The sequence below is a fragment of the Phacochoerus africanus genome, chromosome 8, assembly GCF_016906955.1.
Source record: "Phacochoerus africanus isolate WHEZ1 chromosome 8, ROS_Pafr_v1, whole genome shotgun sequence".
Taxonomy (NCBI): domain Eukaryota; kingdom Metazoa; phylum Chordata; class Mammalia; order Artiodactyla; family Suidae; genus Phacochoerus; species Phacochoerus africanus.
The window spans coordinates 54,490,785-54,602,114 of NC_062551.1; the positions used below are offsets into that span (position 1 = coordinate 54,490,785).

A 111,330-nucleotide genomic window follows, 5' to 3' on the forward strand; every position below is an offset into this window, starting at 1 on the left:
GAGCCTCCTCTAATGTAAACAACTCTTGAATCAAGCTGTCCCCAGGGCCCTTGGGGAGGAATGGATCCCGTGTCCCCTCAGAGGTCTACACCATTCGAAGCCAAAGTCGAAGGGGTCTAGGGGCTTGGAAAGTTGTCATTCTTTCCCAATTTTCCTGAGGATCCCCCCCACACCCGCCCCCGGGAAACGGGAAATCTCAAGAAGCCCCGCGCCTCGGTCTCCCTTAGCTACGGTGGCTACCGCCCCACAGGCTTCAGGGAGTTGCAGTCGGCCCCTCCTCCTTAACCTGGCGCCTGGCAGAGCGGGGACTGGGTCCACCTGGGGACCAGTGGGCGTGGTCTCCAGGAGTGGGCGTGGCCTCAGGAGAGGGCGGAGGTTCCCGGGAGTCTTTTGGCCTTAACTCTTTCCTTCTCGCTCCTCCTGTGCTATAGGTACCTCCTGGAGCTATGAAATCCCTCAGCCCGATCCTCTTCCTTGTCTTCCTCTTCGCTGGGCTGGGTTCCAAGGCCGCCCCTGCAGCCTCACTGCCTTTGGGCTCTGACTATCCCGGGATGGGCCACTCCTCCCAGCCCTCCCCTCGGGCTTCCGAAAATTCCACTCTCCGTGGGACTAGCCCAGAATCCCCCAGGACTGCTTATCCTGAGCCCTCGCAGACACCTCAGGCGGTTTCCCCTGAGCCCTCCTCCCTTGACCTCACTGAGACTACCACACCTGACCTCCGAGAAAGCCCACACCCAGAGTCTCCTGAGACCCCCAAACCTAACTCACTCAGCACCTCAATATCAGAATCCCTGGAGGCCCCCCAAATTAACCTCTCCAAAACAACACACCCAGAACCTCCTGAGACCCCCAAAACTGACCCAACTGAAATTCCACACACAGAATCCCCTGAGACCCTCAAACCCAATCCCTCCAAAACTTCACACCCAGCATCTTCTGAGACCCCACACCCTGATCCCACTCAAACTCCATACCAAGAATCCCCGGAGATTCCCACACTTAACTCCACTGGAATCTCTCACACACCATCCCCTGAGAACCCAGATGCTGACCCCACTGAGACCTTTGAACCCAAGTCTCCAGAAACCCATGACCCTGACAACACTGAGACCCCAGACTCTGAATTCCTCCAGACCCTTCCTCCTCACCCAACTGAAACCCCCCAACCAGAATTTCATGTAGGCCACGGCCCCAACCCCACTGAAATTCCCCAAACAGAACTCCCCACAACCCCTTACCAAAATGCAGCAGAGATCCCCAGGGCCTCTGACATTGGGGTCGCCACTAGTCTCCACGCAGAAACGCCTGCACCCTTCAAGGAAGACGTGCTGCCCCTGAATCCCAAACCAGAAACACCTGCAGCCACCCAGCCCGATGCCCTGAGATTGCCCGCCTCAGACTCCCCTGGAACCGCTGAGCTGAAGGCCCCCCAGAACTCTAGCCCTATAGGGCCCGACGCCCCTCCTCCCTCAGCCCGGACTGCGGGGCCCCTGGCTCCTTCAGGGCCCCCCCATCAACCGGCGCCTGCCACTCCGCGGGCCCCCCAGCGGCGCAGCCGAGGTGAGAGAGTCAACACCATCATCGTGGTGGAGCGAGTGGAGGAGACCGGTGAGGGGCCAGGACCCGGACTCCCGGGCCGAGGGAGGCTGAGGTGGGAGGAGGCCCAGGACTGGCACTGCTGGGTCGGAGCGGGGAGGAGACACGGGGGGCCCGGACTCCTGGAGCCTAGGGAGGAGGGGGGTGGGATCCGGATTCCTGGGTCTCGGGGAGGAGGAGCTAGGAGTTGAGGTCGCTCCGTCCCCGGGCCTCCTTCCTTCAGGCGTGACCCTGGTGGGACGTCCCCGGGGCGTGGCTGGAGGGGCGCTGTGCCTATTCCTCGCCGGCACCGGGCTACTTATCGGCATTTGCTTGTTGCTGTGGTGTCTCTACCGCCGGGCGGCTCGACATCGGCCCTTCGCACACCACCGGCTGCCGAACGACGGGGATGAACCGGGTGAGCAACTCTTGAAGCGAACGGCTCCTTGACCTCATGCCCATTTCCTTCACCGGGTCAGTAGAAGCCCTGACCCCCTCCATGGTCAAGTTCTGCTCCCCACCCCCAATTCTCTAAAATTTCAGGCAGACACATCCAGTTCCGCCCCCGGCCCAGGTGTGGCCTGGGGCTCGGAGCCACCGGGCCCCACAAATCCCGCCCCTTCCCCCTCTGGGGACGCGGCAGGCCCCGCCCTTGCTGTACGAACGCCACGCCCCCTCACCTGTCCTGGGCTATTTATTTATTTACTTACTTATTTATTTATTTTGTCTTTTGAGGACCGCACCCGCGGCATATGGAGGTTCCCAGGCTGGAGGTCGAATCGGAGCTGCAGCTGCTGGCCTCCACCACAGCCACAGCAACACAGGATCCGAGCCGCGTCTGCGACCTGCACCACAGCTCACAGCAACGCCGGATCCTTAACCCACTGGGCAAGGCCAGGGATGGAACCTGCGTCCTCATGGATGCTAGTCAGATTCATTTCCGCTGAGCCACGACGGGAACTCCCAGGGGCTCTTTAATTCGAAAACCTGATCCAGTGGCTGCTCCAAATCCTCTCCCCCATCTCCTCATTGGCCAGAGTCGCTGTCAGCCTAGGGATGACCTTGTTCCTCTGCCCCCACAGTTATGCATCTGGACGCCCCAAAGGACCCCTATGACCTCTACTTTTATGCGCCGGACGCCTGGGTCCCTTCACACATCGCCACCAAGCAGCCACCGCCCACTCCTCCGCTGCCGCCCAAGCTGCCCCCACCGCCCCGCGGGGGCCGCCCCCAGCGCCTGGAACCGCTCTCCCCCACCACGCTCCCCAACAACTTCGTGTGAGCCCTGCCAGACCTGCGCCATCCACAAACGGAGCAAGGACCCAGAGGTCCCGTCGTCCTGGCCCGCTCTGCTACCTAGTGGTTCTCTTAGATAGAGGGTCCAACACCCAGAGATGCTTTAGAAGTGACCGGAGAACACTGAGGCCGAATAAATCACGTGTTCCCACGGCTAGACACCTGCTCTGGTCTGAGTCCTGGGGGAAGAGGGTGGCTGGGGTCCTAGGACACCGGGTGTGAGGGCGGGAGGCTGGGGCCTGGACTCCTGGGTCGGAGGGACTCCCGCGGCCAGTGACGCCTGGGTGTGTACACCAAAGCATTTTATTGGGAGGGGGCAGGGCAGGAGTTACAGTCACAGAGAGAGACACAAAGACACAACCCTGCCTGGGGAAAAACACCCCTTTCCCCCAGCCCCATTCCCTTTCCTGGGATTCTGTGACTTCTATATACGTTCCCCAAATTCTAAGCCGAAATAGGGGAGTCTGAGAGGGAAGGATCCCAGATTTGGAGTCATTTAGCCCCTGAGGGACCTAACGAATGGCCACTGAGAAAACGAGGGCAGTCTGAAACCACCCAAGAGAATAAAGTGCAAGGAATGAGGGGAGAAGGAGCATCTTGAAACCGCCATGGGGAAGTTCAATGGTGGTGGCTTCAAACCACGGAGGTGATGGACTGGAGCAGCCCCTGTTTAGACCTGAAAACCGTGTCAGAAAAAGTGCATGGGGGTGAGGAGCGGCCTCGTGTCAAACCCGCCACTTTTTGGTTTCCCTAGGCCTTGGGCAAAGCTAGGGAGAAGGTCTTGGGGACTGGGTGCTTCAGCAGAGTCTGCTGGTGGAGGGAGGGGTGGAGAGGTGGGGAGGTGCTTGAAACTGCCTTGTCCCCCCAGAAACGCTGGTGAGAATCAACCCCGAGAATGGTGCATATGGGTGACAGTTAAACCAACCGGGCAAATGCAGAGTAGTGTTGGGAGAGATTTGAAATTTCTAGGGGAAGACCTTGAATTTTTCTGAAATTAGAGGGGGGCTGAGTAGTCTCAGGGGGTCAGCCTGAGAGTCCCTGGGGTTCAAGGAAAGAGGGAATTGCCCCAAACCACAAGAGCTGGAACTGTCCCTTCCAACAAAGCCCTGAAAGGAGAGCTTTGACACCACTGAGGCCGACCAGGTGGAGAAGGGAGCCTTCAGGGGAACGTGGGTATCCTTGGTGGGTGTCCTTGGTGGGTATCCTCGAAACTGCCTGCGGGGTGGGGGGGGAGGCGGAGCTTCGCTACCCGGAGAGGCGGCGGGGAGGGAGGAGGATTTGACGGCACTGGGAACGGGGAGAGTGCTTCTTGGCCTGAGGCAGGGCGCAGAGGACCAGGCTTCCTCGACACGGCCACTCAGGCCTGAGGTGTGTGGAGTGGAGGCCCTGGAAACTGCCATCCGGTCGGAGGCACGTGGTCAGTAGGCCCCCCGGACAGGGGGCGGGGGTCTCGGGGGTTGAACTGTGCTGTGCGTGGCCCCATAGGAGGGCGGGGGAGCAGGGGGTGCCCCCGGGGGCTCGGCCTCATCCTCCATTTCGCTCTCGTCACTGCCAGCCAGCTGGTCGTGGCCAACGAAGCCACATTTCTCTTCGCTCATCTCCTCAGGCTCTGCCCACGGCTGCTTCTCTCCGGAAGCGAAGACCCCGTAGAAGATGACTCCGCCGTAGTGCACCAGGGAGGCGATGAGGAACACGTACTGCCACTCCTCCCGCGTCTGCGGGGAACGACGGGGCGGGGCGGTCAGAGGACGGGGAGGCAGGAGGGGGAGAGAGCATGGGGGGCAGGGTAGGGGGCCCAGAGAAAGGGAGCCGGAGAGGGCAGGGATGGAACCCGGGGAGGCGGACCCAGGCCGGGAAGGTCCCGGACACAGATCCGGAAGGCGAGTGGGTCAGGGCCCGGCCGCCCGCACACCTTGTGTTTAGTCATGGCACCCACGATGATGGGGCACACCATGCCGGACAAGGTACCCACGCCGTTGGAGATGCCCATGAGGATGCTGGCGTAGCGCGGGGCGATGTCCAGGTGGTTCACGTTGAACCCTGGCGAGGGAGCCAGGAGGCGTCACACGCGACTCGCCTCCCCTGTCCCCGCCGCTCTTTCGAGTGCACTTTCGGCCAGGCTGGGAAGTCCCCTTCCTGAGCCGGAAAGACCCCCGGAGCTGCCCAGAGCTCCCCCCAGGCTGCGGAAGGCCGTTCTCACCAGAGATGGCGAAGCCGCTGAAGCCCACGGCGAGGACGAGGAAGGAGATGGCCACGCCCTTGGAGTGCGAGTAGCCGACCACCAGCAGCAGCGTAGCTTCCATCCCAAAGCCTGCAGACAGCCCGCCTCATCTGAGCGCCATCGCCCCAGGCCACCTCTCCAGATCCGTTCCCGCCCCGGCCCGCCCCCATTCTCCCGCGTTTAGCCACTTCCACGCCTGTCCCCGGCTTCGTCCCCCATTCCGCCCGAGCCCACCCTTCCCGAGCCTCTCCTCCCCGAGACCCGGCCCCTGACCAGGGGCACAGCGTCCACGGCCCCTACTGGGCCCTCCCTGGCCCCGCCCCCTGACTAGGCCCCGCCCCCGAAGACGCCGGATCCCGGCCTCGCCCGAGCACTTCACTCTTTCCCCATCTGTCCCCATTCACTACACTCAGACCTTTGTCACTCCAGTTCCCCCTCTTCATCCCCCACTTCCCATCCTACTGCGGTCTGCCCGGAACAGCGCCGGCCTTCCAAACCCAATGTGATCTCGCTTTGGCTCCACCTGGACAACCACACCTGCCTCACCCTATTCTGCCTCGGCCCCTGAGGCTGCCACTTGAGATTCTGTTCCAGCCGGGCGGGGTCTCACCCCGGCTCCGCATTTTGGACACGCCCCTGACCCCGGCCCCACCCCAAGGCCCAGCCCCCTGGATCCAGCCCATCACGCTCTGCCCCTCCCCGGCTGCCCCAGACGAGGTCCAGGCCCTGCCCCACTCACCCCCGCAGTTCATCAACTTGCGCACGTTGGTGGTGGACATGATGCGGCGGCTCCTCAGGAAGTCGGCGATCTGGCCGCCAATGGGCACGATGATGGTCATGACCAGGTGAGGCAAAGCTGATACCAGGCCCACCTGCGGCAGCGGGCGTAGAGGGGGCGGGCTCAGCGGCCGCCAGCCCGGCGTCTCCACCCGTTCAGGCGCCATTGGCTCCTCCCTGTCCCTTGTGCCAACCCCTTGAGATCCAGGCTGCTCTCCTCGGCCCCTCATCCCTGCCGCGCCCCCAGCCCTCTCCTTCTGGGCCCAACCTTGCTGATCTCAAATCCGAACACTTCTTCGAAGTAGGCGGGCTGGGAGATCAGAAGCAGGTAGAACGTCCAACTGCGGCAGAAGTTGGCCACGATGATGGCATAGACTGGCATGGACGTGAAGAAGCGCCGCCAGGGTGTGTTAAACTTCTGCGGTGGGTGAGAGGAGGGGCGGCTAAGACAGAGACCAGGGCTGGGTGCTCTCCGTGTCCCTTCAGGGATCCCGGGGTAGGTCCGCGGAGACCCAGGTTTCCCGACCTCACTAAAACCTCCAGGGACGCAGGGTCGCCGGCTTGACCGTGTCCCTGTGGGGAAGTTGGCATCCTAGCCTCACAGTAACGTTTTGGGGATGCTGGGGTCCTCACTCTACAGTGGCCCACAGGTTTGCAGGTGTCCAGACCCCACGATGACCTTCGGAAACTCATAAATGTGGCCCCAAGAGTCTCTTTCCATCTAATCGCGCCCTCTAATTCTAGCCTCACCCACCCCGAGGTCTAAGCAAAGCCACACCTTCGAATCTGCTTCCGCAGGTTTAACCACGCCCATCAGTGGTTCCGCCCATTTCGCGACCCAGCAGGGCCTCAGCCCCAGCTTATTCTGTCCTCCCTCCCCCTCCGCCTCGCCCCGGCTTTAACCCCGCCTCCTAGGTTCTAGCTCCACCCACCTTGCGTTCCCCTCCAGTCTCCAAGAGTCTACAGCAACCCCCTAAGATCTACATGCAGTGCGGGATCAAAGCCCCCTTTTCTCCTGCCTCCCTTCCTAGATTTCTCTCCTCGCCCCGCCGCTCCCTCGCCCCGCAGGCCTGGGCTCGGACCGTGACGGGGTTCATGAGTTTGGCGCTCTCGCCGATGGCGTCCTCGATGTACTTGCGCTCCTCCTCCGAGATGCTAGGGTGCAGCGCCGGGGACTCGTATGAGACGAGCAGCCAGAACAGGTACCAGAAGATCCCGAAGCTGCCTGGGGGGGGGGGTTGTCAGGAGGGGAACGGAAGCGAGGTGACGACCGGCCTCGCTCTGCCCCAGTGCCACCCGGACCCAGGCGTCCGGGCCCCTCACCGTAGACGTAGAACACAGAGCTCCATCCCGAGTATTGCACCAGGACCCCGGCGAGAGGCATCGCGACCACCGCCCCAGCATAGGAACCTAAAGGGGAGGACGCGGGATGGAGAAGGATCCCATCTTCCCTCAGACACGGTAGTGCGGATCCCCAGCCCCCGCCTTTCTGGGACACAGAAGTACCGGCCGTAGCCCCTCCTCCCTCAGCCCGGAGTCCACCCCCCAGCCCCCTCCATCCTTAGACCCACAAGCCTGGCTTCCAGCCCCTTCCTCTCACCGCAAAAGGCTGTCGTCGCCAGGCGACTCCGCTCTAAGGGCGGGGCCCACTTGCTCCAGATCCCGTGGCAGGCGGGATACGTGACCCCCTAGACAGGAGAAAACCAAAGTTAACGGGAAGAGGCGGGGCCGGAGCTGCGGCGGGGTCGTAGGGGGCGGGGCTTTACCTCTACCAACCCCTGAAGGATCCTCACGAAGATGACACAGCCGTAGTGGACGCGGGCAGCCGAGGGGATCAGCATGTTTAGAGTGGAGGTAGCCACAATAGCAAAGCCGAAAACCCTGATGGGAAGAGTTTGTGGTCCGGGGAAAGAGTCCAGCTGTCACACCATACCTCGTATTCTGCCCTCTCCTCCCGCGCAGGCCAGGCCCTGCACCCGCAGCACCCCAGGCCCCACCTTCTCCAGGAGTCTCACCTTCCACAATCACAAGCCCAGCCTTTCTCTGGGACCCCGCCCCCGAAACCAGGCTCCTCCCATTTCCCCGGAACCAGCCCCCCAGGCAAGGCCACACCAGCACACAAGTGTAGCTTCCACCCACTTTGAGACCACATCCCATACCTGTTAGCTGCGAATTTTTGGCAGATAAATCCTCCGGGAATCTGGGTGACAATGTAGCCCCAGAAAAAGGAGCCATGTATGAGGCCAACTGTCTCTGGATCCCAGTTGAACTGAGCTTTCTGTGGGCCAAAAGGCACGTCAAACCAGCCATCCTGCCCCATGCTCTGCTCCTCCACCAGTCAGCACCCATAGAGGGTCCCTCGGCCAATGAGCAGCAAGGATCCCCTCTTGCTGTCAATACACTACCTATCAAAACTCAATCCATCCACCCCAACTGTGTTGTTAGGGTCACACTACCTTAGCAACGGGGCCTATTGCTGCCCAGAAGCCTAGCTCTGCCTGCTTCCCTGCCTCGGTGTCCCTTCTCTGAATGTCTAGGGATTGGGGATTCTTTCGCCACTTCTAACCAATGTACAAACCATTTGTCAATTGACCTAGATTGGATCTAGGCAGAGACAAGAAGTAGCCAAAGGGTCGGGCCTGTTTGGAAGGGAACAAGGGCCGGGTAGGCCATAGCCCAAATTAGGAATTTTTTTCTGAGGCAGAGGCATGGCCTATACTGAAATTAAAATAGGGACAAAATCTGAGATGAGGCAGGGCTCTAGGGAAGGTCCAGAGCAGATGGGGGAGGGATGTAAGCTGCGGCAGAACTTCAGGAAAGCCAGAATCAAAATTCACAGTGGAGGAAGTTCCCCTGCAGTGCAGTAGGTTAAGGATCCGGCTTTGCCCCAGCTGTGGGGCAGATTGCAGCCGCGGCGTGGGTTTGATCCCTGGCCCAGGAACTTCCAGATGCCGCAGGCGCGGCCAAAAAAAAAAAATTCATGGTGGAGCCTGAGTTGCGCCTGGGATTAAGATGCAGCGCTGGAACAGATGTGGGCAGAGGTGGAGCGCATTTGTTAGGAGGCCCAAAATGAGGCAGGGAACCGAACGCTGGGCAGCCTGCGTTTTGAAATCCGAGACTGGAAACAAATGGGAGCAGGGCTTCATTTTGATCAAGGCGGGGCTTAGGCAGGGGAGACCCCTGAGGTGAGCTGGAGCTGAGGGGGCAGCCCAAATGGGCGGGGCTGCGGAGGCTGTGGCGTGGAGGGGGCGTGGCCTGAGCCTCGCGAGGGCGAGCGTGACGTCACCAGAGGGCGTGGGCAGGGTTAGCAGCAGCCGGAGGTAGCTCCCGCCCTGAGCTACCTGCATCACCACGTGGCCCCCGCGGTGGGTCGTGCTGTTGTTGACCATGGAGACGATGGCCACGCCCAGGTTGCAGCGGATGCCGAAGCTGATGCAGAAGCCCAGACCGCTCATGATGGCGATAATGTAGCGGCGAGGGAGACCAAAGCAGGTGCAATCCACTACCGGCGGGTCCCGGGTCTGTGTCGTCACCGGGCGCCCATCAGCACTTAGCTCCAGCGTCTCTGCACCTTCCTGCCGCTTCTCCAGAAGACTGAGAGGCAGCAAGGGTCAGACTTGGCCGTCCAGACCCCCAGCCCTCTCCTCCCCATGACACAAGAGCCCAGGACAAAACCTCCTGCTTTTCAGGACACAGGATTCTAAGCCCAATCTCCCTCTTTCCCCAGGAATCCAGTCCCTAAATCCCTTCTGGGCCCTGGTCTCCATCTCCCTCCCAGCAAGTACTCACACCCTCAGCCCCTTCCTCTGCCAGACTCAGGTATGGACTGCCTCAGTTCCCTTCTCCCTGAGCCCAGTCACCTTTCCACTCAGTTGTTTTAGACCCAAGCTACCCTTTGTGATCCAAACCCCGTGCCCCCAGCCCCCACCTCAAGGCCCGGAGACTCTCCAGCCCCCTCTTCCAGATATGAGTCTATTTGAGGAAGCAAAAGGCGCTGAGGAGATGCTTCAGCAAAGGTGTCAAAAGAACAGATGCTTCTCAGCCACGTCTGCTATATATACCAGCCCCCCTCCTCCCTGGCCCTGTGGCGTGCCCTTCCCTGCTTCCAGGTCCCCGGTGCAGGGCTGATATCCAGCTGACTCCGTTCAGCCACTAGAAGCCCATTCCCAGGAATCAGGGATGGGGAGACCTCCAGGGCAGTGGAATCCAGCAGCCCAGCCGGATATCCCTGGGGAAACTTGAGTTCAGGCCGTCAACCTAGGGGGAGGGAGGGGGAGTGGCGGCGGGTGGTGTCCTGGCAAGGGACAGATGGCCCTGGTGGGGGGATTGGCTCAGTCCCCAGCATGGCTCTCGCCCCCGCCTGTTCTGGATCCAGGATTGAGTCTGCGATGATGGATAGGGCGCTCTCGGAGGGCCACCTCAAACCCAGAGAGAGGCTGCAGGGAGAAGGAGGTGCCCTGAGATGGGGTGAAAAGATTCAAAAGCAGGGGGACAGAGACTGGGGGGTGGGGGTGGGCAGAGGCTGAAAGCAAGAGGGTCAGAGACACAGAGGAAGGAGAGAGATCCAGAGAGAAGGGACAGGTATTCAGAGAAGGACAGACGGACATCCAGACAGGAAGAGAATAAGGCAGCAGCAGAGACCTCGGGGCGGGGCGGAGGAGGTCAGAGACCCTGGGAAGGAAAGGGACAGAAACCCAGAGGGGGACCCAGAGCCAGGTGGGGACAGAAACCGGGGAGAAAGACCACCCCAGTCAGAGCTGAGAGAAAGATGGAGACCAGGAGCCTGCGGAGAGAGAGGCTGAGGATGTGATTTGTGAGGTGTGGTCCCTCTCGGAGGTGGGGAGGCAGCCAGGGGATCGGGCTGGATCCCAGGAAGGGGCTAGAACAGATGGAGGCGAGGGAGACTGGGACGGGGGAGGAAAGAACAGCCAGACGGTCTGGGAGGAGGAGGCGGATGAAAGAGAGGAGAACACAGCCGCCCTCCCCATCCTAGAACTTAAGGAAGTGGGGGAGGGGTTAAGAAATGGGGGGGGAGGCTGGGGGAGGAGACAGAACCCGGGAGAATGAGGAATGAGACCCTGAGAGGGGGAGCCAGGGAGCCAGGGAAAGGGGAATGGAAGCCCCCAGAAGGAAGAGTGCGGGGTGGTAGGGACACCCTCCCATCACACTGGGTCAGCCAATGAGATTAGACTCTGACCCAGTTGCTCTCAGAGGCCCTTTGACCCTGACAGCATCGCGGGCTCTGAAATTTGATATTCATTGTTCATATTAGGACCTGTCAGATCTCGGATCAAAGCTTTCTAACCCGAGGTAGGTGGTCTCAGCATTCCCATAGCCAGAAAATGGGGGCAAGGGGAGGACGTGAGGTTACCAAGAGGGACCTTCAAGGTGATATTATCATTTCAGCAGAGAAGAACCAGTGGTGCAGAGATGAGGGTGGCCCCAGTGCTTGAGAGAGGACAAGGACAGAGAGGCGGGAGCCTGGATGGGGATCCCTTTCCCGTCACCGATGCCTGGAACTCAAGTAGCGCTCGGGAGGCAGGCAACCACAATGAAGACGGGGTGTCAGCTCCCTATCTCTGCGCCTCTGTCTCGGCTTCTCCCAGATTCTCAGTCTGCTCCCCCTCCTCACGTCTCTGTCCCCTTATCTGCAGTTCTCCCTTATATCCCCATTGTACAGCTAAGGAAACTGAGGCTCAGGAAGTGGAAGCAGCATGTCCAAGGTCACACACACGTGCACCACTGGGGCCTGATCACTTCCTGGCCCTCAGCATGGCCCTGCCCAAGGACTGGCTCAGAGAAAGGAGGCGTTTTGGCTCCTGTCTCTCTTGTAGTCCCCTTCCCCCCTCTTCCTTGTCCCAAGTCGCCCGGGGTTACTGTGTGTTTCCTGGTCTGAGGGAGTTCTCCACCCACTCCAGCCTCACTCATCTTGAGGAAATCTGCAGCCACCCTCCCAGACTTGGGAGGGAGGTTGACCTGGGTTCAAGCGACACCCTATGTTCCTAGGCACTGATTTCTCCCCCTTTTCCTCTGCACCTCAGTTTCCCCAGCTTTGTCTAGTGGATTAAAAGGAATCGGTGTGTTGTGTCCAACACAGGGCATCCCCTGTCCCACCCACCATCAAAGTGAACCCGGAGATTCAGACACACATGCTCTTTGGGACTCAAACTCCTCAGTGACCGTCCTGGAGGGATCCCTGAACTCCGGGGTCTCTAGGGGCACAAGAGGCAGCTCAGAGGGGTGAGGGCAAGGTGGAGACTGAGAGAGACCAGATACAGATGAGAGGCTGAGAAGCAGAGACTGAGGGAGAGGCCCTGAGAAACACATCCCTCCTGCCGCCGCCCCCCCTCCCAGCCCCCTCCATCAGCACGTCTCTCTCCCTCTCCTGACTTCGCACTGAGGCACTGATGTATTTTGAGAAACTCGTGAAGGGAGGTGAGAAAAAGGATGGGGAGGGGCTGGAAGATTGGGACACGAAGGGGTGAGGTTATCTCAGCTCCCCCACCCCCTCCCCAACACTGCGCCATCCTCCTGCCCCCTCCTTCTATCCAGCCTTATTCCCATCTCATGTAACTGGAAGGGGGGGTGTAACTCTGGAACTAGGAGGTGACCTGAAGCAAGCAGGATCGGTGTTAGACTTAGGGAAGGACTTGCACGGTCTGGTGAGATGGACTGAGGGTCAACTAAAGATAGGGTCAAGGCTGTAGGCCAAGAGGACAGGGTCTGAGGGAATGGCGGCAGGGGCATGATGCCCATGAGGCCATCTCCTCCTCCCGCTGTGGTCAGATATTTTTAGGCTTCGCCACAGCTGAGTAATTTCTCTGACTTGGAGCCAGGGCTGGGGTTGGGGGTGAGAGATTTGGGGGGGTGTCCAGATGGCTCTGGGGACACCCAGGTCACCGGGGCCATCTCCTCTTAGCTCTAGCCTGTACCTTTGGGGGAGTCTGTCCTATCCGGGAGCCTAATTTTTGGCCTGCAACTCCGTTCTCCACCAGAGACCCAGGATACCCTGGCTTCTTCCTCCCAGCTTAACTCTGCTCAAGGACAAGGACCAATGGGCCCCAATCCGATTTAGCTTCAGCTTAAACTCCCTGAGGGATGGAAACTGACAAACACACAGAGATGGAGAGACCCAGCTTGGGGGAATAGAAACCCAGAAAGATGGTCAGAGATCCTGGGGGGGGGGGGACCAGAAACTCAGAAAGAGAGCGTGACAAAGACCCCAAGAGATCTTGTGAGAGCAATGGCCAGAGACTCAGAGATCAAGGGAAACAGAGGCCAAGAGAGAGGAGACAGAGATCCAGAGAAAAGCGGCAGAGAGAAGACAGGTGAACAGAAACCCAGAAGTGGGGAGGGAGTCAAAGACCCCAATGGAGGGCAATATATAGTCCCAGAGAAAAGGGCAGAGCCTGAGCTGGGGCGGGGCTCCGAAAATGATGGATGAGACAGGACCAGAGAGAGCGGCGCCGTCCGAGACGGAGAAAGAAAACTGGACAGAGGTGCCCCCCCACCCGTGGGTATCGCCCTTTCAGCTGTCCGTCTGCGCCCAGGTGGGAATGACCGTCCTCCTGGACCTCGCGCTCTCCCTCGCCCAGGATCCCCACCACGCTCACCGGTGCAGCCTCCCGAGGGCGCGACCCGCTAGCTTCCGAAACTCCTCCTGGCGGAACTCCATGGTGGCTGCTCCCGCCGCCAGTCCCCTCCGCCGATCCCCCCGCCCGCGGGCCCGGGCGGCCGCGTCCGGGTTCCCGGGGTCCGCCCCGGCCCGGCCGGCCCCGCAGCTCCGCTCGGGGGGAAGGAGGCTGCGAGTGCCGGCTGCCTAGGGGCTGTCACTGGACTCCGCGCCGGGGGCGGGGTGGGAGAGGCCCCGCCCACCCATGTAAGACCCCGCCCCTTGCGTTCTAGCCCCGCCCATCTCTTGCAGCCCTCCTTCCCGATTCTCGCCCCACCCTTCCACTCCAAGACCACGCCTCTAGGTTCTGAACGCGCTTGTCTAGGTTACATCGCCTTCCTGGAGTTACTCCCCTCTCATCCATCCTCCACCAGTTCCTTCTAGCCCAGGTTTTCTCGTCTCCGGAATTCTCTCTACCATTTGGGATTTACTCCTCCAATTCAGTTCCCCCTAATTTTGTCCCCTCATTTGTCCCCTACAGTTCCATCTTACGGAGGAGCCCTCTGCTTTTCACCGTCCCTGTCCTATCCCTCGGAATTTCTTTGCCCTCTGGTTCCTCATCCCGCCTCATCCTCAGTTCCAACTCTCTCATTCAGAGGATTCTTCTCTCATTCAGAGAATCCACCCCCCCACCCCCGATTCCTGTCCCCATTTCGATCCACCCATCGTCCCCTCTAGTTCTTCTTCATTCATTTTCTGTACCCTTGACTCCCATCCACCTGTTTGCATCTTTCCCCTTTTGAATTCCATATCCCTCCGGTTCTATTTCCCTTCTAGGCTCATCCCTCCTTCCAGTTCCTTTATTTCCGATTTCCTTTCCAAGTTCCAGCCACTACATTTGTGTCCCCCCCACCTCAGTTACCGGCCATTATTCCCTCCCTCGCTTGGGATCCATCCCAGCCCTTTGAGTTCTGTACCCTCCTCCTTGGATATTCCTCCACCCCTTGAGTTCTGTCCCCTCCCCTGGGATCTGTCCCTGTTGTGATTTTTGCCCCCACCCCCTGGAATCGGCCTCGGGAATCTGTTCACGGGCTCTGTACCTATGGGATCGGTCCCCGCCCCGTGGGATCGGTCCCCGCCCCCTGAGTTCTTACTCCACCCCTGATATCCAGCCCCGCCCCTCTGCGGTTGAACCTGGACTCTTCCTCTGTCTCCAGCAAGCAGGCATGTTCGGCTTCGCTCCCTTCGCCGCCAGCCCCTCTCCCTGACGCTGAGTCTACCTTCCAAGCCCCAGGAGGGTGCTCCTTTTCTCGCCGCCTCCCTGCGACGAGCCAAAAATGCATTTGGGATTAAATTTTCATGATGTGTATGGCATAGGTCCTCCAGGGAGTGGGAGGGAGAAGCCGGCGCGGCTGGCGGGCGCCAAGGACAGGGTGGCCCGGCAGCCACTGTTGGCCGCGGCCTCTCGCCTCTAGCTTTGTCTCATTGGGTCTATGTCACAATTTTGCCAACGTTTGAAAAAATCCTGGATTCCCAGGGAGGAGAGGCTGGTGTCTGGGACTCCAGGGTCCGAGGGAGGAGTGGCCCGCGGAGCCGTCCACACGCGCCACCCTGTGGCGGCAGAATCCCGGGTCTGCGCGCGGAGGCGACGGTCGCGGCTCTGGGCCAGGTGTGAAGGTAGAGCAGATGGTGAAGAGGAGGGAGTGGGAAGGGGGCCCAGCCGCTGCCAAATCCCGGGCGGTCGCCGGAACCATCACCATGGAGACCGAGGAAGGCAAAAAGGACTCAGCCCCACACTCGCGGCCTCCCACGGAGGACTCCTGTGCAAACTGCAGGTCCCAGCGGCCGCGGGACTTCGCTGTTTGCTTGCGAGGGCCTCTGGGAGTTGTAGTTTCGGAGCCAGTGAAGCTGCGTTGCGCCCTCTGGTGGACATGGCTCCCAAGTTCGCTCCTTCGGAGGCCCAACTGACCCTACCCAATGGCATCCCCCACTTTTCACCTTCTACTCCCCCTTTCCGGATCCAGTTCACTCACGTGCAGCCACCCCGGCCTCTCAATTCCAGCATCTGCCACCGAGGCTCCTGCATTTACCGATCCTCCTAGGGCTCACTATGGAAGAGAGTGTTGGCAAGCATTCTTTGACTCAACAAATAATTTGAGTTCCTACAGGGCATCAGGCCCTGTCATACCCTAGGGGACATAGCTCTAATTAGAGTAACATCGGGTATTGAGGACCACCAGTGGAGGGCACTAACTCAGCCAGGGAAGATCAGAGAAAGTCTGAAGTTGGAAAAGCTTTCCAGGGAAAGCTCACTCAAGGGGATGACTGAGAGGGTGGGGTTGGGGCATGAGGGTAGAGGAGACTTGTCCTGTGGGAGCCAACCACCAGATGCACTGGAGCAGCGCAGAGACGTCCTGAAGACGAGGCTACTTAGCAGAGGGCAACAGCAGAAAGCAAGAAAGGGCCACAAAGCCGGTGTGGTCAGGACTCGGTTTGGTGCGACTAGCCTAGGAAGCAGAGGCCGAAAGGGGGCGTGAGGGGGACTAGACAGCACAGAGCCCGAAGTGCTCGGCTGAGGGGCGAGGACCTTCTCCTCGGAGCACCGGGGAGCCCAAGAGGGGCCGTGAACCCGAGAGGGGCAAGGTCAGTTCTGGGGCTGGGAGAGCAGGGAGTGGATCCAGAGAGGAGCACAAGGCCTGAGCTGGGGCGGTGACTCAACGGGACTCCAAGACTCCAGCCCAATGTCCCTCGTCCCTCCCGCTCCCATGTACTCTTTAGCCAGACACAGAACAAAGGCAAAAAATCTTTTATTTCAGGTTTAGGGAAGCCACCAGCCTCTCCTCTTCACACAGAAGCACAGGGAGACACCCAGTCAAGAAGGGGCTACAGAAGAGGCATCGCCACCATCAATTGCTGAGGAGACAGAGGAAGAGGAGAGAAGAGTCAGGACTCGGGAGTCCGGCCCCCAGCCCCCTCCTTCAGACCCAGGAGTCCAGGCCCCTCAGCGTCCCTGGTTCCTTGCAACCCCAGCCCCCCAGGTACCTTTCTCTTCCGATGGAAGGCTGCCTTGCTCTCGTCACCGTTGATCCGCAGGGGGATGTAGGCATCCAGATGGTACAGCTGCTGGGGGCCCATCATCACCAGGCGATTCTCCCCAATCTCCAGCGACAGCCCAAGAGCTCCATCCTGGGGATGCACTCCCATCAGCCCACCCGCCCCTTCCCAGCAACAGGGCGATAAGATCGTGGACCAGGGAGAACTCTTGCATCTGGGGATATCATATCTAAAGACTCTAATCTAGGAGGTCCCTGGTGGCCTGGCACTTAAGGATCCAGCATTGCTACCCCTGTGACTCGGGTTTGATTTCTGGCCCAGGACCGCTGCATGCTGTGAGCACAGCCAAAAAAAAAAAAAAAGGTGGCAGGTGGGACAGAGTAATCCCCCTCTGAGACCCCAACCCTTCCAGACCTCACCCTCCTGCTCTGGGGGAGGGTGCACTCACCAGTCTGGGGAGGTCGATTTCCGCTAAGAGGAGGTCAGGGGCCTCTAGCCAAAGGTTCAGATGAGGCTTCTCGGGGCTGGGGAGGAACAAGACCCGGCATGGCCATGGCGGAGAGCCGCTAGGGCTGTTCCCTCTCTTCCCTCCCCGGCCTTCGGCCTCAGGACACCTTCCCAGGGGAAGGTCTGTTTCTCCTCCCTCTAGGTTCGCAGAGTCTTAAGACACTGATCCCCGCGGAGAGGGGGGGCGGGGGGGATTCCAAAGAATGTTGGGGAGACAGATAACAGGGACCCAACAAATGCCCACCGGTCCTCAGGTGTAGGGGAGTCGGGTGTGTACAGGTTCCCCAGCTCCTGGATCCGAGGACGCTGCTGGGAGCGGATGTTTTGCTGGGAGATGGCGCCCAGGAAAGGTCTGTTCTTCAAAACGCGCCACTCTGGAGGAAGGGTCAAAGGTCCCATGGGCTCAGGCTTTCCTTTGCTCCTCCTTCTTAGGGAGAGTAGGGGTCTAGGACGGCCAGAGCTTCAGGAGAGAGGCTCCAACCCCGCGGAGGATGCCAGGGATCTGACCACAGCCCCAAGGCTGGCGACAGGAAGGCCTCCCAGCCTTCGCCCCGCCCTCTCAAGCGGTCCAGATCCGGCCCTCGTCTGGAATCCCGAGGGCACCTGGCCTCTCCGGCTCCCTCTCCCAGAACGGCACAGCCCAGGGGCTCATCCGACCCCCGCCCTCACTAACCACCCCCACCCCCAACTTCTCCCAGGGGCTGTGCCCGGGCTGCCCCAGGCTCTGTTCCTCCCTGAGGCCCAGGCCCCAGCCCCCACCTGGATTCAGTTGCAGGCTGTATTTGTCCTCAAGGCCCTCCCTGGCGATGGTGATCACCAGCTCTCTCAAGAAATCGCTGTTCTAGGAGGGTGGGTGGGAGGGAGAAGAGGCCATGGGGGAGGCCTGGGGGGGGAGAGGCCCCCGCCCAGGCCTCCCCCGCAGCCCCGCCCCCAACCTGCATCCTGCGGTAGAAGTCGCTGTTGACAGCTACGTCGTAGGCGGTACAACCCTGGCCTTCTGCGGGGAGAGAAAGGGGGTGAGACCCCCAGGCCTCCGTGGGAACCCCACCGGCCGGCAGAGCCAGGGAAAACACAGTTCTGGACAGCAGCCACAGACCCGGAGAGGGTTAGGAAGCCGAGATTTGCACGCGCAGGCCTCCTGCCTTCCCCTCCCATCCTTCCCAGTCGGGTCCGGAGCTGACCTTGCCCCGCCTCTGCTCACAGCCCTCCCAGGGCTCCCCAGCGCCGGTCGGGGGTGTGGTCTGCCCCTCCCCTCTGGAGAGAAAGCTCACTTTCCCAATGAGGGCATCCCTTTATTTTTGATTCTTTATTCATTCATTTTTATTATTTTAGAGCTGCACCCTTGGCATATGGAAGTTCCCGGGCTAGGGGTCGAATTGGAGCTGCAGCTGGGAGCCTACACCACAGCCACAGCACCGCGGGATCCGAGCTGGGTCTGCGACCTATACCACAGCTCAAGGCAGCGCTGGATCTCCAACCCAGTGAGCGAGGTTGGGGATGGAACCCACATCCACATGGATACTAGTCAGGTTTGTTACCGCCAAACACAACGAGAACACCCCTCATTCCTTTAAATTTCTTCCAGTAGGAGTTCCTGCTGGGGCTCAGAGGAAACGAACTCAACTAGTATCCACGAGGATGCAGGTTCCATCCCTGGCCCCCACTCAGTGGCTTAAGGATCCGGCATTGCTGTGAGCTGTGGTATAGGTTGCAGCTGTGGATTGGATATGGTGGCTGTGGTGTAGACCAGCAAGTGCAGCTCCAATTCAACCCCTAGCCTGGGAACTCCCATATGCCAAGGGTGCAGCCCTCAAAAGAAAAAAAATTTCTTCTGGTCTGGAAAGAAATTACTGAATTACTGACCAATCCAATTCTATCATTCCCTCCAGCCTCTGGACCCCTCTGTCCTCTGCTGAGAACCCTCTTCTGTCTTGGCCTGATGAACTCCTGAGGTTCCTTCAGATCTTATACCCAACACTTCCTCCTCCTCCAGGAAGCCTTCCCTGATCCCTCAGTGCGAGTGAAGACCCCCCCTCCAGCGGGGCACAGAATCACACCGTATGGAAATCGCATCTGCCTCCTTTGCCCTCATCCAAGACTGAGAGTTTCTCAAGGGCAGGTTCTGGATTTTGATGAGTCCCTACTCCCCAGGGCACTGGCCAAAGCTTCATCCCAGGAAGCTTCAGGGGACACATGTGTGCTGCCCGGGGACTCCAGCCAGGAGATCAGCTAAGGAGCACCTGCCCAGCCCTCTCTCGCCCTGGGATAGAGCAGGGAGAAGAGTCAGCCTGGCCAGGTGACCAGAACGGGGACTGTCCAGTGCAGGTGCTGGATGCCAGGAGGCTTGGGATATGCCACGGGGAAGAGGATCAGATCAGGAGGCCGGGTTTCTAGGTCCTGAAGGGGAAGCCGGGGTCTCAGGCCCTGGCTTCTTGGATCCTTGGGAAGAAAGGACCAAGGGGACTAGATTCCTGGGGCCTCTCAAGGCACTGACTTGCATCCAGTTCGGCATGCGGCTCTCCCAGACTCATGGGGATGCGGAACCCGGCTTGGTCCTCCTCCAGCATTTGAAGCAGCTCGTCCTCAGTCAAGTCAGCCGGAGGAGGGATGGAGGGAGAGTGACAGATGTTGATGAAAACCTTGCCTTCAGATGAGTTGGTCTTTATGCAGAAACCTGGAGCAAATGGGTTTGGCCGTGACCCTCTGTTGCTGCCTGGGTCTCGGGGTCCAGCCTTCTTCTGATCTGTCCCCCTCCTTGAATATTAGTCCTCCACTCTCTGGGGCTGTTCCCCTCCCCGCCCTGGGATTTCTGACTACCTTTGAGTCTTCATCCCGCTGGTCACACCTGTCCTCCCTGCCTCTCTTTGGCTCTTGGCCCCTTCCCTGCTCTCTGGGTCTCCATCACTCCTCCCGCTCAAAGCCTCTCTACCTCCCTACCTCCTCTTCCTGTGTCCCCTGCCCCCCAGTCAGGGTCCACCTCTCTCTGGGACACTATCTCTTTCTCTTTACGTTTCTGTCTTTCTCACCAGGTTGAGGTTGTATCTGTGTAGATTCTGGTCGGCTTGTTTGGGCTTGCTGGAGCTCCTTGGAGGCCTGTGCGAAGGAAAGCAATTTTCAAGTTTGGCCTTTGTGCTATCAGAACCCCCTCATTTGTTTTGCAAATGTTTACTGAGCAATTTTTATGAATACTAGCCAGGCAGGGCCTAAGACATACTATGGCCCCTTCCTACCTTGAGGAATCCGAAGAACAAGCCCAATTCTGCTCCCATGTCTTCCAGAGACTAGCAAACTTGAAGGTAAACAACTACAATTCCCGCACGGACGGACACACACACACACACACACACACACACACACACGTATTCCCCGAATCCCCAGGGACCCAGGAGTGCGTTCAATCGCACCTGCAGCAGCAGCTCCTCGAAAGGCGTCGTCTCCGTGCCCATCGTCTCTGCTTCGTTTAGCTCCGGCACCAGCAACGTCGAGTCGGCCATGGCCCTGGGGGAGAGACCTCGGCGTCCTCAGCAACCCCGGCGTGGGGGAACCATCGGCGGGATCTGAACTCTGAGACTAGTTCCTGGGCCCTTAACCAACTCCCGACACCCACTATTCTGTATGAAAATCTGAGAATCTGGCCCGAGACAATTTCACTCAGACCAGATACTGTCGTCAAATCTCTTAAGAGCCAGTGTCTCTAGATGCTAAGTCCTGCGTGCCAAAGGTGCAAACGACAGCCACTCTTTTGATCCCTGCGTAATCAGGAACTTGAGTAGGTCACACTACCCCAACGCTTCATCAATCCTGCAACTGTATTCCGTTACCAATCACAGACCAATCTAGTCTAAGGCTGAAGCCACGCCTCTCATCTCAACCAATCAATACGAACTCCTGATAGTCACTAAATGCCACACTTCCTGCGGGATTCAAGCCACGCTTCCGGCTCCTTCCGGATAGCCGCCTCTGGCCAGTAGCTGGGCAATTCTGTCACACTTTAAGAACATTAATTTCAGTGTCCATCCTAAGACTCTCTTTTGACCTCTGAACAACCACCTCGTTCCAGAACTAGATTCTATTCTCGATAAAATGTATTTAGGACTAAAAACTGCAAGTCCGGTATCCAACACGAACAGGATAGCGAGACGCTGGAGCTCTCACAACTATTTGAAGTCACACTTTTCGTTCCCCATTCGCCCCGCTCTGAGGACTGCGCATGATCCAAACTACACTTCCGTGCGCAGACCCATGGGCGGGGTCACCAGGTCCTGGGCGGGGTTACGCTCTATCTCCCATAGCCCCGCCCTTTGGGTAGGAGGGGGCGGTGCTACCCTTCGGACCTCGAGGTTTCCTCCGGCAGAGCGCCCCGCAGTCGGTGGAAAGCGGCGGGGGAGCGCGATGGCCGAGACGTGTACAGGACCCCGCGCCAGCGAGATCTTCACCACGCTGGAGTACGGACCCGTGCCGGAGAGCCACGCATGCGTACTGGTGAGGGCTCGCCCGGCCCGCGCTGCCCATCCCCCTCCCCAGTCTTCGGAGCCGAGTTTTGCGCGCGGACTCCCACGATCCACCGCGGCAGCTCAGTAACTCCGCCCCTCTCAGCTCCCGGGATTCCCGCCGCTCCTTAGGACCCACCCCTGGAGGATGGTCTGTTGAGCTTCTTACAGTTGCTGCCTCAGCCCGATAGTCTCTTCTCATGAGGCCCAGTGGCTGTCCCGTTACATGGTCCAGAATTCACGGTGGTGCTTCGCCGAGGGTGCTTCCGAGAATCCCCCGAGGGGGTCCTGTGATTCATCAAGGCCCTCTCATAACCTCCCGCGATTCCCTGGGGGGCTCCCGTGATCTTCCGAGGACTCAGAACCCACGTGTAGACTTCCCGTTGATTCCTCAGAACATCCTATGGCTCCCGAGGTTCCCCGGAATTCCTGGAGGGGCTCCCTTGATCAACCGGAGACCTCCAAAACCTCCGCGGAGCCGCCGTGATTCCTCAGGGTCACCTCAATACTCGTGGGGTTCCTATAGTCTCGGGAGTTCTCAGAACCCCAGAATACATCAGAACTTTCGGTAATAACCTTCAGCCCCTCAGAATAACCCCATGGGGCTCCTGCGACCCCTCCGTATTCTTCAGGACTTCCATAAGACTCCCGTGATCCCTCAGGGTCCCCCAAGAACGCTCTTGGGGTTCCCTATAAAAGTAGGGTGCCTCGAATTTTCTGTAACTACCCTCAGCATTCCCCCACGGGGCCATCATGAAGGCACAGGGCCCTCTAGCGCCCAGGCGTGAGAAGCTTGGCCTTTCCTGGAGGGAAAGGAGGAGGTTGGAATAACGGTGAGACCAGAGCCTGGCGTAGGCTCTGGAGATGGAGAGGAGGGAGTGAGGCAGAGACGCAGGAGGGACAGGGTTTGCGTGTTGAGAGGGCAGGGACAAGGCCGCGGGTCTGTGGCTGAAAATGCGGCCTCGGATTTAAGTCCCAATTAAGTCCTCGGAGACAGTTTTAAGGAAGGGAACGAAGAGCTTTATTGCTTTGCCACGCAAAGGAGGACACAGCAGGCTGATGCCACAAAACCATGCCCTGCCTGGAAAGGGGATATCAAGGGGTTTTACAGGTTTAGCTCGGGAGGCAGGGTTATTGATTGAGGGGTCCTTGTTACTCGTCACCCATAGATCATTTCAGTGTCGTCAAGGCCGGCACCAGCGGGTCCCGTGATGGTTTCTGGTTGTCTTCGTGCTTATCATTCCTTGACCTCTGTGGACTGAAGATTGCTTACAGGGAAGGGGTGTTAGTGCTTGAATTAGAAGAGAAAACACTAGGCGCAATATAACTCTAGAAAGTAACCGTGAGTAAAAGAAAGCAGTTAGCAAGGAAGAGATCATTTGTGAAAAACCAGACACTAGGTGCAAGATAATTAGAAAGTATTAGGAGTTCCTGTCATGGCTCAGTGGTAACCCGGCCAGTATCCATGAGGACTCAGGTTCGATCCCTGGCCTCGCTCACTGGGTTAAGGATCCAGCATTGCCGTGAGCTGTGGTGTAAGTTGCAGACGCAGCTCAGGTCATGGCATGGCTGTGGCTGTGGCCAACAGCTACAGCCCTGATTCGACCCTTAGCCTGGGAACTTCCATATGCTGTGGGTTCGACCCTTAAAAAAAAAAAAAAAAAAAGAGGAGTTCCCGTCGTGGCGCATTGGTTAACGAATCCGACTAGGAACCATGAGGTTTCGGGTTCAGTCCCTGCCCTTGCTCAGTGGGTTAACGATCCAGCGTTGCCGTGAGCTGTGGTGCAGGTTGCAGACGCGGCTCGGATCCCGAGTTGCTGTGGCTCTGGCATAGGCTGGCAGCTACAGCTCCGATTAGACCCCTAGCCTGGGAAACTCCATATGCTGCGGGAGCGGCCCAAGAAATAGCAACAACAACAACAACAACAAAAAAAAAGACAGAAGACCAAAAAAAAAAGAAATACATAAATAATAGAAAGTAAATATTAGTAAGAAGTTAGTGGGCCAAGGTAGGACATAACATAATGGAGACTGTTTTAACTGGTTTTATTTCCCATTCGTTAACTCTTGAGTCAGCCTTTTTTTTTTTTGCCTTTTCTAGGGCCGCACCCGTGGCATATGGAGGTTCCCAGGCTAGGCGTCTAATCAGAGCTGTAGCTGCCAGTCTATGCCAGAGCCACAGTAATGCCAGATCCGAGCTGCGTCTGTGACCTACACCACAGCTCACGGCAACACCAGCTCCTTAACCCACTGAGCGAGGACAGGGATCGAACCCGCAACCTCATGGTTCCTAATCAGATTCGTTAACCACTGAGCCACAAAGGGAACTCCTTGAGTCAGCCTTTTGAGACTGAGGGGAGGCTAAAGGAAAGGTCTTTTGCTTCAAAACACAAAGATTTAGGGTCTGGTACATGGTTTCCGATCTGGCTCAATCCCTGTCCTCCCACCTCACTTTCCATGATGAACCCAGAAGGAAGAGGGTATCAGAAAGGTTGGGAAAGGGCCCTGGGCTTGATTATCACATGCTGAGAATGAGAGAGACCTGAGGACCTCAGGTCATGTGCAGGAGACAAATGCTACTGTGCTTGGCCCTCCAGTCTGGAGACAGGGACCTCACGGTGGAGAGATAATTGAGGAGTTCCCACTGTGGTGCGGCCAAAACAAATCTGACCAGTATCCATGAGGATGTGGCTTCAATCCCTGGTCTCATTCAGTTGGTTAAGGATCTGGCAGTGCCATGAGCTGTGGTGTAGATTGGCAGCTGCAGCTCCAATTTGACCCCTAACCTGGAACTGCCATATGCCAGAAAAAGAAGAAAAAAAGAGAGAGAGAGAGATAATTGAATGGTGGGGAAGAGCTCCCGCTGTGTCTTGGGAGCTCTGGGACATGGGTTAGATCCCCAGCCCTGCATGGTGGGTTAAGGATCTGGCATTGCCACAGCTGCTGCTTAGGTTGCAGCGGTGGCTTGGAACTGATCCCCAGCCTGAGAGCTCCATATGCTGCAGGGTGGCCAAAAATGGGAAAAAAAAAAAAATGGTGGGGACAATGAGATGATCTGGAAATATAGTGTAGACTCAGCTAAGAGGATACGGGATGGAGTACAGAGAGTTCCCATACTCGGAGGCTGGTTAGAGATGAAATCCTGAAACAGCAGTAGTGTGATAATAGTTTATATTTATTGGGTGCTTTCTATGTGCCAACCTCTGTGCTTAGCATGATCTCATTTAATCCCCAAAACAGCTGTGAAAGGGGATTATTGCCATGACTTGAGCTCACAGAGGTTTGAAGAGTTAAGTAATTGGACAACTGTCATGGACATAGCTTTAAAAAAGGTGAAACTGGGATTCGAACCTAAGTCCTGGGATTGCAGAGCGCACACCACCCCCTGCTTTCCCCAAGCTCAATCTTACAATCTTTGGGCCAGACTCAACCAACAGATGTGTTTTCTTGGCCTGAAACCGATTTTTTTTTTTAATGTGAACTGGTAGATAATGGATTCCATGTAAACATCCGGGATTCCAGCTTCTCTTGAAAATAAAATTCCCAAGTTTGGCAACCTTTTCCTCACATTCCCTGACAAAAATCATCTGGACCCAATAGCTAACTGGCTCTTTGGGCGGTGCGTGAGTTCCTTTTCCCCACCAGGCCCTCTTCTCACACCAGCGTGGCCTGCCAGGACCCTGTGGAACATTCTTTTGGTGGTTTTGTTTTTCTTTTGGGGGGAAATTTTGCAAACATCCACAGAGTACATAAATTAGGAACTCCCGTTTACCCATCACTCAGTGCCAACGAGTGTCACTTCATCCAATGTCGTGTCTCTTTGGCCTCTTTTTTTCTGGAATGATTTAAAACCCAGATGTCATGTTATTTTCCCATAAATATTTGAGTCTTCATTTCTGACTGATAAAGACTCACTTTGTAACATAACCACAAGGCCATTTTCACATTAACAAGCACTCTTTTTTTTTCCTGAGTTTTATTTATATATTTTCCTTTCTCAGCCACCCTACGCCACAGCTGCAGCAATGTGGGATTGACCCCACACCACAGCAGTGACCTGAGCCACCTCAGTGACACTACCAGGTCCTTAACCCACTGAGCCACATGGGAACTCCTATGTTTTTGAAAGAGTTGGGGATATACGAACATGAGCACAGGGGCGTGTGCATGCTGCAGGCGTGGCCAAAAAAGGTGGGGGGGGGGAGTTCCCGTCATGGCGCAGCAGAAACGAATCTGACTAGGAATGATGAGGTTGCGGGTTCGATCCCTGGCCTCGCTCAGTGGGTTAAGGATCTGGCATTGCCGTGAGCTGTGGTGTAGGTTGCAGGCGCTGCTCGGATCCCAGTGGCTGTGGCTGTGGCGTAGGCTAACAGCTGCAGCTCCGATTTGACCCCTCATCTGGGAACCCCCATATGCTGCCAGTGCAGCCCAAAAAAGAAAAAAACAAAAAGAAGAAAGTCATTTCTGTTCAAGAAGATCATTTGTCTATGGGGAAGAAAAGGTTTTATTAATCCTTTGTTTACATTCTCCCTGTATAAAAGTCAACAGGACCACCCTCGTGCATTTCTGGTGGGAATGTGAAATGGTGCAGCTGTTGCTAAGACCAGTTTGGTGGGCCTTCCATAAGCTACTCAGGGCATTGCTCTGTGACCCAGGAGCGCCACTCTGAGGTATACAGGCCCCAAATAAAGAAACACAGGTATTCACACAAAGACTTGTGCTCAAATGTTCATAGCAGCCTCATTCACAAAAGCCCAAGGCGGAAATGACCCCAATGTCCATCCGCTGGTGAGTGGATGGATAGAATGTGGTCTCTGCCGACAAGGGAATAGCATCCATCCATAAAGAGAAATGAAGTTCATGGGAGTGCCCTGGTGGCCTAGCAGTTAAGGATCTGGCTTTGTCACTGCTGTGGTGCAGGTTTGATCCCTGGCTAGGGAACTTCCGCATGCCATGGGCCCAACCAAAAGAAAAAAGGGAGAGAGAGGAAGTTCTGATCCATGCTGCCATGTGAATGAACCTCAAAGCAGAGTGAACAAAGCTGGACACACAAAGTCACATATTTGTCGGATTCCATTTATGTGAAGTTCCAGAATAGGCAAATCCGTAGATACACAAAGCAGATAACTTGTTGCCAGGGCTTGAGGTCACAGTAAGAGGGAGAATGCTTAATGGGGTGATGGAAAAGTTCTAGAATGAGATAGTGGAGATGGTTGATTAACACTGCGAATATACTAGGAGTTCCTACTGTGGCTCTGTGGGTTATGAATCTGACGAGTGTCCATGAGGACTTGGGTTTGATCCCTGGCCTCGCTCAGTGGGTTAAGGATCGGGCATTGCTGTGAGCTGTGGTGTAGGTTGTAGACGCAGCTTCTGGTGTTGCTGTGGCTGTGGTGGAGGCTGGCAGCACCTGTTCAACCCCTAGCCTGGGAACCTTCTATATGCTGGGGGTGCAGCCCTAAAATGCGAAAGATAAAAGAAGCGAATGTAAATGTAAATGCCCTGGATTGTACACTTTGAATTGGTGAATTTTATGCATTTTTTTATGTCTATGTGTATTTTCCTCCTACACAGGTAAATACCTGATGTAGCAAAGGGAGCAGGTATCCCCCTCCCAGAGGACTCTGGGTAGGAATCGAGCTCCCCCAGCTGCCTCTCAGACCCCTTTCCAAACTGTCTCTGCCTCCCCCAGGCCTGGCTGGACACCCAGGACCAGCTCTTGGGTCACTATGTTAACGGAAAGTGGTTAAAGCCAGAACACCGGAGTTCAGTGCCTTGCCAGGATCCCATCACAGGTATGCCGTGTGCTCCAGGCTCGGGAGGGAGAGGGATCAGGGGCCCCAGACGTAGCCGCCAACAGCACCCCATTCTCTTTGCCCCCTGAGGGCAGGGGGTAACTGGTGGGAGAAGGCTGAGATTTCTGGCTCCTCTTTTGTTTTTCATTTTTTAATGTTTTATTGAAGTATAATTGATTACAGCATCGTGATCATTCCTGTTGTACCGCAAAGGGTCTGGTTCCTCCTGATAACAGTCACCTCAGTAAGGCTCCAAATCCCTGTGGGCGCTTTTTCAAGTCACCGTCTATTAACTCTCCCCCTTGGGGGAGTTCCCGTCGTGGCTCAGTGGTTAACGAATCCGACTAGGAACCATGAGGTGGCGGGTTGGATCCCTGGCCTCGCTCAGTGGGTTAAGGATCCGGCGTTGCCACGAGCTGTGCTGTAGGTCGCAGACTCGGCTTGGATCCCGCGTTGCCGTGGCTGTGGTATAGGCCGGTGGCTACATCTCCGATTAGACCCCTAGCCTGGGAACCTCCATATACCGCGGGTGTGGCCCTAGAAATGGCAAAAAGACAATAAATAAATAAATAAATAAATCTCTTCCTTGGGAGTTCCCTGGTGTCCTAGCAGGTTATGGATCCAGTGTTGTCACTGCTATGGCTCAGGTCACTGTTGTAGTGCATGTTTGATCCCTGGCCTGACAACTGCTGCATGCCACGGGTGCAGCCAAAAGAAATAAATAATAAACTAAAAATTTTAAAATTTGGACTTCCCACTGCGGCTCAGCAAGATAAGAACTTGAGGATGCATGTTGGATCCCTGGCTTCACTCAGTGGGTTAAGGATCCGGCATTGCCGCAAGCTGTGGCATAGATTGCAGATGCCGCTGGGATCCAGCGCTGCTGTGGCTGTGCCATAGGCTGGCAGCTGCAGCTCCCATTTGACCCCTAGCCTGGGAAGCTCCATATGCCACGGGTGCGGCCCTAAAAAAAAAAAAACATCTTTTCCTTACCAGTGAGACACAGTCAGAGTAAAGACTTAGAGATTTGTCCCCATTTGGCAGATGATAAAACTGAGACCCAGAATGCAACAGGAGACCAGCTTTACTGCCTTGAGGCTGCTCCCAGGCACCAGAAATGTCATTCCTGCCAGTTCTGACATGAGCTGCCCACCTTCCATTTGGATTCCCCCCCATTCACCTCCCCAGGAGAGAAGCTGGCCAGTTGCCTGCAGGCACAGACTGAGGATGTGGCAGCAGCCGTGGAAGCGGCCAGGGCCTCTCTGGAGAACTGGAGCACACTCCCTGGAGCCTTTCGGGCCCAATACCTGACCAGGTAATGCACTTGACGTTTGGACCCCAGGTGGGGAAGGACTTGAGAACAAAGCCTCTGTTTCCTGGAGTTCCTGTCGTGGCTCAGCGGTTGATGAACCTGACTAGTATCCATGAGGACGAGGGTTCCATCCTGCCCTCGCTCAGTGGGTTAAGGATCTGGCATTGCCGTGAGCTGTGGTGTAGGTCACAGACGTGGCTCAGATCCCTCGTTGCTGTGGCTGTGGTGTAGACTGGCAGCTGTAGCTCCGATTCGACCCCTAGCCTGGGAACCCATATGGCATGGGTACAGCTCTAAAAAAGACAAAGAAAGTAAATAAATTTTTTTTTTTTAAAGGCTCTGTTTCCCAGTATCCCACTGAATTCACTGGCAGCGAAGCCTCATGTTCCCGGCATGCCTTTGAGCCTTCAGCAGCCAAAACATCCATTTCCCACTCTCTGCCTGCACTAGTAATGGCAAAGCCCATTTCCCAGAATATCCTTGGGACTCATCATGTGCCATTTCTCAACAGCTCACTGGAGCTTGCGGAGCCCCCAAAACTTTTCCAGCACATTCTTGGGGAAGTTAGAGACAAAGAGTCCAACTCACAAGGAACAATTGAGATGAGAGGCTAAGATTTCATTTCCTAGCCCCTTTGGGTGATTATGGGAGGTTGAGATCCTTAGATCCTGAGATACTCTCTGGTTTAGAGTTTCCCTGACTACATTTCCCAAAAATCCTTGGTGCCCTCCTCCTCTGGTAAATAGTGGGAATGCCCCACAGATTCATGGGGATTGTAGTTCGGGTATGCAGGGTGTGTTCCAGGCCTGGGGCGGTGGGAAACGACCATCTCCCCTGCTTGCTCCACAGGCTGGCCAAGATGATCCAGAAACACCAGCGGCTGCTCTGGACCCTGGAGTCCCTGGTTACTGGACGGGCCGTTCGAGAAATTCGAGACAGGGATGTCCCCCTGGCCCAGCAGTTGCTCCAGTACCATGCAATCCAGGCGCACACCCAGGAGGAGGCACTGGCAGGCTGGGAGCCCACAGGTGAGAAGCAGGAGTCCCAGCCCCCAGCCGCCTCCTCCCTCACTGTCCAGCAGTGCCCACCCCAGTCTCATTTGTTCTTGCAGGAGTGATTGGTCTCGTGTTGCCTCCCACATTCTCCTTCCTTGAGATGATGTGGAGGATTTGCCCTGCCCTGGCCGTGGGTAAGTGATTGGCTGGGGCTGCTAGGTCTGAGGGAGGAGGGGCTGGGCTCCGGACCCTTGGGTCTGAGGGAGGAAGGGCTGGGCTCCGGACCCCTGGGTCTGAGGGAGGAGGGGCTGGGGTCCCGACTCCTGGGTCTGAGGGAAGAGGGGCTGGGGGCCTGGACTCCAAGGTCCTTGAGCTGCCCGCCTTCCCCAGGCTGCACTGTGGTGGTCCTCGTGCCCCCAGCCTCCCCGACGCCCCTCCTCCTGGCCCAGCTGGCAGGGGAGCTTGGCCAGTTCCCAGGAATCCTCAATGTGATCAGTGGGCCTGCCGTCCTGGGGCTTGTCCTGTCCTCCCAGCCTGGAGTCCAGAAGGTGGCCTTCTGCGGAGCAGTCGAGGTATCTTCAGGGCTGGGGCGGGGTGGAGGTGCATCTCAGGCACCTTCCCGGCTCCTCTGTGGCTGACGCTTGCACGGATCCCACAGGAAGGCCGTGCCCTTCGGCGGCTCCTGGCCGGCCAGGGTCCCGAGCTGGGCCTGGCGCTGGGGGCGGAATCACTGCTGCTGATGACGGAAGCGGCAGATGTGGACTCGGCGGTGGAGGGCGTGGTGGACGCGGCCTGGTCTGACCGCAGCCTGGTGAGACCCATGGGCGCCTGGCCTCTGCTGTCCGGAGAGCCGTGCCCGGCTGTCGCCAGAACTTGGGGCCCCGGGTCTTCCTTCATTTGAATTTGCAGTTCTTGGCGTCTCCAAACTGTGCTGCAGTCCTCACCCCCACAGCTTCTTGAACCTCCACGAGCCAGCTCTCCGTGTCTTGATTGTCGGGGGGTGGGGGGAGGGGGGACCTCTGAGTTGACTCCCTTCATTTTTCTGAGCATCCCTGTCCTAGTTTTCCTACCTCTCTCGTCACTCTGGCCCCGGCTTTCTGTAACCCCGCATCCGGCCTGGGCTTTGGGCCTCAGGGAGTCTAAGGTCCGCGCCTCTTCTTCCTGACCCTCCTCTGAGCTGCACATGGATGTTCCCCAGCCTTGCCCTCTGTGGGGCTGTGGCCCGCCTATGTGGCCCCCAAGTTTGCCAACCCTGACCCCCCCCTTCTCTTAACAGGGGGGCCTCAGGCTCCTCATCCAGGAGTCTGTGTGGGATGAGACTATGAGGCGACTCCAGGCGCGGATGGGGCGGCTTCGTGGAGGGCGAGGGCTGGACGGGGCTGTGGACATGGGCGCCAGGGGGACTGCTGCACGTGACCAGGCCCAGCGCTATGTGAGCGAGGCCCAGAGCCAGGGTGCGCAGGTGAGCCAGGGTGCAGGCTCTGAGGTGCCAGGGAAGGAGGGACCTCAAGATTCAACTTCTGGGTCTGAGGGGGCCAGAGCTGGGGACCTGGATCCTCAGTCTGATGGAGTGCTGGGGGCCTGGGGAGCCTGTGTTAGAGAAGAGGGGCTGGGTGCTGGATCCTGGGTCCAAGGGAGGAGGGACTGGGGGGCCCTGGATCCTGGGTCCAAGGGAGGAGGGGCTGGGGGTCTGGACTCCTGGGTCCAAGGGAGGAGGGGCTGGGGGGCCCTGGATCCTGGGTCCAAGGGAGGAGGGGCTGGGGGGCCCTGGATCCTGGGTCTAAGGGAGGAGGGGCTGGGGGTCTGGACTCCCGGGTCCGAGGGAGGCAGGGCTGGGGGTCTGGACTCCTGGATCTGAGGGAGGAGGGGCTGGGGGCTGGATCCTGGGTCTGAGCGGGGGCAGAAATGGGCTTGTAGACCTATTTCTCTTCCCCCTCAGGTGTTCCAGGCTGGCAGTGTGCCCTCAGACAGCCCATTCTTTCCCCCAACCTTGATCTCTGACCTGCCTCCAGCCTCCCCGTGTACCCAGGCGGAGGTGAGCGCCTTAGGGTCCCAGACACGTCTGTCCACCCATCTTCAGCCAACATGGGCAGCAGCAACACACAGAGGCCCCTGGGGTGACCATTTTGGACTGGGTCTGGAGGCTGCTGACTGCTGTAGGCTAGACTCCTAGTGGGTGGGGTGTTGGAGGGAAGGGCTGGCCAGGCCGCCTGAGCCCCCTTGTCACCCCCTCCAGGTGCCATGGCCTCTGGTCGTGGCCTCCCCATTCCGCACGGCCAAGGAGGCACTGTCCTTGGCCAATGGGACGCCCCGAGGAGGCAGTGCCAGCGTGTGGAGCGAGAGACTGGGGCAGGCCCTGGAGCTGGCCTACGGGTCAGTTGACACCCTCTGGGACACACAGGGTGGCCTGTCGGGATGGCCCGAGGCTCCGCCTCCATGCCGCTCCTTCTCTGTGGGTCTCTCCCCTGCCCAACCCCCAGCTCTGATTCCCCCCTCCCCCCTCAACGTTCTGTTTTTCTCTGTTTTTCTCTCTCCTCACAGGCTCAGGATGGGCACAGTCTGGATCAATGCCCACGGTCTCAGAGACCCGGCAGTGCCCACAGGTGGCTGCAAGGAGAGTGGGTCTTCCTGGCACGGGGGCCTGGATGTGAGTGGCCCCCTCCCCACTCCCCCTGCGGCAGCCACCTTGCACCCGCCTCCCGCTCTCTCAACCCCATCCCTCTCCCAGGGTCTCTATGAGTATCTGCGGCCCTCAGGGACCCCTGCCCGGCTGCCCTACCTGTCCGAGAATCTGAACTATGACACCTTTGGCCTCGCTGTTCCCTCAACCCTGCCAGCTGGGCCTGAAACAGGGCCTAGGTGAGCTGTTCTGAGAACTACAACTCCCAGAACCCCTGGCGCGTGGCAGGGGAGGGGGAGGCGGTGACAGGCTCCCCTGTGGGCTGGAAGGAGCTGTGTTAGACCCACGGACAGGTCCCTGAGTCCCGCTGAGAATTGCATCTGGGCCTTATGGCCTCACCGCCCCACCCGCCAGGCCTGATGAGAATCAGTTTTGCGAAGTGAAGTTCCGTGTCTCTGAGACTCGCAGGGCCGGGAATGTGGGGTCCCGCAAAGGCTCCTGGGAGCTGGAGCGGCTCATCCCCTGGCCTGGGGCCCGGGGTCTGAGCCGCCCCTGCCCCAGAAGCCACCCTCACACCTCGCCCTACTCCAGCCCAGCACCCCCCTATGGGCTCTTTGTGGGGGGCCGTTTCCAGGCTCCTGGCGCCCGGAGCTCCAGGCCCATCTGGGATTCCCACGGGAAGCTCCACGGCTACGTGGCTGAGGGCGGAGCCAAGGATATCCGCGGGGCCGTGGAGGCCGCTCACCAGGCCGCCCCTGGGTAAGGAGCGGGGGAGTGTCACCTGCAACAACAGCCCAGGGGTCCTGGGGTGTCAGAGAGGGGAGTCTGAAACCCCAGGGCTGGGCTGATGCTGAAGGGACGTGGGGTCTGGACCCCGAGGGAGGACGGGCTGAGGAGTCTGAGTTCCCAGGGCTCGTGGGATGTGGTTCTGGCCCCTCCCTCTCCTCCCCGAGCGGATGGGCTGTGGGGCCTGGGGGGGCGAGGGTTGTGGGCAGAGGTGGGGCACCCGGGAAGAGTCAGGATGGGAAGCCCACCCGCAGTGTCCCCGTCTGCCTGCAGCTGGGTAGGCCAGTCACCAGGGGCCCGGGCGGCACTGCTGTGGGCCCTGGCGGCCGCCCTGCAGCGCCGAGAGTCCACCCTGGCCTCGAGGCTGGAGAGACACGGAGTGGAGCTCCAGGTGGCCAAGGCAGAGGTGGAGCTGAGCGTGAGGCGGCTTCGGGCATGGGGGGCCCGCGTCCAGGCCCAAGGCTGCACCCTACAGGTGAGAGGGAGTCTGTGAGCTAGCAGATGGGGCAGGCGGTCTGGAGTGGAGTCAGAGCAAGGGCTCCAGAATGAGCCAGACTGGGGATCCAGGCCCAAGTGGCCTCACCTCTCTGCACCTCATTTTCCTAGTCTGTGTAATGGGTATCCAGCCCGCCTCATAGAATAGTGTTTCAAATTGTTGTTAGTGATCCATTACTGGGTCATAAAATTAATTTAGTGGGTCATAGGCCTGTTTTGGTATCTTGTATTTTGTTTTTAGCAAAAAGGAATAGGATAGCAAATATACAGTATGCTGCATAGATTATTGCTTGGTATGAAATTTGTTTTCATTTATATGTATAATAATATGCAACCAAATATGGATCCTGGGTTGGTCTGAAACATCTGACAGCCAGTGAAGAAAAGCATGAGGATTCAGTGAATCAGCCAGTGGCTCAGGTGCAACCAGGACTAGAGATAATAGGAAGATAGTGGAAAGAGAGCTGGTTGCGGAGTTCCCACTGTGGTGCAACAGGTTAAGGCTCCACATTGTCACCTCAGGTGCAGCTGTCAAAAGAAAAAAAAGGAGGGGGAATCCACGTTGTCTCTTTGATGGTGTGGGTTCGATCCCTAGCAAAAAATCCACTGTGGCTGGGACTCGATCCCTGGCCTGGGAACTTCCATATGCCAGGTCCATATGGGTTCGGCCCTAAAAAGACCAGAAAGAAGCGAAGGAAGGGAGGAAGGAAGGCAAGCGAGTTACTTGACGGTATTGACCTTGAGACGTTGTTACGAAAACTGAACTAAGAGCTTAATGTCTGAGGTATAGCCAAGGGCTCAGAACACATCTGCTGTGGATGGCCAACAAGCAGATGAAAAGATGCTCAAAATTCTTAGTCGCTGGGGAAGTACAAGTGCACACTCTCGTGAGAGGTATCAGGAGGCGCCTTCTAGAATGGCTGAAATCACCAACCTTTCCAGTGCTGGTGAGGACACAGAGAAATTGGAACTCCCACCCTGCTGGCGGGACTGTCTTGGGGGCAACCACTTTGGAAAATAGTTTGGCAGTTTCTTAAAAAGAGTTTTTTTTCTTCTTTTTTTTTTCTTTTTTGAGCCAAACGTGTAGCATATGAGATTCCCAGGCTAGGGGCCCAATAGGAGCTACAGCTGCCGGCCACAACCACAGCAACATCAGCTCTGAGCCATGTCTTCAACCTACACCACAGCTCACGGCAGCTCATGACAATGCCGGATCCTCAACCCACTGAGTGGGGCCAGGGATCGAACCCGCAACCTCCCAGTTCCTAGTTGGATTAGTTTCCACTGTTCCACAACAGGAACTCCTAGAGTTCTTTTAAAAAACAACAAAAACCTAGGGAGTTCCTGTTGTGGCTCAATGGAAACAATCCTCCTGGGAACCGTGAGGTTTCGGGTTCGATCCCTGGCCTCGCTCAGTGGGTTGAGGATCTGGCATTGCCATGAGCTGTGGTGTAGATTGTAGACACAGCTTGGATCCTGAGTTCCTGTGGCTGCAGTGTGGGCCGGTGGCTATAGCTCCAATTGGACCCCTAGCCTGGGAACCTCCATATTTCTATGGGTGCAGTCCTAAAAAAAAAGAAAAAAACAATTAGAGTTCCCGTTGTGGCTCAGTGGGTTAGGAACCCAACATAGTGTCGTGAGGATGTGGGTTGGATCCCTAGCCTTGCTTAGTGGGTTAAGGATCTGGCATTGCTGTGAGCTGTGGTGTAGGTTGCAGAAACAGCTTGGATCCCTAGCCTTGCTCAGTGGGTTAAGGATCTGGCATTGCTGTGAGCTGTGGTGTAGGTTGCAGACACGGCTTGGATCCAGTTGCCATGGCTATGACATAGATCTTGGCAGCAGCTCTGATTAGACCCTTAGCCTGGGAACTTCCATATGCCGCAGGTGTAGCCTTGAAAAATTACATAAACTCTTTATTTTATTTTTTTATTTTTTTATTTTTTTGGCCATGACCAAGCCCAAGGATCAAACCTGCAACACAGTGGTGACCCAAGGCACTGCAGTGACAATGCTGGATCCTTAACCTGCTGTGCCACAAGGGAACTCCTAAATATATTCTTAATATATGATCCACCATGATTCCTAGTTACTTACCTAAATAAATTTAATTTCTAGGTTTTAACCCAAGAGAAATGAATACATATACCCATACAACGATTTAGGCACAAATTTATACTAACATTTATTCATAGTAGCCAAATGTGCAATCCAGGAGTTCCCTGGTGGCCTCGCAGTTAAAGATCCAGCATTGTCACACACACACAAAAAAAATTAACAAATTGTGGAGTTCCCGTCGTGGCGCAGTGGTTGACGAATCCGACTAGGAACCATGAGGTTGTGGGTTCGGTCCCTGCCCTTGCTCAGTGGGTTAACGATCCGGTGTTGCCGTGAGCTGTGGTGTAGGTTGCAGACGTGGCTCGGATCCCACGTTGCTGTGGCTCTGGCGTAGGCCGGTGGCTACAGCTCCAATTCAACCCCTAGCCTGGGAACCTCCATATGCCGCGGGAGCGGCCCAAGAAATAGCAACAACAACAACAACAACAAAGACAACAGACAAAAAAAAAAAAAAAGAATTAACAAATTGTAACCTTTGGAGTTCTCCTGCTACAGAGCAGATTAAGGATCTGACATTGTCATTGTAGCAGCTTGGGTCACTGTTGCTGTGACACAGATTCAATCCCTGTCCCAGGAACTTCTACATGCTGAAGGTGCAGCCAAAAAAAATTTTTTTACCCTTTAAAGTACATTCAGTTTAGTGATAATCAATTATATTCAATAAAGCTTTAAAATACACACACACACACACACACACACACACGAGTGCAAGCGCACGCACGCAAACAAACCCACCCGCCAGAGTTCTGAGATCTCTATACATATTAACTCATTCTATCCTAACAGCAAACCTCTGAGATGGGCATTATTATTATCTTCATTTTCTTTCTTTTTCTTTTTCTTTTTTTTAGAGCTGCACCCATGTCTTGTGGAAATTCCCAGGCTAAGGGTTGAATTGGAGCTGCAACTGCCGGCCTATGCCACAGCCACAGCAACGCAGGATTTGAACCACATCTGCAACCTCCACCACAGCGCGCGGCAACACGGCTGGATCCTTAACCCACTGAGCAAGGCCAGGGATTGAATCTGCATCCTCATGGGTACTAGTCAGGTTCATGACTGCTGAGTTGCAGCAGGAACTCCTACTGTCCTCAATTTTAAAATGGGAAACTGGAATTCCCGTTGTGGCACAGCAGAAACAAATCCAACTAGCATCCATGAGGATCCGGGTTCAGTCCCTGGCCTCGCTCAGTGGATCAGGGATATGGCATTGCCATGAGCTGAGGTGTAGGTTGCAGGCTCAGATCCTCTGTTGCTGTGGCTGTGGTGTAGGCCAGCAGCTGCAGCTCCAATTCAACTCCTAGCCTGGGAACTTCCATATGCCGAGGGTTTGGCCCTAATAAGCAATAAATAAAGAAATAAAAATGGGGAGTTCCCATCGTGGCGCAGTGGTTGACGAATCCGACTAGGAACCATGAGGTTGTGGGTTCGGTCCCTGCCCTTGCTCAGTGGGTTAACGATCCGGTGTTGCCGTGAGCTGTGGTGTAGGTTGCAGATGCGGCTCGGATCCCGCGTTGCTGTGGCTCTGGCGTAGGCCGGTGGCTACAGCTCCGATTCAACCCCTAGCCTGGGAACCTCCATATGCCGCGGGAGCGGCCCAAGAAATAGCAGCAACAACAACAACAACAACAAAAAAAAAGACAAAAGACAAAAAAAAGAAATAAAAATGGGAAACTGAGGCCCCAAGAGATTAAGTAACTCAGCCAAGGTCACACAGCTGCTGTGAACCCAGCATTTGGTTCCAGAGTCTGTGCTGTGAACTGTCACCTGGTTATGTTATTATTATACGAGTTTTTTGTTTGGCTAGGGGGTGGGCATGCCCACATGGCATGCAGAAGATCCCAGGTCAGGGATCACACCCCAGCCACAGCAGCAATCCAGGCTGCTGCAGTGACAACAGCAGATACTTAACCCGCTGCACCACAAGGGAACTCCATATTGGAGTTATTATTGGAGAATCAGAGTTGGGGATGCGAGAAGAAAAAGGGCGGGTAATAGAGAAGCCTGTGGGGGGCAGCCAGGCTCCCCTGCCCTGCCCTTGACCTCCTGCCTGTCTCCGCAGGTAGCAGAGCTGAGAGGCCCTGTGCTTCTGCTGCGGGAGCCGCTAGGTGTGCTGGCTATTGTGTGCCCAGACAAGTGGCCCCTGCTTGCCTTCGTGTCTCTGCTGGCTCCCGCCCTGGCCCACGGCAACACTGTGGTCTTGGTGCCCAGCGGGGCCTGTCCCATCCCAGCCTTGGAGGTCTGCCAGGTACAGTCACCTGCCTGCCTGCTGTTGCTCCCAGTAGCCTTTGGGGCAGTAGATGGACAAAAGGTGCCCCAGAGCCTGCAGGAGCTCAGCTCTCACGCCACCCCCTTGGTAACCATGGTAACCCCCAGCCTGGTATCCAAGCCTTCATTCCTTGCAGACCCGCTGATGATTCTCTCTAGACTGTGAGCCGTCACCCGTCAGGACCCCAGTCCCATTCCTTCCAGGACCCCCACGGCCACTCCCCAGATGCTCCCTCTTCACCCTGACCCCAGTGCCCAGGGACCTCCGACTCCCCTCCTCCTAACCCTGGATGACTCGCTCTCCCATCCCCTAGGATATGGCTGCCCTGTTGCCTGCGGGCCTGGTGAATGTGGTGACAGGAGACCAGGACCACCTGACCCGCTGCCTGGCCTTGCACCAGGACATCCAGGCCCTGTGGTATTTCGGATCTGCCCAGGTACCTTTCGTTTTGCCATCTTCAGTGTCTTAAGCTTCACCAACACGGACTTCCTTTTCTGGGAACCTGGCTGCACCCCCTTAGAATTCCCGGTGCTAAGGGGGGGAGACCCCGTGGCCACCAGGTTCTGAGGTCCGACCCCTTTAGAGCCCCAGTTACTAAGAAAGAGGATCTCCTTAGCAACAAGGACTTGAGAGCCTACCCCACCCAAAGACCTAACCTCAGTGGATAACCCGTTGCTAAGGACCACACCCTAGTAACAGAGCCAGCAGCCCACGCCCACCCTCTTAAACACCCCCCTCCATGATAAGAGATGGGAATTCCTTGTCAACAAGAACCTCGGGCTCCCATTCCTTCGAATGTGGGCTGTTAAAGGGAAGGAAATTCCACAGTCAGAAAGGTCAGCCTTGTTTCCCTCAGCATCTGGAAGGTTTGCGTGCTAGGAGCTGAACATTCTAGCCACAGAGCCTAGGTCAGGCCTTTAGGCTCCTCCTCAGTCATAGTCCTTGTTGCCAAGGAAGCAGCTGCTTAGCCACCAAGCAAGTGGAAATGCTGAGCCCTCTTTCTCCCCTCGCCAGGGCTCCCAGTTTGTGGAGTGGGCCTCAGCGGGAAACCTCAAGCCGGTGTGGGTGAACAGAGGCTGCCCACGGGCCTGGGATCAGGAGGCCGAGGGGGCAGGCCCAGAGCTGGGGCTGCGGGCAGCACGGACCAAGGCCCTGTGGGTGCCCATGGGGGACTGATCGCCCAAGTGCCATCCGGTCCATCTGGGATGAATGAGATGGACCCCAACCGATGCCAGACGCCTGGAACTTTCCTTTTATCATGGTTCCTGTGCCTTCCAATAAACTCTGACCAATCTTGGCTTTGCTTCTGAGGGGAGGAAGGGAGGAAATAGCAGCTTCTGGTCTATTGAGGCCTTTTCAGTCCTGAGCCTCAGCCACCCAGTGGGCTGGCGCCCAGACAACGCAGTGTTTGTGGAACAGATAAAGGGGACTCTGAGAAACCTCGGACAGGGCTTCAGGGACGCTTGTCTCTTCTGATCTTTTCCATCCGGTGGCTTCTGCTCACAGGCGCTCTCTGCCTATGCATTGCCTCAGAATCCATGGTGTGCTGGTATAAAATAAAATACAGTAGTTCTCTGGAATAAAATTAAAGCCCCGGTAAGTAACTTTGGCCCATTTCCATGGTGTAAACGCTCTGACCATGTCAATTTCAAGCTCCAGAATGGGCTGACAATTCCTGAATTTTTAACAGTCAGCGCCCACAAGCCACTCCAGCATACCACTGTTTTAGAATTCTTTCTTTATTTTTTTGGCTGTACCTGTGGCATGCAGAAGTTCCTGGGCCAGGGATCGAACCCATGCCACAGCAGCCACCCTGGCCCACAGCAGTGACAACACTGGATCCTTGGCCCACTGTACCACCAGGGAGCTCCCTAGAATTCTTTCTGATGCAACGAACCCACTCCCACTAGCTTAGGGTAAAAGGGAATTTTCTGGAAGACTACAGAGATATGGAAGGTGGGCAAGAAACACGGGCAGGTACCCCAGGTCCTGAGAACCTGAATGCAGGCAGGAGCTGAGACAGGTCCTGTTGCTGTGGGCCATGTGGTCTCTTGAGTCTCTTGTATATGTCTGCCTGCTTCATGCCAGATCTTTCTAGTCATGTGACTCTAGGAGAGCTTCCTAACTGCTCTGGGCCTCAGTTTCCTCATCCATATATTGGGGCTAATCATTCCAGCCTCATTGGGTAGATTCTGTGATGGGTACACAGATCATGCTGTTAATTCGAGGTTGCTTTTGTCCTGGGGCAAATGAGAACGGGCAGCCTCCCGTCAGTATTTGCCAGAAGCTGGGCAGAAAAGATCACCTCTCCCAGGATCTGGATGTTTGGACAGGAAAGTCCCTGGAAGGCGCTAGTTCCTTTCTGGGGTTCGATAACTTCTTCCCAGATGCCCTGGGCTGCCTCAGTGCCCTTCCTGTTAGTCCTGTGGCTTTAACCAGCCAAAGCCCACTGCAGTGGGTCTGGACCTGCAGCCACCCCACAGAGGAGCCTCGCGCCACACCCGAGGGAGAGAAAATCTGATTGGCCTGTCTTGGGACGGGTATCCACTTCTGGCCCAATCAGCTCTGGCCAAGGGGCAGGAGCTCCTAGTCAAGGCAGCCATCCAGTGGGTTCGCACAAATCAGTCGAGTGCCTGCGCTGAGACACTCTTGGAGGTGCTGGGAAGACAGGCACGAACAAGCCGGCGCTTAGCCTCCTGGACCTCATGTCATGCGTGAGAGGTGTATTCATTTCCTGTTGGTGCTGTGACAATTAGCACAAAGATCGTGGCTTAGGGAGTTCCCACTGTGGCTCAGTGGTAATGAATCCAACTAGCATCCATGAGGATGCGGGTTCAATCCCTGGTTAAGGACATGGCGTTGCCGTGAGCTGTGGTGTAGGCTGCAGATGCAGCTTGAATCCTGCGTTGCTGTGGCTGAGGCATAGTCCAGCAGCTACAGCTCTGATTCGACCCCTAGCCTGGCAACCTCCATATGCTGCAGGTGTGGCCCTAAAAAGCAAAAAAAAAAAAAAAAAGTTAGTGGCTTAAATAAAACAACGTAAATGTATTATAATTCTGGAGGTCAAAAGTCTGAAATGGGTCTCACTGAGCTGCAATCAAGGTGTCAGCAGGGGCTGAGAATGTCCCAAGGGTACTAGGGAGCCATAGAGGGTCTGTGAGCAGAGGAGAGGTGGGCTCAGCTCTGGTTGAAAGATACACAGACCTGAACTGGGGTGGCAGGTACAGTACTAGACTGTAGAAGACACCTTTCCCAGCTCAAGTGTGTGTGTCTGTGTGAGGTGAGGGCGAGAGAGGTGGCAAGAATCTTCCTAAGGAAAATGCCGCCTTCACTGAGTCACCCCCTGCCCAGGTTTCTTGAGGTTCAGTAGACAAATAAAAGTGGCATATATTTCAGTTGTACAATGTGATTTATTTATTTTTGGCCATGACGTGCAGTGGCTTGATGCAGGATCTGTTCCCAGACCAGAAATTGAAGCTGGGACACAGCAATGGAGGCACCAAATCCTAACCACTAGACCACCAGGGAGCTCCCTACAATGTAAATTTTTTTTTTTTTTTTACCTGCCCACCACATGCAGAAGTTCTTGGGCCAGGGATGGAACCCAGGCCACAGCAGTGACAACACCAGATCCTTAATCTCTAGGCCACCGGGGAACTCCCCAATGTGATTTTTTTTTTAAGTGTGCAACATGATGATTTAATATACATATGCATTGTGACATGATTACCACAATCAAGGTCATTAACATACCTGTCACCTCACATCATTACTTTTTTTTATCTGTGGTGAGAAAAGTTAAGACTTTTTTTTTTTCCTCTTTTTGCCATTTCTTGGGCTGCTCCCACATACACCACATCTTCTTTCTCCATTAATCAGTACACTTAGGTTGTTTCCATATCTTGGCTATTGTGTTTTTTGGTTTTGCTTTTGTTTTTCGGCTTTTTTTGTTTTTGTTTTTTCCCTCGTGTTCATTACCGCTGAGCCACAGTGGGAACTCCTTGGCTATTGTGAATAACACTGCAGTGGACACAGGAGTGTGGTATGTCTTTGAGACCTTGATTTAATTTATTTTTGTTATTTACCCAGAAGTGTAATTGCTGAATTACAAAGTAGCTCTACTTATTTTGTTTTCCTTCCTTCTTTCCTTCCTTTCTTTCTTTCTTGGCCAAGTCCACTGCAAGCAGAAGTTCCCAGGCCAGGGCTCGCATCTGTGCCACAACAGTGACAACCCTGGACCTGCTGAGCCACCAGGGATCTACTTGTTTGTTTGTTTGGTTTTTTAGGGCCGCACCTGTGGCATATGGAGGTCCCCAGGCTAGGGGTCCAATCGGAGCTGTAGCCACTGACCTGCACCACAGCCACAGCCACACGAGATCCGAGCCGCGTCTGCGACCCACACCACGGTTCACAGCAACACCAGATCCTTAACCCAAGGAGTGAGGCCAGAGATCAAACCTGAAACCTCATGGTTCCTAATGGGATTCGTTTCCACTGTGCCACGATGGGAACTCCTCTACTTGTTATTTTTTGAGGAATCTTCAGAACTTTTTCCACAGTGGCTTAGCTATTTACATTCCCACCGACAATACCTAAGGGTTCCCTTTTCTCCACACCCAACACTTTTTGAGCATCGCCTTCCTAACAGGTGGGAGGTGATAGAGCTCACTGTGGTTCTGATTTGCTCTTTGCTGTGATCAGTGATGCAGGGAGTCTCGAAGAACAAAGAGGATCTAATTAGTTTCAAAAAGTGAGGGGAGGAGTTCCCGTTGTGGCGCAGTGGTTAACGAATCCGACTAGGAACCATGAGGTTGCGGGTTCGGTCCCTGCCCTTGCTCAGTGGGTTAACGATCCGGCGTTGCCATGCACTGTGGTGTAGATTGCAGACGCAGCTTGGATCTGGCGTTGCTGTGCCTGTGGTGTAGGCTGGCAACTGTAGTTCCGATTCGACCCCTAGCCTGGGAACCTCTATATGCCGTGGGTGCGGCCCCAAAAAGACAAAAAAAAAAAAAAGGAAATAGACTTTGCTGATGTGATTAAGGATCTGGAGATGAGCTCTCCTGGGTTATCCAAGTGTCCCCTGCATCTAAACACACGTGTCCTTATAAAAGACAAGCGAGGGGAAAAGCCATGTGAAGATGGAGACAGAGATTGACCTCAATTTCTAGCCTCCCTCCCCTCCCCGGCTCAGTGGAGGTGAGCTAGCGGGTGAAGCGACATCCTGTGCTTCAAAGCCCCAACCCTCTAATCACATGACTGGTCCTTCGGGTCCTAACCAGCCTCGCCCCTCTACCCCACCCCCACCCCCCGCCCCACCTCCCTCCCTGCATAACAAAGGCCCTCCTACGACTGACCTGGAAGTGGCAAGGACTTCCAGGAAACAGCCAAAGCCTCCCCCTCAGTGTGCAAAGAAGGAGGTCAGCATCCACTTCATTTCACAAATTAACAAATTCATTTCACAATTTTTTTTTTCTTTTTAGGGCCATGCCTGCAGCATATGGAAGTTCCCAGGCTAGAGGTTGAGTCGGATCTGCAGCTGCCAGCCTACACCACAGCCACAGCAACGCCAGATCCTTAACCCGATGCGCCAGGCCTGCATCCTCACGAACGCTGTGTCAGGTTCTTAGCCCACTGAGCCACAACACCAACTCCTGTTCATTTAACAAGTATTGGTTGGAGTTCCCTGGTGGCTCAGCATGCATTGTCACTGCTGTGGCATGGGTTCCGTACCTGGCCTGGGTATGGCCAAGAGGAAAAACAAACACCCCCCACCCCCGAAAAACCCACCAGGAGTTCCCGTCGTGGCTCACTAGTTAACAAACTCAATTAGGATCCATGAGGATGAGGGTTCGATTCCTGGCCTTGCTTAGTGGGTTAAGGATCCGGCATTGCCGTGAGCTGTGGTGTAGGTGGCAGATGCAGCTCAGATTCCGAGTTGCTGTGGCTGTGGCGTAGGTGGGCAGCTGTAGCTCCAGTTGGACCCCAAGCTTGTAAATTTCCATGAGCCACGGGTGGGGCCCTAAGAGAAAAAAAAAGGAAGATAAGTACACTGTGATGGTGTGTCAGACGGTGATAAGTGACAGGGAGAGCAAAGCTGGGATGAGTGCTGGGGGGTGGGGGTGCAATTTGAAAAGGAGTGGGCAGGGGGGAGGCTTTGCCTTGTGTTTTATTTAAGCAAAGACCTGAGTGAGATCATCGGTTGAGCCACCTGGGTATCTGGGGGAAGGGCATTCCAGGCTGAAGGAACAGCTGGTGCAAAGGCCCTGGGGCCGGAGTGTGCCTCCCTCAGGTCAGCATGGCTGGTTGGGGAGAGGCGGGAGGTAAGGGCAGACGGGACAGGGCTAGATCCTGCAGGTCTGTCTAGGTGACAGTAAAGACTTAAACTTCTGTGGCAGGTGCCAGGGGAGAGTTTGGAGCAGAGGAGGGACGTGAGGTCTTTGGCAGCCTGGAGAACAGAAGGGTGGCTGAGCTAGGAAGGCTGGCCAGGTGCGTAGGGACAGTGATATTCGGGTGGAAGATGGTGGTGGCACGGTGGCGGGGGTGGGGGGACGAGGTTGAATTCTGGATACACTTTGATGGTCAGCTGACGCATTTGCTGACGAACTGGACTGTCAGCAGGCAGTGAGAGGAAAGAGAACCACACATCCACTCGGAGGCTTTTGGACTGAACTCCTGGAAGGATGTAGCTGCCGCTTGCCTGGATGTGCAAGGTGACCTGTGTTGGGGGTGGGGTGTGAAGGCTCAGGGCTCAGGGTGACCTCCTCCTTGCCCTGTGTGCATTGCTTCTAGCTGGAGACAGCTCTGCATCCCCCCAGCCCCGGATTCGCTGTGTCCCACCCCAGGATCAACCCTCTCACAGCCCCCTTGAGCCCCAGTCCCGCGGAGGCGCCCTCTGCAGCGTCAGCGTCGGCGGCCACCTGTCACCGCCAGGTGGCGCTCTTTGTAACAGCCCGGTCCACCCCAGTTCACTTTCTCCCCCCAAAAATTTCCTTTCACTTTCGATCTTTGGCTGTCACCCGCCGTGGCCCCTTCCACACCCAGCTGGGGCAAGCCTGGTGCGTGAGGAGAAATGGGCTCCGGGTCCCCGAGGGGCGGGGCCGGGGTCCCTCTCCTGAATCTGAGCGGAGAGGGTTTGGGGTCGGGCTCCTGGGTCCCTGGCCCGGGGAGGGTTCCGGCACCGGACGTCGGGGTTCTTAGAAGGGGAGATGAGGAGTTTTCACCGTAACTGGGGCTCACGCAGGAAGCCCGATAGAGTAGGAGGCGGAAACTTAGCCACATCAAGGAACCGGGGGAGGAGCGGGGAGGTGAAGGGGCGGGCGAGGAAGGGGCTGGGGTGTAGGGGTCCGAGACTCGCTCTTCTGTCCCTTCCGAGATCCGGCCACAGGCATGAGGGGCCCCCGGCCGAAATGGTAGTGCCGGCGCCAGCCTGGAGCCCAACTGTGCGTATCCCTGGGGGACAAGGTGGGGGAAAGTCGGTGTCCAGAAGGGCAGCCCAGAAGGGAAGACAAACTGGGTGAGGGAGATGGACGCGATGGGGGAGATGGACAGGGGTGGACAGAGACAGAGGAGATGGATGGGGTGGGGGAGATGGACAGAGGTGGCGGCAGATGGACCGGGGTGGGTGGACAGGGGTGGGGGAGATGGACGGGGTGGACGGAGATGGAGGAGATGGATGGGGAGAGGAGATGGACCCAAGTGGGTGGACAGGGATGGAGGAGGTGGGTGGGGTGGGGGTAGATGGACAGGAGAAGGGCAGGACACGGGGAGGTGGGTACAAATGAGGTAGATAGGACCCAGGTCGAGGGAGGAACAGGAGAGATGAGCGTGGAAGGGCAGAGGGATGGACAGAAAATCCTGGGCAGAAGTGAGCAGAGATGGAGAACGATGGGCCGGGCTGGGGAGATGAGGAGCGAGACAGACGGGGCAGAGGAGGGCGAACAGGTCAGTGGTCAGTGGCGGACAAGAGGCAGAGATACAGGGGAAGATGATTAGAAATGGGCACTCAGCAGCCAGGTGGGGCGGGGGCGGGGGGGGGCTGAAGCCTGGAGGAGGTGGCCGGCCAGGAGGCAGGGAAGGGTGCTGCAGGCGGCAGCCGAGTCCAGGGAGGGGCCCTGCATGGAGCCAACGGAACCCCTGCCCCGCCCCACCCCACCCCAGACCTCGCTGCTGCTGCTGCTGCTGCTGCTGCTGCTGAGCCCCGGCCTTCTCGGGAGCCCGGACTGCTCCTTCCCCCACAGCCCCATCTCCTCCACCTTCGCCAACACCATCCGCCAGCTGGTGAGCGTCCACGCTCCCCTTCTGAGGCCGAGCTTCTGTCTCTGGGTCTGAGCTCCCCCTGTCCAGGTCTCTGTGGTTACCTGTGCCCCCCAGTCCCTCTTTTTTGTGGGTCCACTCTCCCAACTCTGGGTTCCTGTCCCCCACCCCAGTCCCCGTTTCCCCTCCCCCATCCTTGTCCTCTTTTTTTCCGGATCCCCCCCATCCCCATAGTTCTCTTTCCTCCCGTCTGACCCCGTTTTCTCCCGCAGTCTGACTACTTGCTTCAGGATTACCCAGTCACTGTCGCCTCCAACCTGCAGGACGTGAGTCACAGATGGGAGGGACCTGGGGTGCAGGTGGGAAGCAGAGGGGCAAGATGCACCACCCCTCAGGGGGCCAGGCTGGTGCAGCCCCCTCCTCCCCCTCCCCCAGGCCTGGCCCCTTCTTCCCCCAGCCCCCACCGGTCCCAGCCCCCGGCCCCCTCTGCCCTGGGGACCCAGAGCCTGGGCCATCTCTCCCCAGGACGAGCTCTGCGGGGCGTTCTGGCGCCTGGTCCTGGCCCAGCGCTGGATGGGACAGCTCAAGACCGTGGCTGGGTCCCAGATGCAGAAGCTGCTGGAGGCTGTCAACACCGAGATAGTCTTTGTCACCTCATGTGCCCTCCAGGTCAGCCCTGAACTTGGGGAGCAAGCCAGGCAAGCATGATGCTTTCCTAGGGATTGGAAGCAAAGGTCTGCTAGGCCCTACTGGAGATTTCTTTTGACCGAGGGAGGTGGAGCTGGACCCCCAGTCCCCCTGGGGGCTGCCATGCTGGGAAGTGACATTTTGCTAAACTCTGGAGGATGGCCAGGGGTCTGGGCCCAATGCACCAATTCTAAGTTTATTTCTTCAGGCGCTGTTGAAGGGTTTTGCTAAGGAGGTTCTTTCCCTGGCAACCAGGGGAAGGAGGGGATCTAAACTCCCTCCTGATCCGGGTCTGACGGAGCCCCATTGCTAGGTGTTGCTAAGAACGCTTCCCCCTAGCAACCAGGGGGAACAGGAGTGCAAATGCTCTTTGAGACCCAGGCCTCGCCCTTGACCTGAGGTGATGCTGGGGGCGATGCGGTGGTGACGTCTCCCTCCCCTGCCCCCAGCCCCTCCCCAGCTGTCTTCGCTTCGTCCAGGCCAACATCTCCCACCTCCTGCAGGACACTTCCCAGCAGCTGGTGGCCTTGAAGCCCTGGATCACCCGCCGGAATTTCTCCCGTTGCCTGGAGCTGCAGTGTCAGCCGGGTAAAGGCTCCCAGTGCCCCTCTGCACCCCATGTCCACCTCTCACCCCTTCCTCTCAGGGTTCCCCAGAACCCACCCTGCTTCCATGGGCTGTGTGACTTTGGACAGGTCCCCTCAAGTTCATCCAGCTCTGGGCCTCAGTTTACCCATCTCTGAGAAGGGAACAACCATAGCTGCCTGTTTCTCTAAGGCAACTCTGTCCCGTAGAAACAGAATGAGAGCAGAGTGAGAGCCATACATTTGAACGTAAATGTTCTTGTAGCCAAGTGTTTTTCAGAAGTTAAGGGAGTTTCCTTGTGGCACAGAGGCTTAAGGATCTGGCATTGTCACTTCTGTGGCTCTGGTTAAAGCTGTGGCCCAGGTTCGGTCCCTGGCCAGGGAACTTCCACATGCCTTGGGCATAGCCCCCCCCAAAAAAAAAAATTAAGAAGAAAAAAGGGGAGTTCCCATCGTGGCTCAACAGTAACAAACCTGACCAGTATCCATGAGGAGGAAGATTTGCTCCCTGGCCCCACTTGGTGGGTTAAGGATCCGGCATTGCTGTGAGCTGTGGTGTAGGCCGTTGGCTATAGTGTTGATTCAACCCCTAGCCTGGGAACCTCCATATACGGTGGGGCCCTAAAAAGCCAAAAAAAAAAAAAAAATTCAGGAATTCCCGCTGTGGTACAGTGGGTTAGGAATCCAATTGCATCAGCTTGGGTTACGTGAAGGCACCGGTCTGACCCTGGGCCAAGGGCAGTAGGTTAAAGAAGGCTGCCATTGCACAGTTTCCACATAAATTGAAGCTGCAGCTTGGATTCAGTCCCTGGCCTGGGCAGTTCCCCTCGTGGCTCAGCAGTAACGAACCCAACTACTGGGTTAAGGATCCCGCATTGCTGTGAGCTGCGGTGTAGGCCATTGGTGTTGATTCAACTCCTAGCCTGGGAACCTCCATGTGCCGCGGGTGCGGCCATTTAAAAAAAAAAAAGGTAAATTCACTTTTTTTTTTAATGTTTGTTGTTTTTTAGCATATTATTGGTGGTTTTATTTTTCAAACTTTGTTTTCTTTTTTCTTTTTTTCTTGGCTGCACTCAGTTTACCCAACATATATGTGCATATTCGTTTCCTAGGGCCGCTGTAGCAAAGAACCCCAGGCGATGATTTTAAACAGCCAAAGTTTATTACTCTTGGGTCTGAAATCCAGGTGCCAGCAGGACCGGCTCCTTCTCAGGGCTGTGAGGAAAGATCTGTTCCAGGTCTTTCTCCAGGGCTGGCGGAGGGCCATTTTCCTGTTCCTAGGGCGCTCTCCCCCACAACAGATCTTCTTCTTATAAGTCATATTGGATTAGGGACTAATTAGGCATTAATAACTTCATTTTGACTTTTTCACTTTAACTTTAAAAAAAAAAAATGTTTAGGGGAGTTCCTGTTGTGGCTCAGCACTAGCAAACCTGACCAGGATCCATGACAATGCGGGTTCCATTTCTGGCCTCGCTCAGTGGGTTAAGGATCCGGCAAGGCTGTGAGCTGTGGTTCATGGCACAGATGCAGCTTGGATCCTGTGTTGCTGTGGCTGTGGTAGAGGCTGGCAGCTGCAGCTCTGATTCAAGCCCAAGCTTGGGAACCTCCGTGGGTACAGCCCTAAAAAGAAAAAGAAAAAAAAAGAAGAAGAATTTATTTTATTGAAGTTTAGTTGATCTATAGTGTTTGTTAATTTCTGCTGCACAGCCAAGTGCCTGTTATATATTCACGTGTTTTTCTTCCTGCTCTTCCCCGTGATGGTTTATCACAGGGTACTGGATGTAGTCTCCAGTGCTACACAGGAGGACCTTGTTGTTTAATCCATCCTACGTCTAACAATTTGCATATTGCTGGAAGTTTCCATTGCGGCTCAGCAGAAAAGAATCTAGCTAGCATCCATGAGGACAGAAGTTCGATCCCTGGCCTCAATCAGTGGGTTAAGGATCCAGCGTTGCCATGAGCTGTGGTATAGGTCACAGATGCAGCTCAGATCCCGAGTTGCTGGGGCTGTGGTGTAGCCCAGCGGCTATAGCTGCGATTCGTCTATATGCAGCAGGTGCGGCCCTAAAAAGACAAAAAAAAACCCTTTGCTTCTGCTAATTCCATCCCTCCCCCACCCCATCCTGCCCCCTTCGCAACCACTTGACTTCGTTTTAACTTGATAATCTCTTTGAAGACCCTGTCTCTAAATAAGTTCACATTCCCAGGTATGGGGCGTTAGGATTTTATATGAATTTTGAGGGACACAATTCAACCCCTAAAACAGTGTGTTTATGTAATTTTATCACACATGTACCGTCTTGTAACCCAGTGTGACTTTGTGTAACTTGATCCCCCCTCTTAAAACTCCCTTCCCACACCTGTGACAACCAGTAGTCTGTTCGCTGTAAAGATGTTACTGCATTAGATTTTTATAATTTTATTATTTTTCTTTTTTTCTTTTTAAATTAAATTTGGAGTTCCCATCGTGGCTCAGTGGTTAACGAATCCGACTAGGAACCATGAGGTTGCGGGTTCGATCCCTGGCCTTGCTTAGTGGGTTAAGGATCTGGTGTTGCCACGAGCTGTGGTCTAGGTCGCAGATTCGGCTCGGATCCCAAGTTGCTGTGGCTGTGGCGTAGGCTGGCAGCTACAGCTCTGATTAGACCCCTAGCCTGGGAACCTCCATATGCCACGGGAGCGGCCCAAGAAATGGCAAAAAGACCAAAAAAATAAAAAATTTAAAAAAATATTAAATTAAATTTTTTTTAGGGCCAAACCTGCAGCATATGGAAGTTCCCAGGCCAGGGATCAAATCAGAGCTGCAGCTGCTGGCCTACACCATAGCCACAGCAGCACTGGATCCTTAACCCACTGAGCAAGACCAGGGGATTGAACCCACATCCTCATGGATACTAGTTGGGTTCTTAACCTGCTGAGCCACAATGGGAACTCCTATAATTTTTTAAATAATTATTTAAATCACAGATTATACTAACTCACAATCTTTTACTTAACCCAATATATTTTAGCCCAAAATAGTACCATTTCAAAACATAGCCTTTTTTTTTTTTTCCTTATTTGGGCCACACCCACAGCATATGGAAGTTCCCAGGCTAGGGGTCAAATCAGAGCTATAGCTGCCGGCCTACACCACAGCCACACACAGCAACATGGGATCTGAGCTGTGTCTGCCACCTACACTGCAGCTCATGGTAACGCCAGATCCCCAACCCACTGAGCGAGGCCAGGGATCGAACGCACATCCTCAGGGATGCTAGGCAGATTCATTTTCATTTCCGCTGTGCCACAAGGGAACTCCAAAACATAGCCAATATTTTAAAAAATGATTAAATAAGCTATTTCACATCTTTTTTTCCCTACTACGTTGTTAAGAATCGGTGTGTAATTTTCATGGACACCCCATCTCAGTTCAGAGCAGCCAGGGTCATGTGTTTGGTCGCCGTGCGAGGCGTGTAGCTGCCACATTGGACCGGCCAGCATTAAAGTTTCGAAACAAAATAACTTTACTGGAATGTGTTGAGAGGCTATTCTCTGGGAAAACTTCACTTTTTCAGTTTATGAACGTTTTCTTCACAGCCACATATATAATCAGTTTTGTAACTGAACATGGTCTTAGGAAAAGAATGAATTACTTTTTTTGGTAGGATCCGAGTTGAAGCTGGGTGTATATATTCTGCCGATGATACCATCCCCAGTCTTTCTGTCCTTGTTGTATTTGTCTCCCCGATTTGTCTACAGATTGTCAAGTTCTGCCAGGGGTGATGAGGAATCTCCCACTCTAGGAGTTTCCATCGGGGCGCAGCGGAAATGAATCAGACTAGAAAACTTGAGGTTGCGGGTTCGCTCCCTGGCCTCGCTCATTGGGTTAAGTAAGGATCCAGCGTTGCCGTGAGCTGTGATGTAGGTCACAGATGCAGCTTGGATCTGGCGTTGCTGTGGCTGTGGTGTAGGCCAGCAGCTGTAGCTCTGATTCAGCCCCCAGCGTGGGAACCTCCTTATGGTGAGGGTGTGGCCCTTAAGAAAAAAAAGAAAGACCTCTCCCACTCTAGGCATCCCCTTGGGGCACAGCAGGTTATGGGTACTGTATTGTCACTGCAGTGGCTCCCCTTACTGAAGTAGCACGGGTTCCATCCCCAGTCCAGGAACTTCCCCAAGTGGTGGGTGCAGCCAAGAAAAAAAACAACCTTCTACTCTAATTCTGTTTTTCTCAGTTTCTCCCTGCATGTCCAGTTATGTAGTCATTTATATTTAATGTTGTCATTTATTTGCATACATTTACTCAACCAAGTTTGTTTTTGTTTTTGTTTTTGTTTTGTCTTTTTAGGGCCGCACCTGCAGCATATGGAGGTTCCCAGGCTAGCGGTCAAGTTGGAGCTGTAGCCGCCAGCCTACACCACAGCCACAGCAATGCGGGATCCGAGCTGTGTCTTTGACCTACACCACAGCTCATGGCAATACCAGATCCTTAACCCACTGAGCGAGGCCAGGGATTGAACCCACAACTTCATGGTTCCTAGTCAGATTTGTTTCCGCTGTGCCACAATGGGAACTCCTCAAGCGAGTTATATTAACCACCTCCTTGCTGCCTGGCATTGGTGACAGAGTACAGATCGAGCCCATGTCTCTGTACACAGCGGGCTGACGTGCTCATCAGGGCGACAAGAAACCTGTAAACAGATGATTAAACAGGAGAGTATCTGAGTATGTTGTGAGCCACACGGGAAGTCCAAGAGAGTATCTGAGTATGAAGGAGGGGCACACAGGCAAATTAAAACAGGGTGATGGAACCATGGTCTGAGGGGGTTGCCTGGAAAGTCACTGCAAGTTGCAAGCAAGGGAACAGCCAGGGAGTTCCCCGGTGGGCAAGTGGTTAGGATTCCACACTTTCACTGCTATGACCCAGGTTCAATCCCTGGTCTGGGAACTGGGATCCCACATCAAGCTGCTGCAGGCCACTGCCAAACAGAAAAAAAAGGCCGGGGGGGAATAGCCAATGTAAAAGCCCTGAGGCAGAAACCTGCCTACTGTGCCAGGAATGGGGAGGTGGCCCCAGTGACTGAGGCCACATAAGTGAGGGGGAGAAGATGGAGGTGAGGGAACAGATTGATGGGACCTGGTGAGCCATCATTACCTCACACGTTATATCTTTTATGTTTAATGATCTGTTGTTCATTCACTCAAATATTTATGTAAATCAAACTATTGTAACTGTATTTAGTGAGCACTGAGTGGTAGGTTCTGGTGACAAGACAGATAACTTCCTGTCGCCTTTGTGGAGGTCACAGACAATTGGGGGAAGGCAATGGATCAATGCATCAGCACTAGATACGTATTTATCCAATGATAAAATCCAATGCGACCTCCCTACATGCCAGATAGTCTTCTAAGCGTTTTCTGTATTTTCACTCATTTAATCTTTGTGACCGTGTGTGTCCTTAAACTAATCGCCCCGGAAGCAATGATATTCTGCTGTGCAGCACAGGGAGCCATATGCAGTCACTTGTGATAGCACATGATAGCACCTGAGAAAAAGAAAGTGGATATATGATGAAAAGCGAAAAAACAAAAACAAGAAAGTATATATGCATGGCTGGGTCACTTTGCTGTACAGCAGAAGTTGACAGACTGTTGTAAATCAACTATAATAAAAAAATTGTAAGTAAAAAATGAAAAATAATCACCCCCTGGAGTTCCTGTTGTGGCACAGTGGTTAACGAACCCGACTAGGAACCATGAGGTTGCGGGTTCGATCCCTGGCCTCGCTCAGTGGGCTAAGGATCCGGCGTTGCCATGAGTTGTGATGTAGGTCACAGACACGGCTCAGATCCCACGTTGTTGTGGCTCTGGAGTAGGTGGGTGGCTACAGCTCTGATTAGACCCCTAGCCTGGGAACCTCCATATGCCGTGGGAGCGGACCTAGAAAAGGCAAAAAGACAAAAAAAAAAATCACCCCAATTTTACAGATGAGGAGCCTGAGGCCCAGAGAGGTGAGGAGCCCAGCCAGGGCCACACAGCCAGCCCCAGGCAGGCCGTTTTTGTCCTTGCCTGGCCAGACCCTTCCCCTCAGTCATCCAGCCCCCTCTCTCCCACAGACCCCTCCACCCTGCTGCCCCCAAGGAGTCCTGGGGCCTTGGAGGCCACATCCCTGCCGGCACCTCAGGCCTCTCTTCTGCTCCTCTTGCTCCTGCTGCTGCTGCCTGCCGCCCTCCTGCTGCTGGCCACTGCCTGGTGCCTGCGCCGGAGGAGGAGGAGACGGAGGATGCCCTGCCCCGGGGAGCGGGTGAGCCATCGGGGTGGGTAGAGCTGAAGGGGTGGCAGAGGCAGGGGCCGCGGGGGCCGCAGGTGCCCTGCCCCTCCGGTCCCCAAGAGGCACTGCCCCTGAGGCTCATGGAGCGCTATTGCCCCACCGAACTGAAGACCCTCGATTTGGTGGGAGGTGTGGGGGGCACGGGAGGGCTGTAGGCAGGGAACGCGTGGGTCAGCTCCAGATGCGAGAAGTCCCCTCTGGGGCCATGGAGAGGGACAGGCTGAAACAGACAGACTGGACGCCAAAGAGGAGGCTACGTCCAGAGAGAAAGGGCGAGGCCTGAGCCAGGGCCACGGGGATGGAGAGGAGGGGCCTGGCAGATTCAGGGCTCAGGGAGCTGGAGGGATGGGGCTGGAGACTGCCAGGCCTGGGGCAGTGGTGCCCGAAGACCCTGGGTCAGGCCCAGCCGGGAGCCTGGGGGGAGGAGGGAGATTAGGGGAAGACACAGAGCTCGCCAGGGTCCCGTGGGCAGGATCTGCCCCTCCCAGAGTGGGGGGAGAGATTTGGGTGCTGGAGTCCACAAGCCAGGAGAGAGTGGACCCCTCTGTAAAGCCCTCCAGGTGTGAAAAAGCTCAGGGTGTTCTAGAAGCTTCGCCCAGCTGGAGATGGATGGGGGTGGGAGATGGAAAAAGAGCACAGAAACATCTAGGCATCAGAGGCGAGGTGAGGAGCTGGGGCTCACTGCCCAGGACAGCAGCAAGCCCAGGAGGTGAACCTGGGAACTAGAGTGGGGGCAGGAGGCAGGAGGTGCCCCAGGGAGGAAGGAGCGGAGGGGCCCGTGGGTTCCTGATGGGCCCAGAGGGATCTAACAAGAAACATTTGTGGGAGTTCCCACTGTGGTTCAGTGGGTTAAGAACCCAACTAGTATCCATGAGGACGCAGGTTCAATCCGTGGCCTCATTCAATGGGTTAAGGATCCAGCATTGCCATGAGCTGTGGTGTAGGTGGCAGATGTGGTTCGGATCCTGCATTGCTGTGGCTGTGGTATAGGCTGATTGCTGTAGTTCTGATTGGACCCCTAGCCTGGGAATTTTCATGCTGCAGGCGAAGCTTTAAAAGACAAACAAACAAACAAACAAATACTTTGGGGCACATTGAGTGTCCCAGTGCCTCAGGCCTTTTACTGGAGCTTTCTAAAAACGAACTCACTTAATTGAAAAGCTGGTGCCATTATTATGCCCATTTCACAGAGGCTAAAACCAAGGCCCAGAGAGTAAGTAAATCCTTTGCCAAAAGTCACAGAACTCGTGGCCAAGGTTTGACTCTGGGCCTTCTGATTCCAGCATCGGTGCCTTGTCACTCTTCTGCCTCAGCTTCCTTACCCTACAAAAGACTCTCAAAATAATCCTACCATGGAAGTGAAGTGAAGTCACCAGAAATAGAACACAAGTCACGGATGTAGGATTCCATGGCACGTGGATGTTCCTGGGCCCAGGATGAAACCTGCGCCACAGCAGCCACCTGAGCCACTGCTGTGACACCAGTGGATCCTTCGCCTGCTGCACCGCAAGAGAACTTCCCACCCATATGATTTATTTATTTATTTTTTCCTTTTAAGGCCTTGCCTTCAGCATATGGAAGTTCCCAGGCTAGGGGTCCAATCAGAGCTGCTGGCCTAACCACAGCCACGGCAACGCCAGATCTTAACCCACTGAGCATGGCCAGAGATCAAACTCACATCTTCATGGATACTAGTCGGGTTCTTAACCCACTGCACCACAACAGGAGCTCCTCCACACGTGTGACTTTCGATTTTCTAGTAGCCACATCTTTTTAAAAGTAAAAATAAAGTTTTCTTTATTTTTTTGGCTGCACCCGTGGCATGCAGAAATTCCTGGGCCAGGGATTGAACTGGCACCACAGCAGTGACAGCCCCAGACCCTTAACCCAATGCGCCACGCACAAGGGAATTTTTGTTTGTTTGTTTTTGAGGTGTCCCCAGCATTCACATGAGGCCAGTACCATGGCCGTACTGGAGAGCACAGAACTAAAATGCTTCCACCATTGCAGAGAGTCCTCTTGGACAAGGCTGCCCCAACACACAGTGAGAGCTCACTGTGAATGGAGCTGTTTGGGGCCCCGAGTCTGTGCTGAGCCCTAAGCATGGGCCTTCTTCTCCTCTGACCGTGGAGCCTCAGACAGCCCACGAGTCATCTACCATCCCGTTTTACAGAGGAAGACGCGGAGGCCCAGAGAGAGGAGTCACCTGCCAGAGGACACAGAGCCGGAAGTTGGAGGAAATCAGTTAGAGACTGGTCCCTTCCTTGGCCACGCTGCCCCTGTCACTGTCTCCCCAGGATGGAGGCAACGCCAGCACCCGGCCCCGGCCCCACCTTACCCCCTCTGTACAAAGCCCTTAGCCCCAGGAAACTGTATATAAATCATTCTTTTCTGCCAGCTCTAGCCTGGCCTGTCTGTGAGGGGACAGGGTGTGGATGGCGCATTTTGGGTTTGGGTGTTGGGTTGGGGTGTTGGTTTTGCAGTTAAGGCAACGTTTCATTCAGGACCTACTTTCTGAGGTTCCTGGGGGCCCAGAGGTTGGGACCAGCCCTCTCAGGGTTCCTGGTCCCTGGAGAAGACAGGGACACAGAGGTCCCTGAGTACAGGATTACACACGCTCTAATGGAAGCGGTATAGGCAACTGTGGGAGCCCAGAGAAGGGACCTGAGCCAGCCTGAGCTATCATGGAGGCTCTCTGGAGCAAAGAACTCAGGCCGCATCTTAGAAGGTGGGGTGGAGGGGAGGCCATCCCAGCCGAGTGGCACAGCCAAAGCAAAAGCTTTGTCCAGAGAGTCCGAAGCTCCTTGTGGGGCACTCAGGCATCCAGAAGTCATGCCTTCAAACATGAGACCTCATCGGGAAGATTAGCTCCATCTGCTTGACACAAGGGGACGCTGAGGCCCAGACACGGCCAGGGATTTGGGCAGGTCGCAAGGAAGCCAAACAGGCACCGGAATCCAGATCTCTAAGCCTAGACTGAGAGCTGCCACCACGCGCCCAGCAGCCAGTCATTGCTTTAGGGAGTAACTGCCTCCCTCCTCCCGCCTTCCCGGCGCTCGCCTCCAGTCCTAGGCCCGCCCCGCTCTCTGCAAACCCCGCGGGCAGCTCGCGCGAGGATTGCTAGCCCCTCAGAAATACCGGGGCGGAGGCTGGAGGGCCCCGCCCCAGCAGGGCCGCTCCCTACCCCAATGCGATCTCTCCCGGTATAGCCGTGGCCGCCCAGGTCGGATGGGAACGACACTGATTGGTCAGCCAGAAGAAGACCCGCCTTCCAGTGGGGCCTTTCTGCGCACGCGCTCGACACTCTGGCCAATGAAAAGACGGGAAACGGCCTTTGTTGCGTCACTTCTTCCGCCCCTGTTTCAAGGGATAAGAAACCCTGCGCCAAGAGTTCCTTCTTTCCCAGGCAGCTGCCGAAGATGGCGGAGGGGCAGGTATAGGCTCCGCGCGGGCTGGGGCGGCGTGGGGTCGGGGTCGTGCAGGTCGGGCCGAGGTTGGACCTCTTTTCCCCGCAAGTGTGCTGTGGAAGGAACTTAGGATCGATAGCTGACCAAAACAGAAAGCCATTAGGGTAAGAGGAGTCCAAAACGGGTATTTAAGATGGCTTTTGCGTTCTGGGCTGGCCAGGATGCGGCGTCGTTTTTCCCTTGAGGAGCCGTGTTAGGGCCTTCAGCACAAGAAAGGATACTTAAAAACTAGGTCTCGTTTACCTTGCTCTTGGCCCAAGTAGACCCTTGTGTCCCCAGCGCTGGGGAAGCACGCGGAAGGCCACCCCGCGGCCTCGGGTCGACGAGCAGCAGAGGATTGGCCAAAATGGAGGGTACTTCGGCCCAGCCCGAGCTGTGGGTTGCTTCGGCCTCCTGGGTTCTTCTCCAACTGTGGGTATTCTGGCAGGAAATCTTTTGCAGTGGATCGAGAAAACTGCCTACAGGGCATGCGGGAGCCAACTGGTTTTTGTCCAGTTGATGGAATCCTGCTGGTGCTGAGGACTGGGATGGAATGTTCTACCGCTTTCCACATCTTTTGCCCTTAAGCACCTGGAGGCCCTCAAGGAAGGCAGCAGCAGCCGTGCTCTGACTGCCTGAGTTCTTTGTGTGACTTCTTAGATAATAAAAGGAGGATGGTTCTGGAGGGGGTCTGCACGTGATGGGTCTATGGTTAGGGAGGGAAAACCAATTGGAGCCAGGCATATGATAGGGTTCTCAGAACATGCGTCCCGGCCTTTACGGTGTCTGGCACAGCTTGCGTTATGTTTTGTGTAATTCGTTTAATTTATCGCAGTGTTCCTGAGGCTGGTATTGGAGATTCGGAGGGTTCTGATTGATCAAAGTCACATTGGCAGGGAGTCTGGCTTTAGCGTCGGTAGCCTTTTACGCTGCTTTTCAACAATCCCAACTTGTATAGCAAGCACCTGATACGGGGACTTTGACTCTTGACAAGCCAAGAATTAAGCAGTTGACCAGTTCACGCTCGGAGACGCAGGGCCAGCGTGGGTTTTTGTCTCGCATCACCCACCCTGAACCTTGGTTTTCTTCGCTTTGACAGTCATGCTGGCAACCCTTTGAGATAGGGACGGGATGGGATTCTGTCAAGATTTTACAGCTTGCATCCAGGTCCCACGTTCTCCCTGGATGCTCAGCGTGGCCATGGTTGGTTCGCATTGTAGTTCCTTCTCTTACCATCAAACGTAATCTGAGCGCAGAAATTCCTGCCAATTGAGTAAGCTGGGAGGGAAACTCTTTGGTATCTTAGCTCACTCACCAGGATCCTGAGTTAGTTGTTGACCTTCTTGGCCTCATCTGTAAAGGGAGCCTTGGGTCCTAGTTCTTGGGTCTCATGCCAGCTTAGCAGGCACCCTGGGAAGCAGGTGAAATGAACACGTAGGAAGGAATGATGGAGGTGGGGGTGTCAAGGCAGGCTGTGGGCACCTCTGAGCCCTCTCATCCTATCTCCAGCAGGTGCTGGTGCTCGATGGCCGAGGCCATCTCCTGGGCCGCCTGGCGGCCATCGTGGCCAAGCAGGTACTTCTGGGTAAGTCTGCCCTTGGCCCACAGCTCCCCTGGATCCGAGCTCCAAGGTCAGTGATGAGCAACAATCACCATCTTTCGTTTGAGTCTCAAGACCATGAGATCAATCCCATGCACCGCTCTGAGACCTGCCAGCCTCCTCCCCTCCCGGGTTGGGGGCTCTGCGTTCAGACATTTTTCTGTGGGTCCAACGGATTGAACGTTCTGCCGAGTAGTGCTCTGTGACTTGGCAGGAGACTTCCCCGCCTGCCCTGTGCACTGTGGCCAGTTTCAGGCAGGAAGGGGTCTCCTTTCTTTCAGGGTCCTGGGTAACAGGTGGATCCTTAACCTTTCCCCTCCTTGACGCCTGGTTTTCCATTCACTCTAGGCCGGAAGGTGGTGGTTGTGCGCTGCGAGGGCATCAACATTTCTGGCAATTTTTACAGAAACAAACGTAAGTTAGGGCCTGCGAAGAGGGCTGGAGAGGGTTGGGCTGTGGGCTTCTCAGGCTTCACTGGCTCCAAAAGTAGTCCCGTTGGCAGTTGATGATCCGAACAGGCCCGGTACTAATGGTTGTGCCCTGGGGGGACTTGGCGTTCGGCTGCAACTTAGACACGCTACTCTCTGACAGTGAAGTACCTGGCCTTCCTCCGCAAGCGCATGAATACCAACCCGTCCCGAGGCCCCTACCACTTCCGAGCCCCCAGCCGCATCTTCTGGCGGACGGTGCGAGGTGAGCTGGGCCTGGGGGGGGGGGGGGGCGGGGCGACAGGGCAGGTGGCCAGTGATGACTTTCCCACTTGTGTTTGAGCTTCTGGCCATGATATGACTTGGACATGCACTACCATCTGAGGCCACCCGCCTGCCTGCCTGCCCACCTCACTGCGGCGGGGTCCTCACACAGCCCGCTGAGCAGGCCCGCTGTCCTCTGCCCCCAGGCATGCTGCCCCACAAGACCAAGCGAGGGCAGGCCGCCCTGGACCGTCTCAAGGTGTTCGATGGGATCCCGCCACCCTATGACAAGGTGAGCGAGGCCCAGCTCCCGCAGCAGCAGCAGCAGCCGTGGCTCCGGCGTCCGTGATGTTCCGCGATTACCTACATTGTTTGATCCTCGTGAAAACAGCACTGGCTGAGACGCCCGCCCTCGCCAGCCTTCCTCCCTGTCTGTCCCTCACGCCAGGTCCCTTAAGCCCCTCTCCTTCTCTAACAGAAAAAGCGCATGGTGGTGCCTGCCGCCCTCAAGGTGGTGCGTCTGAAGCCTACGCGGAAGGTGAGTTCTTTGGTCCTGCTGAGTGACAGCTTGGGCACCTGGGTGTCCTGTGGGGTGTGCCCGCCAGGGCCTAAGACTGGCAGATGATGGCTTTTTCTCACGATGGTCTGCGGATGCCACGGTGCCGATACTGCCTATGGCTCAGCTGATGCCAGGAGGAGTGGGGAGCCCTGGGGCGTTGAGCTGAGGCCTGTCCCCAGTCCCTCCCTGGTTATCCTGATCTACAGCTTTGCTTTCCCCTTCCCCTCCCCTCAGTTTGCCTACCTGGGACGCCTGGCTCATGAGGTTGGCTGGAAGTACCAGGCAGTTACAGCCACCCTGGAGGAGAAGAGGAAGGAGAAGGCCAAGATCCATTACCGCGAGAAGAAGCAGCTCATGGTGAGGGCGCGGGGCTGGAGCAGGAGAGGTGTCACGTTCCCAGCAGGATTAGGCAGCTAGAAAAAGTGGGCTCTGTGCCCTTGGAAGGCTCTGCCCACCACCAGTGGGGTGGGAGGCTCTGGAAAGTGAGATTGGGCTCTGGGGGTTGGGGTTGTCCCAGGGAGCAGCTGCTGACGGCTGTCATTCGCTCCACAGAGGCTGCGGAAGCAGGCGGAAAAGAACGTAGAGAAGAAGATCGACAGGTTCACAGAGGTCCTCAAGACCCATGGATTCCTAGTCTGAGCACAATAAAATTGACTGTTTATTCTTCATGCGTCGCCTGGCCTGCCCTTCCTCCATCGCCACCCTAGGATGCGGGGGACCTCCAGGGGCCACGGGCAGCCTGGAGCTTAGGAGCCTGGGTGTAGCAAAGGGGCCTTGTTTACTGCTGGTCGAGAAAGGCCTTTCTAGAAGTACAGGGCCGAGGGCTGTGCAGGTGCAGTGTTGTTGGCAGGAGTGAACCAAGAGGAAGGGCCTCCACTTGTGCCCAGGGCATCTGTTAAACCTTCTAGCGGGCGGATACCATACTCTGCAGCTGTTAGGGGGTGAGAGGCTCCCTGGCCGGGCAGTGTGAGTCGGGGGCTCTTGCACAAAGGTGCCGTGGAAACAGGTGCAGCCAAGGGGTCACAGGGCATCTCCCCCATACGTTGTGATCCCAAACTAATAAATTACTTTTGAAGAACTTCGGCGTCTTTGCAGTGTGTGTCTGCTGTGGAGGCAGGCCCCAGGGAGCAAAGCCCTTGGCAGGGAGGGAAAGGCGGAAGAATGAAACTGGCTGTGCTCTTCCCACGGATGGGGGATTAGAACCTGCCCTCCCTGGAAGGTGGTCTTGGCAGAGACGTTCCTTGCCAAGGAGTTTGACTGGCCTGCGGGATTGGTATTTCTCAGAAATGGCCTGCGTGGCTGGCCTCTTGTGGCCCAACTTGCATCCACTTGTCTCCCCAATTCAGCTGCAAAGTATGATGTTGCCAACCTTCCAGACCAGTCCCTCCTAGGCCATGGCCTCTTCAGGTTTTGTGCTGGGCTGTGAGGAAACCTGCACAGGAGACACTCGAAGGCCTGTTGGGCATTAGAGAAAGTGGTGTTTCTGAAGTTCTGGTGCTTCGTGAGAATGAGACATGGCCTGTTGGATCTGCCTGGGCAAGGGTTAGAGGGCACACAGCCCCTGACACCTTTCAACACTTGCCCATGTGACTCCCAACCCCATTTCACTTAGGTGTCGGCCTTGAGAGGATGACAGGTCCAGCTTGACCGAGGCCCGTTGAAACAGGTGGGCAGTACTTGGTAGTTGAGTATAATTTTATTGTATGTATTTTACTGTAGATCACAAAACAGGTTATAATACAACTTCCATCTAACAAAGTTGCTGTTCTGTTCATGTCCGGAATATCCGAAAGACCCCGTTGGATTGCATTTCATAAGCAGCTGGTGTCCCTACTCTTCATGGACCCCCCACTTTCCAGTGGAGCTGCCTCCAGAAATGACAGAAAAACCAGTTTTAACTCCTAGGGTTGTTTTATTTTGGGGGGATTTTTATTTTGCAGCACCCATTGCCTATGGCCTGGGATCAAACCCCCACAGCAGGGAAGCATCAGCTGCTTATCCCTTAAAAATAAATTTGGTTTGAAAGTACAAAACTTTTTAACACTTCCCACTCATTCATCCAGTGAAAATGAATCTGTCTAGTATCCACAAAGACATGGGTTCGATCCCTGGCCTTAGTGGGTTAAGGATCTTCTGTTGCAGTAGGCTGTGGTGTAGGCTGGTGGCTGTAGCTCTAATTCTACCCCTAGCCTGGGAACCTCTATGTGCGCAGGTGCGGCCCTAAAGAAAAAAGTGCTCTTAGAGAAGGCAAGGTGCATAATGTGTATTCGTTGTACGCCTTATATATATATGTACACACACATTATATAGTATATGTATCTATTATATATACATAATAGTGTTTTACATTGTAATGACTTCAGAAATCTAAATGCTACAAACTTGCAAAAAAATCACTTGTGGTTGAATTGTTTACATTGCTTTTACACCTAACAGCTTTGTGCATTCTGAATGATACACGATTTTGGCCACACCCACGGCATATGGAAGTTCCCAGGCCAGGGATCAAACCTGCGCCACAGCAGTGACCTAAGCTGCTGCGGTGACAATGCACAATCCTTAACCCACTGCGCCACCACCACAAGAGAACTCCCCTCAAAGATAAAATGATTAAAGCTGTCATCATAGGAGTTCCCGTTGTGGCCCAGGGGAAACACTCCCAACTAGGAACCATGAGGTTATGGGTTTGAGGCCTGGCCTCGCTCAGCCGGTTAAGGATCCGTCGTTGCCCTGAGATGTGTATGTAGGTTGCAGACGTGGCTCGGATCTGGTGGATCCGGCATCGCTGTGGCTGTGGTGCAGGCCAGCAGCTACAGCTCCGATTTGACCCCTAGCCTGGGAACCTCCATATCCCACGGGCGCGGCCCTAAAAAGGACAAAACACACACACAAAGGATGTAACTGTCATTGCTTCAGAACCTCTGGGGGGACTTTTCATTTTCATAGCAGGTTCTAAAGCCCCTGTCTTTCCTGCAGTGACCTTATAGTAGCTTTATAATCTATATTTTGGTCACACTAGCAGTCATGGGGAAGAGTTCCCAGGCCAGAGGTCAAGCCCACACCATAGCAGTGACTCCTTAACCGGCTGAGCCACCGGGGAACTCCCCACAATTTATTTTTTTAATAAAAAGTAGGTTCTGGAGTTCCCATCATGGTGGGCAGAAACAAATCCAACTAGGAACCATACGGTTTCGGGTTCGATCCCTGGCATAACTCAGTGGGTTAAGGATCGGGCATGGCCATGAGCTGTGGTGTAGGTTACAGATGCGGCTTAGACCTGGTGTTGCTGCGGCTGTGTTGTAGGCTGGCAGCTGTGGCTCCGATTCAATCCCTAGCCTGGGAACCTCCATAAACCTCAGGTGTGGCCCTAAAAAGCAAGCAAGAAAGAGTAGGTTCTGGAGTTTCTCATGACTTGGAAAGTTTTTATATTTATTTTAAAAACTAAAAACAATAGGGCCTGGAGTAGCACGCCCTGTGGACTCTAGCACGTCCACAGGGCGTGCTAGAGTCAGTACAAAAATTAATTTTGAAAAAAGCCTGGAAGGAAATGCATGACACGGCCCTGGTTAACACACCTCCAGGTGGTGAGATTAGGTGAGGCCAGGGATTGAACCTGAACCTCATGGTTCCTAGTCGGATTCGTTTCGATGCACCACGACAGGAACTCCGTGTCTGGTTTTTTAAATGCTCAGTATTTTGCTGCAGCTCCAATTTGACCACTAGCCTAGGACCCTCTATATGCCGCTGGTGCAGCCCTAAAAAAATAAAAAAGACCAAAAAAAAAAAAAAGACATTCGGAGTTCCCGTTGTGGCGCAGTGGTTAACGAATCCGACTAGGAACCATGAGGTTGCGGGTTCGGTCCCTGCCCTTGCTCAGTGGGTTAATGATCCGGCATTGCCGTGAGCTGTGGTGTAGGTTGCAGACGCGGCTCGGATCCTGCGTTGCTGTGGCTCTGGCGTAGGCCGGTGGCTGCAGCTCCGATTCGACCCCTGGCCTGGGAACCTCCATATGCCGTGGGAGCGGCCCAAGAAATAGCAACAACAACAACAACAACAACAAAAATAAAATTAAAAAAAAAAAAAAAGACATTCAAAAGAGTTCCCTGGTGGCCTAGCAGTTAAAGATTTGGCATTGTCACTGCTGTGATGTGGGCTTGATCCTGTTCATTGAGGGGGTAACCAAAAAAGTAACAGGGAACAGGGAGACAAGCAAATAAAACTTAGGCAAATTTTGAAAACACCATTCAAGGAGTTCCCATTGTGGCGCAGCGGAAACAAATCCGACTAGGAACCATGAGGTGCGGGTTCGATCCCTGGCCTCGCTCAGTGGGTTAAGGATCCGGTGTTGCTGTGAGCTGTGGTGTAGGTTGTAGACACAGCTTGGATCCAGTGTTGCTGTGGCTGTGGTGTAGGCCAGCAGCTACACCTCCAATTTGACCCCTAGCCTGGGAACCTCCATATGCTGTGGGTGCAGCCCTAAAAAAAACCAAAAAAAACCATGATTCACCAAAGAATATACACCAATGCCAGGGTGCACATGAGAAGTTACTCAACATCATTCTCCATTGGAGAGTGCAAATGACATCTCTGTGCATAACCTTAATCTTTCTTGTAGGACAAATACAGAGAATCAGAATCTCGGGGCCAGCAGAAGGATTGTTTCCAAAGCTCCAGTTCCAAGCAAAGTGCCCATCAGCCGTGTGCAGACCCACCAGCCCCAGGTCAGTCAGCCTCATCCCCTGGGCTCTAGTCACCCTGGGAGACCCTGGCCCAAGAGTGGGGCACCGGGGAAGGTCTTGTATTAAAAGCCGTTTCTGGGGAGTTTCCATCGTGGTTCAGGGGAAATGAATCCGACTAGGAACCATGAGGTTGCAGGTTCGATCCCTGGCCTTGCTCAGTGGGTTAACGATCCGGCATGGCTGTGAGCTGTGGTGTAGGTCGCAGACGCGGCTCAGATCCTGCGTTGCTATGGCTTGTGGCGTAGGCCGGTGGCTACAGCTCCGATTCGACCCCTAGCCTGGGAACCTCCATATGCTGCAGGAGCAGCCCAAGAAATGGCAAAAAGACAAAAAATAAATAAAAAATAAAAAAAGTCAGTGTGGTGCACTGAAAACAGCCTTAAGGTAATATTGAAATTGAATAAAAGTAAAAGGGGGAAAAAATCGGTGTAATACAGGAAGGAAAGGAGAGAGTTAATTTAGAAAAGGAAGGCCATGGGTATCAAGGGGGGTGTGTGTGTCTGTGTGTGGGTGATTAGTCAGTCCAATGATGCAGAAAGCATTGCCTACTGTGGGCTGTGATCAAAAATGTTTAGAAGCTAAGGACCTACACAGCCCCAAATTGTCCTAACCCCTTCATAATGAAGCAGTGTTTCTTTGCCTTGCTTTTGTCTTATCAAAATTTCACCAGCTCCTCTGAGCAATTTGCAAAATACCGAGCTTTTAAAAAATCAGACAGGAAATCTCACCACCTGGAGGTGTGTTAACCACCAGGGCCTTGTCATACATTTCCTTCCAGGCTTTTTTCGAAGTTAACTTTTGTACGGACTCTAGCACGCCTTGTGGACAGCAACTCCAGGTCCTGCTTTTTTGGTTTGTTTTTAAAATCCATATTATAAAACCTTTCCAAGACATTAAAAACTCCAGAACCTAATTTTTCTTCAAAAAATAAATTGTAGGGAGTTCCCTGGTGGCTCAGCCAGTTAAGGAGTCACTACTGTGGTGTGGGTTTGACCCCTGGCCTGGGAACTCTTCCTCATAACTGCCAGTGTGGCCAAAAAATAAATTGTAAAGCTACTATAAGGTCACTGCAGGGAAGATAGGGGCTTTAGAACCTGCTATGAAAATGAAAAGTCCCCCCAGAGGTTCTGAAACAATGACAATGACAGCTTTAATCATTTTATCTTTGAGGGGAGTTCTCTTGTGGTGGTGGCGCAGTGGGTTAAGGATTGTGCATTGTCACCGCAGCAGCTTAGGTCACTGCTGTGGCGCAGGTTTGATCCCTGGCCTGGGAACTTCCATATGCCGTGGGTGTGGCCAAAATCGTGTATCATTCAGAATGCACAAAGCTGTTAGGTGTAAAAGCAATGTAAACAATTCAACCACAAGTGATTTTTTTGCAAGTTTGTAGCATTTAGATTTCTGAAGTCATTACAATGTAAAAGACAATATATATACATATTTTATATATATAATGTATACACATTATGCACCTGGCTTTCTGTGTCTATAAGAGCATTTTTTTTTTTTTGTCTTTTTAGGGCCTAGCTGCTGGCCTCTGCCACACCCACAGCGATGCCAGATATGAGCCGTGTCTTTGACCCACACTACAGTTCACAGCAATGTTGGATCCTTAACCCACTGAGCTGGGCCAGGGATGGAACTCCAGCCCTCAAGGGTACTAGTTGGTTTCGTTTCTGCTGAGCCACGACGGGAACTCCCTATTTTAAATATTTACATTGAAGAAGTTAACTTCTTTTTTTTTGTTGTTTCTTAGGGCTGCACCTGCAGCACATGGACGTTCCCAGGCTAGGGGTGGAATAGGAGCTGCAGTTGCCAGCCTACACCACAGCCACAGTGATGCGGGATCCAAGCCACATCTATACCACAGCTCACGGCAACACCAGATCCTTAACTGACTGAGAGGCCGGAGATCGAAGGAACCCACATCCTCGTGGATCCTAGTCAGGTTCATTACCACTAAGCCACAATGGGAACTTCCAAAAAGTTAACTTCAAAAATATATATATGTTTTAAATTTTTTATCTTTTTTTTTTCTGGCCACACCTATGGGATATGGAAGTTCCCAGGCCAGGGAGATACACCACAGCAACAGCAACACCGGGTTCTTAACCCTCTGTGCTGGGCTGGGGATCAAACAGGTGCCTCAAGAGAGACAAGCCGGATCATTAACCCACACGCCACAGTGAGAACTCCAAGAAGCTAACTTTTTACTTAAATATTTACATAGTATTTGCTTAAATCTTTACTTAAGTCTTGATACTGAAGAAATCAACTTTTATTTTTTAAAAAGAAATTGCATTTAAAACACCCGCAACAATATACTGTTACAGGATTTACTTTATTTGTCTTTTCATTCTTGGCGCTCCTATAGGCATATGTGGGCCAGGGACCACATCCAAGGCGAAATCACAACCTAAGCCGCAACTGTGGCAACGCTGGATCCCTAACCCAGAAGATCCCATTGGCTCACAGCAGAAACTCCCAGGATTTATTATGAAATGATTAATTCACAGCAGTTTGGACCAGGAAAAAAACACGTTTAAGTCATATATGCCTTGATTATGAGCTCAACGTATTGGCAAAAGCCTCAATTTGAGGTCTTTGGTGAATGTGAAGCATAGCTCTAGAGTTAGGGGAAAATTTAACCAAGACTTAACTAAGGAAAGAGGCATAAAACACCAATCTGTGCCAAGCTCTGACACCTGAAACCTTTTTATTTATTTATGTATTGTCTTTTTGGGCTGCACCCACAGCATATGGAAGTTCCCAGGGTAGGGGGTGAATTGGGGCTGTAGCTGCTGGCCTGCACATCTCATGACAATGTGGGCTCTTTAACCCATTGAGCGAGGCCAGGGATCTTTAACCCCAGTCCTCATGGATACCAGTCAGGTTTGTTACCACTGAGCCGCGACAGACACTCCTGGCTTTTGAAATCCTGCAACAAGGTCCAGGTCAGTGGACAGCTATCAAGGTTGGTTTTCTTTCTTTCTTTTTTTTTTCTTTTTTAATATATGCACTCTATTCTTTTTTGTTTTGTTTTTTCTTTTCGTTTTTTTCAAAGTTGGCTCGAGACCCTGGGTTGTTGCTGTCACTGCCCAGCAGGGGGCTGGTATGCAACAGGTGCTCCTGAAGCTTGAATATGTACAGGGAGTTCCCTGGCGGGTCAGCAGGTTAAGGTTTCAGCATTGCCACTGCTATGGCTCAGGTTTGATCCCTGGCCCGGGAAGTTCTGCAAGCCTTGGCACGGCCATAAATTAATTTATAATAAGAATATTTATTTAATTAATTACTAAGACTTGAGGTTTCCTTCTTTAAAGGCAGGTGATTAAGAACAATGGATCAACCAAGTTGCCATGAACTGTGGTGTAGGTTGCAGACACGGCTCAGATCTCATGTTGCTGTGGCCGTGCTGTAGGCCAGAGGCTATAGCTCCCATACAACCCCTAGGCTGGGAACCTCCATATGCCACAGGTACGGCCCTAAAAAGACAAAAAAAAAAAAGGAAGGCAACTCTGGATCCAGACTGCCCAGGTTAAATTCCTACCTCTGCCACTCATTTTCTGTGAAACCTGGAGCAATTGTGCCTCAATTTCCCCACCTGCAAAATGGTAATAAACCCACCCTTAGAGTGTTAGCACAATGCCGGGCACATGGGACTTGCTCTTAGTTGCTTCCTAACAACTTATAAGTCAGTATTCAATCATAGATCTGCACTGACCAACACAATAGATTCTGGCCTCAAGTGGCTACCTAAATTTAAACCTAATGCGGAGTTCCCCATCTTGGTGCAGCAGGAACAAATCCGACTAGGAACCATGAGGTTGTGGGTTCCATCCCTGGACTCACTCAGTGGGTTAAGGATCTGGTGTTGCTGTGGCTGTGGTGTAGGCCGGCAGCTGCAGCTCCGACTGGACCCCTAGCCTGGGAACCTCCATGTGCTCTGGGAGTAGCCCTAACAAAGCAAAAACAATAAAAAAGAAAAACAAATTCTATAGAGTTCCCGTCGTGGCTCAGTGGTTAACGAATCAGACTAGGAACCATGAGGTTGCTTGTTCGATCCCTGGCCTCGCTCAGTCGGTTAAGGATCCCGCGCTGCCGTGAGTTGTGGTGTAGGTTGCAGATGCGGCTCGGATTCCGCGTTGCTGTGGCTGTGGTGTAGGCCGGCGGCTACAGCTCCAATTAGACCCCTAACCTGGGAACCTCCATATGCCACAGGTACGGCCCTAGAAAATTAGAAAAAGAAAAAAAATCTAATAAAAGTAAAGTTAATATTCAGGTCCTCAGTCTCACACGCCCCACTTCAAGCTCCAGTGGCTGCCCACATTGGATAGCGCAGTTACAGAACATTTCCAGCATAGCGAAAAGTTACTATCGGACAGCGCTGTTACAGCAATTGGCAAAAAGTCATCCCATTTTTATTTGATTTTTATTTTCATTCAACCATTGTCCGGAGAATGAAATCGCTCACAGAAGCATTAAACCTCATTAAACTGAAAGCCCCACGGGTAGTGTCCACCACTCACAAAGATGGCGGCGCGGCAGCCCATGCAGGCTCCTATGATCTTCCGGTCTCCCGCCCCGCAAAAAGATGGCCGCCACCACAGCCCATTTGAACTCTGCGCGAACAGAAACACAAGGTTCCCCCCCAACCCACGTGATCCCATTGCCTTTAGAAACGGGACCACCGCCTCCTAACAACTCTCGCGATAACATAGGCAGGCTCAAAGCTGGCCACGCCTTCCAAGTGCCTTAGTACGCCTGCGCGCAAAGATGGCCTAAGATTCTCGCGATGTGGTGTCGGCTTCTTCCCGCCTCGCTGCCCTTCGTGGCCCGGTCAGCGTGCGTGTAGTCTCCGAATAGCGTGCTTAGGTACGGCTGTCCGTCAATCCAAGCCGCGCTAAGGCACCGCCCCAAGCCGTGTTATCCCGCCCCCTCTTTCGTCACTTCCTCTCTGGCCCCTGTGCAGTCGATAAGGAAACCCGGACGACGCCGCGGCTTTCTTTTTTTCTAGCGGCCGGGAAGATGGCGGATATTCAGGTGCGGGCTCGGGGCTGACATCGACCCTGCGCGGGCGGCCCCGGGCTTCAGAGGCCGTTCGAGGAGAGCGGGACTACGCGCGCTATTTAGGGGTTCATTCCGGAAATCCTCCATTTCCCAGGAATTAGTTCAGGCAAACTAGGCGCGTGTCTGGGCGTTAATCTTGATTAGTGCCTCTTATGTTTTGCCAACTCCGCATTTGGTATTTAATGAAGGCCCAAGTTCCTTAAAACTCAAGGTTTACAGGGTGTTTTAATGGGAGCCTTGGGCCGTGGGGTTAATATTGTGAGACCTAAGTTCTAAAGGCTATTCCAGGGAGCCCTTCGTTTTGGCATCTAAATTCTGAAACCGCATGTATTAGATAAGGAGTGAGTCGTGGGTGGGTGTTTTTTGTGTTTTCGTGAATAATTTTTGCTCAAAGGTGTCTAGAGGGGGGATTATCTTTGGGTTTTAAGGGGTGAATTTTGCGGGCGGGGGGAGGTGTTTTAGACCAAAAATGGCGAAGTAGCCTCGGGTTCAGAGTGGAGTCTGAATTAGAAGTAAATTTGAATGAGTGTCTTGGAAGATAATTCTGGGGCCTTGGGCCTTGGAGGCCGGCGTTTGGGAATAAATGCCGGAGAGGATGGGACCAGGGGGATTTTGCAGAGCTTTCTAGGCCAAGTTACTACCTGCTCCCGGCTTACCTGCCTTGTTCTCTTCGGTAGACCGAGCGTGCCTACCAAAAGCAGCCGACCATCTTTCAAAATAAGAAGAGGGTCCTGCTTGGCGAAACTGGCAAGGAGAAGCTCCCGCGATACTACAAGAACATCGGCCTGGGCTTCAAGACACCAAAGGAGGTATGGGCCGCCTCAGAAGAAAGAGGGAGCCTCCTGTGTCCTGGCACGTGTGCCCCAACTGAACTGCCCCGCCCACATCTGAGTGGCGGCTGCTAGAGCTGCTGGGAGTTGCAGTGTGTGTCCAAGGGGGGACCACACCCCCTAGTGTGGTGGAGAAGTACTGTTCCAGGCTCACGAGTCTTCTTTCTCCCTTCAGGCCATCGAGGGCACTTATATTGACAAGAAATGCCCTTTTACTGGTAATGTCTCCATCCGAGGGCGGATCCTGTCTGGTGAGTGAGGACCCCCTGGGTCCTGGGGGAGGGGGGGCGGCGGGAGGCGGGTCACCGGCTCCTGGTCCCTGGGGGTACTGGCAGGTGATGTCTAGTAACTTCACGATGGTCTTCAGAGGGCCACCACGGGCACTGCTGAGAAAGCTGCTATGCACAGCTGATGCCAGAAGCAGGGCTTCTTGGGAACCTGCCCTGCGGCCCCGATGCCCCCCAAGGGGCCTGACTCGGGCTCTGCCCCGCCCCCTCCCCAGGCGTGGTGACCAAGATGAAGATGCAGCGGACCATCGTCATCCGCCGAGACTATCTCCACTACATCCGAAAGTACAACCGCTTCGAGAAGCGCCACAAGAACATGTCCGTGCACCTCTCCCCCTGCTTCAGGTGAGCGCCGTGGCCCCCAGGGTGGCCGCCCTCCCGGGCCCAGGAGAAGGTAGGCTGCTCAGGGGTCTGGGGGACACGGGGGACCCCCCCCCTGCGCCCCAGCTGCCACGTGGAGGGGGTGGGCAGCTGGGGGGTGGGTGGGAGGGGAGGCTGTAAGCCAGCCATGGTCCCCAGAAGCTTCCAGTTCTCTGCAAAAGGGAGATGATAGATGGAGGGCTTCCATCCCTGGAGCTGTTGAAGCGCTGTTTGCGTGGCCTCGAGTTTTCGGTTCCTTGCACGTGATTTGCCCTCTGGAGATGATGCTGGGGACAGATGGGACTGGAGAGAGGAGCTTGGTGCCCTTGGAGGAGCCAAAGCCTGAGAGGCCTCTGCTCGGGGCAGGTTCCCGCCCTGTCCTCCCGGTCCATCTCCCCCACTCCCCCCCACCCCGTGACACGGCCCCGCTCACCTCCTCAGGGACGTCCAGATCGGCGACATTGTCACAGTGGGCGAGTGTCGGCCCCTGAGCAAGACCGTGCGCTTCAATGTGCTCAAGGTCACCAAGGCTGCTGGCACCAAGAAGCAGTTCCAGAAGTTCTGAGACCGCACCCTGTCCACTGCCCTGAACCAAATAAAGCTATTTTCCCAGCTGCGGGTCAGGCTCCAGTATCTGCCCCGCCAGAGGGCAGTGGGGGGGTTGACATGAGCGCGGGGGTTCTTTGCATTCTCCATTCTCCGGGGTAGGAAGAGGGGACTGGACACCAGGTCCTGCCTCCTGCCCCCTCCTCTGGGTGACGACAAAACATGGATCTTGACACTGTCTCCTCTGGTCTTTTGGTCCTTGTCACCTTTTGGTGTCAGTGAAAAGGCCTTCCACCTGGTGCCCCCCCGCCCAGTCTCTGGGGAGGAAGTGAGTGAGGGTGGAGGTTCCTGGGTTCTCCAGCCTCTGTGGGGAGGGGGAGGAAGAAGTAGGGGCCCTCTGAGGGATGGGGAGGTAAGTTCACGGCTGCCCGGTTGTGAGCTTTGAAGGTCTTTTCTTCAACCTGCAACTGGACTGTTTCCTGATGGGCCTGAGTGGGCAGGAAGCCAGATGCCCACCTTGCCCCCCTGCAAGCCCCACCACCCACCCCTCCTGAGTGAGCTTCCTGTTGGCAGCTTAGCAGACTCTGGGGCAAGGTCACTGCTTGGGGCCCTGGAGGTAGCTGAGTTCTAGGTCTGGAATGGTGAAGACCTTTGCCTGGAAAGCCATGTAAGGAAGCTGCCCGTGAGGGCAAGCTCAGCCAAGAGGCCACCTGGGAAGCCAACTCCGTGCGGGCTCGCAGGCTGCTCAGCAGTGGCCGCAGTCCCTGGGGTGGGGAGAAGTGGGGCAGGGTCAGGCAGATGAAGGGAAAGAGGAGGGCTGGTCTGCACCCTTGAGTGTGGGGGAGAAAACTTGGGAAGTGAGAGCCGAGTGGTTGGCAAGAGCGGGAAGGGCTCCTGTTCGATGCAGAGGAAAACAGAGACCTCAAGCAGGGAGAGGAGAGATTGGGCCGCAGCCCTCAGCTGGTCCCCGAACTGGGCCAGGGCGGAGATGGCTCCAGAGGCCCACACGGGGTTAGACGAGAATGGGGTCAAGACAGGAGGGTGACAGGGGTGACAGATGCAGACCAAAGGGACGGATGGGGAGAGGGAGACCCTCACCGAACCACAGCCGGCAGAGGAGGCGGCACGGATAAAGGGGGGGCGCTGGAGTCACCCTGCTGACTTCGCCCCTGGGGGCCTGGCGCTGCTGGGGTCCCCAGGTCCCTGCCCCCCATGCCTGTACCAGGGACTGAGGCACGCACTGGTACAAGGGTTGGGAGACAGGGCCGAGAGGAGAGAGGAGCTGCCGCTGCTGCCTCTGGACCGGCCCCGGGGCTCCTTTTTACCCAGGCCCGGGGAGGGCGGGGGTTCCTGCCAGAGGAAGTGGGGCCGCATCAAAGAGGGCAGGAAGGGGCAGGGACAGGTCAGGAGGGGGCGCCGCCCCGAGCTGCAGCCTGCGAGCCGCCCCACCCGCCTGCCCCGAGAGGGGCAGAGACCCCAAGGAGGGTACGGGGCCCAGAGAGAGTGGGGACCAGGTATGGAGGCGAGGTAAGAGATCCAGAGGTGGAGGGACAGAGACCAGAGAGGGATCGGAGGCTGCTCCCGAGCCCCCACCAGCAGGTGTTTCCGTTTGGGGTGGGGCTGCCGTGTTTACAACAACAACAGCCCAGCTCCCCTGCTTCCTCCCAGCAGGGGGTTGCTGGGCGTCTCCTTGGCACCCCGTCGTCAGGCTCCCTAGTCTCAAGTGCAGCCTGTGTGTGCCTGGTGGGGACAGCTGACAGCCCTGGTGGGTCAGTTTGCAAAAATCCAAGGAGAAAGCCCCCAGGGCTGTAGAAGTTCTCTGGCCAGATGAGTGGGGAGAGCACTGTACCTGCTGTTCTTGGCGCCCTGTGACAGCTAGAGATAGAGCTCCTAGCCCCTGTCACAGCCTCAGTGCATCCCTTCTGCCTGCACCCCCGGACGCTCCCTCTGCGCCTTTGCCCTGGCTGTGCTCCCTGCCCAGAACCTCTAACCCAGGCTTCCACCCGACTCCCTCCCTCATGTAGCCTGATTCTCGCCAACCTCCTGCCACTTGACAAAACCTCCAACCCTCCCGATGACCCTTCCCTGCCTAGTGGTCCTACAGACGCAGGAAACAGTGCTTTGTGGTGTATGCTTGGCTTGTGCCAGTCCTGTATGGTGCTGCGTGATTCTTTGTGTACCAGCTGACCCCTAGAATACCGGCTCCAGAAAGGCAGGGGCCCCTGCCTCCCAGGCACCTGGAACTAGTTGTAAGGGCCCCTTATGTGTTCAGCTCAGTGAAGGAATCCATTCCAAGCTCAATCCCCACATTCTCCCAGGCTGGGCTTGGCTCCTCGTGTCACCTGAAAACTGGGTTCCCCTCTTGGTGGGTGTTGAGCCCAAGGTCACAGTCAAGCCAAAGATTGAGAGAAGGAAGGATTTCTTGTTCGCGGCAAGTAAGGAGAACACTAGGAATCTGTCTCAAAGCAGTGTCACCCTGAACAGCAAAATTGGGGAAGTTTTAAGTGAAGAGGCCACACATGTTTATGAAGGGACTTGGGCAGAGGAGACTTCAGCTTAGAACCAGGGCAAAGGTCAACAGCGCTTTAGCCGACTGGAGTGGGGAGGGTCAGCATCTTCAAGCTAACCTCGACCTCCGCCTGGGTGGGGGCCCTACTTCCTGCAGAACTCAGACTATCAGCTGTCTGGGTCCTCTGAGGAGGAACTCTCTGAACTAGTGTTTCTGGGCCGCTTCTCCTTTGCTCCTGCCTTCCCTTCCTTCCCTGAAGATTGTTAGTTAGCCCTGTTGAAGGACAAGCATGGTGGCCAGGCTTAGATCGCAAAATGGCTCAGGCCAAAATGGCTTCTCTTAGGTCAAGAAAGCCATGCCCGATTCTCTTTCCCCGGAACTCCGTAACCTGTCGGCTTACACCACATCTCAAGGCGCAGAGTAACTGGAAGCAGGGAACAGGCAGAGAAACCTCCAAACGTAAGCACGAAACCTGCAGGCTCGAGTCCAAAGTCTGGCCCTGCCGCACCCAAGCTGGGTGACCTTGGGTGTGATTTACCTGGAACCACAGAGCTTCAGTTTCCTAATCTGTAAAATCTTACTTCCCCGCCCCACGGGGAGGATGAAGTAGACTCACAAGTGTTCCTGGGGTAGAACCAGTCCTAGTTAGTGGTGCTTAGGAAAGTAATCCCAGTGCGGTCCTGAGCCTATTGTGAGAGAAAAGCCCAGTGAGGTCTGGGCGGGCCCAGGGACAAGAGTCTTTGGCAGGTGGCCCCAAAGTCGTCACGTGGCTGTGGGATCCTGGGTCTACTATCGCAAATCCTGGTGGTTCGTGACGGATCTTGAGACTCTACATGCTTCTGGGATGCTCTGTTGCATGCCTCCTATCCGAGGCCCCAAGGGCCATTTCCCAGGGAAATTCGCTCCAAGCACTGTTTCCTGGTTGGGGTGGGGGGGTCCTGGGCACTCATGATGCAGGCGTCAGGTCTGTTACAGGAAAACAGGGTAGATGTTGGCTGTGTTGTAATGTATTGCGGCCTCGCATCTGCCACAGCAGCAGGCCACAGGAGTATTCGTCTCTTTTCGGGGTTGGGGGGGGTGAGGTGGGAAGGTGCCCGCGGCATATGAAAGTTGCCAAGCCAGGGACTGAAGCCACGCCATAGCAGTGACAATGCCAGATCCATAAGTGCTAGGCCACCAGGGAACCCTCCGCCTTTTTTTTCTTTTTTCCTTTTTGTCTTGTGTCCTTTTAGGGGCGCTCCCGCGGCATATGGCGGTTCCCAGGCTAGGGGTCTACTTGGAGCTGTAGCCACAGTCTAGCCACAGCCACGGCAACGCCAGATCCGAGCCACACCACAGCTCACGGCAACGCCGGATCTTTTTTTCCTTTCTTTTTCCTTTTTTAGGAGTATTCTGTGATAGCCAGCCTGGCGAGCATTGTTTCAGCCCCGGTGGTGGTCTGTTATAGGGGCCTAGGAATAATGGGTTACAGCGGCGCCTCAGGGTCTTGTAACAGGTCCTGTTGGTGGTTGCAGTTCCCCCGGTTATACCAGAACCAGCCCGTGGGTATTATGTGTGTGGCAGGTGCCTGATTTCATTTAACTGGCCCTGAGGGCTGAGTGGAGTCTAGGGAGGTGGGATTCGAGTGGCTTTGTGTGTTTGAGCAGCCCTGCCCTGAGCCCATCGTGGGAAGACCTTGGGGTCTAACATGACAATAGGTCCCAGTTCTATGAAACAGCAGAGAGCTGCAGATTGTTCCAGGGGTGATATAGAATCTAGCAGGAGACCACAGGCATTCTAGAAAGTTTTAAGGGAGTCCCTTTCATGGCTCACTTTAACACATCTGACCAGGAACTATGAGGATGTGGGTTCAATCCCTGGCCTCGCTCAGTGGGTTAAGGATCCGGTGTTGCCGTGAGCTGTGGTGCAGGTTGCAGATGCAGCTCGGATCTGCTGTGGCTGTGGCTGTGGTGTAGGCCGGCAACTGTAACTCCAATTCGACCCCTAGCCTGGGAACCTCCAAATGCCGCAGGTGTGACCCTAAAAAAAAAGTTTTAGGGGCACATCCACCCAGCCCAGGGTCATTCATTTGCCTTCATTCATTCTGCAAATGTTTCCTGTGCTCGCCCCTGGGGATGCCAGAGTGAATGAGACAGATTCAGGACCTGGTGTCTGTGAGCCTAAGTTCCTCAGCAACCCCGGGGACCTTAACAGCATCCTGGGGTGGGAGAGGAGCCCTGCAGGGAACAGGTTACTGCTGTGCCCTGCTGTGTGCCCCAGGCCAAACCTTTGACCTGTTGAAGCCTCTCTACTTAGGTAGGTACAGTTATTATCTCATTTCACAGATGAAGAAACTGAGGCTCAGAGAAGCCCACCTGGAAGGGGGAGAATTTGATTGTGAACTCAGGTGTGATTGCTACGGGGGAGGGGGCACTATGGGGTAGGTACAGAAAGAAGGGGTGAATGTCAAGGCAGAGATTCAGGGTGACAACTCAGCTGCCTGGAGCCATTTGTAGTACCTAGTGCCCAGAGGCCAACTCGGCTTCATGGATGAGCTCCCCATGCTGGTGGAGCAGCTGTTTGGAAGGGAGCATGAATAGTTCATTTAGAAGTTGGGACAAGGAGGGGGGTTCCCTTTGTAGCTCAATGGTTAATGAACCCGACTAGGATCCATGAGGATTTGGGTTCGATTCCTGGTCTCGCTCAGTGGGTTAAGGATCCAGCATTGCCATGAGCTGTGATGTAGGTCCCAGATGTGGCTTGGATCCCAAGTTGTTCTGGCTGTGGTGTAGGCCAGCAGCTGTAGCTCAGATTGTATCCCTAGCCCAGGAACCTCCATATGCCATGGGTGTAGCCCTAAAAAAAAAAAAAAAAAGAAGTTGGGACAGGGAGTTCCCTTTGTGGCACAGCAGAAATGAATCCAACCAGTATCCATGAGGATGCGTGTTCAATCCCTGGCCTTGCTAGCGGGGATCCAGCATTGGTGTGAACTGTGATGTAGGTGGCAGATGTGGCTCAGATCCCAAGTTACTGTGGCTGTGGCAGAGGCTGGCAGCTGTAGCTCCAATTCGACTCCTAGCCTGGGATTCTCCATATGCTTCTGGTGGCCTAAACAAAAAAAAGAAGTTGGGACAAGAGACCCGACCCCATGCTTTCCTTTGGCAGTGGCACTGCACAGTAGTGCCTGTCCTGATGGGCTTTCGATTGCTTTATGGTAGACCCCTGGGGACATGATAGTAGGACCCCCGGGGATCTAGAGGGTTAGGCAGGGATCCTTAGGACAGAGGACCCTGGGGAAAAGTCAGGAGCCAGCCAGCAGATGCTGTATTATTATTATTTTTTTTTCATTTTTGGCCACCCTGAGGCATATGGAGTTCCTGGGCCAGGGCTCAGACATCCGAGCCGCAGTCAAGACCCAAGCTGCAACCTTGACCCAAGCCACAGCCTCCACCCAGGCCGCAGCTGCAGCGGTGCTGGATCCTTAACCCACCGTGCCCGACCAGGGATCAAACCTGTGTCCCAGTGCTCCCAAGACACTGCCAATCCTGTTGTGCCACAGTGGAACTCCTTTTTTTTTTTTTTTTTTCTCGCAGCAGATGCTATAAATGGCCCCTGAAGACAGCAGGACCTTAGGAATCCCCTAAGGATTCCTAGTGGGCATTAAGGGACCTTGAGGGTTTTTTCTTTTGGAGCAGGAAAGAGGGATCATATCAGGGATGTTCCAGTCAACCTCTGAGAGGCCTCGTGGCTAAACCCTGAGAACATTGTAATAGGAAGGAGAGGAGGCTGAAATGGGGACTTGACCATGGCCTTTTACTAATTTATTTATTTATTTAATTATATTTTTTTTTTGTCTTTTTACCTTTTCTAGGGCTGCTCCTGCAGCATATGGAGTTCCCAGGCTAGGGGTCAAATCGGAACTGTAGCCACTGGTCTACACCAGAGCCCCAGCAACGAGGGATCCGAGCCACATCCGCAACCTACACCACAGCTCACGGCAACGCCGGATCTTTAACCCACTGAGCAAGGCCAGGGATTGAACCCGCAACCTCATGGTTTCTAGTCAGATTCATTAACCACTGAGCCACGATGGGAACTCCACTAATTTATTTATTTGGTGGTTCCTATGGTGTATGGAAGTCCCTGGGCCGGGGATCAAACCTGCACCACAGCAGCAACCCAAGCCACTGCAGTGACAATGCTGGGTCCTTAACTGAATGAGCCACCAGGGAACTCCCTGAGGGCTTTTATTTTTCTTTTTTCCTTTTTTTCCTTTTTAGGGCTGCACCTGCGGCATATGGCAATTCCCAGACCAAGGGTCAAATCAGAGCTGCAGCTGCCGACCTACAGCCACAGCAACACCAGATCCGAGCTGCATCTGCAAGCTATGTCACTGCTTGCAACAATGTCAGATCCTTAACCCACGAATCGAGGCCAGGAATTGAACCCCCATTCTTTAAAATGAGAGCCCAGGAGTTCCCACTGTGACTCAGTGGGTTAAGAACCCGACTAGTAGCCATGAGGATGCAGGTTCGATCCCTGGCCTTGCTCAGCAGATTAAGGATCCGGCATTGCCATGAGCTGTGGTGTAGGCCGGAAGCTGCAGCTCTGATTCGACACCTAGCCTGGGAACTTCCATATGCCATAGATGCAGCCCTAAAAAGAAAATAATAATAATAATCATAATAAAAAAAAGAGCCCAGAGGCTGCTGGAATGGTGATCTGGAGACATAGCCAGATCCCAAGGGACATAGAGGGGACAGCTGGGCATGGCAGATTCCACAAGTTATTTTAGGACTCAAGGGACATGGAAGCAGGATCCTCCAGCATCATTGTAGGAAGAGCCTCAGGGTGGCTGTTAGTGGCTATTCTAGCAGGACCCAGGGAGAATAATGAAAATGCATGGTGATCCCTTCCTAAGGTGGACACAGATCTACCATAGCTTTAATGGTTAAATTCATGTGTCATCTTGGCCGAGCCACAGCGCCTGGATGTTTGAACAGTACTCTGAATGTTTCTGCAAGGTTATTTGGGGATAAGATCTACCCTGAAAGCAGTGAGCTCAGAGTAAATCAGACTCCTCACCATGATGTGGCTTGTGCCCCCCACCAAAAGAATTTTCTTAACAAATGTGGCTGCAGAATTCCCATTGTAGCTCAGTGGTACCAAACCCGACTAATATCCATGAGGGCAGGGGTTCAATCCCTGGCCTCGCTCAGTGGGTTAAGGATCTGGCGTTGCTGTAGCTGTGGTGTAGGCCAGCAGCCACAGCTCCAATTTAACCCCTCGCTTGGGAACTTCCATATGCCATGGGTTCGGCCCTAAAAAGACAAAAAAAAAACAAAACATTTTTTTTTGACTACACTTGTGACATGTGGAAGTTCCTGAGCCAGGGATCAAACCTGCACCACAGCAGTGACAATGTCCGATCCTTAACTTGCTGAGCTACCAGGGAACTCCAAGACTGCCTGCCTTTAGACGTGAACTGAAACTCTTTCCGGAGTCCCCAGCCTGCCGGCCATCCCTATCAGATTTTGAATGCGCCAAGTGTCCACAATCACATGAGCCAATTCCTTATAATAAGTCTCTTTCTATATATATGCATACATCCTGTTGATTCTGTTTCTCCAGAGAACCCTGACTAACACATCATATGACCTAGTGAGTCCACTCCCAGCTATATACCCAAAAGAACTGAATGCAGTGATTCCAAAAAAATCCCCAAAAAGTGAGGAGGTTCCCGTCAAGGCTCCTCGGAAACGAATCCGGCCAGCATCCATGAGGATGTGCTTTCGATCCCTGGCCTCGCTCAGTGGGTTAAGGATCCAGCATTTCTGTGAGCCGTGGTGTAGGTTACAGATGCAGCCTAGATCCAGCATTGCTGTGGCTGTGGTGTAGGCCCACAGCTATAGCTCTGATTCTACCCCTAACCTGGGAAACTCCATGTGCCGTGGGTGTGGCCCTAAAAAGCAAAGCAAAAAACAAAACAAAACAAAAAATGGGAGTTTCTATTTCCGCTCGGTGTGTTAAGAACCCGACAGGTTCTTATAAGGGGTGCAAGTTCAATCCCTGGCCTCACTCAGTGGGTTAAGGATCCCGCATTGTTATGGCTGTGGTATAGGCTGATATCTATAGCTTCAACTGGACCCGTAGCCTGGGAACTTCCAGATGCCGCATGGCATGTATTGCTGTAAAAAGGAAAAGAACAAAAAACAAATTGCACACATATGCACGCACACACACTCAACTTAGACACAAATGTTCACAGCAGCATTATTTACTACAGCCAAAAAGTGAAACAGGGGTTCCCGTCGTGGCGCAGTGGTTAACGAATCTGACTGGGAACCATGAGGTTGCGGGTTCGGTCCCTGCCCTTGCTCAGTGGGTTAACGATCCGGTGTTGCTGTGAGCTGTGGTGTAGGTTGCAGATGAGGCTCGGATCCTGCGTTGCTGTGGCTTTGGCATAGGCCGGTGGCTGCAGCTCTGATTAGACCCCTAGCCTGGGAACCTCCATATGCCACGGGAGCGGCCCAAGAAATAGCAACAGCAACAACAACAACAACTACAACAACAAAAAAAGACAAAAAGACAAAAAAAAGTGAAACGACCCAAATGCCCATCAGTTGATTAATGAATCCACAAAATGTGGTTGATCCAGACGATAGAATATTATTCACCCATAGAAAGAAATTAAGGGAGTTCCTTGGTGGCTCTGTGGTTTAAGGATCTGGCATCACTGCTGCGGCTCTGATTACACCTGTGGTTTGGATTTGATCCCTGGCCCAGGAAATTCTGCAGGATCCAGGCGAGGCCAAAAAAGGAATGAAGTTTTGACACATGGTACCACATGGATAAATCTTGAAAACAGTATTGGACGTGGTGAAAAAAGCCAGACACAAAACGGCGCCATATTGTAGGATTCCATTTCTCTGAAAATCCAGAAGAGGCAAATTCCTAGAGACAGAATGTACATCGGTGGTTGCCAGGAGCCGAGGGGAGCAGCGGGGCTACTTAAAGGGGTACGGGGTCTCCTTGGGGATGATGAAAAGATTCTGGAACTAGGTAGTGGCCGTGGTGGCACAACAGAGAAGGCACTAAATGTCACCAACAGGAACGCTTTTGTTTTGTGCACTTTACCGCAATAAAACGGATGAATGGAAGCATTATAGCGGGAGTGTGGGCTGCGGGGGTGGGTGGGTGGGGTTGGAAGGGGCCCCCAAGCACGAAGGTATATCAGGACTCTGTTACTGAGGTCCTATCAGAAGCTATCAAGGTACTGCAGGAGCACTTTAAGGGTACCCTGGGGGAGAGGTTCAAAGGAGGAAGTGTGGAAGTATCTGGAAGACTTATCACAGCAGGAGCCAGTGAAGACCTGGGTGGGGGGGGCTGACGAGGTAAGAAGGGGGCTTGCGCAGATCTCTAAAGGTGGGGCTCCGATAAGGTTGACTCCCAACGTTGCCATGAATTTGCTGGATCGCCGACACCCTCGAAAAACAAAACAAAACAAAACCCCCAAACAAAACTCAAACCAGGGAGCCACAACGAAAGAGACGGGGGAAAAAAAAGGACCCAAGTTTCTAGAGAGAGGCCGAGACCAGCCCCCGGCTGGGCCCAGGGCCCGGGGTGTGCCCTGCAGCTGGGGGGCGGGGTTGGATATTCCCGGAGTGGAGGCGCCTCTCCGGACAGGATGTGAGAGAGGAACTGGGGTCTCCAGTCACGGGAGCCAGCTGGGGCCGCCGGCGGGAAGGGATCGCGGCTGCTGTGAGCGGGGCTGGGGCCCCAGAGCCTGGGAGGCGAGGGCCGGGAGCCGGGTTCTCGGCTCTCCAGGAGGAGGGAGCCCCGGGTCTGGACCTTTGGGTCGGAGGGAGGAGGGGGGGGTGGACTCGCGGGTCCGAGGGAGGAGGAGGAGGAGGGGGAGGAGGAGGGGGAGGAGGAGGAGGGGGAGGAGGAGGAGGAGGAGGAGGAGGAGGAGGGGGAGGAGGAGGGGGAGGAGGAGGAGGAGGAGGAGGGGGAGGAGGAGGAGGAGGAGGGGGGGGAGGAGGAGGAGGAGGAGGGGCCGCCTCCGCCGCCTCCCCGCCTATCCAGGCTCTGTCACTCATTAACCCCGACGGAGCAAACGAAGGGGTGAAAGTTCATCGGGGAGGCGGGTCTTGCGGTCACCCTCCGGGACGGGAGCCCCGGAGCCCGCCGCCGCAGGGACTGGGGGACGCAGGGCGGGGCGGGGCGGGGGTCCCGGGGAGTCACGCGCCCCCTCCCGCCCCAGGTCTCCCGCTCAGGATGCGGGTCCCCCGGCCTCAGCCCTGGTGGCTCGCTCTGCTGCTCCTCCTGCTGCCCGGGACGCCGCGCGCAGGTGAGGGGGGCTCCGGGGCCGGGGCGGCCGGGCACCGGGGAGGTGCCGGCGGCCGGGAAAAGAGCAAAGGAAGCAACATCCGAGGCCCCGCTCGAGCCGGGCACTTCCTCCTTTGTTTCCCTGGGCTTCATCGCCTCCTCCCTCTGGCGGTGTGTCTGGGAAGCTCCCGGCCCCCCTCGCTGGGTCGCTGGCCCTCGGTCTGCGCGCGGCGCCCGCTGGCTGCCTTGGCCCCTCCGTCCGCGGTGCCGGCTCTTCCCCCTCGGGGCGAGGGTCCCTGCCCCATCCGCCCCCTCCGCCCGTGTCTCCCGCAGACAACCACCGCTCCCTCCTGTACCACCTCACGGCCGTGTCCGCCCCCGCCCCGGGCGCTCCCGCCTTCTGGGTGTCGGGCTGGCTGGGGCCCCAGCAGTACCTGAGCTACAATAACCTGCGCGCCCAGGCGGAGCCCTACGGCGCCTGGGTCTGGGAAAGCCAGGTGTCCTGGTACTGGGAGAAGGAGACCGCAGACCTGAGGAACAAGCAGAAGCTCTTTCTCGAGGCTCTCAAAACCTTGGAGGAAGGAGGTGGGCCTGGGAGCCCGGGGGCGCTGGCAGGGGACGCGGGCGGGCGGCCTGGATCCTGGCTCGGAGGGAGGCGGGGGGCTGTGGCCTCGGCGCCTGGGCGCGGCTCACGCGGGTGGGGGCGCCCCAGGGCCCTTCACCCTGCAGGGCCTTCTGGGCTGCGAATTGGGCCCCGACAATGTCTCGGTGCCTGTGGCCACGTTCGCCCTGAACGGCGAGGAGTTTATGAAGTTCGACACCAAGCTGGGCACCTGGGATGGGGAGTGGCCCGAGGCCCGGACCATCGGCTCCAAGTGGATGCAGGAGCCCGACGCGGTCAACAAGGAGAAGACCTTCCTGCTCTACTCCTGTCCCCACCGGCTGCTGGGGCATCTGGAGAGGGGCCGGGGCAACCTGGAGTGGAAGGGTGAGCAGCCCCCTGAGGGTCCCTCGAGGCCTCTCCTTCCCGACCCCCTGGCCTTCAGTCTACCCCCTCCTCCCGGAGCCGTGTCCCAGGGGGTCTTCCTCCACCCCCAGCTGCCCCTCAGCCTGGCCCTGAGGCCCCACGCGGCCTGGCCTCTGTCCCTCTCCTGACTTTTCTCCATCTGCTCCAGACAGAATCACCCAGAGTCCCTTGAGCTCCCAGTAGCCCTCCCATTCCTTCATCTTTGCCAGCTCCCCTGGTGCCAGATGCCACCGGCATCAGGTTTCCCTCTGGCCCGTGAGGTTTCGCTTGCCTCTTTGGGACGCCCACAGTGACCTCTGTTACATATACAGCACATGTCACTCTGAGCTATAATTACACCCATGTCTAGAGGGTTCAAGGGCTGCAGTTAGAGCTCTTTCCTCCTCATCGGCCCCCACATGGCAATTCCTGCTTCCATCTCATCTCCGCTCTCATTGCAGACTCTCCTCCATTGCAGTCAGAGAAATGTTTTAAAAACCTAACGTGGAGTTCCCTGGTGGGCTCAGTGGGTTAAGGATCGACATTTTCACTGCCGTGGCTTGGGTTGCTGCTGTGCCACGGGTTCAGCCCCTAGCCTGGGAACTTCTGCATGCCACAGGCACAGCCAAAAAACCCCCACAAACCAATAAATGAGCTCCCATTCCGCCACTACTTAACAGCATCCCATAGATTCCCACTAGTCTTAGGCTAAAATCCAAACTCTGCCCGGAGGCCTGCAAGCCCCAGATAATCTGGCTGCTTTCTGCTACTGTAATTTGACAGTGGCTCCAACTACAGTGGACTTCCACCCTTCCTCCCATATGCCAGGTTCTTCACCTCCACAGGGCCTTTGCACCTGCTGTTCCCTCTGCTTTGGATTCTCTTCCTTGGGATCCTACCATGACTGGGTCCTTCTCCTGCTTGAGATTTGACCTTGGATGTCAGCTCTCCAGCAGGGACCCCTGACCACCCTGGCTGAAACGTGCCTCTCTCCCATCCCCATTAATGTCTCTCACGCCATTGCTTTGTCCACGCCTTCCTTCATTATAGCATCTTTCATTTTTGCCTTTTTTTTTTTCTGGCCATACCCACAGCACATGTAAGTTTCTGGGCCAGGTATTGAACCTGCGCCACTGCAGGAATGCAAGCTGCTGCAGTGACACCATCAGATCCTTAACCCACTGAGCCACAAGAGAACTCCCTTTTTTTAAATTACTTAATGAATTTTATTACATTCATAGGTGTACAGCAATTAGTACAACCAAATTTTACAGCATTTCCATCCCAAACCCTCGGGGCATCCCCCCACCCCACAACCTGTCTCCTTTGGAGACCATAAGTTTTTCAAAGTCGGTGAGTCAGTATCTGTTCTGCAAAGAAGTTCATTGTGTGCTTTTTTTAAGATTTCACATGTAAGTGATAGTATTTGATGTCGGTGTCTCATTGTCTGACTTACTTCACTTAGCATGATAATTTCTAGGTCCATCCACGTTCCAGCAAATGCCATTATTTCTTTCCTTTTAATGGCTGAGTAATATTCCATTGTGTATATGTACCACATCTTCTGGATCCACTCCTCTGTCGATGGATATTTAGGTTGTGTCCATGTCTTGGCTATTGTACATAGTGCTGCAATGAACATTGGAGTACACCTGTCTTTGCGAGTCGTGGTTTTCTCTGGAGAGATGCCCAGGAGTGGGATTGCTGGATCCCATGGTAGTTCTATGTTTAGTTTTCTGAGGAAGCTCCATACTGCTTTCCACAGTAGTTGCACCAATTTACAATCCCACCAACAGTGTACGAGGGTTCCCTTTTCTCCACACCCCCTCCAGCACTTACTGTTTGTAAACTTTTGGATGATGGCCATTCTGGCTGGTGGAAGGTGGCGAGAACTCCCTTTTTTTGTCTTTTCTGTTGAGGTGTGACTTACCTACCTCGAGTAGTGGCTTGGTTAATTTTTATATATGCCTATGTACCTGCTCTCTGCGTCAAGATGTAAAACGTTGGTGGCGGTCCCATTGTGGCTCAGTGGGTTAAGAACCCTTCTAGTATCCACGAGGATGTGGGTTGGATCCCTGGCCTTGCTCAATGCGTTAAGGATCTGGCGTTGCCTTGAGCTGTGGTGTAGGTCACAGACATGCCTCGGATCCTGAGTTGCTATGGCTGTGGTGTAGGCCGGCAGCTGTAGCTCCAATTAGACCCCTAGCCTGGGAACCTCCATATGCCTCAGGTGTGGCCCTAAAAAGACACACACACACACACACACAAAAGCGTAGGCATAGAATTAGTTCCAGGAGGTAGTGCTAAACATTTTCTCAAAGTGGCTGAACCAATTTTTTGCTTGCTGCGTGTAAGAGAATTCCAGTTGCTCCAAGGGCTTGCCAGAATGTGTCTGTCTTTTTTTTTTTTTTTGTCTTTTGTCTTTTATTGTTGTTGTTGTTGCTATTTCTTGGGCCGCTCCCAAATGATTTGATGACTACCAAGGTTGAGTACTTTGTCACATTATCAGACAGGTGCCCTCTTTATTAGCTGTTTGAGTAGCTGTTTGAATCTTCTGCCCCCCCCCTTTTTTTTTTTTGCTTTTTAGGGCCACACCCACGGCATATGGAGGTTCCCAGGGTAGGGATCCAATCGGAGCTACAGCTGCTGGCCTACACCACAGCCACAGCAACGCCGGATGCTTAACCCACTGAGTGAGGCCAGGGATCGAACCCGCAACCTCATGGTTGCTAGTCGGATGCGTTTCCTCTGCGCCACGATGGGAATTCCTTTTGCCCATTTTTGAATTGGAATTTTTGTCTTTTTTTCTCATTGGAGTTCTTAATATATACTGAATATGAACGTTGGATATGTCAGGTGGTTCTAGGGGAAATAACTCCTCTCCATCTGTCGCTTGTCTTTTCACTCTCTTGATGAAACCTTTTGATGAACAAAAGTTCTTAAGTTTTGGGGGGCTGCGAACCCGCAGCATATGGAAGTATGGACATTCCCAGGCCAGGGGTCGAATCAGAGCTGCAACCTCCCCCACAGCTCACGGCAACGCCAGATCCTTGACCCACTAATTGAGACCAGGGATGTAACTGCATCCTCATGTATACTAGTCAGGTTCGTTTTCACTGCGCCACAACGGGAACTCCCTAAAAGTTCTTAATTTTAATGACGACTAATTTACCGATCTTTTATTCTGTAGCACTTTGGTGTGTTCTTTTTAAGAAAACTTTCCTCTCTCAAAGTTACAACAGCATTTTCTTTTTTTTTTTTTAATATTTTTTATTTTCCCACTGTACAGCAAGGGGGTCAGGTTATCCTTACATGTATACATTACAATTACATTTTTTCCCCCACCCTTTCTTCTGTTGCAACATGAGTATCTAGACAAAGTTCTCAATGCTGTTCAGCAGGATCTCCTTGTAAATCTATTCTAAGTTGTGTCTGATAAGCCCAAGCTCCTGATCCCTCCTACTCCCTCCCCCTCCCATCAGGCAGCCACAAGTCTCTTCTCCAAGTCCATGATTTTCTTTTCTGAGGAGATGTTCATTTGTGCTGGATATTAGATTCCAGTTATAAGTGATATCATATGGTATTTGTCTTTGTCTTTCTGGCTCATTTCACTCAGTATGAGATTCTCTAGCTCCATCCATGTTGCTGCAAATGGCATTATGTCATTCTTTTTTATGGCTGAGTAGTATTCTATTGTGTATATATACCACATCTTCCGAATCCAATCATCTGTCGATGGACATTTGGGTTGTTTCCATGTCCTGGCTATTATGAATAGTGCTGCAATGAACATGCGGGTGCATGTGTCTCTTTTAAGTAGAGCTTTGTCCGGATAGATGCCCAAGAGTGGGATTGTGGGGTCATATGGAAGTTCTATGTATAGATTTCTAAGGTATCTCCAAACTGTTCTCCATAGTGGCTGTACCAGTTTACATTCCCACCAACAGTGCAGGAGGGTTCCTTTTTCTCCACACGCCCTCCAGCACTTGTTATTTGTGGACTTATGAATGATGGCCATTCTGACGGGTGTGAGGTGGTATCTCATGGTAGTTTTGATTTGCATTTCTCTTATAATCAGCGATGTTGAGCATTTTTTCATGTGTTTGCTGGCCATCTGTATATCTTCTTTGGAGAAATGTCTATTCAGGTCTTTTGCCCATTTTTCCATTGATTGATTGGTTTTTTTGCTGTTGGGTTGTATAAGTACAACAGCATTTTCCTATGTCTTCTTCTAGCAGCTTGACTGATAAATAGTTTCCATATTTAGCTATATGATCTGTCACGAGTTCATTGTGTAATGGAGTGAAGTGAGGGTGCAAGTCCTTCACGGTAATCAACTTGACCCAGCATCATTTTTTTTTTTTTGGTTTTTTAAATTTATTTATTTATTTGTCTTTTTGGGGCCGCACCCGTGGAGCTGTAGCCCCTGGCCTACACCATAGTCACAGCAACGCCAGATCCGAGCCGAGTCTGTAACCTACACCACAGCTGACAGCAACGGCAGATCCTTAACCCACTGAGCAAGGCCAGGGATCGAACCTACGTCCTCATGATACTAGTCTGATTCGTTTCCGCTGAGCCAGGATGGGAACTCCTTTTTTTTTTTTTTTTTTTTTTTTTTTTTTGCTTTTTAGAGCTGTACCTGAGGCATATGGAGGTTCCCAGGCTAGGGGTCTAATCGGAGTTATAGCTGCTGGTCTACACCACAGTCCCAGCCACACAGGATCCAAGCCACATCTGCGACCTACACCACAGCTCACAGCAAGACCAGGTCCTTAACGCATTGAGTGAGGCCAGGGATCAAACCCGCAACCTCATGGATCCTAGTCGGATTCGTTTCCTCTGCGCCACGGCGGCAACTCCAACCCAGCATCATTTGTTGCAAGACCATCATCCCTTCACCCCCATGAAGTGCAGGGAAGTCTTTTTCCTAAATTAAGTGTAGATCTGCTTCTAGCCTTTCTCTTCTTTTCTTTTTCACTACTTTCCTTCTTTCCTTTTTCTTTCTTTCTCGTCTCTTCTATTCCACTGATAAACTGGACTGAAATTGAGCCAGGACCTCACTCACTTGATTAATGTACCTTTATAGAATGTCTTGACATCTAGCAGTAAAGTTCCTCAGCTTTATTGCCTCAGTTAGTCTATGTCATTTGTATCCTCATATACATTTATGTTTGTCGATTTCTGCCAAAAAAGATTCTGTTAGGATTTTTTTTTTGGGGGGGGCTGCACCTGTGGCATATGGAAGTTCCCAGGCTAGGGGTCGAATCAGGCTCAGGCTGTGGCTGTGCCACAATAACAGCGATGTGGGATCCTTCTTCCACTGAGCGAGGCTGGGGATTATATCTGCAGCTCCAATTCTACTCCTAGTCTGAAACTTCCATATACCACAAGTGCAGCCCTAGGGAAAAAAAAAAAAAATTTCTTCTTGGGAGTTCTCTGGTGGCCTAGTGGTTAGGATTCGGCACTTTGACTGCTGCAGCCAGGGTTCAATCCCTGGTCTAGGAGCTGAGACCCTACATCAAGCTGCTGCAGGCCAGGCCATGTGGAAGCTGCGGCACATGGAGGTTCCCAGGCTGGGGATCGAATCGGAACTGTAGCTGCCGGCCTACACCACAGCCACAGCAACACCAGATCTGAGCCGTGTCTGTGTCCTACACCACAGCTCACGGCAACGCCAGATCCTTAACCCACTGTGGGAGGCCAGGGATCGAACCCGCGTCCTCACGGATGCTAGTCGGGTTCGTTACCGCTAAGCCACGACAAGAACTCTCTCCCTTTCATCTCTACATGTGCAAATATTCATCTCTCTCCCCTCATTAGCACATGAGCTCCATGAGGACAGGGACTCTTGTCGGTCTTGGTCACTGCTGTATCCCTTGTGCCTCAAAGGGTGCCTGGCCCTTGGCAGGTGCTCAGTACGTGTCCCTGCAGGAAGGAACGCGGTGCCTGGGTTGGGCGACTGCACCAGCGAAGGCCCCTCCCCATCGCCATTACTTTCCAGGCTCCGCACAGCGCAGGCCGCGTGGGGGCGCTGCCGGGTAACGCGGAAGGGAGGAAGACCTCTGGGTGTTCCCGTCCAGCCCTGCCCTCGGCCGGCCCCGGGGGTCCGGGGGTCCGGAGGCCTGGAGCTGAGGCCCGTCGGCCTGTCTCTCTGCAGAGCCGCCCTCTATGCGCCTGAAGGCCCGACCCGGCACCGCGCCGGGCTTTTCCGTGCTCACCTGCATCGCCTTCTCCTTCTACCCACCGGAGCTGCAGCTGCGATTCCTCCGGAACGGGCTGGCGGCTGGCTCCGGGGAGAGTGACATCGGCCCCAACGGCGATGGCTCCTTCCACGCCTGGTCGTCGCTAACAGTCAAGAGCGGCGACGAGCACCACTACTGCTGTCTGGTGAAGCACGCGGGGTTGGCTCAGCCCCTCACCGTCGAGCTGGGTGAGGTCCCGCGGAGGGAGGGCGATATGCCCTCCTCCTGGTTGCTTTTTCCCCCTCTGCTGCGGCAGTCCTTTCTGAGCCCGACCGCCTTCCAGCCCACTGCTGCCAGTTCTCCTTGAGCCTGACTGCTTTGGGCCCCACCACTGCCAGTTCTTCCAAAGCCTGACAGCCTTTTGTCCTGTGTTGCTGGTCCTCCCCAAGTCTAACTGCCTTCCGTCCTGCTGCTGCTAGCCTCACCATCTGGCCAGCTGTTAAACCACTCTGGGAAGTCCTCCGTAAGTCTGACCACCTTCCGTCCTGCTGCTGCTGGCTAGTCTTCACGGAGTCTGGGCGCTCGCTGTCTGCTGCTGCCAGTCCTCTATGAGTCTGATGAGCTGCTGCTCTGTGCCCGCCCCTCCTCTCCAAGCTGGACCACCACCCACCCTGCTGCTACAGGTCCCTTGAGAGTGACTGAGATCCCTTCTGCCACGGCTGGTTCTGACATCCAGCCTGGGGGCTTTCTAGATCTAAAGCATCATCTGAGTGGCCTCTCCTAGACCCACACCCACTCCCCAAAACGTGGTGTTTCGATCTCTGAGGTTGGGAGGGACTGACTCAGATGTGGTGGAGGGTCCATTAAACATCTCACAACCTCTCTGGCTGCAGAATCCCCAGCGAGGTCCTCCATGCCAGTGGTTGGAATCATGGTCGGCTTCCTACTGCTCTTGATCGTGGCTGGAGGAGGAGCTCTGCTGTGGAGGAGGATGAGGAAGGGGCTGCCAGGTGTGGGACGGGGAGAGGGAAGTGCCTCCGTGAGAGGGACGGAGACCCCAAAAAAGAGGGTGACACATTCCTGGGGGAACAGGGATCCAGACAGAGAGAGACAGAGACATAGAGAGATGTGGGGACAGAAAACTGGCAGGGAGTTCCCTTCATGGCTCAGTGGTTAACAATCCCGACTAGTATCCATGAGGATGCAGGTCCGATCCCTGGCCTTGCTCAGTGGGTTAAGGATCTGGCCACGCTGTGAGCTGTGGTGTAGGTCGCAGACAGGGCTTGGATCTCATGTTGCTGCGGCTGTGGCGTAGGCCGGCAGCTGCAGCTCCAATTCAACCCCTAGCCTGGGAATGTCCATATGCTGAGAGTGTGGCCCTAAAAAAGAAAAAGAAAAGAAAAGAAAACTGGGGGGGAGAAACAGACAGAGTGGGATAGAAACCTTCAGAGCAGGACAGAGACAGGAACAGATGCACACACCTGTGGGGGAGGGGCGGAGACCCAGGGGATTTCAAGATTCTGAGGACCTCCCCTCCTCCTCTTTCCTCAGCCCCTTGGATCTCTTTTCATGGGGATGACGTAGGGGCCCTCCTGCCCACCCCCGACCTGGCCAAGGATGCCGAATCTTAGGATATGAATGCATTCCCAGCAACTGCCTGCTGGTCCCCCATCCTGGCTGCCACCAGCTACTGTAGTCAGGTCCTCTTCATGCTGTGAGACCTCCTGGAATCCTGGTATTTCTGAGCCTCTGGAAGGAGCCGGATGTCCTCCCTCTGGATTTCTCCTCCTGTGGTCTGCCTCAGTTCCTCCTCCTGATATACATGGCTGTATTCCACCTCCACATATATAACACGGGTTTGGGCCTGACTCTTTGTGTTCTCATTGTTTCACCTTTTAAGGCAATCGTGGGGGGAATTAAATGGTATAAGCCTTGGGCTTCAAATCTCTCCTGAGGCCAACTTGCTGGCATGGTGGAATCTGCCAATTTTATATACCAAGTCATGTGTTTTTAATTAATAAATTTCACAAATATTTACCGAATGTTTACACTGTGTCAGGCAATTTGAGGAATCCTTGGCTGGAGTCGGACCTGACTCCTTACTGGAGCGGAAGAGAAAAGGTGTCTCCTCTTTGAGGGAAAGGAACGACTCTCCTCTGCCTCTTCTTTCTTAAAACATGCGGACAAAAGGGGCAAAAATACATCTCCCGTGAGACTTTGCAGCTAGAGTAAACGGAGATAGTAGGGCAGGGTCCCCCGATGCCTATCGGGAGTTGTAGTTCTCTGGGTCGCAGGACTCCGGCGTTGCCCACGCCGTCCTCCCGGGCCGCACTTTCCTTTGTCGACGTGGCGAGGGGCGCCGGGTGGCCCTCCCGGCTCCCATCCGCCACGCCCTTTGGGGCCGTCAGGAGCGCTCATTGGTCTGAGGGCGGGGCCTCTGAGCTGCAGGAGGCGGGGCCAGCTGGGAGAGCCGCCAAATTGGGCATCTTTTTGGAGAACGCAGCGTGGAGCACGCAGAGTGAAGTGAAGCAGCCTAACTGGGTAAAGGGGGGGCGGGGGCGAGGGCGGAGGGCCTGCCCAGGGAGGACGGTTAGGGTCCACTTGGGTGGAGGATTGCGGACCAGGCTGAAAGTGATGCCCAGGAGCCTGCATGATTTCTACCTGGCCACCGCCGCGCCCTGAGCTGTGCGTGGGAAGTGCGCCACGTCTCCCGCTTGAATCCCCCCACTTGCGGCTCTGGGACTTCCTCAGAAGATTCGGCCCCCACAGCTGGCTTTACCTCTGAGAACCCCACCTCCCTTTTCCCCATACCATCCCTTTTTGAGCCCAAACCTTGGCAGCCAGCGACCAACTCTCTGTCCTGTCCTAGGTTGCCCCACCCCCATCTCCTGTCCCATCTCTGCCAGGCTACTACCCTGACTTGTAGCCTCCACCCCTCCTCAGGAACTGACGATGTGGCGACCGTCACTTCTACTGCTGCTGTTGCTGCTCAGGCGCGGAGCCCACGGGAAGCCGTCCCCTGAAGCCGGCCCTCATGGCCAGGGGAGGGTGCACCAGGCGGCCCCCCTGAGCGAGGCCCCTCATGATGACGCTCATGGGAACTTCCAATATGACCATGAGGCTTTTCTAGGGACGAGACGTGGCCAAGGAATTCGACCAACTCAGCCCAGAGGAAAGCCAAGCCCGTCTGGGGTAGGAAAGAGATGGAAGGGGAGGAGGATTCAAGGTTGTAATTTTAGAGACAGAGGTGGGAGGAGGCCTCAGTGAAAAGATATTCTTTGAGCCATGGGGGTATACGGGGGCATCACATTCTTGGCAGAGGAAACTGTAAGTGCAAAGGCCCTGAGGCAGGATTGAACCTGATGTGCCTGATAATCGTCTGAAGATCAGTGAGGCCTAAGAGACTGGAAGAGAGAGAAGTGTAACAGGGGGTGGCAGAGAGACAACCAAGGGGTCAGGTCGGAGGGCCTTGGGACCACAGTGAAGATTGAAGTTTTTCTCTGAGTGAGATGAGCGCTCTGAGCAAAAGGAGGATGTGAGCTGCCCTCGGGTTGAACAGACTCCCCCCCCCCCAAGGTTGCCATGCAGGAAACAGACTACAGGGAGCAAGAAGCAGGGAGCCCAGTGAGAAAGTAACTGCAATGGACCGGGAGGGAGACGAGAGACTAGGGGGACAGAGTCAAGGTGGGCATGGTGGCGGTGGCAGGTCTGCTGGCTGGGATATTGTGCATGGATGGGGTCGGGAGAAGGAGGGATGGGGAGGAAGGGCAGTGACAGGCTAACACATTTGGGTCGCATTTACTACAGAGCTGGACACTGTTCTCAGTGCTTTCTGATGCTTAGCTCGTTGAATCCCCACATCCACGCTGTAGGGTAGGTTCTATTATTTACCCCCGTTTTCCAGAGGTGGAAGCCGAGGCACAGAGAGGTGAAGTGACTTGCCAGCAGTCACACAGCCAGCAAGAGGAGGAGGCAGGATTTGAACCTAAATATCTGGTTCTAAAGCCCAACCTCTTTAACCACAGCTTCAAACCTTGGGGAGGGAGGGGGTCAGCGACCTGGGCAGGGCCCTCTCAAATTTGACCCTGGGGACTGGGTCGCGGGGGGTGGGGCTGGAGGAGGGCATTGTGACAGTGAGAGGAAGGAGAGCTCTATGGAGGGTCTGTTAGCGGTAGGGGGGAAAGACACAGATCAATGGCAGGGCCTTGCCAGTGGAGAGGAAATGGACTGGGAGCCTATAGACGTGGCCTGAGAGAAGGGGCATGAGGTGTGGCCTAGAGGGGCTTGACCTGCGACGTGGAGGTGCACAGGATCAGGCTGGAGCACGAGGAGGAGAGGGTGGAAGCCGAGCCTGCGTTGCTGGGGCTGATGGCTTTAGGGCAAAGCCTGGTAACGGCTGGGAAAGCGGAAAGGGGCGAGTCGAGGTGTATCTCAGGGCTGCAGGGATAAGCGTCTGAAATTGACGCGCGCAGCCAGGGAGGGGGCGGGGCAGGGGCGGGGCTTGAGGGGTAGGTGGCCTGTAGACGCGCAGAGCCAGGGGGAGGGGCGCAGAGCCAGGGCGAGAGGCCGGGAGCGGTCTGGAGCACATGGGGCCGTGGCAGTCGACGTTCAGAGCCAGTCTTGGGACGGGGCATATGCGGGTGAGGGGCGCAGTGTGACTCCCCGTCCCCTGCCCCCAACCCCAAATCAAGGGCGAAACGGAGCACGTGCAAGGTTGACGGGTGGGGCCAGAGTGGAGGGCGGGACCTCGGGTTGCCCTAGGCCCCTCCCCCAAGCGGGCGTGGAGTGGACGTCAGCGCCAGCCAGAGGCCCTCTGGGTCTGGGAAGGAGAGCACGTTATCACTCCTGGAGCTGAGCCTAGACGGAGGGGGCGTGGCCCATGGTGCGCGGGGCCCATGATTGACAGGCGCCTTCCCCGCCCGGCGACTCGGGTACCGTATTTTCAGCCGTCTGTGGGGGTGGGTCTCGAGAGCCTGGGAGAGGGCGGGGCGGGGGGTGGGCCCGAGACTGAGGCGTGCCCCCCCCCGCTCTCGCAGGCGCATTGTGGACCGCATGGACCGCGCCGGGGACGGGGACGGCTGGGTATCGCTGGCCGAGCTCCGCGCGTGGATCGCACACACGCAGCAGCGGCACATACGGGACTCAGTGAGCTCGGCCTGGAACACGTACGACACAGACCGAGACGGGCGTGTTGGTTGGGAGGAGCTGCGCAATGCCACCTACGGCCACTATGAGCCTGGTACGTGGCGAGACCGGACTCCTGCTCCCCACACACACCGTGACTGGGACCTTTTTGGCATCTTCATCTTGAGAACCTTAAGCCCGTTAACTAGATCCTTGGTATTTGACCTCTGACCCTTGACCGGAACCGCTCGCTTCTAGAAAGGACCCCATCACCCTGAAACCCCCCCAGTTCCTGATCTCTGGCTTCTCATTCTGACACCCTTTGGGGAACTTTGGATCCCTGACAGGGACATTTACCTCCCAAGCCCTATCAACATGACCCTTGACCTCTGACCTCTCATCCCGAGAACTCCAAAGCCACTTACTCTGGCTGACTCTCGATTCTCCCTCCCTTGCCTCAGCCCTCGGCCCCAGCTCTTGTTCTCTTCCTCCTGGACCCTGACCCAAGCCCCCTCCGGCATCCGGTCGCTCATACACCCCCAGAGGGATCTTTCCACCCTCAGAGCTGATGCTGACCTTCCCCTGCTCACTGTCCCTGGCTCCCCAGGGTCCCCACCTGGGAACTCCTCACCCAGCAGCCTCACCCAGCCCTCTGTTTTGCTGCATTTTCTGCCCCAGCTAAATGGATCTTCTGCAGTTTCCCCTGAACTCACCCTGCTCTTCAAACCTCTACACTTCTATGCTTTGCTCTTCCTTGTGTTGAGAATGGCCTTCCTCTGCTCTCTGTCTAGCAAGCTGAGTCAGTATGCTGCACCAGTGCGTGACTTCAGGGCCCAGTGGGCCCGTGTCAACTCAGAGTTCATCATTCCTGGCTGCATGACCTGGGGCAAGTGATTTCCTTTCTCTGAGAGCCGTTTTTCTCCTTCATTGAGTGAGGATGAATGAAAGCACTCACTTTGCTCACTCTTTGTGAGAGCTGATTGCAATTTTGTAGATAAAGAGGTTAACACATCAGGAGGTCCCCCTGTGGCTCAGTGGTTAATGAATCGGACTAGGAACCATGAGGTTGCAGGTTTGATCCCTGGCTTTGCTCAGTGCGTTAAGGATCCAGCGCTGCCTTGAGCTGTGGTGTAGGTCACAGACGCAGCTTGGATCCCAAGTTGCTGTAGCTGTGGCATAGGCCAGCAGCTTCGGCTCCAATTCGACCCCTAGCCTGGGAACCTCCATAGGCTGAAGGTGTGGCCCTAAAAAGCAAAAAAAAAAAAAAGCTTAGCACATCAGAAGCTCTCACTACAAGGTAGCTGCTATTAATTATTATTCATTTGGTGGTGGTTTCCCTGCCCTGTACTCCCTTGAGTTCTTTCCCTTTGGCTTAAATCCCATCTCACAGGAGCCCTCTTCCCCCAGGTGAAGAATTTCACGACGTAGAGGATGCCGAGACCTACAAGAAGATGCTGGCTCGGGACGAGCGGCGTTTCCGGGTGGCTGACCAGGATGGGGACTCCATGGCCACTCGGGAGGAGCTGACGGCCTTCTTGCACCCGGAGGAGTTCCCGCACATGAGGGACATCGTGATCGCCGTGAGTGGGGCCCAAGGAGCCCTGCCGCCCACCTTCTTCCCAGGACCCAGGCGTCCGATGCCAGGGATAGCCTCGTGGTGCTCACCTTTGGGGCTCCCGTCGCCTGGTCCTCCCGCCCTTTCCCCAGGGACCCCAGATCAGTGTGGGGGGGCAACATCTCCCCTGGCCCCCCGCAAGCTCCCAGGGTGGCATGGCCTCCCCCTTTCTCTGCTCACATTTGGCATCCAGCCTGCCTTCAGAAAACTATATCCCCCCGAGAGTGCCTTAGGGAGCCCCCATCTTGGCTGAATCCCAGGAAAACCCCAGCCCTCGACATGCGGTGTCCATGCTGAGGCCATTCCTGCTGGCTCCCCATCTTCTAGTCCTTTATGGGTTTTTTGCCAGCTCTGTCTCTATTCTAGAGTGAGAGGATTTTTTTCTTTCTCTTTCTTCACTTGCAGCATGTGGAAGTTCCCAGGCCAGGGACTGAATCCAAGCTGCAGCTGTGACCTACACCCCAGCTGTGGCCACACAAGATCCTTAAGCCACTGCACCACAGCAGGAACTCAGAATGGGAGAATTTTTTCCTCCTCTCTTTTTTTTCCCATTAGACATTAACTTCTAGAACTATTGTAGGTTCATAGCAAAATTGCGCAGAAGGTCCAGAGATTTCCCCTGTACCCCCTTCCTGTACACGCATCCCCCACGGTCAGCATCGCTCACAGGGGTTGCTGTACATGTCTTAGAGCAACAGGGGGACTGCACCTATGTTACAGGCAATGGACCCACTGACGCATCATTATCACCCAAAGCCCATAGTTAACATTGGGGTTCACTCTTACAGAAGGACTTAGACCCACCTCTACCATGCCTAACTTTCCACAAATTATTACTGTTATTATTATTATTATTATTATTTTCTAGGGCTGCATTCGCAGCATATGGAGGTTCCCAGGCTAGGGGTCGAATCAGAGCTACAGCTGCTGGCCAACATCACAGCCACAGCAACACAGGATTCTAGCCGCATCTGCGACCTATGCTCATGGCAACGCCAAATCCTTAACCCACTGAGCAAGGCCAGGGATCGAACCTGTGTCCTCACGGATAGAAGTCAGATTTGTTCACCACTGAGCCATGATGGGAAGTCCAGTAACCCCTCTCTTATGTCTCCATTGCCAGAGCTTCTTTGAGAGTCCATGGCAAGCCTATTAGGATCCAGAGTTCTGAGGCCAGGAGACCTGCGTTCAAATCCCAGCCCTGCAGCTTCCTGGCTGTGTGTCCTTGGGCAAGTTACTTAACCTCTCTGGATCTGTAATTCTTCATCTGTAAAAACAGTGGTACTGATGGCGATTGCTACATCGAGGGTGGTTATAGGTTTTAGATGAATTAATACATTTAAAACTGTCCCCGGAGTTCCCGTCGTGGCGCAGTGGTTAACGAATCCAACTAGGAACCATGAGGTTGCGGGTTCGATCCCTGCCCTTGCTCAGTGGGTTAACGATCCAGCGTTGCCGTGAGCTGTGGTGTAGGTTGTAGACGAGGCTCGGATCCCGCGTTGCTGTGGCTGTGGCGTAGGCCGGTGGCTACAGCTCCGATTGGACCCCTAGCCTGGGAATCTCCATATGCCGCGGGTGTGGCCCTAAAAAAAGCAAAAAAGAAAAAAGTACTAAGAACCCGAAACTACTGGAGTTCTCGTCGTGGCGCAGTGGTTAACGAATCCAACTAGGAACCATGAGGTTGCGGGTTCCATTCCTGGCTTTGCTCAGTGGGTTAAGGATCCAGCTGTGATGTAGGTTGCAGATGCGGCTTGGATCTGGCATTGCTGTGGCTGTGGTGTAGGCTGGTAGCTACAGCTTCGGTTGGACCCCTAGCCTGGGAACTTCCATATGCCGCGGGGAAGCGGCCCTAGAAAAGGCAAAAAGACAAAAAACAAAAAAACCCGAAACTATCCATGAGGATGAGGTTTGATCCCTGGCTTCGCTCAGTGGGTTAAGGATCCAGCATTGCCTCAAGCTACGTCGTAGGTCATAGACGTGGTTCAGATCTGGCATTGCTGTGGCTGTGGCTGTGGTTGGCTTGATTTGTATCCTAGCCTGGGAACTTCCATGTGCCACATCTGTGGCCCTAAAAAAATAAAGAAAAGATCCCCCCGGAACACCATGCTGATTGCTAAAAGCATCAGGGTCCAGGCTCTGCTGCGAATGAAAAGAGGCTTCTGCCCTGGGACAGGGTCGCTGGAAAGTTGTCAGGGACCAGCCTGTGCATCATGGGAAACCTGAGTGGCCTGGTCCCCACCCACTGAGGACCCTGGGAAGCCCCCCAATTTCCTACATGCCCCCCAGGGAGTGGGATGCCCAGCTGCTCTTTTGCCAGCCCAGAGCCACCTAGAGTGAGATTCCCAGAGAGAGGAGCCTAGGGGTCCAGCCCCCTTGGGAGTCCTGACGTCACTTTGTTCCCAGGAGACCCTGGAGGATCTGGACAAGAACAAAGACGGCTATGTACAGGTGGAGGAGTACATCGGTGAGTGGGCCCCGGGTTCCTCCCCGGGACGCCTGCCCTCTCCTGGGCCTGGGTGGCGGCTGATGTGTATCAGCCATTAGAGCAAAGGCCCTTTGAAGTGCAGGCAGGGCGCCTGCCCTGGTCCGTCCAGCCAGCAAACATTTACTGAGCAGGTGCCTCTGCTGGGCCCAGCAAATCTTTATCAAACCCCGACCACGTTCCAGGCCCCGGAGACATTGCTCAAGTCCCTTTCATGTGCCAGACCAAAAAAGCATTTATCAAGCACCTACGGTGTGCCAGGGCCAGGAAACGTTTATTGAGCACCTACTGTATGTGGATGGTTGAGGAGAGAGCAGAGTCTCACAGCCTAGGTCCCCTCCTAGGAGGGTCTGGAATTTCTACAGAATCGGGGTTCTGGTGCTGTGTTTGGTTGGGGTAGAGCTTCAAGGAAATTGTCTTGAACTTGCCTGAATTTGCACAGCACACAGGGTGTCTCCTGTTATTCGGGATCTGGGGGCACCCTTGAGACACCCCCAGATTTCCCCCTTGGTCTGGCCTCTCCCTGTCCTGGGGCGGGGGGGGAAGAATTTGGTTGAAGGGAAGGCTCTTAATGGAAGTTTTTGGCATGTGAAAGCACTTCTCTGCAGAATGCTTTCGTGGAACAAACCCGCAGGCAAGACATTTTTAAGTGTCCTTTACTTTTTTATATCTTGGGGGAAGACAGAAATCTCTCTCATCTCTCTCTCTTTTTGGTAAGAAAGTGTGGAGCACCACAGTTGAATAAGAGCAGTAGCTGATAAACACAGTTTCTTCCCACGGGCTAGACCTGGTTCTAAGTGGTTAACATCCTGTAAATGCATTTCCTCCTCACAGCCACCCTGAGATGGGTATTATTAGCCCATTTGACAGATGAGGAAGCTGAGGCCCAGAGGCAGAGATAGATACTTGCCTGAAGTGGAGCAGGATTTGTGTCCGGGCAGGCTGACCCCAGGGTCCCACGCTGACACCCAGGCTGCTGCCCTGCCTTCCCTGTGGGGGCTCTGGGGACATAGATGTGGGCAGGACACCAGGGTCCTCCCCCCACATTAATGTCATCACTGCTGAATGGTACAAGGAAGGCCACGGCACAGTACTGACAGGGCGCCATGGGCCGTGACCTGGACTGGGGGGTGGGTGTCAGAGGAGGTGGGCGAGGTGGTGCTCCTGGGACAGGACCAGAGCCAGCCTGCCTGCCCCCACCTGCCACCCCCAACCCTGTGACCAGGAACAAGCCCCTCACCCTCTCCGAGCCTCAGTTTCCTCATCTGTAAATGGGGATAATAGAGCGCCCACCAGGCAAGACCATGTATGGTCAATCCATTGCCCATCAGTGGGTGCGTGGCTAAATATCCGAAAGGGGGTCTGTCCGTAGTTACCGTCGTGGTGCAGTGGTTAACGAATCTGACTAGGAACCATGAGGTTACGGGTTCGATCCCTGCCCTTGCTCAGTGGGTTAAGGATCCGGCGTTGCCGTGAGCTGTGGTGTATGTAGGTTGCGACTCGGCTCGGATCCTGCGTTGCTGTGGCTCTAGAGTAGGCCAGTGGCTACAGCTCTGATTCGACCCCTAACCTGGGAACCTCCATATGCCATGAGAGCGGCCCAAGAAATGGCAGGAAAAAAAAAAAAAAAGACAAAAGGGTGTCTGTCCGGAGTTCCCGTCGTGGCTCACCAGAAACGAATCCAACGAATCCAACTAGAAACCATGAGGTTGCAGATTCAATCCCTGGCCTTGCTCACTGGGTTAAGGACCTGGCGTTGCCATGAGCTATGGTGTAGGTCGCAGATGCGGCTGAGATCTGGCGTCGCTGTGGCTGTGGTGGAGGCCACATGTGGTGGAGGCCACTGGCTACAGCTCCGATTCGACCCCTAGCCTGGGAACCTCCATATGCCGTGGGTGTGGCCCTAAAAAGACAAAAAAATAGATTGCAGGTGGGGGGGTTCCCGTTGTGACTCAGCAGTAACAGCTCAACTGGTATCCATGATCTGGCGTGGCTGTGGCTGTGGCTGGCAGCGATAGTTCTGATTGGATACCTAGCCAGGGAACGTCCATATGCCACGGGTGTGGCCCTAAAAGCAAAAAAAAAAAAAAGAGAGGGCAATCTCTGGACTGTTCTGGGCCCCCCCTTACTGCCCCCAGGAGAGGCAGGCATTCTGTCCTAATTATGGTGGCTTTGTCTCATATAAAAAGACTTGTCATAGTGTCTTCCCAATCTATCTTCAGGCCTCTAGAGTGAAGAGGTTTGCAAATATTTAGCTGAAATCTTGAGGGTTGTTCTGAGTGTGGTGAGCTGTTCATAGCGAAGCTTTAAGGAGTTCCCTGGTGGCCCAGCAGTTAAGGATCCTGTGTTGTCCCTGCTGTGGCAATGGGTTCAGTCCCTGGCCTGGGAATTTCTGCAGGCCACAAGCGTGGCCAAACAAACACCCCCCGCACCGGCCCCAAAACCCAAAATGTAGCTTTAGAGGCTCTCTTGTTATTTGGCCGGAAAAATCTTCATTCATCCTATGACCTGAAAACTGTGCTCGCCTCTTGGTGGGTGTCGAGCCAAAAGACAGAGAGACAGGAGTTCCCATCGTGGCGCAGCAGAAACAAATTCGAGTAGGAACCATGAGGTTGCGGATTCGATCCCTGGCCTTGCTCAGTGGGCTAAGGATCTGGCATTGCCGTGAGCTGGGGTCGCAGACATGGCTTGTAGATGCTGACCCTCCCCACTCCAATCGGCTAAAGCTTGCCTCTGTTGACCTCTGTCCTCTGCCCCGGTTCTAAGCTGAATTCTCCTCTGGCCAAGTCCCTTCATGAATATGCATGTCCCTTTAGCTTTAAACTTCCCCAATTCTGCCTTTTGGGGAAAGATTCCCTGGTGTTCTTACTTGCTGCAAGCAATAAAATACTTCCTTCTGTCAATTCTTTTTTTTTTTTTTTAAGGGCTGCACTCTCGACACATAGAGGTTCCCAGGCGTGGGGTCCAATCGGAGCTACAGCTGCCGGCCTAGGGCCACAGCCACAGCCACAGCCACAGCAACGCTGGATCTGAGGCACATCTGCAACCTACACCACTGCTCACGGCAACGCCAGATCCCCAACCCACTGAGTGAGGCCAGGGATCGACCCCCATCCTCATGGATACTAGTCAGATTCGTTTCCTCTGCGCCACAATGGGAACTCTATTTTATTTCTGATCTAGGGTTTCTTGGCTGCTTCTCCTTCTTCCTCCCTCCCCTCCCTTCCCTGAAAATCATTAACTCCTGAGCTCTGTTCAAGGACAAGCATTGCTGCCAGGCTTAGATCACAAAATGGCTTCTCTTATGTCAAGAAAGTCATTCCTCAAAAAAAAAGTTCCCTGGTGGCCTAGCGGTTAAGGATCTGGCATTGGCATTGTCACTGCTATGGCTTGGGTCATTGCTGTGGGACAGGTTCCATCCCTTCTGAATGACAAGGGCACAGCCAAAAAAAAAAAAAAAGGCCATTCCTGGTTCCCTTTCTCGGGGACCCCCTACCCTGTCTGCTTACAATCCCTCCTTCCTGTGGACACCTACTGTGTGTCAGCACAGCCCATGAGGGTCGCACTATTTCAGGTGCGTCTGAGTCAAAGTGCTGGTTGATTCAGTCTATCCAAGGTCAATGAGTCAACGAAGTCAGTTTCACGTGCAGAATAACCTACGTCAGGTTTTGTCATTAAAGCCCATTTAAACAGGAAACTGAGGCAAACAGAAAGTGAGGTGGGTGGCCCGAGGTCCTGGGGTCAGGGAGTGTCAGTGCCAGGCTGCGAAGCCCCGGAAACTGCCCCTGATGTCCCCCCTGCTCGATGTCACCTCCCCCCCCAGCGGATCTGTACTCCTCGGAGCCTGGGGAGGAGGAGCCGGCGTGGGTGCAGACGGAGCGGGAGCAGTTCCGGGACTTCCGGGATCTGAACAAGGACGGGAAGCTGGACGGCAGTGAGGTCGGCCACTGGGTGCTGCCTCCCGCCCAGGACCAGCCGCTGGTGGAAGCCAACCACTTGCTGCACGAGAGCGACACGGACAAGGTGTGTGGACGGGCCCTCGGGGCGCTGGGGGTGATGCCGGCCCTGGGTGCAGAAGTGACCACAGCCTGCGCCGGGGGCTTGGGGCATCCATGTTTGGCTGGAGAAAAAAGGGACAGAGATTGCACTGCAGGGGAAGAAAAGGGGGAACAGAGACCCAGACAGAGGGGGCCGGGGACCTGGAGGGGGAGACAGAGACCCAGAGGGAGGGGGACGGGGGCCCAGAGAGCGGAGGGGACAGGGATCCAGAGGGAGGGCTTGGGGACCCAGAGAGAAGGAACAGGGACCCGGGGGCAATCCTTAGGTTCAGGGAGGGCTCCCCCAGGCAGGCTCCCTTGTTGTCCTGACCTCTGACCCTTCCAGGATGGGCGTCTGAGCAAGGCCGAGATCCTGGGCAACTGGAACATGTTTGTGGGCAGCCAGGCCACCAACTACGGTGAGGACCTGACACGTCACCACGATGAGCTCTGAGCCCCAGGGCACCTGCTGCAGCCGCCTTGTCCCGTGGGCTGAGCCAGGGAGGGACCCCCAAGGCCAGGCCCTTTCCCGTGGATGGAGACCCAGCCCGCAGCGTCTCCCTGCCCCTGGGCTCTGGCGGACCCACCGAGTCAGCCTCTCTCCCTGAGACACCACAGCCCCTCACAACTCCCCCAGGGGTCACCCACTTCTCACTGGCAGAGTCTCCCAGCCCAGACCAAGGACCCCATGCCAAGCTCTGCCTCCAAGAATCTCCACGAAGCCCCAGCTTGAAATCTGAGCCTCACCCCATGCAGACGAGAAGCACTTGGCTGGGGGCCCTGAACTGGCCTTGTCCCCAGCCCTTGCACAAAGGACACCTCCTCCGCCAGGGAGGCAATAAAATCCGGTGCTGGGGCCTCATCTGTGTGTCTCTCTGAGGGGTGACAGGGGCCTTGGGGACTGCGACGGGGAGAGGAAGGTGCTGGGAGTTGGGGAGACCTGTGAGCTGAAGGAGGGGACAGGCATTTGCCCAGGGGGCTCTGGGCACTGCGCAGGGTTTGAGGTCATTCCTGGAGACAAAAAATAAAACCAGCAGGCAGAAGCCCTAAATAGATACTTCTCCAAAGAAGACATCCAGATGGCCCGTAGGCGCAGGAAAAAATGCTCAATATCACTAGTTATTAGAGAAAAGCAGATCAAAACCGCAGTCAGCACCGCCTCACACCAACGGCCAGAACGTTAAAAAGTCGTTAAAAAGTCCACAAATACGGAGTTCCCATCGTGGCTCAGCGGAAACAGATCTGACTAGTATCCATGAGGACTCCTGTTTGATCCCTGGCTTCGCTCAGTGGGTTAGGGATCCGGTGTGGCCATGAGCTGTGGTGTAGGTCACCGATGCAGCTTGGATCCCACATTGCTGTGGCTGTGGTGTAGGCCGGCGGCTACAGCTCTGATTTGACTCCTAGCCTGGGAACCTCCATAGGCCGCAGGTGCGGCCTTAAAAGACAAATAAACAGACACAAAAAAAGAGGGATTTCCCATTGTGCCTCAGTGATGAACAAACCCAATTAGTATCCATGAGGACGTGGGTTTGATTCCTGGCTTTTCTCAGTGGGTTAGGGATCCGGTGTGGTCAGGAGGGGTGGTATGGATCACAGATATGGCTCAGATCTGGCCTCGCTGTGGCTGTGGTGTAGGCCGGCAGCCGCAGCAGCTCTGATTCAATCCCCAGCCTGGGAACTTCCAGATGCCGCGGGTGCAGTCCTAAAAAGACAGCAAACAAAACAGAAACAGACTCAAAAAAAAAAAAAAAAAAAAGGAAACAGAGTCACAAACACAGAAAACAAGCCTATGGTTACCAAAGGGGAAAGGTGAGAGAGAAATTAGGAGTTTGGTCTTAGCAGATACACACTACCATATATAGAAGAGAGAAACAGCAAGATCCCACTGCACAGCACAGGGAACGATATTTGGTATCTTATAATAACATGTAATGGAAAATAATCTGAAAAAGAATATAGCTTTGATATGTCATGTGTGCGGCACTAAAAAAAAAAAAAGCAAAAGAAAGGTGTGTATTCTATTCCATCACAACTTAATCCCTAGAGGGATGTTGCTTATAAGCTGAGTTATACACAATGGCCCATCTCCGGGCACCTGCCTTCCAGGTAATGGGCATTAAGCTAAAATACCTGAGTTTAGCCAAACCTCCCGACCAGGTCCACCTGTGAAGGGCTGCAGGTGGGAGAAAGGTGCACCCTCCCCCCAGCCTGGTGGGAACCAGGACGTCCCCCCCTCCGCCCCGCCCCTTAGTATAAAAGAAGCCTGGCTTCTCACTGGGGAGGGTGGTACGCAAGTCCATCCTCTTTCGAAATGACACCAATGTGCCTTGTCCCACCAATAATATCGGCCTGTCCTGGGGCGAGCAGTCCCGATTTTGCTGAAGCCAGCCAGAAGCCTCGCCCTCGTTGGGGATTTTCAATTAAGGTCCGAAGGCCAGGATTATGATGTCTGGAGGCTCTTCCCTTTGAAGTGGCATCGGCCACCCCAGCACCTGGCAGCTGGAGCAAGACATTCATGCGGGAGCCGATGGGCATCTGCAGTAGGGTAAGTCACTCCGATGTGTTCAGCCGGACACTTTTCCTTCTGTGGGGGGCTTTTTTCCTCCAGAATAAGCCAGTTTGGAGTCGGGTGCCCTGTTGGAGAGAGGAAATAATTGCTGGACTTTTTCCCTCTGATTCATGAGCTGGTTCATTTGTTTCTTGTCGGATGCTGGCATTTTCGTGTGCTGTTGGTGTTTTGTCTGTCTTGCATTTCTACCTTTGAAAACTGGGGAGTGGAGTTCCTGCTGTGGCGCAGTGAGATCAGCAGGACCTGCAGCATAGGTTCGATTCCCTGGCACCATGGGTTAAATGATCGTTGTTGCCGAAGCCGCAGTGTAGATTGCAACTGTGACTCACATCTGATCCCTGGCCTGGGTACTCCTTGTGCTGTGGGTCAGCCAAAAAAACATTTCCTCCCCCCAAAAAACAAAGCCAAAACAACACAAAAAAGGGAATATTGTCAACTATCCCTAAAGAAAGTGCTCTTGGGCGCATTTTTGGTTTTAGGCTTCGTTTGTGTGGTTATGGGTGCTATTGTTAGTGCCACAGGTGCAGTACATGGAAGTTCCCAGGCTAGGGGTCACATTGGAGCTACAGCTGCCGGCCTACACCACAGCCACAGCAATGGTGGATCCTTAACCCATAAAACAGGGGCAGGGATCAAACCCTCATCCTCATGGATACTAGTTGGGTTCATTACCGCTGAGCCACAGTGGGAACTCCTCGGGCACAGTTTGGATAAGTGATCTGATTATAGCTATGAACCCTTGCCTGAGGGGAAGCTATTTTATCATAACCATGTGTGGCTACAGTCCCTGTTGGGATCTATGCAAGGGGGTTAGGTAGGGTGACTCTGGGACTCTGCGCACCACGTCCCCCACCCTCGCTGTGTTAATTCCATCCCCTGCAGGCTCTCGTGTTGTTAGTCTGGATCCAGCTGCTCTCTTAGGAGTCTCGTTATGTGGGGGTTGAGTTGATGGTTCTTGAGGTGTGAAAACCCAGGAGCAAACTTGAGGGTTTATTTAGGGTTTTCTGTTTGTTGCTTGGGTTCTTCATTTTGCATTGTTTTGGTACCATTCCTTAATTTACAGACTAATTTCAAATTATGGAAAGGGCCACACACAGACACACACAGAAAACCTGAGTGTTTTTGTCTGAAAGCAGGACATTTCAAGGGAGAAGAGAAAGGCTCCACTTGGTCCCTCAAATCACCAAGAGTGGAGAGTTCTCTGATAGCCTAGAGGGTTGAGGATCCCGCGTTCTCACCGCTGTGGCTCTGGTTGCGGCTGTGCCGTGTGGGTTCAGTCCCTAGCCCAGGAATTCCCGCATACTGCCTATGTGGCAAAAAAAGAAAAAAACAAAACCAAAACCAAAAAACAACCCCCAAAAACCCAAAAACCAAGAGAGAACCTGAAATAAACATTGCTACTCTCATTAAAAAAAAAAATCACTAAAAGTGGAATTTCCACGGTGGCACAACGGGATGACTGGCTTTTTGGAAGCGTTGGGATGCAGGTTGGATCCCCAGCCTGGCACAGTGGGTTAGGGAGCTGATGTTGCCACAGCTGTGGCTTAGGTTGAGACTGTGGCTCAGAGCTGGTCCCTGACCCCGGAACTCCATATGCTGTGGGGTGGGGGGAAAAAAATCCCCCAAAGCCCCATTCCAGAATTCAGCCCGGTTGGTGGATGCCAAGGCCAAAGGCATCTTTTTGCTGGTTAGAGATGCTCAATTGCTCTTTATGGTTTCGTGGTGGCTTCTGAATGGCTCTGTGGCTCTTGTGTGGAAGAACAGGGAAGAGTGACAAAATTGTCCATGCGACCGCAGTTGTGCTCTTACGTCAGAGTGGGGAAATGTCAGATGGTTGTCATCTTTGTGGAAGAGAAACCCGAGGGAAATCTGTCACACAGAGAGTTCCTGCTGTGGTGCAACGGGATCAGAGGCATCTCTGCAGCCAGCGCCAGGACGCAGTTTCCATCCCCAGCCCAGCACAGCAGGTTAGAGGATCTGCCACTGGGGCAGAGGCGGTGTAGGTCGCAGTTGCAGCTGGAATCTGATCGGTGGTCCAGGAACGGTCTATGCTGAAGGGTGGCCAAAAAAACCCCCAAAACATGGTCATATAGAAAGAAAAGAACGGGGGTGAGGGGGACTCAACACAAAGGAACCTTCTCCACCACGGACTGGCAAACAGACTTTACTCAAATGCCTGGAGTTGGCGTGGCTGTGCCTGTGATATAGGCCAGCAGCTGTAGCTCCAATTGGACCCCTAGCCTGGGAACCTCTGTATGCCGCGGGTGCGGCCCTAAAGACAAAAAAATAAAAATAAAATAAATAAAAGGAACATGGCTAAAATATGTCGAGGTTAATTTAACTTCAGCTAAGACCTTGACAGTAGTAGTTTTGTTTCATCCAGAGATTATAATTGTTATCTGCGAGAGGGTTGGAATTTTAATTGAAATATGACTGGAGGCTTTTAATTATGATGGCATACCACCTCCTAGTGGATGAAGGCAAACTGGTTTAGGAAGGAGTAGAGCAAATTTGTAGCCCTCTGGGGAAGTGCACGTTTGAAAAAAATTTTTTCTGCAATAAAAATACTATAAACAGCAATAAACTATTTGAGCAGAAAAATGTATGATGACAAGCTGTCTGGCACGTGATCACGCTTAGTGCTTCTCCCCGCGACTTTTTTTAAAAAAATCTTTTGCTCATTTTATTTTATAGATTTGCTTTTTAGGGCCACATCCTCAGCATATGGACATTCCCAGGCTAGGGGTCTAATCAGAGCTGTAGCCTTTGGCCTACACCACAGCCACAGCAAGGCAGAATCTGAGCCGTGTCTACCACCTACACCTCAGCTCACAGCAATGCCCAATCCTTAACCCACTGAGCGAGACCAGGGATCGAACCCGCAACCTCATGGTTCCAAGTCAGATTCATTTCGGCTGCACCACGACGGGAACTCCTGCACATTTTAACTCCTGCCACGAGTTCCCGTGGGTTAAGGATCATGACGTTGATGTGAGCTGTGGCATAGGTTACAGATGCGGCTCAGATCCTGTGTTGCTGCGGCTGTGGTGTAGGCTGGCGGCTACATCTCCGATTACACCCCTCGCCTGGCAACCTCCATGTGCTGAGATAGTGGCCCTAAAAAAGGCAGAAAGCCAAAAAAAAAAAAAAAGACTACAATAAAAGAAAATAGTAGTTCTTGTCAAGGTTCAGTGGTTAACGAATCTGACTAGGAACCATGAGGTTGTGGGTTCGATCCCTGGCCTTGCTCAGTGGGTTAAGGATCTGGCGTTGCTGTGGCTGTGGTGTAAGCTGGAGGCTACAGCTCTGATTAGACCTCTAGCCCGGGAACCTTCATGTGCCACGGGAGCGGCCCTAGAAAAACCAAAAAAAAAAGGAAAAAGAAAAATAAATAATAAAATTTAAATTCAGATAAAGTCCACTCTTCTTGGTGTAGAGGTTTATGAATTTTGACAAATCATAGTCATGCAACCCCCCCGCCACAAAATACAGAATAAGGTCCTACTATATAACAGAGAAAACTATATTCGTATTCTGTGATCAACCATGATGGAAAAGAATATGAGAAAAATACAGATATATAACTGAATCACTTTGCTGTACAGCAGAAATTAACACAACATTGTAGGAGTCCCCTTTGCCGTGGGTTAAGGATGTGACAGTCACCGCAGTGGCTCAGGTTGCTATGGTGCCAAGGGTTTGATCCCTGGCCGGGGAACTTCCACCTGCTGCGGGTGTGGCCAAAAAATAAATAAAACACAACATTGTAAATCAACTATACTTCAATAAACTTAAAAAAATTACAAGCGTTCCCGTTGTGGCACAGCAGAAACAAATCCGACTAGGAACCATGAGGTTGCGGGTTCGATCCCTGGCCTCGATCAGTGGGTTGGGGATCAGGTGTTGCCATGAGCTGTGGTGTGGGTTGCAGGAGCGGCTCAGATCCCACATTGCTGTGGCTGTGGTGTAGGCCAGTGGCTACAGCTCCAAATCAACCCCTAGCCTGGGAACTTCCATGTGCTGTGGGTGTAGCCCTAAAAAGCAATAAATAACAATTTCAAGAAGTATTTACGATTGTCTGAAAGTACTGTCTGTGGGCTGGTCGAGACTGGAGCCACTCGCAGGCATACCCCACCCAGGATAAGCCCCACCTAGACGTTTCTTGCTCTGAACTTTTAGCATCTAGGGAAGCTCTGCTGCAGAATCTGTCTCCACTTCCCGTCCCCTCCCACCTCCTGTCCCCTCCCACCTCCTGCCGCAGGTTAGGCTGCGGTTTGACTCTTGCCTCCTCTCCTCCCTCCCTTGAGACCTTAAAGGGAACCTGTCTCCTAGAGCCAAGATCTTGACGACGCCCTGCCCTCCCTGCAGTGTCTGTGAATTAGTGCCGGGTGGACATCCAGGATTTTCATTTTGCTGCTGTTACTCTTTTTTTGGCCGCTTCGAGGCACATGGAGTCCCCAGGCCAGAGATCAGATCTGAGCCTCAGCTGTGCCCTACGGCCTACGATGCAGGTGTGGCAAGGCTGGATCCTTAACCCACTGTGCTGGGCCAGCATCCTGCTGCTGCAGAGACACCACTGATCCCCATGGTCCAAAGCGGGAACTCCAAGGATTTCCATTCTTGCATCTTTTTTTTTTTTTTTTTTTTTTTTTGCTTTTTAGAGCCATATTCGCGGCATACGGAGGTTCCCAGGTTAGGGGGTTAATCAGAGCTGCAGCTGCTGGCTTGTGCCACAGCTACAGCAACACCAGATCCAAACGGTGTCTGTGACCTACACCACAGCTCAAGGCAACGCTGGATCCTTTTTTTTTTTTTTTTTGTCTTTTTGCCATTTCTTGGGCCGCTCCCGCGGCATATGGAGGTTCCCAGGCTAGGGGTCAAATCAGAGCCGTAGCCACTGGCCTACACCAGAGCCACAGCAACGTAGGATCCGAGCCACGTCTGCAACCTACACCGAAGCTCACAGCAACGCCGGATCCTTAACACAATGATTGAGGCCAGGGATCGAACCCACAACTTCATGGTTCCTAGTTGGATTTATTTCTGCTGCACCACGATGGGAACTCCCATTCTTACATCTTTAAGACTTGGTTTGGGGTTGGGGTCTGCATCACACTTGAGCCGGACTGGAGCCCTCAGGTGGGGGGCTGAGGGCTCTTGGGAAGGAGGGATGGTTTGAATCATTCTGGGTATAAAGGGGATGGGGCGGGAGAGGTCTGTGGGGGCAGTATGGGGACCTAGCGAGGAAGATGCCAAGGCTGGAAGGACTGGTTCACTGGGCATGTGCGGGGAGGTAGGTGGCCTTTGGGTGAACCCGGGCTGAGCTCTGGCCTCAAGCAGTGTGACTTCAGGCAAGCTGGCTTAGTCTCAGTGGGCTCTCCTTGAAGCGGGCGCAAGGATCCTTCTTCTAAGACTGTGGGAAGGACGCAAGGAGACCGTAGACTGACAGGCCCAGAGGCGAGGGAGCCTTTCATGTCAGCGACACCTGAGCTACTTTCTAGGGACTGGGCGCTCCTGAGTGGGGTGTAAGGGCTCTTGTGGACCAAAGGAAGGTTCTACAAGTGTCTGATGGAGGCAATGCTTCGTTTAGGGGGCTCCCAGTCCTGCACCA

The 111,330-nt window shown here is 54.5% G+C and overlaps 9 protein-coding genes and 5 non-coding genes across 32 annotated transcripts; 12 read left to right on the top strand and 2 right to left on the bottom strand.

Annotated features, from left to right (window-relative positions):
• The first annotated feature begins 446 nt into the window (after positions 1 to 446).
• On the top strand, positions 447 to 2,917 carry GFY (golgi associated olfactory signaling regulator). Its single transcript, XM_047789832.1, has 3 exons — positions 447 to 1,608; positions 1,820 to 1,993; positions 2,658 to 2,917. Exons 1-3 carry the CDS (start codon positions 447 to 449, stop codon positions 2,855 to 2,857), a joined length of 1,536 nt encoding a protein of 511 aa, XP_047645788.1. The 3' UTR covers positions 2,858 to 2,917.
• Positions 2,918 to 3,156: 239 nt separating this feature from the next.
• SLC17A7 (solute carrier family 17 member 7) lies at positions 3,157 to 13,612 on the bottom strand. Its single transcript, XM_047790424.1, has 12 exons — positions 13,483 to 13,612; positions 9,211 to 9,463; positions 8,029 to 8,147; positions 7,636 to 7,750; positions 7,470 to 7,557; positions 7,193 to 7,279; positions 6,952 to 7,094; positions 6,138 to 6,287; positions 5,832 to 5,964; positions 5,072 to 5,182; positions 4,784 to 4,911; positions 3,157 to 4,586 (listed from the first exon to the last, which is right to left on the bottom strand). The coding sequence occupies exons 1-12, from the start codon at positions 13,542 to 13,544 to the stop codon at positions 4,290 to 4,292; spliced, it is 1,686 nt and encodes a 561-aa protein (XP_047646380.1). The 5' UTR covers positions 13,545 to 13,612; the 3' UTR covers positions 3,157 to 4,289.
• Positions 13,613 to 16,272: 2,660 nt separating this feature from the next.
• PIH1D1 (PIH1 domain containing 1) lies at positions 16,273 to 20,882 on the bottom strand. Its single transcript, XM_047790054.1, has 9 exons — positions 20,447 to 20,882; positions 20,069 to 20,135; positions 19,537 to 19,716; positions 17,978 to 18,039; positions 17,802 to 17,883; positions 17,287 to 17,416; positions 16,984 to 17,059; positions 16,524 to 16,667; positions 16,273 to 16,394 (listed from the first exon to the last, which is right to left on the bottom strand). The coding sequence occupies exons 1-9, from the start codon at positions 20,534 to 20,536 to the stop codon at positions 16,365 to 16,367; spliced, it is 861 nt and encodes a 286-aa protein (XP_047646010.1). The 5' UTR covers positions 20,537 to 20,882; the 3' UTR covers positions 16,273 to 16,364.
• Positions 20,883 to 21,331: 449 nt separating this feature from the next.
• Positions 21,332 to 44,623, top strand: ALDH16A1 (aldehyde dehydrogenase 16 family member A1). Of its 9 annotated transcripts, none has more exons than XM_047790042.1 (17): positions 21,332 to 21,524; positions 27,225 to 27,327; positions 28,516 to 28,642; positions 29,489 to 29,667; positions 29,751 to 29,828; positions 30,025 to 30,206; positions 30,293 to 30,445; positions 30,911 to 31,096; positions 31,574 to 31,669; positions 31,871 to 32,007; positions 32,176 to 32,493; positions 32,846 to 33,013; positions 33,295 to 33,515; positions 37,713 to 37,898; positions 38,233 to 38,355; positions 44,315 to 44,405; positions 44,538 to 44,623. In XM_047790042.1, exons 1-17 carry the CDS (start codon positions 21,435 to 21,437, stop codon positions 44,542 to 44,544), a joined length of 2,445 nt encoding a protein of 814 aa, XP_047645998.1. In that variant the 5' UTR covers positions 21,332 to 21,434; the 3' UTR covers positions 44,545 to 44,623. The 9 variants fall into 9 exon arrangements, with proteins under 9 accessions (XP_047645998.1, XP_047645996.1, XP_047646000.1 ...); XM_047790040.1 differs by having other exon boundaries at positions 44,535 to 44,617; XM_047790044.1 differs by having other exon boundaries at positions 21,333 to 21,524; positions 33,314 to 33,515.
• Positions 44,624 to 44,697: 74 nt separating this feature from the next.
• FLT3LG (fms related receptor tyrosine kinase 3 ligand) lies at positions 44,698 to 56,153 on the top strand. Of its 7 annotated transcripts, none has more exons than XM_047790050.1 (8): positions 44,716 to 44,974; positions 45,292 to 45,358; positions 46,077 to 46,196; positions 46,445 to 46,498; positions 46,698 to 46,841; positions 47,363 to 47,447; positions 53,542 to 53,729; positions 55,930 to 56,153. In XM_047790050.1, exons 2-8 carry the CDS (start codon positions 45,326 to 45,328, stop codon positions 56,134 to 56,136), a joined length of 831 nt encoding a protein of 276 aa, XP_047646006.1. In that variant the 5' UTR covers positions 44,716 to 44,974; positions 45,292 to 45,325; the 3' UTR covers positions 56,137 to 56,153. The 7 variants fall into 7 exon arrangements, with proteins under 7 accessions (XP_047646004.1, XP_047646003.1, XP_047646006.1 ...); XM_047790049.1 differs by having other exon boundaries at positions 44,719 to 44,974; positions 47,309 to 47,447; XM_047790048.1 differs by lacking the exon at positions 55,930 to 56,153 and adding an exon at positions 55,040 to 55,229 and having other exon boundaries at positions 44,698 to 45,358; positions 47,309 to 47,447.
• A 949-nt stretch (positions 56,154 to 57,102) lies between these two features.
• On the top strand, positions 57,103 to 60,721 carry RPL13A (ribosomal protein L13a). Of its 3 annotated transcripts, none has more exons than XM_047790057.1 (8): positions 57,103 to 57,190; positions 58,715 to 58,787; positions 59,151 to 59,216; positions 59,394 to 59,495; positions 59,701 to 59,786; positions 59,973 to 60,032; positions 60,288 to 60,410; positions 60,606 to 60,721. In XM_047790057.1, exons 1-8 carry the CDS (start codon positions 57,176 to 57,178, stop codon positions 60,690 to 60,692), a joined length of 612 nt encoding a protein of 203 aa, XP_047646013.1. In that variant the 5' UTR covers positions 57,103 to 57,175; the 3' UTR covers positions 60,693 to 60,721. The 3 variants fall into 3 exon arrangements, with proteins under 3 accessions (XP_047646013.1, XP_047646011.1, XP_047646014.1); XM_047790055.1 differs by having other exon boundaries at positions 57,108 to 57,190; positions 58,712 to 58,787; XM_047790058.1 differs by lacking the exon at positions 57,103 to 57,190 and adding an exon at positions 57,226 to 57,327 and having other exon boundaries at positions 58,712 to 58,787.
• LOC125134775 (small nucleolar RNA Z195/SNORD33/SNORD32 family) lies at positions 58,831 to 58,914 on the top strand. The gene has a single exon (XR_007136776.1). It is a non-coding gene; the product is annotated as a small nucleolar RNA Z195/SNORD33/SNORD32 family (small nucleolar RNA).
• On the top strand, positions 59,540 to 59,620 carry LOC125134776 (small nucleolar RNA Z195/SNORD33/SNORD32 family). Its single transcript, XR_007136777.1, has one exon. It is a non-coding gene; the product is annotated as a small nucleolar RNA Z195/SNORD33/SNORD32 family (small nucleolar RNA).
• Positions 59,833 to 59,902, top strand: LOC125134777 (small nucleolar RNA SNORD34). The gene has a single exon (XR_007136778.1). It is a non-coding gene; the product is annotated as a small nucleolar RNA SNORD34 (small nucleolar RNA).
• Positions 60,111 to 60,190, top strand: LOC125134791 (small nucleolar RNA SNORD35). The gene has a single exon (XR_007136790.1). It is a non-coding gene; the product is annotated as a small nucleolar RNA SNORD35 (small nucleolar RNA).
• Positions 60,722 to 69,548: 8,827 nt separating the features above from the next.
• RPS11 (ribosomal protein S11) lies at positions 69,549 to 71,948 on the top strand. Its single transcript, XM_047790070.1, has 5 exons — positions 69,549 to 69,832; positions 70,537 to 70,668; positions 70,865 to 70,940; positions 71,192 to 71,321; positions 71,778 to 71,948. The coding sequence occupies exons 1-5, from the start codon at positions 69,818 to 69,820 to the stop codon at positions 71,899 to 71,901; spliced, it is 477 nt and encodes a 158-aa protein (XP_047646026.1). The 5' UTR covers positions 69,549 to 69,817; the 3' UTR covers positions 71,902 to 71,948.
• Positions 71,020 to 71,110, top strand: LOC125134790 (small nucleolar RNA SNORD35). Its single transcript, XR_007136789.1, has one exon. It is a non-coding gene; the product is annotated as a small nucleolar RNA SNORD35 (small nucleolar RNA).
• Positions 71,949 to 82,014: 10,066 nt separating the features above from the next.
• Positions 82,015 to 91,931, top strand: FCGRT (Fc gamma receptor and transporter). Of its 3 annotated transcripts, none has more exons than XM_047790066.1 (7): positions 82,015 to 82,131; positions 82,634 to 82,720; positions 83,032 to 83,283; positions 83,411 to 83,686; positions 89,865 to 90,137; positions 90,783 to 90,899; positions 91,441 to 91,931. In XM_047790066.1, exons 2-7 carry the CDS (start codon positions 82,648 to 82,650, stop codon positions 91,518 to 91,520), a joined length of 1,071 nt encoding a protein of 356 aa, XP_047646022.1. In that variant the 5' UTR covers positions 82,015 to 82,131; positions 82,634 to 82,647; the 3' UTR covers positions 91,521 to 91,931. The 3 variants fall into 3 exon arrangements, with proteins under 3 accessions (XP_047646022.1, XP_047646023.1, XP_047646021.1); XM_047790067.1 differs by having other exon boundaries at positions 82,025 to 82,213; XM_047790065.1 differs by lacking the exons at positions 82,015 to 82,131; positions 90,783 to 90,899.
• A 202-nt stretch (positions 91,932 to 92,133) lies between these two features.
• RCN3 (reticulocalbin 3) lies at positions 92,134 to 104,009 on the top strand. The gene is given in 8 exon segments (XM_047790068.1): positions 92,134 to 92,430; positions 92,833 to 93,018; positions 93,020 to 93,081; positions 94,926 to 95,128; positions 96,421 to 96,593; positions 99,032 to 99,092; positions 102,934 to 103,133; positions 103,494 to 104,009. Coding segments are annotated over 8 exon segments (1,275 nt in total). The 5' UTR covers positions 92,134 to 92,148; the 3' UTR covers positions 103,602 to 104,009.
• The last annotated feature ends 7,321 nt before the right edge of the window (positions 104,010 to 111,330 follow it).

What these genes read in the sequence shown, in the direction of transcription:
- RPS11 (XM_047790070.1), top strand. An exon ending in CCGAGGGCGGATCCTGTCTG is followed by an intron (nt 70,941 to 71,191) that starts GTGAGTGAGGAC and finishes CCCCCTCCCCAG; the next exon opens with GCGTGGTGACCAAGATGAAG. An exon ending in CACCTCTCCCCCTGCTTCAG is followed by an intron (nt 71,322 to 71,777) that starts GTGAGCGCCGTG and finishes TCACCTCCTCAG; the next exon opens with GGACGTCCAGATCGGCGACA.
- ALDH16A1 (XM_047790036.1), top strand. Translation starts at nt 21,435, where the DNA reads ATGGCCGAGACGTGTACAGGACCCCGCGCCAGCGAGATCTTCACCACG. An exon ending in GGGCCTGAAACAGGGCCTAG is followed by an intron (nt 32,494 to 32,845) that starts GTGAGCTGTTCT and finishes GCCCTACTCCAG; the next exon opens with CCCAGCACCCCCCTATGGGC. An exon ending in CAGCCTTGGAGGTCTGCCAG is followed by an intron (nt 37,899 to 38,232) that starts GTACAGTCACCT and finishes CCCATCCCCTAG; the next exon opens with GATATGGCTGCCCTGTTGCC.
- GFY (XM_047789832.1), top strand. Translation starts at nt 447, where the DNA reads ATGAAATCCCTCAGCCCGATCCTCTTCCTTGTCTTCCTCTTCGCTGGG. An exon ending in GGAGCGAGTGGAGGAGACCG is followed by an intron (nt 1,609 to 1,819) that starts GTGAGGGGCCAG and finishes TCCTTCCTTCAG; the next exon opens with GCGTGACCCTGGTGGGACGT. An exon ending in GAACGACGGGGATGAACCGG is followed by an intron (nt 1,994 to 2,657) that starts GTGAGCAACTCT and finishes CTGCCCCCACAG; the next exon opens with TTATGCATCTGGACGCCCCA.
- PIH1D1 (XM_047790054.1), bottom strand. Translation starts at nt 20,536, where the DNA reads ATGGCCGACTCGACGTTGCTGGTGCCGGAGCTAAACGAAGCAGAGACG. An exon ending in GCATGCCGAACTGGATGCAA is followed by an intron (nt 18,040 to 19,536) that starts GTCAGTGCCTTG and finishes CTCTCCCCGCAG; the next exon opens with AAGGCCAGGGTTGTACCGCC. An exon ending in ACTTCTACCGCAGGATGCAG is followed by an intron (nt 17,884 to 17,977) that starts GTTGGGGGCGGG and finishes CCACCCTCCTAG; the next exon opens with AACAGCGATTTCTTGAGAGA.
- SLC17A7 (XM_047790424.1), bottom strand. Translation starts at nt 13,544, where the DNA reads ATGGAGTTCCGCCAGGAGGAGTTTCGGAAGCTAGCGGGTCGCGCCCTC. An exon ending in TCCTTCAGGGGTTGGTAGAG is followed by an intron (nt 7,558 to 7,635) that starts GTAAAGCCCCGC and finishes TCTCCTGTCTAG; the next exon opens with GGGGTCACGTATCCCGCCTG. An exon ending in CAGCGGCTTCGCCATCTCTG is followed by an intron (nt 4,912 to 5,071) that starts GTGAGAACGGCC and finishes CTCCCTCGCCAG; the next exon opens with GGTTCAACGTGAACCACCTG.
- FLT3LG (XM_047790046.1), top strand. Translation starts at nt 45,125, where the DNA reads ATGAGGAGTTTTCACCGTAACTGGGGCTCACGCAGGAAGCCCGATAGA. An exon ending in CCAACACCATCCGCCAGCTG is followed by an intron (nt 46,197 to 46,444) that starts GTGAGCGTCCAC and finishes TTTCTCCCGCAG; the next exon opens with TCTGACTACTTGCTTCAGGA. An exon ending in TCGCCTCCAACCTGCAGGAC is followed by an intron (nt 46,499 to 46,697) that starts GTGAGTCACAGA and finishes ATCTCTCCCCAG; the next exon opens with GACGAGCTCTGCGGGGCGTT.
- FCGRT (XM_047790066.1), top strand. Translation starts at nt 82,648, where the DNA reads ATGCGGGTCCCCCGGCCTCAGCCCTGGTGGCTCGCTCTGCTGCTCCTC. An exon ending in CAAAACCTTGGAGGAAGGAG is followed by an intron (nt 83,284 to 83,410) that starts GTGGGCCTGGGA and finishes GGGGCGCCCCAG; the next exon opens with GGCCCTTCACCCTGCAGGGC. An exon ending in GCCCCTCACCGTCGAGCTGG is followed by an intron (nt 90,138 to 90,782) that starts GTGAGGTCCCGC and finishes CTCTGGCTGCAG; the next exon opens with AATCCCCAGCGAGGTCCTCC.
- RPL13A (XM_047790055.1), top strand. An exon ending in GGCCAAGCAGGTACTTCTGG is followed by an intron (nt 58,788 to 59,150) that starts GTAAGTCTGCCC and finishes CATTCACTCTAG; the next exon opens with GCCGGAAGGTGGTGGTTGTG. An exon ending in GTCTGAAGCCTACGCGGAAG is followed by an intron (nt 60,033 to 60,287) that starts GTGAGTTCTTTG and finishes CCCTCCCCTCAG; the next exon opens with TTTGCCTACCTGGGACGCCT.